This window comes from Colius striatus, chromosome 2, assembly GCF_028858725.1.
Source record: "Colius striatus isolate bColStr4 chromosome 2, bColStr4.1.hap1, whole genome shotgun sequence".
In the NCBI taxonomy this organism is placed as follows: Eukaryota; Metazoa; Chordata; class Aves; order Coliiformes; family Coliidae; genus Colius; species Colius striatus.
The window spans coordinates 39,888,092-40,009,987 of record NC_084760.1 but is presented as its reverse complement, the minus strand read 5'-3'; the positions used below and the strand labels follow the sequence as shown (position 1 = coordinate 40,009,987).

Genomic DNA, 121,896 nt, shown 5'->3' with positions numbered 1-121,896 from the left:
TGCAATTATAACACTATTTAATGAGTTTCTAGAACCTCCTGACCATCATGATCTGAAGTTACAACTGAAAGATCAGCAGGCAGAGAGACAGGTTGTACACATATCAGGACAACTGTGAGCAGGGCAGCACAGAAAGATTGTTAAAGATGGTTTGTTTTGGTTCTTTTTTCGTGATATTCCAGGGACGGTTTTAACTCTAGGTAAGCACCAAAAGGTCAATAGAGCCACAGAAAAATCTCGGGCTTTTTATGTTAGTCTGTAGGACAAACAGAAGAACTAAACTTCCTGGTATTCAGCTTCTCATCAGGATTGACCCAGCATTTGGCCTTTAGCTCTCTCACAGAAAGGAAAGGCTGAATCAGCTGTTCTGGATTTTGTACCTTTGGAGTCAAAGTGGCAGAACTCTGGAGAACAGGTATTTAGGCTTAAACTGATACACAGGTGGAAAAAAAAATCCTTCTTACTAGTGAAGCAGGACAGTATTTGTCTATTTCTCTTCTAAATTAAGGCCTTATCTAAGACAAAATAGAATGCAAAAACAGAACTATTGCAGCCTTTCAGTAACAATGTAGACACCGCAGCCCTTTCAATACAATTCTACCTAACATTTAAACTAGCTTGAAGGTTATGGATTAAAATTATCATCCACTATAGTTCTGTTTCAGGCTACACAGAAAGTTATAGGTGAACTATTTAAAAAGCAGGTGGAGAATAGCACAATGTTACCACTGTTTTGGTTTTAATGATCAGGTTTCTGTTAGAACAATTCACCACTTTGTTCATATCATGGTGGGAGAGGTAGGGAGATCCTGCTAAGTTTAACAAGCAAGAACATTTCTAGGGCAGACCAAGTCAAAGGTGATTTATTACCAGAGTTTCCAAATACAGCTGGGAGGCAACTCTCTTCAGACACTTCTGAAATTGTCCCATGATCATCACTGAAGTAGAAGAGCCCTACCAGTGACAGCAACAGCAAAATTTGTAACCTGCTCATCAAAAGTGTTATTATCATACATACCCCACACATCAAGCAAAATTAGATTCAGAGAGAGTCTCCATGATTTTTCTCAATCAATATTCTCAACCATGATTTCACTGCTTGAAGGAGTACTATAGTCCACGTTTCAGAAGCAATCAAGTTTGACACACTTTATGAAATTTTCTTTCTAGTGCACTTTCGAAAATAGATGTTGCTAAGAAGTTTGTCTCTCCACACTATCAACCAGCCAGTTTCAATAGTGTTATGTCCAGCTCATACTGTCCTTAATTCTGTTATAATAATACCTTATTTTCCCAGTGCAGACAGATTTAAGTGACCTTTACAAGTGACCAAGTTGGGATAAATATATATCTGCTAAAATAGTACTATCCTTTGATCTTCTTCAAGTCTCGATGGGCTTTCAAATGAGCGCGATCTAACTGAGCACGTAGCATGTAGTGATCTAACTGTAGCAAAGCGCATTTAGTCATGCAAGAAGTTCCTAAATTATTTCACGTTCTTGGTGCAAATGATAAAAACATATAAAGTATACAAGTAAAAGACAAGGTACTAATAAGAGACGTCTTCAAAACCAAATACATTTAATGCTTATGAAAGAAAAAGACTGGCATAATTTGAGGTAGGTGATTCTCCCTCTGTACTCTGCTCTCATAAGACAACATCTGCAGTGCTGCATCCAGCTCTGGGGCATCAACATAAGAAGTGAGTTGGAGCAAGTCCAGAGGAGGCTACAAGAATGGTCAGAAGGCTGAAGCACCTCTCCTCTGAAGACAGGCTGAGAGAGCTGGGGTTGTTCAGCCTGGAGAAGAGAAGGCCCCAAGGAGACCTTATAGTAGCCTTCCACTACATAAAGGGGCCAACAAAGAAGCTGGAGAGGAACCTTTTACAAGGGCATGTAGTGGTAGGACAAAAGAATAACAGCTTCAAACTGAAAGAGGTTAGATTTAGATTATACATTAAGAAGCTCTTCACTGTGAGAGTGGTGAGGCACTGGCACAGGTTGCTCAGAGAGGTTGTGGATGCCCCATCCCTGGAAGTATTCAAGGCCAAGTTGGATGGGACTTTGAACAACCTGGTCTTGTGGAAGGTGTCCTTGCCCATAATAAGGGAGTTGCAGCTTTAAGATCCCTTCCAACCCAAACCATTCTGTGAGTCTATGATAATTTGGAAACTGAATGTTGACTTGGAGATGGAAAGATCCTTCATTCATTCTCTTTGCCAAGACAAGAATCTTTCCAAAAGAATATTCCATGCTCTCCTGCCTAATGTAATTTTCATAACAGAAATACTGGGCTTTCTATCACTTTCCTTAAGTTTATATTCCCTGGAAACCCAGCTCAAGTTCAGGAACGACTGCTTTTAAAGACCACTATCAAAAACTTGATTGCTTTATAAAGCAAGCACAAGAGACTGGTATATACATAGGGTACAATTAAGTCACAAAATAGTGGTTTGAGACAGAGAAGGCATTCGCCATGGGGAATAATGTGGGAAGGAAGTATGTAGCTCTAGAAAGGGCTATCAGTGGGCTGATCATTGATAAATGTGCTAGTTATAACAGATAGGCGTGTAATGACTACGCAAGCATTCCTTGGCATTCATCTGTCCAAAGTCACGTCTTATCCGAGTACTTCAACTAGACTCATAAAGTAAAAGTCATTTATCTATTTTAGGTACTTGAGGATGGAATGAATCATGCCCTAAAAGTATCTGTTTCTCACCACTGACTTTTAAGATAATCAGTAAGCAGGGTCTGACTTAAACAACTATAGTGTGTATGTCTTAGAGATATGTTAGAGAGCTGAGGCTCAAATCTGTTGCCTAGTGGGAGCTTTGGTATTGCTTTCATGTAGGCAGATATAGATATATACCTCAACATTGAAATGTTAATTTGTGAGATTAATCCCACTCCTACAATTAAGCAAGAAATGAGTATCATTCTCTGTGAACGTGTTTGCATAACTACCCTTCATGTGCTTTCCTTCCTAATGCCTCACCTATTTTGCTTTAGCATGGTGAAAGCTAGAAAAACATGGAGTTCAAATGTCTTGCTGGGAGTAAGAAGGAAGTAGTCCTTCTGAAAAGATTTGTTTCTCTCCTCCCTACCCCAATGAACCACAAAAATCTCACTCTAAACTGCAAAAGGGAAGGCTTCAGAGATTAAAAAATGCTCTGCCAACTCTACTCCCCTAAGTTTGCTGGACTGCTGTGTTAGAATTGCTTAATATTTGCCTTTCTATTACAGAAAAGATGGAGTTTCAAGAACTGTAAACATCAAGAGGACTGTTGACAACACTCCTGCGAGACTGATGGATAGCTCAGGTTGGAATGATATAATGGACCACCTCTGGTGGCTGCCCTGAGATCCAGGGGGATTGTAGAAAATTGGAGGTCATATGTCAGAGGAGTTGCTGCAGTTGGTCATGTACTTTTGGAAAGCTGCTGCATATCACTGAGTGTGGAAGTGAATTCACAGACTTTGTGAATTACAAGAAGCTGCAAAACTTTCGGCTATACTCCAGCAGTGTTTCCTCTATCATATGTGTCGCCATACTGGATGACTCTATTTAGCAGACAACAGATCAAGCTAGCCTGTTACATTTGACCCAGGCAGCCACACCAGAAGGGTAAGACCGTGGCATTGAAAGTATAAGAGAAATAGTCTTAGAAAGAAGCTGTGACTTTCCCACCCAAAGTCTCCTTAGCTTAAATATAATCTGCATAGAAAAGATCAAGGCCTTATTTTTAAATAACAGTTTTCATAAGTGTATTTTTTTCCAATTAACCAAACTTCTTAACAGTTTTCTTAAATATATGTATGTAAAAATTATGATTTTCCATTAGATCTTTCCCACTCTATGTGGCATACTTAGGAAAACGTGCTAGCTAGCAAGTAAAATCCCATTCCGAGAGCAGTAAGAGCTCACAGACATATCACTGTCAAAAGAATGCTGATTTACATGGTGTGATCAGGAGATCTGCTCTGACAGATTACGTATTTTGTATCTTTATTAACTGTGCATCATATTAACATTCTGTTCCAGTTAGTTTGTGACAGATAACTATTTTTTAAAATCAGATCTCAAGGCAAAGAAATGTCAATGTGGAAAAATAAATACATTACTCAAGCTTCTTGAAAGTATTGAACTACATGACACATCAACTTAAATTGGTGAAATCATGGTAAGGAGCTTTAAATAGAAATAGTTTTAAAGTAAAAATATCACAAAGCATTAGGAATTTTGTAAAGTCGAGTTAAATTAGTATTAGAAAAAACATTACTCTCACGTTTTTATTGCATATTGACCTGGATCTGTCTTCCTCTGAAGTTACCAGGAATATTAACATCAATTTAATTAACTTGAAGCACAATTTAGTTCCAAAAGAATGATTTTACTGTGAATAAAGGAGAAAATGAAGTCTGAATCTCAGCTTTTCCAGCAAGGCACTGAACCCAGATCCACAGAGATATTTAGATACCAATCTCCCACTGGACAAGAAACAGACAGGTAAATATATTTAAGAACCTGTAACTTGTTATCTCTTACCCATGTTGAACACAAAATGTATTCACCATTTCCCAAGACAGCTGAATAGTAAAAAAGGGTAGCTGAACCTCTGCAATAATGAGGGCTGGATTCATTTTCCAACATTCATTATGAACCACAGGAACTCATGGCTGCTAAGAGCTATGTGCAGCTCAGTGAACAGCATTTGGGTTTGAACTTTTTATGCTGCTTCTAACAATTATCTCCTCCAAAGCAACAGAGGCTGGCTGGCTGGAATTACTCTGTGAGACAGCATCGGTCAAGGTGCTACCAGCTGAAATATCTTGTTTATACCACAGGTCACATTCCAATCTGAGTTATACCAAAGTTAATCAGAGGCACAGAGATGCTAATAGGATCAGAATATCTCTCAGTGTCAGTGTGAAGACCGTGGGCAGTCACTGGAGTGTCTCAGATTACTAACAGATTACTCTTTGCATTGCTTTCTTGGGTCTCAAAAGAAAACTGTAGCATTGCCAGGATAGTTTTCAATTACCAGCCTTTATTTTGAGTACGCACTCTGTAGATCTGAGCATGCCAAGGTGACACAGAATTGTTTTTTTTCCCAGAAGAACACTGTAACTGAATGAGGGAAACTTGTTTTTCCTCCCTCTATTTTTATCTGTTTTGTTTTTTTAAAATGAGGCTGTGCCAAACAAAAGTTCATTGTCTTTCATTTACCTTGTGTCTGCATCTGGAATATGCTTTGATTCTGAGTACATGTTGTTTACATTCTGTAACCGTGCCATAACTTATGGAGTTTTTCCATTATTTACCTTGTTTTATAAAAGATACAGTCTGAAAGGTAATGTGAATTCAAATTATTTTTATAATATATGCTGCTTATGGAGCTACTAGATGATTTTATTCTCATAGATATATATTTTATATATATATATATATATATATATTTCAGATATAGAGGAAATTGTCACTGAGGCCTTGCTACAAAAATTTTCAAGACCTTATGGTTTGTGAGATGTCCTTAATTCCAAAATTTAGGATGATTTTGTTACTGGCAGATCTCAAAGATTCAGCCTTGTATTGCTCTCTGATAATCTCACAGACACTGCAGCAGAGGAGATACATGCTATGAGAGATGATGAAATGTAAAAAAAAAAAAACCAAACCAAAGACAGTCCAGCCTTCCACATAAGTAATCCATGATCACAAGAAGTTTGCATCATCCTTAGTGAAACATCTTCTGAGTATCTCAGGCGTACTGAAGCAGAAGTTCCTGCACATTTCCAGCTGCTAGAATCCAGCTGCAACATAGTTTTGTTAAGATATTTAAAGCACCATTCAGAATGTAGATGAGATGGCTATGCTAAAGAATAGCTTTATCAGTTTCAGTAAAACACATCCAGAAGACAGCAAAGCAGCAAAGCAGCATTATTTTAAAGCAAAACAAAAATAACTTATACAGACTCTGCAAATTTGTGGAGCTGCTGGGATTGTATTTTAATGCAGTCTCTTCATTATAGCTACTATGGGTGGAAAGCTACTAATATATGACACGATAATCCTGCTACCACTTTGAGGAATTACAGAATAGTCAGAGCTCCTAGTGAAACAAGTATGGCAGTGTGGCATCTTAAGCATGGCCCAGGCATTCGTGTCAACAATGGGTAAGGAGAAGTCATTAAAAACATGGTTTCACTGCAAGCACAGACAGGGACTAAAAATTTAGGAGTCTTGCCTAAAAAGAGGTCTTCCAATCTGGGTATTTAACTTCTTAATTTTTACCTATTCCAGTCATCACTGCTGGCTTGCCTTTGATGAATATAAAAAAGTCTTGATTTTGATTGAAATCCTCATGGAAAAAGACTACAAAACCCAAGTACTTGTGAATGAGACTATTATATGATTACTTTACATAAATTTTGGAGTTCTTTAATGGTACTCACTATCCTCAGTAAATAGACCTGGAAAAAGGATACTAAAGAAATTCTTACAACAGAGGTCCAACTGCCTTCAATAAGAGGTCTGTTTTTCCCAGATAGTACTATAAAAATATTTAAAGTATAAATCAGTCAAAGGTGTAGAATGTGTATGGTTAAATCCTACATCTTTACCCACAGTAATTATATTGATAATTTGTAAACCTCTGTCTAGGACTAACTTATTCCTTTTTGGTTTTTTTTTTTTAGCATAAGCAGCAAGTGACATAAATTAGATCAAAGCAGAAAAGAGATGATGGCAAAACAAGAACTACAAAAAAGATGCTTAGGGAGAGATTCAGTTACCTTCTATATAGCTTCTAATGCTATCTTAGGCAGTCTAAGGACTATCTAGCGATCACGTGTTGCCAGCTGCCACTCCAGAATGACATCACTCTTCTGTAAGTCCTACACCGTATCTGTCAGCCCAGGGTGGCTGGCTCAGATAAGCTGGGACATTGAAAATCCCACTCTGACAATTTCTATTCAACGATATGCAAGCTCTGTCCAAGCTAACCCCAGAAAAGGATGCACTGAGGAGAGAAGAACAGAGACACACAAGGGAGTCCATCTGAACTAGCTCTGGTCCTCAAATCACACAGCCCAACCAAACTGGTGTGTCCTCACACGGCCTCACTGTGAAATGTGAGTCTGTTGCTTGGGTCTCCATCAACTCAAGGATCTTTGCATGATGTTATGTTACATATTTTAAAAACTGTAGGGTTTAGGGAAACAGGAAAATTTTGGCTTTGTCTTTGCATTTTGACTATTTGATGAGGCAACAGTCCTCAGATACAGGTGGTTGGGAAGACTAAGAAAGAAATCAATATGCACTTGTGGAAAAGCAATCTGTCCCAGTAAAAGAAATAGTAATCAGCTGCCTTTTCTTCTAGGTCATTTTACTTTAAAAAAAAAAAAATAAAACTCACCTTCCTTTGTTCTCTGGTAACTACTAACAGAAGGGAGCACAGTTTCCCTTTTCTACTTTCCTTTCACAGCCACTTAGGATCTTGTATCTTTGAAAGATGCTGTCCATCAGAGATTGCAATCTGCCTTGTACAGTTCTCAGGTATGTTTAAATCTTCTTTTATCCTCCAAAGGCTGGCTGAAGGAAGTGTCAGGTCATTATTTCAGGCTGTAGCTTAATACCTAGGCTTAATGGTGTATGATCTCTCTCTAGCCTTCACCAAAGACCTTCATTCACTGAAGGTCAAGGTATTAGAGTGTTATTTTTAAATATACTCCCAGCAGTGAAGGCTTTAAAATAGGCTTCTACAAAAACGTACAGTAATTAGTTAAACCTTGTTAGCCATCACATGAAGATGATAACTCCTCCCAGGAAAAGACATAGCAAAAGCAGCTTTGACGTGGATTTATACTTAGAAGAGCAGCTACAGGCTTACTGGGAAGGAGTGCACGATATAGGCTCTTGGATTATTATCAGAAAACCAATTTTCACTCTGGAAAGGAAGAGAAGGAGATAAGAGGAAAAAAATTACTTATCATGATCTGCAAGTGAGTTCCATGGATTCTCTGCTTTGGAACAACCACCAGTAGACAGAAAGCTTGAAAAGATGGAGCTGGGAAAAGCAAAGCTACTGAGAACCGGCCTCAATGCTTTATATCAGGCCATCCACCCCGTGCATGGAATTGCCTGGACAGATGGGAAGCAAGTGATACTGACTGCTTTATACTATCGTAACGGAGAGCTAAAGTTTGGAGACTCAAGTGTTGCTGGTCAATTTGAACATGTTCATGGGCTTTACTGGGGCCCATGTTTCTCGACAGACACCCCAGCTCTGCTTGCTGTTCAGCATAAAAAGCATGTCAGTGTTTGGCAGCTGGGCTACAGCACTGCAGAGAGGAACAAACCCTTGATTTCTCAGACTTGTGAAGTTGGTGAGCCATTTCCACTGCTTTCTCAGGGCTGTGTCTGGCATCCAAAGAAGGAAGTCTTGGCTGTGCTTACAAAAAGAGACGCTTCGGTCTTGCATGCTGTTCGTACTGACAATACTAGAGTTAAGGCAGATATCAAAAGCAGCGGGGTTATCCACTGTGCTTGCTGGACTAAGGATGGTAATCGTTTAGTAGTTGCTATAGGCAGTGCCCTGCATTCCTACATATGGGATGATGCTCAGAAAACTCTAAATATCTGCACCTTTTGCCCTGTCTTTGATGTGGGAGGTTACATCTGTGCTATAGAAGCCACACTGGATTTCCAAATTGCTGTAGCGACTGAGCTTCCTCTAGATAATATCTGTGGTTTGAATGTGGGCATTGCATTTGATATGCCATCTGGTACAGAAACTGGTTCTTTAATCTCACAGCCTGCTGTGGTGCTTGGTGATGAGGAATACTCCATGGACCTGCGAAGAAAGTCCACGGATTCAGATAGATCTGGTGTTGATTCAGTTGCTTCCTCTTCATCAGGTCCCGTGGATTTAACCCATATCCTTGCAAACCACCGTCGGTCTGATCCTGGTCCTATTATTACTCTGAAACGCAAAGACTCTGCAGCAACAAATGGTCAAGACTCTTCTCACTTGATCTTGGTGACTTTTGAAAGGAAGGTAACTACCACCAGGAGAGTCACCATTCCAGGTATTCTGGTTCCTGATATAATGGCTTTTGACCTTAAAGCCCAGATTGTGGCCGTGGCTTCTAATACTTCTAATATTGTTTTGGTGCATTCAGTAACCTCTTCCTGCATGCCTCATATTCAACAAGTCCAGCTGGAAAAAAATGAAAGACCAAAGGGACTATGCTTTTTGACAGATAAACTCCTATTGATTCTGGTTGGCAAGCAAAAGTTCCCTGAGCCTAGTCTCATTCCATCTTCAAGTTCAGACAGGTACATAATGCGTTTGATGATCAAACAATTGGTGCTGGAAGAAGATTCTTCAGCATTGCCTGAGACCAAGCAGAACATGTTTTATAACTTTGAATCCTCTGTTAATATACCTGGAAAAAGAAAATTCTTTGAAAATCTTGCTACAGAAGACCAACATCAAAACAGGGAGCTGTTAATACCAAGAAGCACAGTTATTCAGTCTCCTAGTGGCAGGAGAAGACTCATTGAAGAAGTAAAGAGCCCTAGTTATGAGCAGAGCTCTTCATCAAGTGTGAGTGACTTGGATGAAAAAAGGCTCCCAGGAGAGTCCTCGGTGGCCTTGGAAACACTGGACACTGAACCTACCAATCGTTCAGTGTCTCTCCTTGGTTTTGGAACACCTGCGAGGCTTTCTGGCAGACCAACTTCCCCTAAAGTGCAGTTCAACATGATCCAAGAAGCATCAAGTTCTCCTAAAAGCAACAATTTGCCAAGTGAAAGAGGAATGAGTCACATCTCTAGAAATTTAGAGAGACTTTGTGGCAGCTTCAATGAATTACAATTGAGTCTTTCTGAAATAACGGACTTCGCTAAGAATGGGAGGAGGATATCTTTAGCCTACCCATGCTCACAGGAACCACCCATCGTTCATATCACTTACCAGGTAACTTTTTTTGTCAGCTTAAAAATATTGTGATAGGACACTCATTTTTTTAAACAATCTTGTATTTATTTACCTTTAAATCAAGAAGATGCAGTTTAATTCTTATCAACCCATAAGAAATGTAACCTGAGTCTGCCATCAAGCTTAATCTGAAATGGTGTTATAATTTGTCATTGAAACAACAACTTGGGATGATGTGGGTAATTTAGAGGATAGTTCACATGCGAGGTTTGTGTCTGCTCATTCATTGACTCTGCTCACTCTCTTGGGTACCTGACGATTTTGTGTGCATCTATCAGAGAAAGAACAAACAGTCGTTACTGTACAAAGGGTTCATATGATAGTTTAGTGTAGAGATGAGACTATAAGTAGGGTGGTACAGTAGCTCACCAGAAACACGATAAATTCAAATCTGAGCTCAAATCCAAAGTCTGAATGTAGTTAGACCTTCGTGAAGAATAAAACTAAGTATTGGGTCTCAATTTATAGAAAATTCAGATAGGCATGGCATGAAGTTAGCTTATTTCTACTTTAATTTGTCGCTACTAATCTTCACAGAGCTGGACATAATTTCTAAAACATATTACCACTTCAGATTTTCTAAAAAAATACAAAAATCTGTCAATATGTAATTAGCATTTTATTAAATAAACAGATGAATGTTAAATCATCATGTTCCTATTGCACACTTCTTTTGGCAAAATTCCTTCTGGCCTCAGTTAGAATTTCAACTGAGGGATGTAGGTTGGGCAATTATTTCTGACTATTATTCTTAGTATTATTCGCAGTAATACTAATATTATACTTGATAATTTTTTTGGTCATTCTGATGCTAGTGGTATTGCTGCTAAAACTAGGATCCCTTTCAGGATGTAAATGTCAATTAGAAATACATTTATGTCAAAGTTAAACACTACCTTGTGATGCTGCTGAAGTATAGACTTCTCAAACAAATTTCACTTCCTTTAAAAGAATCCATATGGACCTCTAAGTGCCACTCCTTACCCACTCATTGAGGGAATAGTGACTCAATTCAATTGTACTCATTATTTTTTTGCAATTATTTACTTGGCATTTAAGAAGATTTTAGCATGTTAGGGATTCGAGATAACAGCAAGGCTTTTGATCTCAATTAGTCAATAATTTAACTTGAATACATTATACAAATTCTGGTGAAAAAAAAATCAGCATGTCTATTTTAAATAATTTAGGATTTTATTTGCCAAGAAGCAAGCCCTTCTGTTCTTCAGCATGTTCAAACTAATTTGATGTCTTAACATAAATCAACTTATTTATTTAGCAAGCAGCCCTTTCTCTTCGATTTTATTGGATTCTTCCAAAGAGAAGTTTTGCTCGTGATACTTAACACTAACCTAAGTCACTGTTCACTTTTGCTTGCACAAGCAGTAAGAATTTATTTTCTTGGTTGTTTTTTCTCTTGGGAAGCAAAACAAAAATATCAGTGTTTCTAAAATACTGCTAGGCTAAATACATTTAGAAAGGAAGACTCTTATTTACCTGAACAGGTTAGTTTCACACTGAGCCAGCAGAAAGCACTGCTACTACTGCATTACAATGACTCAGAAAAAATGCTACTATGTCTTTCCTACACACATAGCTCTTCTTTGTAAGCCTCAACTTATGTAAACCTCAGCTAACGGCTTGCGTAGTTCTGCCCCAATTCTGAAATCTAACAGGATCACAGCAGGATGCCAAAAAGGAATGAAAAATAGACTGATGGCAAAAAGGTCTCCAGACAGGGAAATATTTGCTTCATAGGCAGCTAATAATTTTCTCAGAAAATAGTTGTTTTGATTAGTTTGGATTCAGACATCTGAACCCTGTTCCTCCTTCAGGAGTTGATTAGTGCTCTGTGAGCTCAGAGACCAGCTGGGCTGTGGGTTCCAGCCAGGCTCTGTGATCACAGTGCAAAAAGTCAGGAAATAGCTTTATTGCCTTATGATATAAATATCAGCCTGTGGAAACATTCTAAGCTTTAGGAACAGTGCAGTCCAGTCAATAATATGGCCATTATCTTTTTGTGCCAAGTGCATGTCTTCTTAAGTGTTTGTATAATCCTCAGCAAAGCAGAAGCTCAATCTCGATTGAGAAATCTATTGTACTATAAAATATAATGATCGGTACTGCACAGCCATATTTATGCATTAAAAACGCAAAAGTTTAAAACACACCAGATAAAAATGTAGAAATAATTAATGGGCAATTATGAACACCTTTGTGCAGAAGCATTATTGACATATTCATGTATCTTTTGAGTTCTGCTTAGAAAACCATAATATAAACCAGAATGTGTATTACTTAATAATTCATAATGTCTGCTCACTAAACAGCTTTCAAAACCTTTGTTTGTTCCGTTAGTGCCAGCCTACCTAGAGCTCCTCTGGTGTCACATCCATGCAATACTACTAGAATTTATATTCTTTGTAGCCCATAGGCATAGAAGACAAACATGATCACTCACACTTTGGAAATGTCACTGCACTATCACTTGCGTAATAGCAGTCAGCCACCAGAGATGACTTGATCATTCAACCTTAAAAAGCAAATAATATTGCTCTTTCATCACATACAGACTTATGATTCAGAATAGTGTGGGAGGGCAGACAGAGAAATGCAATAAGAGGATATTCTTTAAAAAGAGAGGAAAAGAAGAGAAGAGATGAGGATCTGTCACAGATTTGTTTCTGTTTCATTTTGCAGAAATATACTTTTATCATGCTTTTCCCCTAGAAAAGAAACAGCTGCAGAATATTTAAACTAACCTCATTCAAAAGCTAATTACAGTGGAAATAAAGCCAATCTGGATTTGAAATTAATGGCATTTAGGCATTCCAGGAGGAATAAGATTCATCTAAATCTGAAGAATATCTTAAAACTACATTTTGCTCACAAGCAGCATTATGTCAAAAAAGTGTATCACTGAGAGCATATATTGCATAATTAAACAGGAAATAAATATCTTTTCAGCAAATAGTCACAATTATTTCCTTTTCTTAGCACTCACCAATAATTATATACAAGTCAATTTTTACTTTTATGCCATCTTCATACAATTTACTATGGGAAACTTTACTGCCAAGATCAGCTTTAAAAACCAATTTTTTAATACAGATCTGAGAGATGAATAGAAAGGAACCAATATGGCAATAAAGTTATTCTGATAGAAATATATGAAGTAGAGATAAAGAAGCAGGGTATAAGAGTGGCACAGCAAAATGAGCAGAGGCTAGTTTTCAATATTCAGCTGTAATAAGACCACGAATCTTTCTGAAATCCAAAGGTCAATTTTGACTCGGGTTGAGCAAGAGAAAGCCATGAAAATGATGGAAGAGGAAGGTGATATGACTGCTCCCTGGAGTTAGAAACTAGTCAGCCATCCTGAAATTTAGAAGGAATAGATTTAGGATGACTGTAAAAGGAAGACCTGCAGTAGTCAAGAGAAGGTGTGATTAATGCATGGATAACATTTTGAGCAAAGGTTGAGGAATTTGTTTAGGAACAAATTCTGACCTCAGTGTTCTGAAGTTGGTCAACAGCAGACAAGTAGGGCTTGTAGAGGAGACACTGTATCTCCTATTAAAGCGGATTATTTGTTTGTTGGATACATAGACACAAAAGGAATGTGTAATATCTAAAATGAATTCAACTTTTCATACTGTGCAAAGAAAGTAAAGATCTGAGCTACAAAAAACCCACACTCATGGAAGCACAAGCATGAGGACAAGTGGTACACCTTAGACGACAATATATCTGAAATAGTAGTTACAGAAGTGTTAACAGGAAGTCAAGAGCAGAGAAACTGTCTGAAATGTTGATGTGCACTATAAATGCAAACTGCTTTGGGATTTAAGCACCACTGAGCACCTCAGATCTCTTCCAATGTCAACATTTCACAGACTTACTAACCTGACAGGTTATTCAGGGTTGCAATATAATGTCCCCCACAAGGGCAAACAAAGATATTAAGATCTCTACCAAAATAAAATGAGAATTCAGCAAAAATCAAATAGGAATCACAGCAACAGTAGAGATCGTAACAGGAGAGGGGTGAAGTGCTGGCTGCCAAACCTAATTAATACTACCTGTGGCAATGCTGCACAAGGTTTAATGAGACATAGCACTTTGAATGGCAAAAATCGGTTCTCATTCCTCTTCATTGCTCTTCCTTATCCATCTAACTCTGTTTTTGTTGTCTTGAACCCTCATGTCTATTTAATTTACTAGTTTTTTCTCATCTCACACAATGAGTGTGCGGGCAAGGCAAAAGCAAGCTGACAAATGGGTACTAAGATATCAAACCTGAAATTACCACTGAAGCACAACACAAAGACCTGAAATCAAGGGTTGAAGAAAATGAAAAAAGAGTTCTAGGCAAGCACAGCACTATTCACCTCACAATGCAGAGATGTGACTGACTAATCTGATACTTTTTCTATATAAAAGAACAGATTATTAACACAAAGGATATGAAGAATATTTAAAATACTTGTAATTCAGTACAGTACTCGAAATTGCACCACAAGGGAAATTATTTGTTCAACAGCAGGGAATAGGGATTCATAGAAGAAATATAAGATGGTTAAGGAATTAGCTGGAAGGAAGATAGTAAATGGTTATAGTAATATAAAAGAAAATGGAAGACATTTACTAGTGGATTTTCTCATGACTGATCTTCAGGCTAATCTAAATGTTTCATTAGCGTTCTGATGAGATATACTAACAAAATCTGCATATGGCATAAAGTCAGGAGTATTTTCAATAGAGGATCAGGATATTGCACCTGTAATTTGGTCACCTTAGCATCTAAAACAAACAAAAAAACCAGCTTGAAATGAACTAATATGAGGTGCATAGTGATACGTTACAGGATTAATAGAAGGAACTTCTGCTATAAACTGGATATTCATTAGCTGGAAACAACCAAGGATGACAAAAGCTTGCACATGTTAAGTGAATACAAGATGACTACAAATCAAAAATGTGAAACATTTATGAAAAGAACAGTTGGTGGATACATCATGAGGTGCACCCAGTAAGTAATGCAATAGTGGGCAACATGGCCACGATGCCTCATCTGGAAAACGTTTTACATTTCTAGACATCCATGTGCAAAAAAGATACATTGGAATCGCAATTATTCACTAACCCAAGTATTAGTAAAACCAATTCTGATTGGTAGCATATTCTTATTTACCATCCTAATTCATCAGTTAGTGAATTTTTATTCATGAAGATGATGTTAGCATCAGGCAAGTGTAGGCAGTGCAATAGGAAATACAAGACACAGTGAAAAAAATCAAGAGGTAGAACTAGCTGACTGCTCAGTGGCATTCAAAAAGAAGAGATAAAAGATGTGTTTATTTATCACGTGCACATACAGTGTGTAGCATGTAATCCAGAAAGCCTTTTAGCCTTAGTAAATTATTTTCTTCTCACATATATTTGCATTCGAAACCATGAGTTTGGAAAGCCAGTATGGCAATGCTATGATGGGCTGGCTGATGCCCAGAAGACTTCCAAGGAAGGAGACTCCACAACCCCTCTGGGCAGACTGTGCCACTGCTCCATTACCTGAACAGTAAAATATTTTTTTCTTATGTTTAAATGGAACTTTTTGTGTTCCAGCTTCATCCCATTACCCCTTGTCCTGTTGCTAGATACTATAGAAAAAAGGGATGTCCCAGCCTCCTGATACCCACCCTTTAGATATTTGTAAATATTAATGAGATCCCATGTGGATCAAAATATCAACAAATATCAAATATCAATATGACAAAACCAGACACATGTTTTGGGAAGAGGTGGATTAAATAGATATGACTAGAAAATTGTCTTTGGGTTAAGGCATGAAAATGTGAAGTACTAAGGTGAGATTCTAGTTGTATTTCTAACTCTGTCACAAATCACTTCCACGACCTTGAGCAAATCTCTTAATCTTCCTGTGTAATGGTTTGATCATCTATAAGAAGGGAATACTAACAGTTACCTACCTCTCAAGAAGGCATAGGCTTAAATCAGGTAATCTATGATAAGATGTGTGTGAACATAGTCCTCAAAGAGAAAGCACGTTATCATCACTTAAACTAAACATTAAACAAAAAAGTCTAAATAATTATAAGATTAAACCAGAGAAAGATTCTTGGGCTGACAGAATTTGCCAGCAGACAAAAATAAATGTAAGGATAATTAAGTTCATCATTAGAAACAGAAGTAGATGAGAAAGACAGAGAGAATAGCTAATATGAACGCTCACAAGTGATGAAAGACAAATGACTCTGGAACTTTAGCTTCAAGGTCTGCCACTTCAATCTGATTTCAGGAAAATGAAGTAGCTGTTAGATATGCTTATCCACAATCTGCAGCAAAGAAAAGTTTTGCACAAATACCTGTACAGGCAAATAACACCTTTGCAATGTAAATGCAAAGCACATGCTCATTGCTGAACACTCTGCTCATTGAGTTTTAAGTGTATTTAGGTACAATAGAATATAGAGCTGTATAATTTGAAGAGATCTAAACATGACAAAAAGCTTCTGTTATATAGTTACAGCTGTAATAAAAAGTTACTATAGGTTCCTGACTATGAAAGTGACACTTCTTTGATGCATTCCTTAGACAGTTCCCTGTTAATTACACAGCAACAAATTTTCCAGCTGTTTTTCATGAGGGAAAAAGATGAGAAGACCACAGAAAGCTGGAAAATTTCCATTTTTACTGGAGATTTTTACAGTTCTTATGCTTCCTATCAATCATATTACACAAATAAACAACAATGAGCCCTAGACTACCTGCATGGCCAATTTATTGTAGAGTGGGGAAAAAAGACTTTTGCAACAGTTGGTAGACATTCTGCTTTACAAAAACCAGAGCGGCTGCATGACAGTATACACACTATGTAGAGAAAAATGAAAGCAAGTAATTTAGGAATGTTGTCATGCAGCAAAAAAAAAAAGCACATGTTCATTGAGAGAGTGAGTCAAAGACAGCATAATTACAAATGAAGATAAGCATGAAAAGAGACATTTATTTAGGCAAAGGTTAGATTACTATTTGCAGAAACAGAAGATGTGGCTGTGAATTCATTCAACTTTAAGTTTCTTACTAACAAGAAAGATTCAAGGGCATGAAGTACATAGAGACAGGGTAGGACTAGAACAGGAGTCAGGATAGATGACATCTTTTTAAAACATGAACTTGGATCCTTTCTGAATGTACAAACCAGAAGGTTTTGGGAAATGGGAGAAATAGACTGTTCATTCAATAATATATTAAAAAATAACAAATATGTTAAATTTGGGGATATTGCAAACAGAAGAGATGCCAAAGGGAAAAAACCCCAACATAACAAGTAGGAACTACAAAGGTGGAAAGTAAAGAACAAAACAAAATTCACAAGACAAAAATAACAAATTATTTAGAAGACAATGTTCAATTCACATACATTTTATAATGGCACTGAGTCACTGGAGAATTTTTAATGCTAAAATGACTTTCAAATTATAGCAGATAGGAAATGTAAATGCAAATGTGTATCTCCTCCATAACCACATGAGCTTTGTGGTGTTTGCACTTTCCAGTCATCAGAATGACAGAACACAAAGGTGTTAATTCTCAAGGTCAGATAAACTTCATGAAGCATAAATATACTACTTTTATATTTGTGTTCTTTTGGCAAATGTTAGAGCAAACTCCAGGGCTCTGAATCCATATATTCCTTACCTCTTAACGAACGACAGAGGATTTCCAAGCTACATTGTTATAACAGCTTTGCAGAGCAACTGTCACTGTGTCCAGTCTCTGCAATTTTCTCTGTGCCAGAACAGAGGTTATTTTACTAGGGTGGAAGAGTTGATCAAAGACTATCAAAACCACCCATGTGTAGAACTGAAACTGAGCAGCGTACTCATTTGCTCTGGTAGCATCTTGGACAACTTTATTCTAGGCATGATATATTCCCTGGCACTCAATTGGCTCTTCAGGCAGAAAGGCCTAACAGACACGTGTCCATATGCATGACCTAATACATTTTTTAATATATTTTTTATATATATAGGGCTGATGCAATTTTGAGCTGCATAAGCACACAAATCAAAAAACAGAGGAATATTCCGCTTCACGTGGGACTCTGAGATTGTGCTTAGAATTGCACTGCATGATGGAGTCATTACAAATTGTAGCAAAGACAAAGCAATATGACTAAAGAACTTAAAGGAGCAACAGCAGAGAAACAGTAAAAAGAACTCAGGTACAACGTCTAAGCCTTTAACAAGATCTTTTCTCTTACATGCATGCATTGGAAGAAAAGCTTTTCAAATGGAGCAGTTATTGAAGAAACAAAAGATGTTCTCCTCTGTGATGGCAAGATCCATTTGAATTTAGTCCAGCAGCTCTTTGATTTGCCCATCATTGAAATGAAATATGGTATGGTTTCTTTTATTTCTGGTATCTGGCTTCTCCTGAGATTTTTAGCATAAAGGAGGCATTTGTGGCAGAATGATTACTCCATACTATAGTAAACTGGGATAGCTAACTGTTTTTGGTGTGTGTTTTCTATTGTCTTAAACATCATAGAATCATAGAATGGAAGGGACCTTTAGAGATCATCTAGTCCAACACCCCTGCAGAAGCAGGTCCACCTAGATCAGGTCACATAGGAATATGTCCAGGGGGGTCTTGAAGACCTCCTGTGAAGGAGACTCCACAACCCCTCTGGGCAGCCTGTGCCACTGCTCCGTCACTCTCACGGTGAAATAGTTTTTTCTTATATTTAAATGGAACTTTTTGTGTTCCGGCTTCATCCCATTACCCCTTGTCCTGTTGCTAGCTACTATAGAAAAAAAGGATGCCCCAACCTCCTAAGATATGGCAGAGTGTCTCTTGAAATCGCTTAAATGCTAAATAACCGTAGAACCACCTATTAGTAGAATGTTAACTATCTCTACAGAGGAAGGCTGAGAAAATAATCAGTACCCTGTGTTGCCTGGAAATGCAAATGCTTCCTTGAGACCTTCTGGCATTTTGCTTTTCTTATCTTTACAGCCATGTCCCAGACCCGACAATAACAGTAAGATGATGAAAAATTCATTCTCAGAATATGATATACATATGGATCATGTAGAATTTGGGATTATTTTAATGTAAGATAAGCAATGAAGCTCCATATTCTAATTTGACAGTCTCACATTTCTACCACCCACCACCATAAGGACAGAAGCAGTTAGTGAAATTCCAGCCACAGACTGGTCTCTGGATTACCTTGCCCCTACCTGTCTGTGTATATCAGCTTCTCAGACACAAACATACTGTTATTTTTTCAGCCATTTCTTTATAAGGCTTCAGACAGCTTTTCTTATCACAAACTAAGTATATTATGATCTTAGTCCACACCACAGTTATTTGTAATTATGATCTTCTTGCACAGTTTCCACATTGAAAGATCCAAAAATTACTGTCTTGCCCGTTATCTTAGCCCCTGACAGGTTGAGGCACATTGGCTTAATTGGTATACTCTGTCTTTGAGAAATGAATTAAACTTTTGGTGAAGACAAAAAGAAAAGGAAACTAATAATATAAGCTAATAGTTTTCTAATTTATGATGGTTACCCAATAAACTGCTACAAGAAAGGCTTGTTGATAAAGAAGAAATCAAGCCTAGGATACTACTGGTGCTGGCATCAAGGACAGTGGGAAAAAGAGATGTATAACATGCACCATTCTGCCATTCATAATCTTCTTATCTCCTGGTTGTTGATGAGACCACAAGAATGAAGAAAAGTGGCTATAAAAACAACACAGATCAGGGGAGCTGCCTTTATCTGAGACATCTTGGGCTGTTTCAGTTTTCTTCTCGTTTACATCAGTTTCTGAGAGTTTCTCTTGAAGATAAGGATATACAGGTTTCATATTTTTGTTAGCAATCTCTCTTGACTGTACAGTGCAGAAAAAATTCCATTTCCTGTTGAGGCCTGAGCTATTTCCCAGCAAGCTTCTGCAATAACACAACGGAGCTTTGCAGGAGACAAAGGAGGATAACACTTTTGGCCTATATTTCCAGCTCTTGATTTTGGAAACAAAAAGAGATTAGAATTGAGTATGAAAATAAAAAATAATGTGCCTGAGAAAACTTATTTTCAGCTCTGTAGGAGCTGAATATTTAATATTTAATTAGCAGAACACTCCTCCTCACTTTCATGCATTAGACTCCAGAGATACCAAAAAGACAATGCCTCAGAATTATCCTAATGTGTCCCTCTTTCTGTTCAATGTGGTGTTCAGCTGTTCTGAAATTTAGTCTGTTTGTTGACAGCAAAAAAGAACATCTGAAACAAGAATCTTTCTAAAACTCATCAAAATTCAGTAAAATTATTAGTTTTAGAGCAGAAGTAGTTATGTAGCTCTTTATTCAGTTCTGACCAGTACAGGTTTATATTCCTAAATCTTTCCTTTGCCACACATGAATACTAAATGTGATGTTTAAAAATATCGCTCCCATCCTTTAATACTCTATTATTAAAGGGGACATAATGAAGACCATGCTTGCATTTCAATGACAGCCTGGCATTTTTTTACTATAAATAAACACTTAAACTTGAATTAATTGGAGGAAAAAAGTTCACAACTGTAGGCCAAATTCATACCCACAGCAAGCCTATTAAGATCATCAGAGTTACATGAGCAATGAACTTGGCCTTATCATTTGCACTTTAAGCTCAGGGCTGTAATACCTGTACTAAATATAGGCTGTCATGTAGTGCCCCGGTATTGGCACACAGAAGTCTCTTTTCACCAGGTCATCATTGTAATAATTGTACAGCAAAAGGGCACTACACTCTTAACAAGGTTTTCCCACCATTGAACTATTTTGTCAGATATGTTCCAAAGAAAGTGTTATCAATAACATAGAATTTCAAACATTCCAAGGGATGAAAATAAAAAGTATTGAGAGTTTGACAAAAGAGTATACTTTACCAATTTGACCAACAATGTAACTATTGGTTTGCAGCAGAATTTACACATTTAGACCCACTGCTTTCAGGATATGAAGTCTGTCCAGAATTAGAAAGAAAGTATTAAGAGCAGAAGATTAAAGATTCATGGTTTGGAATGACAATCTTCTTATGATGTAACAGGTGACATGACAACATGCCACAGAGTAGCAGCCTAGAAAAGTGTTTTGTTAATAGCATCAGGAGGAGAGATTTGCCTTATCCAGGAAAATGCATTATGACTGACAAAAATTAAACATGGTTATTCTCAATTTTCTACACTTCCTTTTTACACATTCCTTTTCATAGTGCAATTTTATTTCCCAAAACTAAAAATCTCAACAGATCATATCAAGGCTTTCATTACTTCATATCTCAACTAATGCCCCTGCTCAGTAACAACAGGATCGTGTTCTCTAAGAAAAGCATGTCATTCAAGGGTTCCCACAATCACACAGATTTTCTTTTTCATAAAATGTCAAACTGAAAAGAAAGGACAAAATAGTGCATTTCCTGTTTTCCACAAGAAAAGATCCAGTCCATAACAAAACAGATGAGTCACTAGAAAACAAGATATATGGTACATATAGCTTTGTTTCTAAGCTGACTTACAAAAGAAAAAACTAAGGAAGGGTAGGTTTATTTTCTGCTTCTGTGGAATATAGAAAGTGAACCTGAATGATTTTGATGTTGTTGGTTTTTAAGCTTCCCTCTTTTTTGGGTTTTTTTTTTGTATTTTTTTCCCAGGAAAAAAAAATTGAAACAGCATTCACATTTTGTTAATTCTCTTTATGAGAAGATCTGGAAAAATAATTAAAGCACAACAAACTTTATTATACCAGGTTTTGTAAATCAACCTTTGTACATAATGATATATTTTGTAAATCATCTTCAAGGTGTAACTTCCATTTGCTATACAAATTTTAAAACATACTGAACAATCTTGGCTTGACAGTAAAGGAGGTGGAAACCTCTCCTTCCTTCTAGAATAAATACAGCACAATCATTTTCTTTGCCAACTTTTCAGGTTTTGTGATCTCCCCATCATTTGAGTAGAGCAGATCAGCAAAAAGGATGAGCAAAAGTATAGGTCACCAGAGCAAAAGGCAGCATGGAAAGGGTGGCTGAGTTTTCAGGAAATGGAGATACTTCTAGCTTATCAGAAATAGTAAAGATGTTTCTGGTTTTCAACTTAAGTAAGGTGCAAAATGCCTCAAACCTTTCAAGACCTTTCATTTAGCCCCCCCTTCCTGTTTACACAAAGGTGTGCTCAGGGTGGATTGTCAGACCTTAATGCCATTAGTGTAATGAGGCTTTAGTGCACAAAAGGAAAGCTTGTTCTGCTCCTGTGCTGCCTGACTTTTTCAAATGTGCTTGTACATTTTACATAATTAGAGCAGTACACTCATTTTCTTTTCTTTTCTTTTCTTTTTTTTTTTGGCTTAATTTTTGCAGGCTCCTCTTGGATTGTGCTCACTGCAGACAAGGATGGCTTTGTGCCATTAATATTCAAAGCAACACAAGAGATAATTATAAGGGATGGAAGTGACAGTTCAGAAGTCTATGGAGGTCACTCCTACAAAAAAAACATTTCAAAGCGACCACTGAGTAGAGTGACATAATTCCTGAACAGAAGATGGTAATGACTTTCTTTTCTAATGCAATGCAAGGACATTCTGCAGTGTCAGAAACTGAGAGACTAGAAAGCTGTCTTCACTACTTTCAATGTATTTTAACTGCAAAAACTGTGGCAAGGTTACACTATAGCTAAATCCTAGGGTCGGATCAGACCTAAGATGAAGTTTTCCACAGCTGTTGTTATTAATGGCTGCTAGTGGACTGGAGCAGAGAGACTAGCCTCTACTTGAATTGTGGTCAGGATGTTCTTGGAGAAACAATACCATACTAAAAATTATGCAGTCACAACAAATCTAGCCAGTACAGGTATGCAGTCTACATAAAAGCTGAAGAAAATACAACTAAAGAGCATTTCTATTCCTTAAGGGAAACCGCGAAAAGAAAAAAAAACCCAACTCCCAAAACTGCTTCAGGCTCTCTTTGCTGTTCCAGCTGGATCCCATGGAAAACTGCAACATTTTCAGAAATGCTTAACTTTTCTATGAAAATGTTCAATTACTAAAAAGGCTGCATCAGTGTCTCCTGTCATTGTCTTACACAGCATGTACACAGAAGAGAAAAACCTTGCAAGGTAAATTAAGGATCAAAGACATTGGTGTGAAATTTCATTTGGTTAAATGTAGGTGTGTGCACTGAACTTGTCATCTAGACTCCAATATGGTCAGTCAAAAAAAGACACATTACTCATGCCCTAACATAGACTTCTAAAACTGATTGTGGTGAACTCTTCCTGTTAAATAAGTAAATAAGTGCCTATTCCTTTCCACTGACTGCAAAGGCAAGCTAGGGTCACTAGTTTAAATACAAACATATGCATTTAGTCAGATAAATCTCACCCTCAGAGACAAGGGATTATATAGATACAGCTGCAAAGAAGGAAGACAGATTCATAAAAATTAAAGTGTTGTGACTATGGAGATAGAAGGAGGCATAAGGGGAGAACTGAATGAACTCCCTAACTTTTCTTCCTCTGAATTTGAAGAGATGGGCAAAGTATACTGAGTAGCCACGTGTGAGGCCAAGCATTTGATTCTGCTGGACAGGCCCCAGCAGAAGCCATATCAAGACACAGCTGCTTCACCCCAAGTATTCAGGGAAACATAAATGGGATTAGGTTTATTTAAGCTACTATTAAGACTTATTTTTCATACTGTGCATTTTGGGTCTTGTTAATTCTTCTAGAGAGTCTTTTTCCCTGCTTGGAAACCATGGCAAGCCCGTTTACAGGGCATAGACACACTAAAATCCAGTGACAATGCTTCACCCCACACCAAGGCTGGATGAGGGGGTAGATCTATGGTCTGAAGGCACTTGATGGGTTTGAAGGTTTGGCATTAGTACCACTGCAGTGATGCCGCCAGAAATCTCATAAGGAACGGTTTCAGCTCCTGAATTAAAGGAACAGATTCAAGTCCTTGAATTAAATAATGTCCTTCTCATGCAAATATCCTCCAAGAGACAAAGGAATCATCATTCGAAATTGCCTACAGCCACAGGTATGCAGTGTAGATGGGTATATTTGTTCTGCCTTGTTCTCAAATATCTTTTCAAGCAACCTTGAGGAGCATTTCTGTTTGTAAGAAAAAAACACATAAAAATAAATCTGACCTTTTAACTATTAAACACATCTAATACCCTTCAGTTACTTGGTTAATTGGATCGTGTGCTACTTTGCGTGAGAACTGTGTTCAAAAGGTGTTTGTATTATTACAGCTTTAAAAATTTGGTTTAAGTTGTGCTTTGCCGGTGAAGGAAATGAGCACAAATCATTGAAATCAAATAAGTAACACAGAGGTTCACAGACTTAGTGTGGTGAGGGAAGACATTATGAGATTTCCAAATGACATAGCACATTGCAAAGCAGCAGATGTTTCTAATCCTGCAAACACACTAGAACAACATCACAGAATCACAGAATCTCAAGGGCTGGAAGGGACCTTGAAAGATCATCTAGTCCAACCCCACTGCCAGACCAGGGCCACCTAGAGTAGGTCACACAGGAACTCGTGCAGGTGGGTTTTGAATGTTTCCAGAGAAGGAGATTCAACAACCCATCTGGGCAGCCTGTTCCAGTGCTCTGTCACCCTCATAGTGAAGAAATATTTCCTTGTATTTCTTTGGAACCTCTTATTGTGTCTCACAACAGTATCTGGTATTTACAATGCTTATGCTATGGCCAAGTTAAAGAAAACTTAATTATTAATTAAACCACCAAAATGCTTTTGTTCGTACTCTATGGTTTTTTTGAGTTCATTATATTCATTACTCATAACTTCCTTGCTGCTAGAGAAATCCTCACATTCCACCTTTTGGCATCTTTCAGCCTTCATGATGTTGCAACACTCAAAAGGGGAACTCTGAGAAGGTGAAACCAATGGAGATCAGCAAGTATTTTGGCATCAAAGGTGCCTCAGAATTTGTCACTAGACATTTCATTGTCAGTCTCTCACACTACCATTTTAATTTTTCATGTATTATTTTATAAACCAACCTGAATCTTGGGAAGATCATGAGTGAAAGATGGTTCTTTGGACAGATATCAAAGTTTGGTTTGGCTTGGTTCTTTTTGGTGGAGCTAAAAAGAAGCAAAACAATTTTAGTTGACAAAATAATCAGTTTCACAGAATAATTAGCTGTGAAATTCAAAAACTTGGTTCTGTGATGCTTAATGAACTTTTGGATTTGTTTGACTTCGGTGACATTGTTTTTCCCTACCGTGAAATTCAATGGTTATTGAACCTAAGTAGGAACTGTTCTGCCTGAAGGTGCTACCACCACGCAGCACAATTAGTCTGGTAACAAATGAGGAGCGCAGCTCATATTGTTGGACACTTAAAATTTTATAGGGAGGCTTAGAAAAAATATACCACATATCAATTAAAATTGTAGACTGTTAATGAATAACATTGCTTCCCCCCTCAGCATTTCTGAAGACACTGTTATGTAAATAAATTTGAAAATCAGTGTTTAAGTGATATACATGCACTTAAAAACGGACACTTGAGTGAAAAAATGTCTGTTTTCAGGTAATGCTTTAGAAGTGCAGTGCAGAATTTATTTACATAGTGTGTACCATAAGGCTGTAAAGTTAAAATTGAAAGTAATAAAAGCACTGGAAGAACTGCTGAGAGATTTATGCAAAGCAGAGGATAATTTTTCAGCTTTGGTTTGGACGGAGAACAGATGGAGACTCAATGGAGTGGAGAGATATAAGACGGCTCTTCTATTAAGCACAAGCTGTACAGAAATTTTTTTGTACAAACAGTGGTGAAGGCATGTGGAAGATAGAAAGAGTTTATACTAAATGAGTTGAGCAGACATTAGGCTGTGAAAAGGAGAAAACCAGAGACAGAGGCACTCATTGCCCTCAAGAATTGCTGTTTTATAGGGTCAGTTTAGATAAAAGGAGAGTTGTTCACATCACCCAAATTTCATGAAGGGGCTACCCTCCCCTTTTAGGCTCCTTATTATTTTACTAGCAGGAAGGACAGGCTCCTCTGGAAGAATAATGAGACCACTGGTGCTAGGTTCCTGTCCAGAGTCACCCAGTAAGAGAGTCTGTCTTCTGTAATTAAAACAGAGGAAAGCTAAGAAGACTAGCAGCTTAAAATAGGACTCAAAGCAGAATGACTACACTCCTTATGCCATACCAGTGGTGCTCAGAAGACTAAACAGTGTACCAGCTTCTCTAAAACATTTCCCCAGTGGAGAATAAACAACATACCAGAAAGTTTAAATTTCCATTTTAATTACTCTGTATCTTTATCCAGCACATTTATATGCATCCTAGTATATTTTTAGGAGTTGGTGCATCTTTACTTAAAAGTAAATCTGTTTCAAAGTACAGTTAAAGCTTGCCTTACATTTCCCATAATTTTGCTGCTAAGCATTCAGCAGTATGCTTGATTCTTCATGGTCTCCTGTATTGACCCAGTTCTTGAGAAAGTGCTAACAACGGGAGTTCTACATGCCAGACAGGCTTTTTCTTTGATTTGAAAAACAATTTTGTGAGAACAACAATAAAACAATATAAAAATTAAATGCAACAAAACCAAAGTCAGCTAAAATTCTGCTGGCCAATCTATAATGCTGACTTTGCACAACAAAATACTACTTTGATCTTCATAATAGCTAAAAAGCAAAAGATGACTGCAAAAAAGTGTATAGAATAGGCCTTGTTTGACCCTCAACTACTTCCTCCCTTTTTTACCTCTGCTACTCCAGAACAGTATTATCCATATTAATGTAAAAATCCAAAATGTCTGTTTCCTTTAATATCATTTCAACCACTGAAATAGCATAAATAGGATCATCAAGTTATCCTTTCCCTTGCTTCCCTTTTTTTATCTATGTTTTTCTCACCTTGGACAATGGACATATTTTTAGCCATTTTTACTTTCAGGTTTTCCTGTCTTAACAGAAAACCACAGGCATTGGACCATTTTCCCTCTCCAATGTGTAACAGAACAGTCCTTCTCTCTAACTCAAACCAATGCTAACTATTCTTAAGTAACTCCTGACAGATATTTCTCTAACTTGGTCTTAAAAAAACAACATATAGCACCAGGTTGCAATTATGAAACCTGTCCTTTAGATCAGGACTCATCTGACCTAACCTTTAAGCCAGAGGCATGGAGTGAGGGAGATCTTAGGAGTTACAAAATTTCACACACGAAACTATGAATTTATTTTCCATTGTGCCACACACCAGAAATTAATTTAGGTATTAGTGCTTGATGTGTCCAATGTTATTTTATTTTATATGTTAATCAGGCAATATTTCTTCATTTTTCTTCAAAATTTCTTCTTTAAAATTTCTTTCATTTTTCTAAGAGATGGAGGTAATTTCACAATCTTTCTGTTAAACACAAGCTGACTTTGCTGAGATGCAGTACTTGACAGACAAGCAGAGGACTGCCATTATCTCCCAGCTAATGACCTTTAGGTACCTCATACAAGAGCTTCCCAAGTGCTCGGTGCCACTCAGTCTCTGCTGGTAGGGAGCCAATACTGCCCTTGAACTTGATGTTTCCCTTTCCTCCACTATTATATGACACATAAGTGGGAAGAGGCAGGTGTAATCAAATGTTTGGAGGCATGTGGTGCCAAAGCTCAGCACTGGCACAGAGAAACTTCCTGCACCAGAGGCGACATTTGCAGTGTTACACAGTTAACACCGTAAGTACTTGACAACCTCTGTCCTTTGGCAGGGATCCATCTCCCTTGACAGCAGGCACCGTGACATCTTAACACAAAAGGGAGTACACAGCCAGGAGAGGAGGGCATCAAAACACCATGGTGTAACACTGCAGGCAAAAATGAACCAAAACCCCAGGTAAATGCCGACCTTTAGTCCACTTTAGAGGCAACAGTCACTGCTGTCAAATCAAATTGGCCCAAGAAGGCCAGTGGCATCTGGGGATGCGTCAAGAATTGTGTGGCCAGCAGGTCAAGGGAGGTACTTCTCCCCCTCTACTCTGCCCTTGTGAGGCCTCATCTGGAGTCCTGTGTCCAGTTCTGGGCTCCTCAACTCAAGAGGGACAGGGAACTGCTGGAGAGAGTCCCGCGCAGGACCACCAAGATGATCAGGGGAATGGAACATCTTTCATGTAAGGAAAGGCTGCAGGAACTGGGGCTGTTTAGTCTGGAGAAGAGGAGATTGAGGGGAGATCTTATTAACATTCATAAATATCTAAAGGGTGGGTGTCAGGAGGTTGGGACATCCCTTTTTTCTATAGTAGCTAGCAACAGGACAAGGGGTAATGGGATGAAGCTGGAACACAAAAAGTTCCACTTAAACATAAGAAAAAACTATTTCACCGTGAGAGTGACGGAGCAGTGGCACAGGCTGCCCAGAGGGGTTGTGGAGTCTCCTTCACAGGAGGTCTTCAAGATCCGCCTGGACATGTTCCTATGTAACCTGATCTAGGTGGACTTGCTTCTGCAGGGGGGTTGGACTAGATGATCTTTGAAGGTCCCTTCCAACCCCTACCATTCTATGATTCTACGAAATGTACTAAATACATTTAAAATGTAAAAGGCAGTACTGAAAGATGCAGTCCACAGATATTAATTTAAAAATTAGTACAAAATTCACAACTATTTACAATTTCAACAATCAAAAAATAAACTTTTGCCATGTAAGAAAAGCTCTAGTGCCCTAATTGAAATTTATCTGTGGGATGCTGAGGTGAAGTTCTCCCGAGCGACACTGATGAAAGGCTTTCTCCATTGGATCATTCATTCATCCAACATTGCTGGATGAAAACGTATGGATCTCAACATTTATATGGCTAAAAAGATCTACCAAACCATTTTTAAAGAGGATCAATTTCTCAATTCAACCTTCAGCTCTGTTGCACAGTTGTGCCAGCACAGTGAAGTCACACCAATGAATTACCAACATGCTCACTACTATAATATCTCATATCTTTGATCTATCAGTGAATTTGATTCTCTGTAATCATCAGTATCACCAATCACTGAAGTTTAACACTTTAGTGCATTTTACAAGCAGGCTAATTGCATTCCTCTACATTTTACCTACCATAGCCAGCATAACCAATAAGGGACAACTAGTCACAATTTGATTTGTTTTATGCTAATTGTTTCCCTTGTTACCCTTCCCTCAGAAATATAGTTCACTGAAAAATAAGTCAAATAAGCAAAAAAAAAAAAAAGGTATGTGACAAAATACTGGCTCCACTGCAAATTACTGCCAAATTTTCCCTTGAACTTTAAACAAGTCACGATTTCACTCTGTAAATATTCTTATGTTCGTGTAACTTGTAAACAGCTGTCACCTCTGTCTCCACATCTACATTTCCTTATTAATATTTTATTTGGATATCAGTCATACTGATATTGTGTTATCAACACAAAATGTAGCTACACTGATCTTCATTGATACACTCTTATCTCAAAACACTTGTACCTGTTTATAACACAAAAGAAAACTTTTTTACACTGTAAAGTTAACAGTGTGCCTGAAATGGAGGATTAATTTATGAAGAAGCAAAGATGAAAGCAGTGCTTTTGCAGATTAGTTACATAAAGGGAAGGAAAAAAAAAAAGAGAATGCAACAGAAGTATCTAGGATTGAATTGTTTACTGCCAGAAGAAAGGGTTCTCACAGTAAGATTTATAAAAAAGGAGAAAAGGTGTCTATACATGATGGCACAAGTGAAAGAGAACTCCAGGTGCCAACCAGAAAGATTAAGATTTGACCAATTTCTTTTGCATGATCTTGTTAAATATCTGTAAGGATGTGATTTGTATATCAGCTTGCTTCTGGACTAACCAGATCTACAAGGATGTGTAATTTAAACAAAGACATGATTTGTTCTGAAGAGGTATGCCTGAAAATAGCCTTGGAAAGATTATTCCAAAGGAATAATCATATCAAAAATGCTTGTTTACAACAGAATTGTTTTACCCAAATCAATTTTAAATCAGAAAGACCCTCAGAAAGCTTCTCATTTTTAATATACATGATGCTATTTTGGTTTTGCTTGCTGATTATGGTACATAACAAACTCTGTGACTAATTGGGAGACTAATTTTTACTTCCTGGCACTCTAACAGCAGTGCAAGAACGTGAATTTGACATAGAACTTTATGCCAGACTAGAAGGGCCATTTTCCTGCTGCAAAGCAGAGTTTTTGACTATTTATGGTTTATGTGCTTTGTGTTTTGCAGCTGTTAAATACTTGAAAACTGTCACATCCATTATGTCTCCCTTTAATCTTCTTTAAGCACCGTTCCTTCAGTTGCTCTCATAGACACACACCCTGGACCTCTTGTTACTCTGTCCTATGCTAGCTTTCAGTATCTCTCTTCAGCTGCAACAGAGTCAGCAGAAGTTAGTTGAAAGCCTGTTTCAGACATTAAAAAAGTGTTGGTGTAGGTTTTTACATATAGAAAGAGCAGGCTGTCACAGCATGAGGGGCTGATAAAACTTTCTTGTGTGTTTTCTACATTACCCATCCCTTCTTCCTAGTCTAGATATCAACCAGCTGTTTGAAAAATAATTTAGACACCAGACTGCCTCTTTTCTGTCTCTACAGGGGCCAGAAAAGCACTGGACCTCTTGAAGTCCAACCTGCTAAGGCAGGCTTCAGGAGATGTAGAGTGGTAGCTGCTTTAGGCATGGTAGCTATTGCTGAGGAAAGCAGAAATTCACATACACTTTGTCACTGTCCTAATTCTAAAATTTTCACTGATCCTTCCCATTCTTCAAAGCCTGAGGCCACAAGAAACCTCTGCAAGACCTTGGGCTATAGAGTACAACATTCAGTTTTGCCTATGCTATGGAAATATTGTGAGCCCTGCTGGTTTATTCAGCCATGGAGAATGGACAAGATACTCATGTGGAAGAAAATCAACTCTGTTCCAGGTGAAACCAGGACACTCACACATAATGATCCTGTTCACACATCCCACAACCATGTCCGCCTTCTTGTAACAGCTTGACATTGACCCAGGTCAAGGCAATTTTATGCAAAATTCCTCATTTTATATTATCTTTATTACTAATCACCTCCCAAAATTAAGAAGAAATGCTTTCGATCTAATAACAAAAAGAACATAACACATCTGTACCTTTTTAGCCACTGATCTTAGGCTTTATCTCATCATATTTGAGGGGACTAAATTGCATGACAGTGCCTCATTAAGTTTTCCCATTAAGAAGTATGATGATGAGATCCATCTGCTCATTCAGTAGTGTCCGTAACTTGGATAAATGAGGGTTTCCTTTTTTTTTAATTACACTTATGAATTTAACAGGAAGTATCTTCAAATTATTTTCCAACCCTAGATTTCAAGAGAGCAGACTTTGACTTCTTCAAAGATCTGCTTAGAAGAATTTAATGGACTAGGATTCTAGAATGTAGAGGTGCCCAGGAAAGCTTGTTAATCTTCAATTGACACCTCCTCCAAGGCCAAGATTACTGTGTCTCCATGAGTGAAAAATCAAGTAAAGTAGGTATGAGGCCTGCAGGGGTGAAGAAGTGGCTTCTGAAACAACTCAAATGGAAGAAAGAAGTCCATGGAATGTGGAAAAAAGGAACTGGTTGCTTGGGAAGAGTATAGGAATGTCATCATCTTTGAATGTGTGTATATTGAATAAGAGCAAAAGAAAATAATAATATGAAATAAATAAAATAAATATAATAACAATAACCCTACAGCATGTCTCCCCACCACAACTGCCTCACCTTCTTCCCCTCTAACAGGTATTCACAATTCTTCTTTCTCAGACTGTCCTATGTTCTTATTAAAGTTGTGTTTCAAACCAATTTGAAAAGCAGACACCCAAATGATACAACAAATTAAGTTATGAGAAGGCAAATCTGTTCTCAGTGCAAGGACTGAGAACAGATTTATGAGACTGTTCAGTGTTTAAGGCTAAGCCTGACACAATGTCAGTATAGATTTTTAAAAGACAGAATGGGTGCTTAAAATGAGCACGACCATAGGAAGCAATTTCTATATCTGTCTTTTTAATCACTTTTCCTTGCATAATTTCATTGCCCTACTTTCTACTTTATATACATCTCCTAAGGGCTTCTGTATCTCTTAAATCCCTAAAGTAACAGACCAATCATCTGTATCAGCAGTAAACAGCTTGAAAAGCTTAGAAAAAAAACCCCAAAACAAAGAAAACAAGAGATGTTTATTTGCATTACAGCTACTGAGAAATAACTGCTGTGGCTATGTGCACATCATGGCTGTGTGACTAGCCACAGCTAGTGGCTGCTGGCCAAGTAGCCTACAGCAATTTTCATGTTGTTCTGCATCACAAAATAACCAGTCTCTGGTTACACAAATAAGATACACACTGTTGGCCATCGAAATAAATACTTAGGTGTAATACTAATTACCAGCAAACCATCCTGGCACTCCAGTAGGCTGAGACAATTCCACTTCAATCAAAGTATTATACAACTGAACAGGTTTTACAGATTTGCAAATAACTACAAGTTTTGGTGATGTTTTGGTTTCATTTGTAGAACCCAATTAGCATTTATACATATAAGAGAATTTACTTGATGAAAAGTCTTTAAAAATACTTGTAGAATTCTAGGCACAGGAAACAAAAAGAACCATTTGATCCGAAAATACCTTCTGAAGCATTCTTAACTTGTGGTTTCTCCACCCAATAGAACAATTTTGAAATGCTTATTTCTGTGTATGAATATAGATGGTCAACTCAAGTTTAGGTGAAGAGAAAAACATGAAATCATTAGCGTTAAAAATGAGTCGTTGTGAGGTTACAGGAATCAAATGACACTCAGTGACCTGTTACTGGCTGGTAAAGCCCCCTGGTGGCACCAGTTCCTGGCACCGAGTGCAGATGCAACACGGACAGGGCAGCCTCTCTGCTGAAACACCACCTCAAAAGTTTTCTTATTTATAGCTGGCTTGACAGCACCTTCAAATCACATCACCATCAATCTAAAAAAATCACTTGGAATATTGTTACTGCCTTAGGAGATGTATCTGTCTGTTCTTTTGTGTTATCCAGAGGAAGAACAAGATTGAAAGCTCAGGCTCTATCTTACCCTCTGTGATGCACAGGCCAAGCACCCCAGGCACTTTCTGTGCCAATAACTGATGTAATTCAGTGTGGAGTGTTCAAGCATACACAGTTCTGCGGAGAGACAGGAGATGAACTGGAAAACTGGAAAACAACCCTCACCAACCCAGCAGGTGTGACACAGACACAGGCAAGGGAGAGCAGAAATCCCTGGTGCCATTCTGTTCTCAGGGCTGTGCAAAGCATGTACTTTCCAGGGCTAAAAGAACAAGAGCAGGGGGGTTGGACTAGGTGGTCATTAGAAGTCCTTTGCAATTCCTACCATTCTATGATTCCATGAAATGAGATGATACGAGGAAAGGCTGCGGGAACTGGGGCTGTTTAGTCTAGGAAAGAGAAGACTGAGGGGGGATCTTATTAATATTTACAAATATCTAAATGGTGGGTGTCAGGAGGTTGGGGCATCCCTTTTTTCTATAGTACCTAGCAACAGGACAAGGAGTAATGGGATGAAGCTGGAACACAAAAAGTTCCATTTAAATATAAGAAAAACCTATTTTACGGTGAGGGTGAGGGAGCCCTGGCACAGGCTGCCCAGGGAAGGTGTGGAGTCTCCTTCCTTGGAGGTCTTCCACCTGCACACGTTCCTATGTGACCTGATCTAGAGTGGACTTGCTTCTGCAGGGGGGTCAGACTACATGATCTCTAAAGGTCCCTTCCAACCCCTACCATCTCTCAGGCAGGGCTCATCTCTGCTCATCTCTCTGAGAGGCATAACACACTCCGGCCCTAACCCTGAGAGTACATTAACATATGTGAGGAACATAAGAGTAGATTTCTATGAGAAACTTCAGATTAATTCTTTTTCAATTCTGGGCTGGTTTTGCTCTGTTTTCTCTGCAGTTGCATCCTGTCTATTGCTCATGACAACAAAAAAGGCAAATAGGAGAAACCAAAACTGCATTTCTTCATTTTCTGATCAATCCTCATGAACCAGAAAGTGAGTATTTGTGGAATGGCACAGAAAATCTGGCATTTGGGTCAACTGCTTATCTTTCTAAACTAAAAAGGCAGCCTTGGAAATCTATTAATGATTTGGTTTAAAATTTCTTTATTTATTGCAACTCACAACAGCATCAAGCACTCGAAGCTGGCAGAAAGATTCTTACACTTAAAATATCCAACAGTTCAAAGAAATCCTGTTCCCCACCTCTACTCATCCCATGGTCACTGCTCCTTTGCTGAACGAGTTTACAAGAGAGTCTGGAAATTAATTTTTTTTCCCAGTCTGAATGTCAGGAATTTATCTCCCTCAAACCTTTTCCAGTATAATTGCATAAAAGAAGAGTTCTTACTGCTTGCAGTTTTCTCTGAACATACCAATCTATTTTTTCAGCGTCTTGCAGGTGCCATGTCAGATATAAACCAGTCAAATTATGTTGATCTTTTTTTTGGATAGAGACAGTACGTAGCATTTTATCTTGTATCCCACAGATACATGGATATCCGCACCTACAGTGCACCACAGGCCATTGAATTTAATCCAAAATCCATTTATTGAGCTCAGAAAATTGTCTGTGAATGAGGCAAAATCTGCACCTAAATAATATGTCTATGAAAGTCACTAACTTTTAACTTGAAAACGCACGTAGAGCATCCGCTCTGTTGGTAGTTTGTTCCAGCCGTTGATCAAACTCACAGCCGTGTCTGACGTATTTGAGTCAATCCATGGCTCTTGGTAAACCTTCCTTCACTAACTTAAAGAGCTGTTTAGCTCTGATTTTTTCTCGTTGCAAAGGCACTCATGCAACATAGCCAAGTCACCACCTAGTGTTCTTTTGGTAACTTTGAGCTACTTACATATTTGACCTTGCAAACATTTCAAGCTTTTTTTTTTTTTTTACACCTTTGGCAACTCTTTAAGGCTTTTCCAGTGTTTCAACATCCTATTTCAAGTATGGGTTTCCAAAACTGTACAAAAATCAGACTGCTCTGCAGTACTAAGGCATGACAAAGTGGCACAGTCTTGCAATATAATTAACTTTAAAAAGGCCTCAGAGACTTCTAAGAAGATATGCTTGATGCAATAAATCACAGAATCACAGAATCATTTAGGTTGGAAAAGACCTTTAAGATCATCAGTCCTAGTTGTTAACTCTGCACTGCCATATCTACCACTAAACCATGTCCCTCAGGACCACATCAACATCTCATATACCTCTAGAGACGGTGACTCCACCACCTCCCTGGGCAGCCTGCTCCAATGCTTGACAACTCCTTCAGTGAAAAAAAAAATTCTTAATATCCAATCATTTTCCTCTGGGCAGCTTTCCAGCCACTCTTCCCCAAGACTGTAGCCATACATGGGGCTGTTGTGATCCATGTGCAGGACTCGGCACTTGGCTGGGAACATAAAAGTTTTACTGAAGCAGTTCTGTATCATATTTATACACTTTCTTCACTTCAATGTGACCTCCCAAGGGAAAAAAAAACACCCCACAACAAACCAAACTAAACATAAACCAAAGCTGGAACATACCTCTTTTCCCACTTTTATCTTGTGCAGAAGGATCCTAATAACTCTGGAAACTTGCAGGCTTTGCATTCAGATCAGTGTCATGTCTGCCAAGTTGGACGAACTATCTCTATTACCATCCTCCAGACACCAGGAGTGAACTGGCCCCTGGCAGCAGGACCCAGCCAGCGACACAGATGATATTGGAGACACTGGGTGCCCCTTATGCCATGGGGACATGATGTCTTCCTGTGTGAAGCATCTTGTCTCTACATTGGTGTCTTCCCAGGCCTTGTTGAGAGCCACACAGGTGTGGGTTAGACGTGTAACATGGTACATGTCCTCCTGGGGCGGGGAGACACTGATGCCTTGTACAAAGATTGAAAGATGGAAAAATCCACTATACCTTTTATGCTAGTCATGTCTTGAGTTTGCTTACATGACCACTGAGAAACTTGGAGATTTGCAATTAAACAAAAAGAAGACATGAGCCATATGGATTGTCCCACACTACATAGGCTTCGAAGGAAACTTCAATAGACACTAAGAAAACAATTACGAGACAGTCTTGAAGATCATAGAATCGTAGAATAGTCAGAGTTGGAAGGGATGTCTAGAGATCACCTAGTCCAAACCCCGTGCTAAAGCAGGTTCTCCTCAATCAGGTCACACAGGAACACGTTCAGGCGGGTTTTGAAAGCCTCCAGACAAGGAGACTCTACAATCTCCCTGGGTAGCCTGTGCCAGGGCAACATTACCCTCACAGCAAAGAAGTTTCTCCTCACGTTTAAATGGAATTTCCTGTGTTCCAGCTTATGTCCATTATCCCTAGTTCTGTTGCTGAACACAACAGAAAAAAGTGTTGCTTCATCCTCCTGATATCCACCCTCTAGGTACTTATAAATGTTAGTGAGGTCTCCCCTCAGTCTCATCTTCTCCAGGCTAAACAGTCCCAGGTCCTCTAGCACTTCCTCATAAGAAAGATGTTCCATCTTGGTAGCCCTCTGCTGGACTGACTCTGGAAGTTCCCTGTCTCTATCACTCTTGAGCTAAGGAACCCAGAACTGGACACAGGACTCCAGATGAGGCCTCACCAGGGCTGAGTAGAGAGGGAGGAGAACCTCCCTCGACCTGCTGGCCACACTCTTCTTGATGCATCCCAGGATGCCATTGGCCTTCTTGGCCACGAGGGCACATTGCTGGCTCATGTTTAGTTTGTTATCAACTAGGATTCCCAGGTCTCTCTCTGCAGAGCTGCTCTCCAGCAGATCAATCCCCAGCCTGTACTGGTACATGCGGTTGTTCCTCCTGAGGTGCAGGACTCTGCACTTGTCCACCTCATGAGGTTCCTCTCCACTGATTGAGACCCCGCTGAATGTCAGCACAGCCTTCTGGGGAATCAGCCAGTCCCCCCAGTTTGGTGCCATCGGGGAACTTGCTGAGGGTACACTCTGTCCCCTCATCCGGGTCATTGATGTTGAATATGACTGGCGCTCGAACTGAACTCTGTGGAACTCCACTGGCCACAGGCCTCCAACTCGACTGAGTTCTGTTGATCACCACCCTCTGGGCTGTGTCACTCAGCCAGTTCTCTCAGCCACCTCACTGTTCACTCATCCAATCCACACTGCCTGAGCTTTCTGATGAGGATGTTATGGGAGATGGTGTCAAAAGATCCTTTAAGACCACTACAGACTCCCACAGAGGACTCTAAGAGACTCAAGGCACTTGCTTAGTAGAGATGCAAATATTGTAATTAGTTCCAGGAAATATCATTAATATGTATATGTATTCCGGGACAATTTATGATTGTGCATATGTAATAGAACGATGTAACCTGCTCCTGTGGAAACCTGCGGTATGAGCTCCAGGAGGAACTATCCCCTGAGCATCTGCAGTAAAGAATGCCTGCTTTCTTAACCTCCAGCACGGAGTCTTGCAGACATGCTCCCAAGCCGGCTCTGACGGCACCGGCACGTCCCCGTACTGCGCGATGCGCCTCGGCGGCGCGAACCGCCCTCAGGAGCCCTGTGGCGCCGCGCGCCGCCGCATTGCCTCCTGGCAGCTGTCGTTCTAGCGCCCGCGCCTGGTGGGCGCCGCTCGTTGGGTGATCGAGTTCAGGCGTGCCCGGCTAGAGCGCCGCTGCCCGCTCGCCCCCCCGCGGCCGGGCCTGGGTGGTGCGTGGCTGAGCGGAGCCGGGCGGGAGGCGGGGACGCGCTGCGAGGCACACGCCGCAAGCGCAGCGGCACGGCAGCGGGAACTGGCACGGCGGGGCCGAGCTGAGCTGAGCCGAGGTGCCGGCGGGTGAGGCTGCTGCCCGCGGCGCGGCCGAGAGGGAGGGAGGGAGCGGGCGGGCGGGCGGGCGGGCGGGCGGCCTGCTGAGCGCAGCGGGGAATATCGGAGCGGGCGGGCCCGTGCAGGGAGCAGCGGGTCGCATGGGCGGGTTTGGGCGCTCCCTTTCGCTCCCGTTATGGCAGCCTCCTGTCCCGACACGCCGGCGGCTGCCGGAGGATCTCCCAGGCGCCCCGCCGGCCGCTCGTAGCGGCTGCGAATCGCTGCCGTGTTCGCTTCTTCCCCCGGCCTGTCCGCGGGGCTGTGGCGGTAGCGGGGCACCCGCCTCAGGGCAGCGCGGCCGTTGCTGGGCTCAGAAGGCGCGTTGCGGGCTGCGCTGCGGGAAGGGGCCGGCGGGCGGGAGCCTTGACAGCACGGAGGCCTGCGCGGCTGGGGCGGCCGGAGTGCCACGGCCGGTGGGTGTCCGGCAGCTTCTGCTTTCGCAGGTCGATTGGGGGTCTCTCGTTGTCACAGGAGACTGTCCCGAGGCCCAGGAGGCTTAGTATCTGAGCATATCTTACGAGGCACGTTGTCATCCCCCTTCCATTCATAACTATTGCCCAGCAACATACATCTGATTCATAGAATGGTTCTATTGCCCAGCAACATACATCTGATTCATAGAATGGTAGGGGTTGGAAGGGACTTTTGGAGCTCATCCAGTCCAGCCTCCTGCTAAAGCAGGTTCTTGATTAGGGGGCACACAAATGCATCCAGGTGAGTTTGGAAACCTCCTGAGAAGGAGACTCCACACCCTCACTGGGTAGCCTGTGCCAGGGCTCTCTCAACCCCGCAGTAAAGACATATTTCTTTGTTTTTAAGTGAAACTTTTTGTGTTCCGGCTTATGCCCATTACTTGTATCATTTGCAGCACTAAATGAACCAACAACTAACATTTGGACTCTTGTGCCAGGTGCTGAACAAGCCTGAGGTCAGTTATTCAGGAGTTTAGAGCCTGGTAGATGGTGAAGTTAATTGGGAGTATCTCGGGTGCTCCCTTCCCGGGAGGCAGGAGCCAATATACTTAAACTGATCCCTGACAGACATTTACTTAATTGGCTCTTACAGATTATGAAATTCATGGAACCCCATCTCCTTCCTCCAAGGTAACCTGCTTCAATGCTATCATTTACAGTTAGAACTTTTCCTTAACAGCTAACCTAAATCTCCTTCGTTGAAACTAAGCAGATTATTATCTTTTGCTATCCAGAGCAGACCTGGTGTTCTCTTGTCAGCAGACTGGTAGGTGTTTGCAAGTTTCCACTCCCAATCCTCTTGAAACTGAGTGAACCTACTTTCTCATGTTTCTCTGGTCCCTGAGCTCTATTAAGTGTTTCCTTCATCTTTAGACTGTTAAACTCAGGAGTAAGCACATTCTCCAGTGGAGGTACCATTAGCTCTGAGAAAGTGGGGTAGTTATGGCCCATGTGTATGGTACCCCACTTAAAAACATTCCAGAATGGTACTGTTTTAGTTTGCAACATACTCACATTACTGAAATATTCAGTTTGGGATTCACTATAAGCTGGATACTTTTTTTGCTGTACTGCTACTGGGGGAAATATTCCTGAATAGATATCTGAGTTTGTGTTCCTACTTTTTACTAGCTTCAGGAGCAGTTATCTGGATCATAACATAACTTTTCCTCTCTAATTTTAGTCTCTGGAATCCAGTCTTCCAATCTCCTTCCTTCAAGTTTGGGTTCATCCACAAATAGTTAATTAAAATATGAAGTAGTGCCGGACTCCACACAATGTAATAAACCCTTCCAGTTTGAGAGTTTGACTTTCTCAAACACTGTCTTCTTGGTTTTCATTCTTTCTACTAAAGCTGCAACTCATCCTGTGCCAGGACTTTGCAACTTAGTCTTCAGTGAGGAAACCATCAGTACCTTTGAATTGGCTGCTGTGCACAGAGTAGGGATTGCTCAAAAATTAGAAATACTTGTAAAATGCTGAACTGTCTGAAGTTTTGATGCTTTGTGTATGGCTTCCGGATGTCCCGGACACCTGGTTACAGAATAACAATTGGAGGCAGTTTCCTGTTTTCCCTCTGGAATCTGTTATGCTACGTAGAAAGACCTGAAAAAGCTGCTCTCGAGACATCAGGCAAATCATATAACCCATTTTTTTTTAACAATAGTAGAACAGAGGTTTTCTGTGGTTTTATTTCCCTATCTATAGTCCAGTAACTTACACTTTTGAGGACACTGTAAGAATAAGTACTCTTAAAGCAATATCCAAATGATAAAAGTATCCCCAGAGTTACTGCAGATATTAAAACAAAAAAGTGCATGTTTTTGTATGGGCATTCGGGTGTGTGAAAGTGCTAGTCTGCAGCCATAGTCAGCTGCCTGCTGCTTTCATCCCTTCTACCCAACAAATAGTACTGAGCTATAAGCTGATTTGTGGACTTTAACAAAAAGGTGCTGAATCACTTGGGGAAAAGGAAAAAAAATAATCACTGCACGAGAGGATGTTAGAGAGTCATTCATATGCTGTGAAAGTATGGCTCGTGCCTGAGGTAGGTGGGTCTGTCCCCCTGTTAAGTTCTAAGTTCTTTTAAATTTAGGGACACGGTTTAGTGATGGACTTGGGAGTGTTATGTTGGTGGTCGAACTTGATGTTCTTTCAGGTCTTTTCCAACCAAACAGTTCTATGATTGAATGAAACACTTGTTCATTTCCTGATAAAACTCTGCTTTGATCCTCACTTTATTCAAAGTTACATTTGGTTTTTTAGCCAGCTTTCTGGAATAACCATGCAAATTCCTTGTTCACACCCCCCTTAATGCAGGATCGGATTTATAGATAATACATTAATGCGTGCTTATATTTGTGTGGGATTACTGTGTCTGACCACAAACAGCCCGTGAAGCTGGGAGTACGAGGTGATATTTGGAACATTTTTAGTAATGAATTCGTCTGGAAATATCCTGAGAGCAGCAGCCTGTAGATGATAATCGAAGGACTGGTCCCATGATGAAAATGCAGCAGACTAAGCCTGTGTGAACAGCAAAGTTTCTTCAAATTGCATTTCACCAAGGAAACGTCATAAAGGAAAAATTCCAGGGCTGGGAATGAAGCGTTGCTGAGCATTATGTGTACATTGACTTCCAGCATTGGCAGGGTCATAAGCTAAATTATGGTGCAGGTATTGTCCTCTCTCCTCTACAGTCATTTCTTTTTTCTTTTCATTCTGATTTGTTTAGATGTCTCACGGGACAAATCATGGAGCTGGGAAAGGCGAAGCTTCTGAGAACTGGCCTTAATGCCTTGTACCAAGCAATTCACCCCGTGCACGGCCTTGCCTGGACAGATGGGAAGCAGGTGATACTGACTGCTTTACACCTTCATAACGGAGAGCCGAAATTCGGTGACTCGAGTGTTGTCAGTCAGTTTGAACACGTCCATGGGCTCTACTGGGGCCCGTGTCCCCCCGATGCTCCCGCTCTGCTCACCGTTCAGCATAAAAAGCACATCACCATTTGGCAGCTCTGCTTTAACGCTACAGAGAGAAACAAGCTCTTGGTGTCCCAGATCTGCGACATCAGCGAGCCGTTCCCGGTGCTCCCCCAGGGCTGCGTGTGGCACCCGAAGAAGGAGATCTTGGCCGTGCTGACCACACGGGATGCCTCTGTCTTACACTCTGTTCACCTCAACAACTCTAGGATTAAAGCAGATATTAAAGGCAGCGGGCTCATCCACTGTGCTTGTTGGACCAAGGAAGGCAACCGTTTGGTCGTGGGTGTGGGCAGTGCCCTTCATTCTTACATCTGGGATGATGCTGAGAAAACACTCAATGCTTGTTCTTTTTGCCCAATCTTTGACGTGGGAGGCTACATCTGTGCAGTGGAAGCTACTCTGAATTTCCAAGTTGCTGTTGCCACTGAGCTTCCTCTAGACAAGATCTGTGGCTTAAATGCTGGTGTTGCCTTCGAGGTTCCGGCGAGCCTCGAAACAGAGTCCTTGCCCTCCCAGTCCAGCCTGGGCGGGGAGGAGGAGTACTCCATGGACACAGGGAGCAAGTTGCTGGACTCAGAGAAGCCTTTATCTGCTGTTACGTCTCCCGTGGATCTAACTCACATCCTTTCTAACAAGCAGGCTGCCGATTCCAGTTCTCTTCTTCATCTGAGGCACAAGGACTATCTAACGGGAAGCGGCCAGGACTCTTCACATCTCATCTTGGTGACTTTTGAAAGAAAGGTTACCTCTACCAAAAAAGTTAGCATCCCGGGCATCCTGGTACCTGACATGATGGCTTTCAACCCCAAAACTCAAACCGTATCGGTTGCCTCCAATACCTGTAATGTCATTTTAGTCTATTCACTGACTTCATCCAATTTACCCAATATTCAACAAATTCAGCTAGAGAAAAATGATAAACCAAAGGGTTTGTGCTTCTTGACCAATAAATTGTTGCTGATACTGGTTGGAAGACAAAAATTCACCGACCCTGCATTTCTCCCCTCTTCAAGATCAGACAAATACATGATCCGGTTGATGATTAAGGAACTAATATTTGAAACGACTCCTCCGACATCTGCACCAGTTAACGGGAGCTCCGGTTTGAGCCTGTCAAACACACCTCATGATCTCTCTGCAGATGTTCACCCTCTCAGCCGTGGCCTCTTGATTCCAGACCGTGCTGCCCTTCAGTCCCCTACCAGCAGAAGGAAACTCATTGAAGAAATTAAGAGTCCTATTTATGAGCAGAGCTTCTTGTTGAATGTGAATGACCTCAAAGATAAGAAGCTTGCTGTGAATTTTCCTCCAGCTGTTGAGCCTCTCGATGCCGAACCAGTGAACCGGACTGCGGCACTGTTTGCCACCTCGCTGCCCTTCTCTAACAAGCCAACGTCTCCAAAGAGGCAGGCAGATGCAGCTTCCAAAATACCAAACTCTTACAAGAATAACCTATTGAGTGAAAAGGAGGCGAGTTACTTTTCAAAAAATGTAGAAAAACTGTCCAGTAACTTCACAGAACTACAGCAGCATCTCTGTGAATTAACTGAGCTGCTAAAAGGTGGGAAGAGGAACCTGCCAGTGTACCCATCTTCTCAGGAACCCTCGTTTATTAACATCACCTGCCAGGTAATTGTAATATTGGAAGCCTTAGCGATGAAATCTGTTTATGGATGTGTGTTCTTTGTACGGCTTGAAACCAGGAACTCTCTTGTCTGATTGTGGGCAGGAAGGGTGACATCCTAGGAATGTGTAGTACGTCCAGATTTGGTACATGTAGATAGTCTTGCATACAGGTGAATCTGATAGAGTTTTATTGATACTTGGGCTTTACAGAGGCCTGGCCTGGTTTTGGTGTCCTCCTTCCCTGCTCTTCCTGGAATTGCATCTCCATTCCTACTTACTGTTCTTTCAACACTACGTCTTTGTCTCTGATGGGACATACCAGGGCAATGGTTCTGATAATTTTTTACAGAAAAATTAATATGTCTAAAATGGTTTCTGTTTCAGATAGGTGCCATAGTAGTCCTTTCATTCTTACTCTGCTATCTGTACTGGTGGGAAAACCAGAGCATTTCTAAATGGACACTAAAGACCATTATCCTGTAGCAGTCCATAGGATTGAATTTCCATCCTGTTCCTGTCAGCGGGATTCATGTTACATTGCTCTGCAGTGCTGTAACTCTGGGGAATGTGCAGCTCCCTGTCACCACCTCACACTGGGCTGAGCTGTACCTTCCCCTTCTGCACAGGGGTTGCTGGGACTCCAGGGAGCCCACAGCTGACAGTTTGGCTGCAGAATTAAACGCTTGTATGAAGTTGCAGTAAGATAATGTTTTCCCCAGGCAACTTCAGAAGCTTTCTGTTTAGAAATTTAGACAAAATATCCATATTTGGGAATTGGTATCTGTGTCCCATCTTCCTGTGAGGACAACTAAACTAATGGAGACTGAGACAAAAAAAATCCCCACAAAGAAAACTGCTTTGGATCTGAGACAGACGTGTTGCTAATTAGTATTGAGAGCAATATCTGAGCTTGAAAGAGACCCTTGGAGAGGCAACACAATTCCATTACCATAGCTTAGAAATTTATTTAAAATCAGATTTAATGTGGAAGACACTTTCCTGGGCTGAAAGAAGGTGCTTCCAAGTCTCATGGCAGAAAGCGTGAGTTACCTGGTTATCAAAACGTGGCACATGCCTACTAAGCCTCTTCTAGAATTCATGTAAATAAACCTTAGTCAATATTCAAAGTCATTTAAATGCAATTTTCCTTTTGATAGGCTCTATTTTTCCACTTTATTATTATTCTCATCCAGTACTGGGCCACCAAGATGATGAGGGGACTGGAGCATCTTGCTTGTGAGGAAAGGCTGCGGGAACTGGGGCTGTTTAGTCTGGAGGAGACAGAGGGGAGATCTTATTAATATTTACAAATATCTAAATGGTGGGTGTCAGGAGGTTGGGACATCCTTTTTTTTCTATGGTATCTAGCAACAGGACAAGGGGTAATGGGATGAAGCTGGAACATAAAAAGTTCCATTTAAATATAAGAAAGAACTGTTTTACTCTGAGGGTGAGGGAGCAGTGGCACAGGCTGCCCAGGGAGGGTGTGGAGTCTCCTTCACAGGAGGTCTTCAAGACCCACCAGGACACGTTCCTATGCAACCTGATCTAGATGGACCTGCTTCCGCAGGGGGGTTGGACTGGATGATCTCTAGAGGTCCCTTCCAACCCTACTATTCCATGATTCTGCAATTGAACTGTGAGGTCCTAGATCATGGTTCTTCACTGTTTTCCGTTGTAAACATTAAATAATTGTAATAATTTTTAATTTTTCACTCTTAAATCTTAATGATATATTTGACATTACTCTGAAAAGCAAAAGTCTCCCTCAGCAAGTCTGGTGTCTCACTTATCTGAGGGATTTATTTAAAGCCTACTTGAATTTGAGGTAGCACAAAGTTTTTTCATGGTTTATATTCAGCTGCTTCTTACATATAGTTTTGAAACTGAATTTCGTGTCAGCTTGTCTTGGCCTTTGAGGGCTGGATTAGCTATGTTGGGCTGGGGAGGCTTCAGAAATGGAAGTAATGCTACAATTTTTCTTACCTATTTAGTTGTTGATGTTTTGTCGCAGGGAAAGCATTTGACTTCCTGTGTTTTGGCATCCCTGCTTAAATGTGTATCACGGTATCTAATGATTCTTTCTCAAATTCACAGAAGCAGCTTTCCAGAAGTGACTTGGATGAAAGACGAGCTGTTATGCTTTGTGGTGGTAAACTCCATCTAAATACAGTCCAGCAGATATTCAATCTGTCTCTTGTAGAGATGCAACACGGTACGTTGGAATTATTGGATAATTCAAACGCGTCAAACACATGTGACATTCTCAGTGAGCAGGAGCAATATGTATAATCCCACCTAGGGAAAAAAAAACAATAAAGAAATATTTGTTCACTCATTTAATTTATAGTTTGAAGATTCTTCTCCGGGCTTTTGCTGAGAAGAATCTTTACATTATCAAAAATGAAAAAGAGCAAACTTTTATGTATTGATGCTTTTATGTATTGATCAAGTGGCAGATTTTACAGGAGAATTTCTGTCACTCAATGTTTATCTTTTCAACTAAATAGAGAAGTCTTAGTAGTGAGGAGGTTGGAGTTGAGTGGTGGTTTTGGTATACAGTTTTCTCTATATCGCTCTGTAGCTGGAAGATCTGGTCTCCTGTAAGAAATCAGAAGCAAGAAACAGAAGTTTTGATTTCTCATTTTTAGCTTTAAAATGTAAACAGAATTGGTTGCCCAAGAGTGTGTAATCATCTTACATGTGACTAACCTTCCCAGAGAAATTTTAAAGGCAAACAGCCTTACAGTAGGTTTCTTTACTGATTTTACAATTATTTCTAGATAAATGGGCAAAGTAGGAATGGTATTTTCACATTCCCAAATTGTATGGATTTAGAAGTTTGGTCCAAAAGAGTTATTAAGCCAAAAGATTAAAAGGTTGCATGCTTTTAAGCTACAATCTTCTCATGACCTTACTTGTGACATGAAGTTACATAATGTAAATTTACAAATAGCTGGAAACGTTTCTCTGAATCTCCTCACCCCCCACCCCTGCTAGCTCTGTTCTATTTCTTCAACAACTTAATGGATACAAGTATGAGTGTTTCCTGGTTTACATGAACTGGAACAGGTCAAGTGCTTCAGATTCAGGAAACAATTTCAAATTGTAAAAGTGCTGCTAATGAGGATGTGAAGTCAAATAAGAAATGGACCAGAGACATAAAGTTCGTACGGTGCAGGACAAGATTTCTGCATTGTATTGTTTTTGGAATAAATTATATTGAAATTACACACTAGAAGCAGTTTCAGAATTGTTTTTAGATTATTAATTTGTCATTTAATTGAATAAATTTCTGGGTTTTACAATATTTGTGCAGCTCAAGCACTGTGAAGTGGCTCATGAACACCCAGTTAAAAACAAGTCTGTGTGTTTATGAATTCTGCTCAGAATTGTGTTCCTCCTCCTTATTTGAAGTGCCTTTATTATAGTCTCGTCTCCTCGTGGTAAAATTGCTCAGAAAGCTGTTCTGTGTGGCTGCTGACTGTCCTTTATTTTTGAGGTCATACAGCCTGTATCTCCCCCTACTTTTTTTTTTTTTTTTTTGCTAGAAAAACTGTAAACATCTGTGTGGTGGTTTAGTCCTGGCTGGGTGCCACATGCCCCCCAAAGCTGTTCTATCACTCCCACTCCTAAACTGGACAGGGGAGAGAGAAATATAACGAGAGGTTTGTGAGGACAGGGAGATCACTCAGCAATTAGCATCATGGGCAGAACAGACTCAGCATGGGGAGGAATGGTTTGATTTATTAACGAACAGTCAAAACAGAGCAGGGAAATGAGAAATCAAAATGAAACTTAAAACATCTCTCCCCACCTCTCCTTTCTGGGACTCTCCCTTTTACCCCTCCAGCAGTTCAGGGGATGGGAGTTACAGTCAGTTTGTCACAGATGTACTTTGCTGCTGCTTCTTCACACTCTTCACACTTCCCACTGCTACAGCGTGGGGTCCCTCCCACATGACACAGTCCCTCACGAACTGCTCCAGGTCTGTGACAGTCACAAGTCCTGACAGCAAACCTGGTCCACTGTGGGCCACTCTCTCCACAGGTTCCCAGGTCCTGCCAGGAACTTGCTCTAGCGTGGACTTCCCACAGAGTCACAGCCTCCTTTGGGCATCCACCCACTCCAGCATGGGGTCCTTCTAGGCTGCAAGTGGATCTCTGCTCCCCTGTGGCCTCCATGGACTGCAGGGGCACAGCTGCCTCACCACGGTCTGCGCCACAGGTCACAGGGGAATTTCTTTTCCAGTGCGTGGGCACCTCCTTCCCTCCTCTGCTGACCTTGATGTCTGCAGAGATGTTTTTCTCACATTCTCATTCCCTTCTGCTGCTTCTGCAGTTTTGCCCCTGCACAGCAACTTCTTCCCCTTCACCAATACATTAATCCCAAAGGCATTACCTTGGTCACTAATTGGCTTGGCCTTGGACAGCGGTGTGTCCATCTCAGAGCCAGCTAACACTAGCCCTGTCAGATACAGGGGAAGCTTCTGACAGCAGTTTTCTTAAAGAAGCCACCCCTATCAAGCTCGCTGTGACCAAAACCTGCCCACACAAACCCACTACAATCTGGAAACATTGAACTTCAATTTTAGAAGCCGTAGGTTTTCTATTTGAAATGTACCTAACAAGAGCAAAGCTTCTCACCAGCCGCTTGACGTGTCTTCACAGGTTCATCGTGGATTGTGCTGACAGCGGACAGCGAGGGCTTTGTCCCGCTCCTGTTCACACCTGCGCAGGAGCTCGTTGTCAGAGATGCCACTGCCAAAGGCTACAGCGTCCGCTCCTCCAAAACCCTGGACATCATCAGTTCTACAGAAGGGTGTAGACCCGCTGCTTCTGAAAGTCTGGATATCACGAGTTCTGTGGAGGTCCTCAGAGACTGCTCCTCCAAGCCTTCAGACAGCAGCGGTGCTTCAGAGCAGCCCAGCAGTACGATGTAACACTTGGCCGCAATTAGGTAGCACCTGTTCTACCATGGCAGACTTTTAAATTTACCGTGTAGGACTGCAAATTCCAAACAATAGTCTGTCTCAAATCTCTGTTGGATTTCTATGGTTTTCTTGTTGCATATTACTGTAAATTATTTATTTGATCCTTGGAAACATTGACTTTTTTTTTTTACGCTGAGCAGTGTTTTTTGAATACTCCCTTTGCACTGTAGACCAGGTCTTTGTGTCAGTGATTGGCAAACACGCTTTCTTACAAGCTTCCGAGACAAGAGTTTCCATCTTGGTCTTGAAGATGTTGATGTTTTTAGATGATAGTAAAGTTGCGTAATAAAGAAACCCATGAAAATGCTGCATCGTCCTATGTTTCCTCACTTCTGTCAAAGCCTGAAATACTACACTGTTGTTATTTAGAAATGGGGCCTGCAGGAGTGTGGGTAGTTTTTGGTGGTTACTAAGGGTGTAAGCACCAGTTTGGGCATCCAGAGTTTGGCACAAAGTAGGATTGTATGGAATATCCAGTGTGTAGAAGCAAGACACTTTTCCCCTCCTCTGCCCACTACTGCCTCTCTGGGCTTGTGTCTCCCTGTGGATTTGAGGAAGTGGCTGTCACAAATGTCACCTTCTGTGGTGGGCTGAGCCTATCTGGCAGCTGAGCCCCTACCCAGCCCCTCACTCCCCTGGTGGGATGGAGGAAGATAATGGAAAGGGTAAAAGCCAGAATGAGTCGTGGCTTGAGATAAAGACAGCTGAACGGGTAAAACCGCAGCTGTGTGCGCAAAGGAAGCAAGAGTAAATTTACTTAGTACGTGCTGTAAGTTTACTGCATATGTACCATCAGCAGGCAGATGGTCAGGAGCTTCTGGGAAAGCAAGGCTTTGTCAAGAAAACAAATCCCATCCCAGCCATGCCCAGTACTGGCATGAAATTACTTTAGTTACATTGGGTTAACTAAGTATTTGTTAGCTCATATTTCTAAACATCTCTTGTGTTCATACTGAGCTATTTCCCTGTTACCTTTGAAACAAGGCTGGTAATATTAACATTACGCCTCTCAATTTTCATAGCTAGTAGCTGCTGAATGGGCAGAAGAGAAATCGAATAACCCATCCACCCGAAGAACGTCTGATTTAAAGGCTGCTAGAAGAAAACAGTCTGAGCTTTTGTAGTGGGAGACAGAAAATGCGAAGGTGAAGTGTAGAAAACAGCCCAAGTGGGTGTAGCATGGATTGCAGCACTGAAGGCGGTAAACCAAGATTGCTACCCATAAAATTAAAGCCTGATAACATTAAGCAGTTTATCAGGCTTTCACAGTGGCACTTACTGCGTGAGAAGGAATCAAGTGATGAGATTATAGAGCCTGAGCTGCTGTCTCAGGACTAATATAAGCTCTTTTTTTTTATTGCCTGTTTGGAAATTTAGCCACTCTCAATAAATCATCTGTCCGCAAAACACAATGTTAAAGATGCAACATTAGCAAAAGCTGCAAAGAGCACTCGGTGGTGTGTGGTGCAACTGGGACTTCACAGCTTTTGATGAACAGGGGAGGAGGAAAACAGGTAAAATAATTGGGCAGTTGTGGGCTTCATCCTGTACATAACGAGGGTCTGTTCTTGGTAACTGTCACTGTTGAATCAGGCAGTGGGTCACGATCGCCATCACCCTACCAGAAAGTTACTGACCTCAAAGCCTCAGAGCTGGGGACACGTTCAAAGCAGGCTGGATGCTGGGGATGGTCCATAGTTCTCAGTCACCTGATGGTCCTTTTTCATGCCTGATCTTGGTTTTGACATCCCACTGGCCTATGAGAGCAGAGGTCTGGGGCTGAGTGCTCTTGGCTCCACAAGAAACCTCTGCCACCTGCACCAGCCTGAGTGGGTGCCTTGGACTGGATGCGCCCCAAATGCTTCAGTCATTTTGTTATGCAAAGAGTACAAAAATTAGCTGCCTACATCAGAATGGTTACCTGTTTGTGTTATTCCTAGACTGACAAAAGATAATGTCTCCCACCAGAAGCATGGTAAGTCTCAAGCTGCACCAGACAGATCTGTAGGACTCCTGCAGCTGCCCGGGTGAGCGCTGGGCACTGCTAAGCCAGGCACCCGGAGCACATGTGCGAGTGCACCTCACCCACAGAAAGCTGCTGATACTTTGGTCAGGGAAAAAATACACTGCTTCTTCATGGTGTGTTATGTGCACATGGACAAGGACTGTGTTTGAAATACAGCCCTAGGAATCTCAGAAGTATTAAATCCTTATGATTAGGGAATTGCTTATTTCTAGCCAAGAAGTTATTTCTAAACCTACGGGCTGGCCTGCACCAAAGCTGCTGCTCCCTTGCTAAGATATTGGTGGTAAATTGAGTACCTTCTCTCTTTCAGCTGAACCATAACATGGGTTAATAGTAACCTTTTGTAGAGGTTAGGGGAGGCATAATGCTACCAAGGAGTATTTACAAATAAATTTAGTGGGATAACCAGCTTACTTCTTCCAGATAGTTCATCAAAAGGGTTTTAAACAATGACAGGGAAAAAAGTTCCACGTACATGCACAAAACTTTGTTGCAATTAACACCTCTCATCCAAAAAAAAAAAAAAGAGCAAAGAAAGAAGTGCAAATCTGATTATAGCCATTACCTTACTTGTATGAATTGTCATTTACCTTCAGTACAACTTCAGGCTTCCTCCTGCTGTGTGAAGGTGTAAACTCCGGGCATTGCATTTGAAGTAGAGTTTGTAGTTTGCCTGAGCTTAAGTCTTTTTCTGAGCTTGTTTTTCACTGTGGCAAATTTCGCTGCATCCATGGTTGTAGATCCTACAAGCTGATAATGTGACAATGAGGAATGGTGTGTCTGGTGCATATAAGCTTGTGGATGGTGATGTGGATACATCGACAGACTTGTTTCCAAGCACTTACTGGAATTTCCCTTAATCTTGGAGAGAGGGACATTGTTATACTCAGGTCTCTGCCCAGAAATGCACAGCTAATGGTTTGCAAAATCTTTTTGAAGAAATGTTATTAAAAATCTTCTTTTCATGTATTGACTTTTAAATCCATTGTCTCTTACAAAACTTCTGATAGTTCCTGATTCAAAGCCTGTGCTCTTACTACCTTTGGAAAAGATAAAACCTTAAATTAATCTTCATCTCAAATCAGAGACTACTTTCTGTTTACACCATCTCCAAACTTTAAAAGATGAATTAACATTCATAAATCAAGTAATAATGTGAATTTCCTCTTATCCAGCAGCAGCTGAATTGTTGAAGCTGCTGGATGTGGCAAACATGCAGATTCTCCTCAATGACTTCAAAGACAGACACAGGATGACTTTATTTTGGAAATGCAGGGGAAATACTTCCTCGTGGACTGCAGCTGCTTTGGACAGAAACTTCTCAGCCAGTATTGACCTGGTTCCCTCATCATGATGAAAGTTCATGATGAAAGAGGATACTAAGGCATGAAGGAGATCTCGTTGATCCTTTGCTGAATGTAGATGATTCCACTTGCATCAGCAAAGATGAGCTGTCAGGGAACAGGTGCTGGGTCTCTTAATGTACTCCATTGGTGAAGCTGACCAGGTGACCATCAGTCCCACAGGGCCTGAGCAATCCTTCCTCACCACCCACAGCAGAGTGCAGTAAAATGAGGACAGAAAGCTGAAGGAAGTAGCTGACATTCATAGGCTCATAATTTCAGGACAAGAACTAGGTCAGGAAATTAGATTTATTTCTGCTTCCACTCTTCAAGAGCCAACATTCACGTTTCCTTGGCATCTGACAGCACTGCTGCTCTCCAATTGGGTTACAGACTGCTGCTCTGCAAACACCTCTGAGGATTCAACTTTGCTGTAGAGTGCCATAGCTCTAGGACCATTCTCCCTCTGTTCAGCTCTAGATTGTGCCAGTTTGTGTCTTCAGAGATTGCAAATTCTCAGGTGTGATGCAGTAAAATGTCTCCCCCTCTGCCTCAGGGACATAGAGACATGCTGCTGCTGCTTTGTCTTTTGAACAAAGCTTCCCAGTGAGTTAGCAGCTGTTTGGTGCAGCAGGCTTGGTACTCAATGATGTGAAAGCTATCTGATTTCAGAATCCTATAACACAAGCACACAGACATTTTTGTAACCATAATACTCAGCACTCTTTCTAGGTATCTGGGCCATGGTCTTGCAGAGAGTTAAAAGAAAAAAGCATCATGAGGCATATGTGATCTCAAAAAATGCAGGAACTCCCCACCTGCCAGCTGTATGAATCCAGGTGACCTTTCCATCAATCAGTCTAGAACTTTTCTGAAAAGACATTACTGTAGGACTTTGAGGCTGAGTTTTTTTTTGCATAACTGTGATACAAAATTCACAGGAGACATGTGATTGGTAACTACAGACTACGCTGCTACCAGCTGTACCTACTGCATGCAACTTTAAACTAACTTGCCTTCTCTTTTTTATCTTCAAAGAACTGGACAACAAATACAAGGTCGTAAAGACCTAGAGTATTCCTTAAGCAAACTTCTCCTCTCAAGAAGACTGATTTAATTTTGTATTTTCTATCTACAGCCCAGAAAGACAAAGAGAAAAGGAGATATGTGGAAACGAACTCTGAAACCCAAACCCCCAAGGTTTGGCTTTAATACTTTTTCCACTTGAACTATTTTACTCAAAATGCAGAGGATAAATAGAAACAAGAGGGTGCAGCAGGGATTGAATCTAGCAGTGATTCTTACAAGGCACAGGAGTGACTTAAGGAATTAGTACTCAAATCTGCAGAGCCCTTCCTGAAAACCCAGTGACCTGACATGGAAGGTCATAGCCTTCAGGGACTCCCCAGGGACAGATGTCTGAGGTGTTATTCACCTATTAAAGTGAGGGACTCAGCACAAGAATCTAATCCAACTAAGCCCCAGCAGGTCAGCAGGCTCAGGAATGGGCAGGGTGCAGCAAGGTGGGAGAATGTGGTTGACAGGAGGCTAGTGGAGGCGGTGGCCACCAGCAGCCCCCTCCCCTAGCGCCGATGGGGACCGTGGCTCACTTAACTCTGTGGGGGGCTGTCTCTCATAGTGGCACTGGCTGTCAACCACAACGCTTGGGAATGCTCAGATGGAAACCTTAGAAGGTTTCAACTTTATTTTCAGGCAGAATCTACAAGGGGCATGAAACAGAAGGAGATGACCAGGGACTAGCTCAGCTACTGCCTATACCAGCAATCTGCACAGTTGCCATCGACATGCTTCAGCAAGGGCAAGGAATGGGCAGGATTTGCCTCATGGTGACATGTAACTCCATTATCCTTTTCTTCCTCTATTTGTGTAAATCCCTTTGCTGGGACTGTGTACATGCAGATGGGGAAGTGCTGTCCATTAGGCACCAGATGGTTTAATCCAGTCTCCCATATTCTTAGGCCTGTATTTTGGTATTACCTGAGCGAGAGCCCTCAGGGATTGCACCAGGCCCTTGTAACCACCAGTGGGTGCAAGGTAAAGGTTTTAAATTAGATTACCATTTCATCTGAATGGTTGCCAATATAAGAATCTGCTTCTTTCCGTCACTTGTTCTGAGTGTACAGAAGACATATACATTATTTAAAACTACCAAGAAGGCATACAAAGTTCATTCATTTTACAGCACCAATACTGAGCCCTAAAAAAAGGACTTCATTAAAACCCACTTAGCATGCAGTTACTCCTCCATTCTTTTTACTTACAAAAATGCATTCTTTTTCTTAACAAAGGTACAACTCTGACAATCAAATAAAATGAGATTTTCAAAGTATAAAAATACTCTGTGACATTTCATCTATGGAAGCTTTCTGTTTGATTTTGGCAGTTCCCGTTATTGCTGCCATATGCAAAGTGAGGACTGCACACAGCTCTGTTAGGTAACTATCACATTGTCTCTCCAGAGAAGAGTGAAACAGGTTACGACCAACTAAGTCACAAAAGACTGAATGCAGATTGTGTGCTGTGCAATTTAGAGGCGATGGCATAACTGATGTAGAAATACTATCTTAAGCCACATTCAAATTACTCCAATCAACTGCAGGCAGCAGTTTTTGCAACCCTGTTATATCACTGGGCTAAGTACTCGACTTACATAAGTCGACATGGATCCACTGCCTTGTAGCTACAGATTTATGGCAGCTGAAAACATAACCCATTAAAAAAAACATTAACAGCCACTACTGGGATTTCTGGTTGTTTTTAAAGAAGACTATTGAGAAATGCACAAATATTACAGAATAAATCAAACACCCCAGAGGTGTTTTCTATGATGTTTTGGAGCTAGGTGATATTACTACTGCACTTGCCTACTTCACAGTGCAGTAAAACTGCTGTTGCAAATTCCATCACACACCAAATTGTAAGCAGCCTTATGTTTTTTATTGTTGTAAACACATATGCCCCAGGTATATAAATCTTAATTTGGCCAAGAACTGAAGCAAACAAACAAAAAAACCCACCCCAGCCTCTGATGTCAGGTCAACAGAAGTTAACTCTTACCTGTGCAGACTCAAACTATATCCTTAAAAACTCACTCATCATTAAGCGTTTTGCTGAATTAGGACAGTTCATTAGGCCTTAGACTTCAAACTTGCCTGGAAAGGTTTCAAACCTAAAGTATCAAACCTAATGAGACCCTCAGTGATTTTGCTTCATGGTCTTTCAGTACAAGCTTTCCCAGTTTCCAGGACTGTGAGCCACTTCCCAGATGGCCCTGAGCAAATTACTCGTGGTCACTGCCTCCCATGGCACTCTCGAAAAGTGCTCCCAAATAGCAGCCAGCAAGTCCTCCAAAGGCACTTTGAGTACAAAATAAAGGCACCTTCCACTTCATCATATGGTGATGCCAGCATGCTGTGAATTGGTGGCCTGGCTTGCATCAGTTTGCACGGATTGCACCTGATTTCACCAAAGTGAACAAGCCTTAAACTCTTGGAATTATCAGACTCCTCTCTAGATTTATATATGTCTTCAGAGTCCACTAATTTTAGCTTAAGCTTGGACCTAGCCTCTGGAGGTCTCACTGTCTCTGCTGACTATGGAAGCAGCGTGGAATGACTAGGTCTGAACTTAAATGCTCCAGAAAGAGCCTGAGGTTAGGTATGTCAATCTATAGTAGAATCTATAGTGAATCTGTAGCAGAAATGAGGTTTCTGTTAAAGTATCTAAAGCATGATGACATCCCTGACTGAAAAAAAAAAACCAAACATTTACAAGTCAGGTGTAGTCTCATTATTATAAAACACTGTGCACAGAGGTCAACAGACACACTGTGCTGTTTTGGGAGTCAGAGAGCCTATACAGCAGAAGAAAAAGGTGAGTATTATCAGCTCTTAAAGTCCAAAACTTACAGAAATTTGAATGGTGTGGTCTAATTTTTGTAACGGACTGCTGATTTGGAGCATCCTGAGAGAAGATGTTGATTTTGAAAATGTTAAGTACCTGTTCTCTGAAAAAGATTAGTTTATAGGTTTCAGAAGCAAGGAACTCCAGCAATGGAAAATGTAAGGTTCTGTTTCATATAAAATCTATAAAGTTAAATTTCACAAAAATCTCTTCCAGATAAAGGCTTCATGAGAAAATCCTCAAAACATATCTGTACCAGTGTTTTGCTTCATTTCAAAACAAAGTAAATCTTAACTTTACATAGGATACTTCAGGATTCCCAAGTGCCTTCCAAGTACATTAGTGTGTAATGTATAGGTAAGTATTAGGTTCAAAATCCACCCAAGTCTCTAAGGGTGAAATACATCACACCAGTTAAAACTTGGGTGGTGTGTCACATCTACATTTTTTTCCCTTGACCTACAAGTCCATGGAATCTCCTGTTGCAATGAGGTCACTGATCATAAACAAACAGGAAAGAAACCCCACAAGCCTTCAATAGCTTACATTCCTGAATGTTTGTAAAGAGTTGGGATTTTTTTAGCACAGTGGAGTTAGATATCTATTTTACATGGTGGTATCCTCCCTTGATACCATTACTGGCTGTGTCAGAATCATCCTTTATCCTTTTTGATAAAATGTGATCAGAAAAGTGACCGGAAGACTCTCACAGAGTTTGTGCATGTTATGTGAGACTGTATTTGGAAAGTCATTGTATTCAGAGCTTTCAGACCGAGGTGTTCTCTTTGTGGTCATCCAGGTTCTCTGTGCTTTGATGGCTTCTTCTGTTAAAAGCAGAACAGATGAGACATGAACAGATTTCTGGCTTTTATTTTTAAGTAATCAAGCTACAGTCTGACAAACTAAAACAACTGAGGGCCACTAGCAAGGTGTGGTTGCTATGACATTGACTACAGTACCTAAACAGAGAGACCAATCCCATTTTAGATTGTTTTGCCTGTCCCCTCTGGTCTGCAGCTGCCATTCAAGAAAGCAGCTGATGCATGAGAGGCTTGTGGCATATCTGGCAACCTCGTGCAGGTATCTGAGATTCTTTAGGGCAAGGAATTTGTCTCAGATACTCATGCTTAGGCCCTGGAATCGATCTCTTAATGTGTAAATCAGTTCCCAATTCCAGTAACTCGGGATGATAAAAACAAGAGAGAGTAACAACATATTTTGAAATTTAATCCATCAATCTGCTGGGATAGACTGTTCTTACGCATGTCCTCAGTATATCAAGGCTTCATTTGGGAGAAGAGGATGATTTTGAGCCAGGCAAGACTTTCTTTGGAGAGGGAGGAAAGGAGAGTGATAGGGTCCAAAGGGATAGAACAGCTTAAAGCTATCCTTTCTTTTTCTCCCACGATCTTTCCTGCCTACGCCTCTACATGGTTTGGATGTTTCTTATATGCTATAAACACCAAGAATGTAGTCAAGAATCCCATTTGCTTCTATAAAAAAAAATAAACTGTAACTATTGTCATTTTCTCCAGAAATTTAATCTACGTAGAATACTCTTCATTTCTGGCTTGAAGCACTGTACCACAATAGTGCTTCACACACCACTCCAGAGAGAAAGCAAAACATGGCAGCTGCTATATCTGATAAATGGTCCTCCAAACGGCTAGTACTATACTACAGAAACAAGATACTAGAGCATGTAATGGTACCTACCTTAACACCTGAAGAGCAAGCTTTGTTTCTTTCCGACTTTCTTCAGTGATTGGGTAGAAAAGAAGGATAATCAGACCTACAAGGATGAGGACAGCAGGGACCGCCCCAATGAGGATTTTCAGCGTGAGGATCACATCATTGGATTGTCTGCATATCCCTGGCTTGTATCCAGTGAACCTAAACATATGGAAATAACAATGGTGTGAGTATGTCCAAAGCTAAAAGGCAGTTGTTTATCTGAAGGCTCCCTTCTCAGGTCACTCTTTTACCTCAAAACTCTTTAAGTATTTTTTTCCCCATTTTTCATCCTATACCTCATGTTTTCCTTCCCCTTGTTACTTGCCTGAAATCTTGCTTTTCAACTCTTATCTTTGATCTCAATTTCAGAACACAGAATCATAGAGTCATAGAATTGTTTAGGATGGAAAAGACATTTAAGATCATCAAATCCAACCATTAACCTCACACTGCCATGTCCACCACTAAACCGTGTCCCCCAGCACCTCCTCTCACAAAACCCCCTTGTGCTACTGGTGCATTTCCTCACTATTATTATGTGGCATTTAGCTACTAAAAGGAGCAAGGAATCCCATGTAAGGAAATTGATCTGTTATGTGTTTCCTGTTAATATTCAGCAGAGTATTTAAGTTCCACTTCAAAAGTATGCAAGTAATCTGACCAATTTCAACAGAAATAATTAATTTAAACACACACTAGAACACTCTTCTCAAGACAGATAAATTTACTCAAGTACTTACACAGTTACAGTTCATTGATTCAGGGCTTCCGTTTAGTCTCACAACAGCTGTAATGCCCAAATTCCCATTCCCAATTTGTGGAATGAGTTTATTTTCCTCTGAACATGCATCTACAAAAGCTACAGCTCGTTTGGCACCACTCTGTCTTCTGTGTTCTCCCACAAACACCTACCTTGGCAGACTGCTGGAAGCTAACTGAGATACAATTGGAAAGGGGCTAATTGGTGAACAGCCATTTGTTTGAGGGTATTAGCAGTAAGCATCTGAAATTCTTAAGCCCAAAATGTTCAGACTAGCACTGCTTGTTATTTAGCAGTTTCAGCTGAAGACCCTGAAGCAAAACATTCTGGATACCAAAACCTAACTTAGAGCCAAGGGCTAGATGGTCAGACAAGCTCCCTTCTCAGTGTTTATTGTGTGTTTGTGTGCTGTATGTACACTGAAACCCAGCAGCTGCAGGCCCTTTCTGCTAGGTCATGGACAAAAGCGGGACAGAAGACGGCAGACTGCTTTCTCAAACTGGCTGTCTAGTCAGAACAGACAAGGAAAAAGTGGAAGGAGAACACAAAGCATCTTCCAAACTCATATGATCTAGGTAATGGGTAGAGCTCTGAGAAAGACTCTGACTTGGATCGGTGTCCAGCTCCTAAAACCGCAGAAAAATTGGTGAACCTTTTATGCTGAACAGGCCACTAGGCACTCCTGAAAGCATTCCAATCCATGTAGAGACTTACAAGACTTACATAATCCAACCGAGATGCAACAGGTTATGCACAAAGCAGCCATATCACTTGCGAGGGACCTTCCTTTGCTGAACTTTTATGTTTAGTTCTTTATTCATACAAGCTACTAAAATTTATGAGTAATTTGGAAAGAGGAAAATTTAAGGGGAAGTCATGTCTTTCAGAACTGAAGTATGTTAGGGCAGGTGACTTGGTGCTCTGCGGTCTGGACTAGATGGTAACAATCCTGGCTTTACCGGTTATGCAACTGGAGCTGCTGGCACTTTCAGGCTTAGGGCAAAAAGGCAATTAACTCCTCAGGGTCTCAGTGGAGTAACCTCAGAATGCTTTCAGAGTAGAGCCATTAAGTGGAAACACAGTGTTACTTACTCCAGGCCTGCTGCAGAAATTCCTAAGCCAATTCCTGCTGACATCTTGGTAAAGAAAACATAAGAAGAATAGAAAATGGTTTCATGTCCTTTTCCATGAGGATTCTGCAGGCGAAAGTTATCAACAACGTCAGGCAGCATTGACCTGGAGATGAACAAGACAAAAGAAAAACTCAAGCCAAAATCTCTTCTCAAAGTCCAAATGCACTGAAAAAGGACATCCCTCCTTGCTTTTTAAGATCTCATTGGTGTAATCATGCACCTGAAAGAATCCAGTTTAAAAAGTCCTACTGCTGGAACAGAGGGTAAAAATCCATGTAAGAAACACATGGACACAAATTAGAAAGCCAGTTGAAAACTGTCAAACACTTGCTGGGAGGTGACAGGATTTTTTAGATTGTCTGTCACTCCAATCAGAAGTTGTGATGTAAAAAAAAAACAACAAAACCCCCATGTTTCTTAAAATGTCAAGAGATTCTGAATCTCTGAATGCTTTCACTTTGAAATAAACTCCCTTGATAAGCTAACAAAATTTTCAGGAAACCAATGAGGCCTATTCTCTGTCTACATCAGAGACTGATTCTGGTAATGGGGAATCAGAATGGAAGCTACTCAAATGTCAATTGTGCATTGACATTTTATTTCCAATGTATGTCATGATTTACTGTTGGAAAAAAAGGGCTTCTCACCCTTTGTGCAGAAAAGCTTATGCAATCTGACAGCTTATTTCAAACTGTGTTTCCATGATCTCTTGGTATTTTCAGGGCATTGTAAAAATGTGTATTGCAAAACAACTCTCTCAGCAATGGTCTTGCTTTCTGGTCAATTTGACCTGAATAATAACCATTCCTTCTGGAGAGGTAATGTCTCATCTTGCTCACCCTTGAGTCATGTTTTCCCCACATATTTTCAGTCCTCAAGAGCAAAGGACCTTGACGTCTCAGTTTCTTTTAATCACATCCTTGTGTTATTTGATCTATAACAGAGGACTGCTCAAGCAGGAATATGTAGCTTGGCTTATGCTTCCTCTGCAATGTTCTTAATTATTCAGCATTAATTGATTTCTCTAACTTTATCATTCTTGTAGTTCTCTTAGAAACCAACCTAAGCAACTGATTCACTGTTATCACAAGTTCTATAGGTACTCAGATTATCGATTAATCTACATACTCTCATGTACAAAGAGCAGCTGAAGTTAGAGTAGATGTAATCTGTTAACAACAGGGCAAAAAAAGTCATTTAATTACCTCTATAATAGCCTCTATTATAAAAGTAGAAAAAGACTCTTGGAAGAAGCACCTCTTACCAAATTCTGACTCTTTCAGAGGCAAAATCCCTGCAGTAGTACATACAGGTAATGTAGACAGCTTCCCCAACTCAAATGTAAAATTCTCCTACCATGGCAACAGAAGAGATGCTGCTATGCTCAGACCAGAGACGAAGGCCACTAAGTAAGCCAGGATCAGGTTTGGAATGGTCACTAGCATGACTGCAAAAGGAATCATCCACTGGGGAAAAAGAAAAACAGTACATCTAACTTACAGTACACACTGCTCAATGGTGTACAGATTGTTCTCTTCAAAATATAAGACTGTATTACAAAACAGTTCATGCACAGAGATGCCTAACACTTCAGTATTTTGGTGAAATGGCACGTCCAAAGAGCCCTGAGCTCATTTGTATTTACCTATCCAAAAGAATTAGAGAAAAACAGAACAAGCAAAATTAGTACCTTCTCTGTTAGCAGTATTAGGGCTATAACTACATTGGTAAATTGGACAGTCCCAAGAGCCTATTTTTCAGTCGTGAGGCCACCTCGCAGACCCTGGCTACATTATTACTCCCAAGCATTCACAGTCTCCCAAAGAAGTATGGCCATATAAATACTTATTGTGAATAGCCCTGAAGCCAGTGAGTATCCAAACTTTACCCAGGTATTTCCTGGGAGATTGCTAACCAGCTTGTGCTAAGTTTTTTCTGTCAATTTAGTAACAGAGATGACCAAACACCAGTTTCTATTCTAGGCCGGTGGAACTATGTGATTTATTATTCCAGACAAAGCCTTGAAACATCATCCCACTGCATTTCAAGGTGAGGTCATTTAGAATGGTCTTTTGAAGCTGTAAATATCCCAGTCTTGAATGAAGAAGAGTTCACTTACACCCTCAGTTCCAGTGCCCACTTTAAAGCAATCTAGGTACTCAGCAATAACTCAAACCAGGAAGGCAGTGTGGTTTTACTCCCACTCCACACAGCCGATGTGCACATGACATTGCACAAGTCACCAAGGCTGCCCTCAAAACCAAACTAATTTGGAATGCACAGGATTTTTTTTTTCTGGCAGTACCTTAAACCACCAGATTTCCTCAACTTTGATTTGAGGCAATGGTCTTACAGGATTGAAAATCCACTATTTTAAATGCTGATTGAATGTATGCAGCCCAGCTGTCCCATACCCATCACATGCTCCATCTCACACGCCTGTGAACTGTGGGCTCAGCACATGTAGAATCCAGAAGCAGAGGCTTATCTACAGGGCTTTTTAATGATGGGGGATTAGTTTAACATTAAGTGTTTCAATCCTCTGTACTTGCAGCTTGGGAGTTGAGGGCATGAGAAGAGCTTTCACAGAGAGTGATTCCCTCTAAGCACTGCTATTTACAGTTGTGTATGATAAGTGATTCTGGGAGTCCTGGAGTCTAATCCATTGTGTTTATGTTTTAAATGCATTTTCCATCTAAAGCATTTGCTCCTAACCTAAGAAGGCAGAAAATAACCTTTCCTGACTGCAGCTTCCCAGCACAGACAGATAATCCTTGCATTAGCCCAATCTTGTGGCAAAATCGTTATTTCACCACAAGAGAGCACTCCAGCAATACAAGATTTTATGTTGCTTATAAGCAATTTTATGACTGCCTTATGCTCCACATGGGGCACCCACTCAGAAACCAAAGCACTTAAACAAAATTCTAGATCGATAATAATAATCACTGTAACTGTAATTTTCTACTGAAAGAGATGCACGATCCGCAGGACTCAGGTTACAATGCCCTAAAGTCTCACTTGTGCAATGGTAGTGCAATCATGAGGCACTGTTCCTGCTGTAATAAACAGCTAATGCATCTCCTCCTTTCTTACTTGTAAAGCAAATACTCCATTATTGGCAGCCTGATCCCACATCACAAGGCTGTTGTCCTTCGGGTCATAAACAATACCCTACCCTCACCACGTGTATTTCATCCATTCCCTGGTGGCATTATGGACAGTGACCCTGCTGGGATGCTAAAGGTGGTACTCTCCTGTGCAGCAGTATCTTATGAAGGGCAATTCAGGAGAAGATGCACCTAGGATCTGAGCAGAAATGGGAATAGGACTGGAAAAGGGACTGCACTGCCAGGATTCACCCAAGGACATGCCTCCATGCTGCACAGTGCTGACAGATGGCAGATAAACAATTGAATATGCACGGGGAGGTGAAAAGACCGGGGACACTTTTGGACTTGTTTTTATTTTTCACTAAATCCTCCAAAACCTGCAGCCAAAAGCTATTATTGGCTAAGACAAAAGCTGTGAGAGAGAGCAATCTTCCACTTTTAGACACCTTGCCAAAACCATGAACCAACAAGCCGACACATTTCTTAAAATTTCTCATGACAACTTCACCTCCAGATACCAGTTGAGACTCACTGATTTGAAGTTCAAGATTTGCCCCATGAGGGCAGAGCAAATAATCTAAACTAACATAGCACTTGGAAGCAGAAGCAAACCAACAGCAGGGAATAATTCCTAGACTGTGGACCAACTTGATCATGGGAAGAATACTATCAAAGATCCTGCTTGGGTATAACCCTGTACTGCCTGAAAGTCTAGACTTTAAACTTCTAGTGAGTTTAAACACTTAGTATTTAGACTGTTGGTCGTCTTTTGTGGAGGAATGAGTAGAAAAGGAGCAATATCAGTGGAAAGAAGCCAAGATTCTTGTTGCTTATCTACCTATCCTGTCTTCTTTTTCAAAAGTCTCCTCATCATAGAACTACTTTAGAATCATAGAATCATAGAATCATAGGGGTTGGAATGGGCCTTTAGAGATCATCTAGTCCAACCCTCCTGCAGAAGCAGGGTCACCTACATCAGGTCGCATAGGAACGTGTCCAGGTGGGTCTCGAAGACCTCCAAGGAAGGAGACTCCACAACCCCTCTGGGCAGCCTGTGCCAGGGCTCTGTCACCCTCACAGTGAAATAGTTTTTTCTTATGTTTAAGTGGAACTTTTAGTCTGAAGCAGTGTGACCTTTTTTTCAGGAAACTGAATTTCAAATTACATCTTCACTTTGAAAGCTGAGTAAGGTTTTGGAGCAAAAAACCACTGTTTTATCCTCTGTCTCCTTGCCTTTGAGAAGAACATTCCTCAGTGATAAACATAGGAGCCTTAAGCAATGTGCTTTTATTTCATGGTGAGCAAGGACAGATTAGTTGTACAGATCCCACATGGTAGTATAGGAAGCCCCTGTGATGCATTGCCAGACACAAAATCTATCACTGAGTGCACACTGAGTCCTTTGAGAAATGTCTAGAAAGTGAAATAGAGAGGTGGGCTTTTTTCAATCCAGCCCCACTTAGATCAGCATACAGTCAAGCAACTCGACTGTAAAATTAAGTTAAACCATGTTTACAGAGGTGCTGACAGGCTTTCTAGTCGTGTTAAACTAAATTTATACAGCCAAGTTGGTTGAAGAAAGCTTTTTTTTTTTTTTTGTAGCCAAGTAAATAGGGGAGGAAATTTCCTAAGGAGGAAATCTGCATTCTCTGGTCCAGTCAATGGTCCAGTACTGCTTTTGGCAATTCTCTTTGCTCAAGTGACAAAAAGAAATGAGGACGGGCCTTGGATTCCAGAGGCCTACTTCAAAACACACAACAATTTAGTGTATTTGAAACTTGAGGTTTAAAGTTACTTCTGATTCTTTGGAAGTGATTCCAACATACAGATTGTAATTCCAAAAATTATAACTGTTCAATTACACTCAACCATTGTCACTGGACCTAAACTTTACAACTTTGCTCAGGTTTTGACAAATAGCTGCAGCCTGCATTTTCCAACTCCTCATGCTTTGTTGTGCACAAGGCAGACAATTTTTCTTCCCTCTTTCATATGTAATTGAAGGTAAATAGGGGAGGAAGAGGCCTATACAATGACTCACTGAAGATGATGACAGAAAATTGCTTCTATCTGCACTAAGTGAAGGACTTAAAATAATCCATCAGAGATGAGGGCAGGCTCCCTGAGCTGGCTTTGCAGAGCTGTGTCAAACTAGGCTTCTCTTCTCAGGTAGGTCACTTATTTCTTTACTTCAGTAATAATTGTCTATCACCATTCAGAGGGTTGTGGGCACCCCCATCGCCTTATGTTTCTAGAGAAGGGAGTGCAACAGACTTCTGTTTCCTCCTCTGTGACTAAATTACAGATGAGATCAACTCAGTACCATATGCAAAGACAAAACAAGTCTTGTGCAATAGACAGTTTATCAACCTGAGGTGACACAGGTCTGAATTTAGAAATCTCACTTCTGAGAGCAGCCAGATGCAGAGCTTGTGTAGATTCTTAAATAAACTGGAACGTCCCTTCAGCATCAATCCATTTCTCAACTCTTTCTTTTGGACACTTGGAATCGGTCTGAAATTTGGTGTAACAATTTAAAATCAACCCTGAAACTGAGAAAATTTCACGTAGCTTGAGGTTATAAGCACTTTAAAGAGCTCTTGATGAGCTCCAGTTGTCAAATGAAGTGAGCTCAAGCAGATTTTTTTTCCCCTCAAAGGATTTGCTTACCGAAATCCCACATGCCGCACACTTCTTCCCAAATCGCTGCAGAAACTTCTGCCAGAAGGGAATGCTCACAGCTGCTGATACCTACAATTGACAAAAAAAATCCCATATCTGTACTGTGCTTACTGTCACTGTCTTCTTCAGCTCTAGAGCTCAGAGATATCTTTTTGTTTAGTACATTACAATCTGAAGGAAAGGTGAATTTGAAGATTCCTATTTCTCCTGAGTGTTGTGTTTCTTTTTTTTTTTTAATTCACTATTACGCAACACAAACAAAAACTATCCATGAGAGGGTTGTCTGCAGACAAATATCAGAAGGCAGTATCTTAAAATTTCCTTTTCCTGATGTGAGCCAAGTAGTTACAGAGATACAGTATGCAGTCATTGAAGTTGAAACATATTTCAAGTAGTCATACTAATGCTTTTTTGCCTCATTATCTGACTCTGATAAACAATAAGTGAATTCAGCTCTAATCCATCATACAAGAAGGAAGCTGAAGCTCAGGACACACTTAAAATATACTCTTACATATATAACATTACTGTGTCCAGTTCTGGGCTCCCCTGCTCAAGAGGGACAGGGAACTGCTAGAGAGAGTCCAGTGCGACACCACCAAGATGATCAAGGGACTGGAACATCTTCCTTAGGAGGAAAGGCTGCAGAAACTGGGGCCGTTTAGTCTGGAGAAGAGGAGACTGAGGAGGGATCTTATTAATATTTACAAATATCTAAATGGTGGGTGTCAGGAGGTTGAGGCATTCCTTTTTTCTATTGTAGCTAGCAACAGGACAAGGGGTAACGGGATGAAGCTGGAACACAAAAAGTTCCACTGAAACATAAGAAAAAACTATTTCACTGTGAGGGTGAGGGAGCAGTGGCAAAGGCTGCCCAGGGCGGTTGTGGAGTCTCCTTCACAGGAGGTCTTCAAGACTCACCCGGACACGTTCCTATGTGACCTGATCTAGGTGGACTTGCTTCTGCAGAGGTCCCTTCCAACTCCTACCATTCTATAATTCTGGGATACTCAGAGTACACATCTCATCCTACATGTTTAGTCCTAAGAACAATCTGCAAGAGAAATAGTCTCTCATAGTGAACACTACCATTTTGTATATTGTAATACTCACCTGGTAGCGGCAACAACTACAGGCAGCATAGTACCAATGCACTGAAGTATTGCTACTAATGACAGGCTTAACAATTAACCTAATGTCAAATACTATCTCTTTGTTTCTGTTATATTCCACTCTTTATTGACTTTATTATCTCATTTCTCTTCTTGGTGTCCATCTGCAGAGCCTTCAGACACCCAACAGTCATCCTTTGCTCTCCCACTTTTTTGGTTTTAATCATTGAAAAATGTCTGTCTTATAGCATGCCAAAAGGAAGATCAAAAAGCGGCAGAAAGGGTGGGAAGCTAGGACCAAGAAGCAGAAATGAAGTTCCTCTCAGACGGTTCTATAGTCTCTGTGCCAAATGGGCCAGAAATCATGCAACAGTTTCACTGTAAATGCCTGCCACAGTATTTTAGGTAGCAGATAGATTCTCTACAAAATATTCCAAAAGTGCAGTACATGCACATCCCTGTAATTATGCAACATTAAGTATTCTATTTGTGTTAGAAAGATCTGGGTCAGAAGGTTGCAAATGGCATTTTTCAACTAATACTGCTGGTAACCATAAAGTAAATCATGCAATACAGGATTACAATGCAGTGCAGCAGGTAACTGAGTTGTAAATATCACCCAAGCAAGCAGAATTCTACCTCTGCATGTCAAGAAAAAATAGTTCTGTAAAAGTATCTTTTTAGCACACTACCAACTGCTCTAGAGAGGAATCTTCGTATCTCTGGATATTTTAAATATTTATCCTTGCAAGCTGCCTAGCCCAGAAGGCTCCTGTGTATGCACACACAAATTAAAGTTGTTTAATTTTCAGCATTATCAGACTGGGGAAATGGAAGAAGGAGCTAAAATTCCAAACCTACTTTCTGGCAGCAGCTTTTTCCCTTTATAGGAGCTGAAAGTGACTCAAAGGTAAAAGCAATAAGGAATGAGTTAAAAGCTCCAAAGCATTATTTTTTCAGAAGTACAGTACGAAACACCAGCTTTATTTCAAACATACAATGCAAAAGATAGTGTAACTTCTTAACATCTCTGTCTAGACACAAAACTCCTCTTGTCTCCTGTTATTTTGTGCCAAAAAACAATAAGAATCGGCTATTAAATGAAAACATGGGAGAGAAGTGCAACTCACCAATATGGTCACCACCAAATACTGGAAATGATTGCGAAGGTCAGCAGCATGAGTGCAGAATAGGACAAAGTTGCTCTGCTCCAGCTGTTGAAGACATTTGGTAACTCCCCAATTAGTAAGGAAAAAATAAAAAGACAAAAATGACGTCACATTCCATACTAGTCAAACATAGTTAGTGACTGATTTGTTAAATGTAAAGGCTGAGGGAGCTGGGGCTCTTCAGCTTGGAGGAGACTGAGACATCTCACTCATATTTACAAATACATAAAGGATGGACGTCAGGAGGATGGAGCCAGGCTGTTCTCAATGATGTCAATGACAGGACAAGAGGCAATGGATACAAGTTGGAACATAAGAGGTTCCAAAGAAACATAAGGAAAAAATTCTTCTCTGGGAGGGTGATGGAGCACTGGAACAGGCTGCCCAGATGGGTTGTGGAGTCGCCTTGTCTGGGGACATTCAAAACCCACCTGGATGAATTCCTGTGTGACCTACTCTAGGTGGACCTGTTCTGGCAGGGGAGCTGGACTAGATGATTTTTTAAGGTATCTTCCAATCCTTATGATTCTATGATTTTGTGATTTGGGAGCCTCATTCTTCCTTCATTTGCAACAATTTAATAAGCAACAACTCTCCCACTATCACTAGAGTAACATGCCAATAATATCGGACCAAACAAGAGATAAACATGCACCCAAACCAGCATAAAAATGACTAAACCAGGAACTGCCTTTTAAGAGAATTATGCCTGAAGGCTTTATTCCCAATGCTGCAATTGTCTTGTGGTGTTGTCGCTGCTGCAGACTACTGCAAGAAATTGCCCTTCCTTTTCCATGGCAATGCCATAAATCTTTCACCGGGAGCTCTGACTCTGAAACAACTCTTCAGCTGCAATTACACTCATGCCAACTTCCTCTAGTATAGCAGCTAACTGCTGTCTTTGTATACAACCCTGGCTATGGAGTGTAGCTTTGAGTCAGACATCTTTGTAAGTCTGAGTTCTCATTGCACGTGAGGATCTAGCTGCACTGGGTTGTAATGACTGATGAAGCCACTGGCACCGTGTTTTTGGAGAACTCAAGAGGATTCTGAACACCAGAATATGGTTCAGGCCCAGTTCTGTGTAAATAGAAAAATGAAGCGATATGGTCTGACAGAAGATCTTTTTCTCTCTGTGTGTTGTTATCAAGTAGCTGGCCATCAGCAACAAGATGTGCACTGTATCCTTACTGACTGAATGGATGCTGAGAGGGTCTGGACCATAAGGGATCTTTCATCTTTCATCTCCCTGTCTCTGCTGTTGCTCACAGTGTCTGCAGCTCCCAGATGCTTCTGTTATTGTTTGTTACCCTTGGGCCTTCCAGCAAGGACTGACAGATGCTGCAAAGGACAGCCTACTAACTGTGTCCAAATCCAAGCAACAGGAAACTTCAGTGCTTCTTTCTCAAACAAACTTTTAAGCAGCCCTTCCAAGGAATTTAGTAATTCACCAGGGCTTCTGGTGAGCACAATGCTGCTCTCTCACCTGCTCTTGCCCTCTGTCTTGATGTGCACTTGATCAATGGTTTATGTGACTAAGTCTGTTGACAAAAATGTGAGCATTATTTGCTTTTCAAAAATAAAGCCGACTTCAACTGGTAGGTACAGGTTCACATTAAAATAACATAAATACTGAGTTGAGCTTTGAAATCAAGCTTTAAAAAGACTGTTGGCCTGTGGAGGAGTAAGGGTTTCTTATGGAGTGGCTTTAAGGTTTACTATGGGTGGACATATTGAGAGAGCCACATTCAACTGCAGGTCCTCATTTGAAAATCAGCTCAATTTAGCTCTGAGACTGGTAAGACTCCCTGCCTCTGAATATCTTCCTACTCTGACCTAAGGCCTTCCACCACAAAAGACTCCATAAAAACTTGTTCAGCCACTATCCCAGAACAGCCACCTATGCAAAGGAAAGGGACGGTGGTTTAAAGCAGTATACGTTATAGAGAAGAACAGAGAAAAGAGAAAAAGCATTCTCTAGGCAACTGAAACCACAGGTGACTGCAGATAGATAACATATAATGACCCAAACTGGGTCACTACAACCAGTTCCTCATCTTTTATAAAAAGAAAAAAAAAGTAAAAAAAAGCAAAGCAAGCCATCTTTAAATGGTCAGGACTTTGGTTTTGCTTCCCATTTGAAAGAACCATCTCCAGCCACGTAGGATTCCTGGCCCCAGAAAAGAATTCTGGTTCCCTACTGATTTGTAGGGGAAGGCACCACCCCCTAGATCATCACCTCCAGTCACTGGCCAAAGGTTATTTGCATTTTAGCTGCCACAGACTCTCCCATGCTGGGACTGGAATGAGGCCAACAGAGAGTCTGAAGTTACCTGAACTGCTGTCGAGATGAGAAGAAATGAAGCTGTAAGCTTCACGTATGGACCATGCCTCATGGTGAGTCCAAGCCCCTTACAAAAAGGAATTGCTCTGTCTGAATTTAAGGCATAAGGATCTAAGAGGAGAAGAATACATAAAGTAACAATATTTTCCAAAGATGAACGTGAAATAATTATCATTAAATCTAGACATATTCAAATATATCTTACCATCTTTTTCCTTGACTCCAAGAAACAGAATGGCAATTCCAAGAAGATACACACCTCCTATGACCCCTGCTGCAATCATATAAACTTTTGCCTTTGAAAAGAAAAAAACCCAATATATTTGAAATTATGACGGGAGGATGATAAGTCATTATGAAAATTTCAGTCTCTTTCTGATGAATCATCTGCAAATGAAATGCCCATCCACATACAGCCAACAATCTGTCTTTTACTTCTCTGAAAAACGTTCACTTCTACAGCTCATTTATAAACAACACCTACTTTAGGATAAATCCAGGGCACGTAAGTATATATTTCCTGGGGAAAAAAAAAAAAAAAGAGCTGTGAACAAAAGGGCTACTGTCTTGGCAACCTGAACGTTTTAAAAATCTGTGTATGTTGAGACTAGCTGTAGACACACATAGTCATCTATCAAAAATATGCAGCATCTGTAGAGTGATTCTAATTTTCAGTAAATCCAGTAGATTTAGTTACACAGACCTCAATCTGTATCCTCATGCTGGGTGGGAAAGGCCTTAGAACAGATGTAAACATAATTACTACAGATAATCCATTTATACATATGATAATAAAAACATAGAATGGTAGGTGTTGGAAGGGACCTTTAGAGATCATCTAGTCCAACCCCCCTGCAGAAGCAGGTTCACCTAGATCAGGTCGCATAGGAACATGTTCAGGCGGCTCTTGAAGACCTCCAAGGAAGGAGACTCCACAACCCCTCTGGGCAGCCTGTGCCAGGGCTCCCTCACCTGAACAGTGAAATAGTTTTTTCTTATATTTAAGAGGAAATTTTTGTGTTCCAGCTTCATCCCAAAAAATCCTTTAGGCTCTAATGAATTTTCCAAATCACACTTCCATGCCAATATTTTGAGAATATGGTATCTTGCATGCTTGTTTTCCCAGTTAGTTAGTGCAACGTTCAAGCAAATTCATAAATCTTTGCTTTCTATTAGCCAAGGGAACAAATCCTCCAAGGATACCTTCCAAACCGTCAGATCACATTTATTGTTTCTAACTCTGATTACACTGACTGGAATAAAGCTTTAAATTTTTATTTATTTTTTATTTGCTTTAGTATTATGCAATAACTTATTTTATATTGTGTTATCAAAAATAAAAGAAGTACTGGTTACAGAGTTTTATGACACATGATTATTTGATAGGAAATTTGAATCACAGAATCATGGAGTTGCTTTGGTTGGAAAAGATCTTTAAGAATCCCAAATGATCAGATATATTTTGCAAAGGAAATTATTATAAATCTAAGAAGCAGTTGGTAAATCAGCATATGATTCTATACTATTACAATAATGTGCTCCCAAATATAAAGTCACTTAGTATAGATGCAAAGGTAGTCAGGTGAACCATATAAGTATAGACAGTCTTCAAAACAACAGCTTTTGTTAAGATATTTAGATTTCAGAAGGAGACATAAGGTAAAATAAAGGAATGAAGGAGTTTTCTTTATTTGGAATAAAGGTTTGAGGTTATTTTAATATCAGAGGTATAAAAGAAGTCACAGGTTACTTTTATATTATTGATTATGGCTCGCACAGTAGTAGTAGCAGTATTGTAGACACCTGAGTTCACTTAAACTTCAGCCTCAAAAGCAGCAGAGCCAGAACAGAAGTGGCTGGATAAAGGACAGTAACCAGATTCCATCATGAATTTTATATTTTGTGCCTATGGATTTGTTAATTTGCTTGAAGCAATTGAATTAATCAGTTTCTTTCACAGGTCATCATTAAGTGTAATTTGATTTTAAACTATGTAGGAGATGCATGGTAGGCCACATAAGACTCTCTTATTAGCCCAGCTCTGATCTGTATCAATATCTATACTTGGTTTTCAGTAGGAAAGATCCATTCCTACGTTTACAGCAATAACTTCATGAGAGCTTAGAAATAACCATTTCTTCCACTTCTCTCCTTTAGTAATTAGCAAAATAAAATCAGATCCTCTTTTAATCTAGATGTGCTCTTGAGAAACTAAGAATCAGTCTTTGTGACAATAAAGGATAGGATCATCCTCCTGAATGGCACAAGAAGAAATAGGCAAAATTTCGTCAATCCTAAATGTGGTTTTTTTAGACTAATGGAGGTACTTCAGGTCCATAGACCTGAGTCACGCCTCAGCTTATAACTCAATATCTGTCAGTCATACAATCAAATTTCAAGATCCAACATCTCCTGTTGAGCGTGCAGTTAGATGCATATTCTGTTGTGTGTGGTGTGAGCAAAAGGCGAGTTCTTTGTCACGCGACGCAGGTAGCTCCTCCACATGGCCACATGGCCACACATGCTCCTATAATCCAGTCAAATCATTGCTGAGTTATGGGAACAGCAAAAATTCTAGTCATCACAAAACAGGGTAGCAGGGAGTGAGGTGGGTTGCTATGACCTCTGCCCAGGCCTGAGGGCTCTTTAGGAAAAATGGAAGAAAGGAACAATGACTGATTAGAACCTTACCCATTCTGACACAAGAATTCAGACTTTTCTCAACCATGGGATACTACTCAACTACAAAACCTGAGAAAGTGACGCAAAAAACAGTGGAAAAAGGGGGAAAAAAACCCCAACAAATAATAAACCAAAATAAATATACACAGAATCCTTACCAAAAAACCCTCCACATGGCTGCTTGTAAGTAAAGAAAGGAAATGAGAAAGGTAATATCTTTAATAAAATCTATCCCTATAGTTGGGGGGGAAAAAAGAGACAAGTTTCCAGTCACACTGCAACTTCTTCAGATCTGAAATATGTTCGTGTGTCTAAAACTTTTTCCATTGTTTCCCAGTGTTAGTACCTAGTTTAATGAAATATATTACTTGTGCCTACACTCTCTGGCTACTTCAGGCTTTGTATCTTTGCTATTCTTTCAAAATAAAAAAACAATTTGACATTCAACTAACCATGAAGCTTCTTTCTCCATCTCTCTCCTACCTCAAAAAGGACAGGAAAGCACATGTGGTTAGGAAAGGAAGTAAATCAATACCATGTTAGGTTGGGTTTTTTTCCCCTTGAAAGCATATAGGAGATGTGAAAGTGGAGGTTGGTGATTATGGCATAAAGCAGATTCAGACAGGGAATCTGCTGTGCAATGAAATTCAGCATTCTCCACAACTTCTCAAGCTACTCCTCTTGACAATTCACAGAGCTGTAATAGCACAATAGTTTTCTATACGAAGCCATTGCCCTAGAAGCTAAAAAGGAAGACAGGATGATATTGTGTGTCTTGATAAGAATACATACCGGAAGTTACCTAACAAGCAGCTTCAAAAACACTTTAATCAGTCATAAAATATTACAGTTGCTTCCAGAAACAGCCCAGTTCTCCCCAGACAGTTTCCCAGGTCAGTTCTTGAAAAGTCATACAATGTCTTGAGCCAAAAAACAAGGATCGGGTAGCACAGAGGCAGAGAATGGTGTCTGGGAGTGAGGGAAGGCAAGGGTTGGTCCCCTTCCTGGACTACCAGTGCCGGTGCAAAGGTATGCAAATTCAAAGTATGCATTAAAACATGCCTTTAGCTTGTGATTTTACCTCAAATACTGTGTCCAGTTTTGGGCTCCTCTCTACAGAAGGCCATTGAGGTGCTGGAGAGGATACAAAGGCAGGCTACCAAGCTACTAAAGGGTTTGGAGCACGTCTCGTATGAGGAACAGCTGAGAGGTCTGGGGCTGTTCAGCCTGGAGAAAAGAAGGCTCAGGGGAGACCTTATTGCTCTCTACAACTGCCTGAAAGGAAGTTGTAGCGAGGCAGGGGTCTGTCTGTTCTCCCTAGTAACAAGCAATAGAACAAGAGGAAACAGCCTCAAGTTGTGCCAGGGAAGGTTCAGGCTGGATATGAGGAGGAATTTCTTTACTGACAGGGTTGTCAGACATTGGAACAGGCTGCCCAGGGAGGTGGTAGAATCAACATCCCTGGAGGTGTTTAAGAGATGGGTGGATGTTGCACTTAGGGAAATGGTCTACTGGTTGCTAGGGCTGGGACAAAGGCTGGACTAGATGATCTAAAAGGTCTCCTCCAGATGAAACGATTCTATGATTCTATGTGCATCCTAAGCAGGTGCATCAAGCCCTTGAGATTAGAGTCAGGTAAAGGAACCTCCTTCAGGGGGAATTCTCTAAATCAGTTAGTACATGCACTGACAGAAAAATAGAGAAAAAGACAAAAGACTGAATCTAGCAACTGGTAAAACAGAATGAACAAAATGTTGATTTCACAACTGATAAAAAGTAAAAACCACTATGCAAGCTAATTGTTTGATTCAGGGCCTGTTTCAAAACTACTGGAAAGAATGGAAGACTATCAAATTGTGTTCACTGAGATTTGGATCAGGTTTTTGGCATTTCTTCCCTCTCTCTCAAAAATAACAAAGTGAAGCATGAAGAGATTAAATTACTTGTGTAGGATTACAGGAAAAATCTGCTCTGGAAAATGAAATAACTAAGCGTGGATCTCTAGGTTCATTTCACATGTTAACCACTGAGCCTTGCTCCCACTAATTGCCTGTTACCAACCTTTTACTTTCAACAGTGTTTTGTACCTTCGCCAGAATACAGATTCCAAGTAGGATTCACCATTTGGTTTGCTTGACAGCCATTAATCTTTACAGATCTCCAGTGATAACTACTTTGAGATGCAGTGCTGCTGAACTGAAAGATCCTGCTATAGTCACCCTTTTGGTTTGATGGGACCTTTAAAGTTCTTCTAGTTTCAGTCACCTTGCCATGGGCAAGGACACTTTCCATGATATGAGGTTGCTCAATGCTCCATCCAGTCTGGCCTTGAACACTTTCAGGGATGGGACAGCCACAGCCTCTCTGAGGAACCTGTTCCAGTGTCTCACCAGCCTCATAACAAGTCATTTCTTCCTTATATCTAATCTAAACCTACTATTTTCTTGGTTTCAAACCATTGCCCTTTGTCCTGTCACTGGAAGCCTTGGTAAAACGTTTTTTTCCATTTGTTTTATAGGCCCCCTTTATATATTGAAAGGCCACAGTAAGGTGTCCTGAGAGCATTCTCTTCTCCAGGATGAACAAATATGACTCTCAACCTGTCTTCATAGGAGAGGTGTTCCAGATCCCTGCTCATTTTCGTAGCCCTCCTCCAGACCCACTCCAATGTTTTTCTTGTGTTGAAGACCCCAGAACTGGATGCAGCTTTTCTTACCATGCTTCTATTGTAAACTGTAAATCAGTCCCTAGTGAAAGCAAAGGATGTCTGTGTATGTCCTAGCTACTTTACAGTCTGGCATCTTCAGCAAAGCTCCTTAGTGTCATTCTGCTGTCATGCTGAGAAGTGGTTGTAAAATCAACGGATGAGAAGTCTTGTTTGCAACAAGGTCATTGTCTCAACTCCAGCATTACTGATTTCAAGGAAGTCATATTCACACACATCTGGCTGGATGATATGATATTAGAGATATCATCTCCCTAAGAGATTTTAGTGTGTTCTCATAGACACTTACTTGATGAGACAGGGGATCTGAGGGGTCTGGAAAGCTGGGAGTGTCATGCCAAGAGTTGGTTGTGTTTACTGGGGGAATCACAGTGCAGTGATGAGAGATATGAGCACTGGCCACGATTTGCCCTTGAAGTGCAGCTCCAATCAAGGTCCCAAGCACTTCCATGGTCATTCCTAAAGAAGGAAGCACAAATGTGGACAGAGGATGAGAACGCGATTCCTCCACTCGGTATACAGCTTGCTTATTTGTCTCACAGAAGAGAAACATCATCAAGTCATTTTCTTTTACAGGGAGCAAGCAGAAAAAGCAACACCAAGAACAGCAGAAGTAGACAGTCAATAATAGAACAATTTCAATGAAAAAGTGTTTTGTCATCTATTTTCTGATCAGCTTTTAGAAGCCTCCATGGAAGAGCTTCTTTTGCACAAGCCCCATGACAGATGTGGCTGAGATTAGGAGCCACAAAGGGATTACATAGAAACCTTTCATCTTGAGGACCAGAGTGGAACTACACTTTAAATGCTGAATGCCATTTTCCCAAAGCAGAACCAGGAGCCATAACATCACACTTTTCATCTCAAGCTTGACAGCAACTTATGAAACATTTTTCAAGCCACTTATCCGATCAGACCTCTAGGTTCTCCAACTGTAAAATAAAATGGTACCTACCTCAGGCTTATGTTAGAAATAATACAGCTGCAAAGCTCTTGGAAACAGTAAATGCTATTTTTCACTGCTCAAGCCCATAGACAGGCAGAATTAGGTGCCTAAGCCCCACAGAATGACTCAGATCAGCAACATTTCATGTACCATGAGAGCAAGGGATCATCTGAAAGAACAACCGGTCTCCATTTGGGAAAGCAAAGATCTAACCATGGCCATCCAGCTAATGCTTCATGTACTCAAAATCAGTCAACAAGGACAGTAGCCGTTGCAGCTCCATTGCAGGCAAGTAATCTGGATTCTAGATCCTTCTCATCCTGAGGAATTTCAATACTAGCTCTCCAGTTTCCATGCAATATGACCATATCCACCATCTCCCATGGCAAGGAGATAATCTGAATTCCTAGCTCCAGAGACTGTTTACACATTTTGCATAAAAATACATAGGATTGAATACATGATCAGATTACAAATGGGGACCAAGAGTCCCCGTTTATGAAGGAATGCTTGTCTAATTGACCTAAACATTAACCTTTTTTCTACTTATTGTCTCTCAGTGGCTCCAGAGATCCCACATTCCTTTCTCAGAAGCACTGTGAGAGATTTTGAAGGCCTGCTTCCAGAGTGGGTTGTATCCTAATTATTATCATACTCTCTCTGGGAAGTGGCAGGCATTTCAAAAGCACCTAGATTCAGATATATTCAAGTTCCCTCCTCTGTTACAGCCTTCCAGGTGACCTTGGACACATGTCTTTATACTACCTTTGTGAAGGAATAAAAGTACTTCACTTAACAAGAGGGCACTGCACATAGACTTTGAAATGTTCAGACAATGCAGTAACAAGGGCTCTATGTAGATAAGGAAGATCAGGTAAGGAAAAGGAAAGAGAGGCTCCTTAGGAGACTTGGATCATTTAAACACTGCTACTATGCTCCCAAGCAGAGAAAGTATTCAAATAGAAAATGTGAGGCTTCAGGTAACATTAATTTAAACCAATGGGAAGTAAAAAACAAAAGCTTCTACCTCAAACTTTGCATCCAATCTTACTAACAGTGTTACAGTTCCGTCCATACAGACAGAAATGCTGGCAGATAGTGGAAATCCTAATCTCAATCTGAAGTGTTTGACACAAACTACCCTCAATTGGGCCTTACTTCCAAACTGTGGACTACTCAGTGCAAAGGCAATGCACCTGAGTCTCACCTTTCATTCAAAACACCTTCTACACATTTATAACCCTTACTCAGGGCTCTACATTCGCATTTTACCAGGCACTTGTATAGAACAAAACTCAGAAGCATCATTAGAAGCAGCAGAAATACAATCCTTATAAAACTTTATTTTCTATGGGCATATTTCAAAGATCTTGTCTGCTCAGAATTTATAACGTATTATTGTTCACCTGAGTGAAGAAAACTGACCTTTCAGAAAGCAGATCGTACCTTGAAGTAGGCTATATTTTTCCCATAACGTAAGTAGGATTTATGTTAAAGGAACTTTAGAATCCAATCTTTTCCCTTTGCATTCAGAGCAGTGGGCCAAAATTTATAACAAACAGTTCTCCTTGTCTCCAGTAGAGGGTAGTGGATTCTCTGATCTCAACCTTCTTATAAAAGCACACTTCATATTACACAGATGTTTTTCTTTAAATAGTTGAAAAAATGCCCAAACAACTGACTGCATCCAAGAAAGTCCATCAACAAGAATTATCTATGAAGCCCAAAGAGAGGCAAAAGTGTTTAAGTAAAACACTTGTTAAAGAGGAGAGGAAGAAAAAGAGATTCTTACATAATCATAGCCATTTCAAGAAAAATTGGCTCTAAACTAATAAAAATATAAAAAACCACCAAGACTTGAAAAGTCAAACCTATGGTTTGTTCCACTACCCTAACTTGGCTTAGAAGAACCGATGTACTTGCAAAAGTGAAAGAGGAAGGGGGAAAGGATACTCTAATGTATAACACCTCACAGACACGGGGTTCAACAGCTTTTATTAACCCAGATTTCATATGCCCATAAAGTCTTGGATGGGACTAGCAAATAGCAAAGCACATTTATCTGGATCATAGCCTCTGAAGACACAAAACCAGACAATAGAAAACACTAGGTACATGGATTTACTTACAATTTAAGCCAGATGACTCAGAATACAGTCAGTACCAAAGAATATAACACAACCGGAACCTCCCACTGTTTAGTCCTGTCCTGTGACTGTTAGCCCAGACCTTCTCCTGAGATAGTTGATGATAATGCACATTACAACTGTTCCATGGGGCTAGAAAGAGATTGGGCTGCTCAGGGAATATTGTATCTGGAATTTCTGACATTTTTTGGCACTTCTGGCCATTTCATTGTGCCTCTGTGGTCTAGTTTTGAATCTACTCAAGCAAGTATGTTGGGGGTTAGAAGGACTAAAATAAGAGAAAAGTAGTCTTTCTAGGAGGAGAAAACAGATGCAGTAAAAAAAATTCAAGTTATTCTAAAGCAACACTGAAGGACAAGTTAAGACATAGAAAAGTCTGTCATGTGATATTTGACTCTTTTCTTTTACCTTGCTTAACGCTAGTGGCCATGAGAGAAAGTACTTAGGCAGTAAAGAAGGCATGAGAACAGAGCTGAAGACAGTAGAAAGGGAAGAAACTGTTCTTCCATGCAATTTATAATCTATATAGGAAATTTGGGGAATATTTTCATTGCACTATTTTGGCTGATCAATTTGCTTCAAAGCAAAAACTTAGTCTGGTTTTATTTGTTGAAAAGACAGAGATATGGTCTGGAAACCATCACACTTTTAAATAATACTGTTAGAGTGCTAGTTATATTGCAGCAAGATCTATCCCTAACTACCTATTATGTATTAGAATTAAATAAACACAGATTAAATAAAAAGAGATAATTCAGCCGGTGTGAACATACATACAAAATTACTCTCCTTTTTTGGTGAGGTTAACTGTCTTCATTGAAAGAGTTCTAGAAGATTTTACAGAGAAATGAGGTTTGAGTTTATATTTATAACATGAAACAGAAAAACTAAAGAAACCTGAACTAAAAAAGAAAGAAAAAAAATCCTCAAAATTGCTTTCAGACTTTCTTGACTATTCAAGAAAATCAGGACTTTGGCTTTTCCCCTACAAATCAGCTTTTAATGAAATCATTATTCTCTACCCTGGTTTGAGTATGAGTGATTTTTTTGGTCTGGCTAGCATTAAACCAAAAAGAGTTTATAGCTAATCAGACAAATTGAGACAATAAAACATTAGCTTCTCCTATTTAGCTAGAAAAATTGAAGCATTTACAATACAAAATATTTCTAATCAGATGTTAAAAATCTCATATAGAAGTCCACTTTAGGGACACAAACCACTAAGAACTTCCTATAGATAAAGTATTATTTTAAATCAAACTCAGCCTTAATCCACATGAGAAAGCCCAGATCGCACTCACGGTATGCTGTTGCAGAATCTCTCTCTTTCTGGTCTGTGCTGAGAAACATGGTGAGGGCAGAATATGGTACTTGGAATAACTATGCAAATAAAGAACATAAGAAATGTCAGGGTAAATGCCATATTCCTCTGATATCCAGGAAAATTGTTCAATGCGACCTTGGAATTCACTTATTTAGAACACTGGTTTTGTTCTGTTGTTTTTGTTTTTGTTTTTTTTTACCACAAAGACTTCTCTTTTCTTTCTGATTTCTAAAACATGCAAAAGGAAAAAAGTGTATTTCATAATAAAAATTAAAAATCATGAATAATGAATAATCATGAGACTTTCTCTTAATACTATGTTCCTTCAGCTTCCTCAGGAGAACATCCTTCATAGCCTGAGTTAACTAACAGGAAGCAAAGCCATAACAAAGACAATACCATTTGCCACTTTATTCGAGTCAGAAGATGGTGCAAATCATAGAACCATAGAATGGTAGGGGTTGGAAGGGACCTTTAGAGATCATCTAGTCCAACCCCCCTGCAGAAGCAGGTCCACTTAGATCAGGTCACATAGGAACGTGTCCAGGTGAGTCTTGAAGACCTCCAAGGAAGGAGACTCCACAACCCCTCTGGGCAGCCCCTCTGGTGCCACTGCTCCCTCACAGTGAAAAAGTTTTTTCTTATATTTAAGTGGAATTTTTTGTGTTCCAGCTTCATCCCATTACCCCTTGTCCTGTTGCTAGCTACAATAGAAAAAAGGGATGTCCCAACCTCCTGACACCCACCATTTATCTGTCTCACTTTGTAATTCCAGGAGATAATTGTGAAAACTGCTTTGTCTTTGTTGCAGATACACAATTATTTTAGTTAACAACTTACCATCACAATAAGCACTTGTTAATCACCTAGTAATAGGTCAATCAATTAGCTAAGCACTTGCAAATAATTCAAAAACCTATTGATTAAGTAAGTATTCATTTGAATCACATAAGGATCAAACTGCAAGAGTTACATACCACACCAGATAGGGACCTTAGCTATGAGACTCTGGTGAATGTACTTGTTAGGTTACCTTAGCTGTTACCTTAACCACAAGACCCTGGTATATGTATTGTTAGGTTACCTTGGCTGTTACCTTAGTTGCTACTAAAACAAAAGGACTGATATCTTTTTTAACCAATCACTGTGATTTTGGAAATTTTGTGTTGGTTGGGAACCAATTAAGGTGAAGGGCAAAACTGATAGATGGACATTTTATGCATGCTTTTGTTGGCAAATGTGATTCTTCTGTTTGAGAGGTATAAAAACCCTGAAAATGGTAACTAACAAGGAAGCAGGTATGGAGGAGCTATCCCCCGTGTTTTCCAGTGCTGTATAATAAAGAAGTGCCTGCTTATCTGCATTCCTGTGTAGATAAGTTTTTTGCATCAACATCTTCAGCATCATTTTGCTACATACTCCCTAATTTGAGTTAGGAATAGGTAGAAATACCTATATCCATGCACTGGCAAAAAAGGTAGATGAGGAGTGTTGCTTGTTTATTTTTACAGTACTGTATCAAGCATGCAATTTATACCTTTCTGAAAAATCTTAGTGGAAACAATGCACTAGTACTATTCGTTGCAATGCTGGGTAAATAAGTCCCACTTTTACTGCAGGAGAGCCCTTATCTCCAGTAGTTAATTAAACATTAAGAGTCTGATGTTTTGAATGGTCATGATGTGAGTAGGGCTCTGTCCCCATAGTCTTGAACTAAAATAAAAATCACTTCTAAAATCTTGGAACAACGTACAGGCCAAACTCTCAGACTATTACAAAGTGGAAGTGGGACATGAACCTGCTTGAACAATCAAGTTCTATGTGCTGTTTCCACCACTGCAGAGATCTGTGTCCAGGCAAACCAGATCTCATAACCACATCCTACTCTGTCTGTACAAAATGCTTTTCTGTTCACCTCTATCAAAACATGGAAAGTGTTTAGGTTTTCAAAGCTCTGACACAGAAAACTGGTATTTTTCCTTCAAAAGAGAGAGGGAAAAAATATTTTAAGCCATAATGAATATCTTTTGGACCAGCTTTCTGCAGAGGAAACAGAGGATTTAGGGAAACATTTCAGGAAAACCAAATTCCCAGGTCAAATAGATATCTAAACAGCAGAAAAGGCCAAGTCAAACAAGAAACACAAACATTTTAAATGTCTGGCAACCACTTTTTCAAAGCACGATCCAGTGAAACTCAATCAGCCAGGATACATCCTGCAAAATTGCAATCCAGTTGTCTCACTGCCAGTCCTAACCTAATGTGCGATACTACTTTGCATGGAAGATACCTTGTTATTTGGCTACAAGGCAAAACAGGGTGGAGTAACCCCTATGTGTACTGTATGGAACTTGTCAGAGAAATTCTTTGGGATACACTGAAATGATAGCTTCTGCATAACTAACTTGCAAGTTCTGGGCTCAAACTATTCTACCTAGCATAAATGTAATGATGACTACTATCAGTACTATTTCAGCTCTGATGCCCTGACTTTTACATTGCCTTCTAGCTTGAGTCAAAACACCCAGAACTAGAGTCATAAACCTATTTGGTCTCCCAGTCTGGTCCTGAAGATAGAAGTTAGGAAAAGTTAGATGTCTAACTGGAATTAGGAATTCTAATATCTCTGTGGATCTATAAAAGAAAGAGTTGAGCATCTAGGACACTGCCAATGAAAGTGATTGGAGGTTATCTGTCTGAAATAACAGGTCATTTGTTAGAGAAACCATTGTCAGAAACCATTAACCAGCAGGGAGTTTGATAAAAAGACATCTGCCTATCACTTAAACTTACTGAAAGTGGAATGCAAGTGTGAAGTTTGGGTAAATCTCTCTAGACTAAACCCAAAAGCATTAATATAGACAGAAAACAAGCAAATTACTGCTGAGAATGTCACGACCTGTAATCTACTTACTGTGGTTAGTGCTTGGAAAAGGCAGTAGAAAGTCAGGTACCATGCAACTCTTCCCGACGCAAAAGGAGGCAGATACCACATAAAAAAGTATGATAGTACTGTGAAGGGTGTACATGCCAACATCCTGTAAAGAAGATTAACACATGTCAACAAGTTTGACATAATAATAGCAAAACACATTCAAATTTCCTGCTAATAATCAATATAATACAATTTATTTTATGTGCAGGTTTTCTAACTACAACAATGTTGTGTTTTAAATACTAAACATTAGTGTGCATTAAATACACAGATTAACATAAAACTTTTACAAGTACTCCCATAAAATGGAAAAAAATCCAGCAAATATGAAGAAAAATAACTATACTTAATAGCCCACTCAGGAACAGACATTATTTCCTTGCACATGCACTGGCAACAGCGTACCAATATTGCCATTTCTTACTACATGTCTCAGACTACGCATTTGTTAGAAAGAAAACTAAGCTCTATTGTTACATGTCTTCACACACTTCAGCAATTTTTACATGAGCCTACTTACTACCAAGGATTCCCTCTTCTAATTTTAATGCCTTCAGTTTTCTTCTCAACTTTATCTCTTCATTGTTACTTCAAGCAAATGCAAATATGTTGATACACTTTAAAATGCTGAAAACAACACAAAAAATAATGGATAGCCCACTGCAAAAGTGCCTACAGTCTATATCTACTTGGGTATATGCTAATTTGCTCCATTTAACTCAATAGCAGAACTCCTAATCACTTCAAACACAAAAGGATCATCTTCTGGTAGGGAAAGTGGCTTTAAAAAAAACCCTCAACAAACCAAATACAGAAACTTAAATTCCAGACATTGCCACTAACGAGTAATTAATTACATTACTCTAAAAATTATTTCAGGCAAACAACACTTGTCAAATTCCATGATATGGAAGAACTGATCAGATGCTAATATTTCCTAAGAATCTGAGCTGCAGCAGCAGCAGGGCTTTCCTATGTTCTTGTAAATCAGACATTAAACAATGTAATTAGATGATCAAGATCCCAACAAAAAATATCCAAACACGTAAAAGGGAAAACAGATTAATTCCTTCACAACAGCACCACTGACATTGGGGGTCAGCTGATTATTTTGCAATCGTGAATTGAAAACCTGGAATACAAAAGAGTAATGTGGGTAAATAGTTTAGTAAAACAATGGCTTTCCCACACTGCTCTCTGGGATGGACAGCATCACCGGGAGCTGGGCATTTACAAGGAAAGTGCCAGGTTCTGGTATTCTCTGTCCCTCCAGTCCCAAAGCCACAGTTCATCCTGCCAGTCAGCAATGGAAAACATGAACAAGGGTAAAATTCTAACACATCTCAGGGAATCCACCTTAATCTCCAAAAGTGTGAGCTCTTCTAGACTAGGGCCCATTCAGTCATCATAGCAAAATACTTTCATAGTCAATATTTCATGCAAATTTTCAGCAATAACTCTCTTAGTGTTCTTTCCCCCTTCCATCCTCTTTCTACATTTTCCCTTCATCATTAAAATCAGTGACTTCTCATTGTCTACTGTTATCTCTTCTGACAAAATATTTGACCAGCTTTGTGTATTTCGAGTTAATGTCTGCTTAAGACTTTTAAACACGTTACATACATCACATAAATAGTGACTGATGATTTCTTATTATACTGAGTACCATATTACGCTAGAATTAAACGTTCACCTTCTAAATCATAGAATCATAGAATGGTAGGAGTTGGAAGAGACCTTTAGAGATCATCTAGTCCAACCCCCCTGCAGAAGCAGGGTAACCTAGATCAGGTCACATAGGAACATGTCCAGGCAGGTCTTGAAGACCTCCAAGGAAGGAGACTCCACAACCCCTCTGGGCAGCCTGTGCCAGGGCTCCCTCACCTGAACAGTGAAATAGTTTTTTCTTATATTTCAGTGGAACTTTTTGTGTTCCAGCTTCATCCCATTACCCCTTGTCCTGTTGCTAGATACTATAGAAAAAAGGGATGCCCCAACCTCCTGACACCCATAATTTAGATATTTGTAAACGTTACTATGTTCCAATGTTAATATTAACAGTTTTTTATCAACCAGGACTCCTAGGTCTCTCTCTGCAGAGCTGCTCTGCAGTGAGTCAATTCCTAGTCTGTACTGTTGCATTTTGCCCTACTGGCAAGCCTTACTGTCTTCACACTAGATATTTAAGAAGTCAGAATGTATTTCAAAACACTAACTTTTTTTTTTTAAGCTAATGTAAGATTCATTTTTTGCTTTGTGTAAATATGGCCTGACTACCAAAGTGTAGGAACAAAAATCCTAGGAAAATAATTACCATTACCAAAAAACCCAGACAAAATCCTCTGGAAGGAAGGAAAGAAGCTGTTTGATGAATGCCTATTAATATCTTGGTCAGATAAGCACTTTTCCTGTAAGAAGTGCAAGTTGTGCAGTAGTTGGTTTACAGTGCAAAGGGCTGATAAGTTAATGCAGAGTTATTCTAGCATCAATTTAACAGCAACAAGAAACACATGTATTTGTAGTATTCTCAGACCACTGAAAAAAAAAAGGCATTGGAATACTTCTAATGGCATGTGTATTAAAATGCCATTATTTTCTTCTTTAACAACTTTGTTACTTGGTTAATTGAGTGTTCATTAAAAAGCATTCCCTTTACCTGGCCACAGACAAAATCCTCTAACAGCACAAGCTCCTCTTTTCCTATAGGGCTCTTGACAAAAAAAAAAAAAGTTTAACTTTGATCTGAAGGCCCTGGGGCCTGATCCAGCTGCCCTCAGCCCTCTTTCAATGCATATTTGCCCTCTATTCTTTGTCAGATATGAGCTGCCCACAGAAAAGCTTCTGTAGCCCTAAAACTATGTGACACCAAGAGAACCACCAGCTAAAAAACTGGTCATATTTTTCCATGAAAATTCAACTTCCTTGATCAGGATACAACATCTATTCTTAGATTTTTTTTGCAAATCAAGTTTGAGGGTTAGATTAATTCCAAATTCATAATTAATTTAAAATATCCTACAATAAATCCTTATAATGGACAAGATATAACAACGATGAAAAACACAAACTACTTAGTCTCTCCTTGACTTCCAAAATAATAAAATCCCAACAAATAAATGTCCTATAGCATAGATGAACTTGTGTTTCTCTAACACAGACCAATCCTTTCCAATTTTACTGCTTCACAACTGCCAGTCTCCTCCCTATATGAGTAACATTCATTCTTCTAACCTCTCCGTGTATAAGTCAGAGTTTGTACAGGGATATATACTGTATTGCTGTATACACACTTGGATGCATCAAGAAAAGTGTGGCCAACAGGTCAAGGGAGGTTCTGCTCCCCCTCTACTCTGCCCTGGTGAGGCCTCATCTGGAGTCCTGTGTCCAGTTCTGGGCTCCTCAGCTCAAGAGGGACAGGGGAGTGCTGGAGAAAGTCCAGCTTAGGGCCACCAAGATGATCAGGGGAATGGAACATCTTTCATACGAGGAACGGCTGTGGGAACTGGGGCTGTTTAGTCTAGAGAAGAAGAGACTGAGAGGAGATCTTATTAACATTTACAAATATCTAAATGGTATCAAGAGGTTGAGGCATTCCTTTTTTCACAAGGGGTAATGGGATGAAGCTGGAACACAGACCGTTCAATTTAAATTAAAAAAAAAAAACCTATTTCACTGTTCAGGTGAGGGAGCCCTGGCACAGGCCCCAGAGGGGTTGTGGAGTCTCCTTCCTTGGAGGTCTTTAAGACCTGCCTGGACACATTCCTATGCGACCTGATCTAAGTGGACCTGCTTCTGCAGGGGGGTTGGACTAGATGATCTCTAAAGGTCCCTTCCAACCCCTGCCATTCTGTGATTCTATAAGTATGTCATAGCTAAACATTAGCCATTTAGAAAGCTGATCAAAACCTTACAGCACCTTATTCATTATAAAAGTCACGGAGAAGCAGGACCAGAAAGACTATTGTGAGGAAGAATGTCATAGAGTGTCAGGGCAGTGCTGGCTGCTAAGCATCTCAATGCCATGGTGTCATGTCTGTTCCACTGGTATGAACATATCCCTTATCGAACTGAAAGGCCTAGAGAATGAAAGCTAAGAGAGCTCCTGGAAGGCTAACGTGAAAAGTGAGGGCACACTAGGACACAAGCAGAAACAAGTTCCAATTTCATGGAGGAGTGAAGCCAGGCTAAAGGAATCTAGACAAAGATGAAAATTCAGCTACTTGTTCAAGAAAGTGTTAGAGCTTACAATTTTATAAACATCACAATGTGTTGGCTTTATTTGTCTGTGTTTCCAGTTTCACAAGTAAACAAGTTTCAGGGTAACAGATGACATGGCAACTCTTTGTTTTAATTTTATATATGTAGAATGAATACAATCACTGTTGTCTGGGAAACAGGCAAAGACAAATGAGTTATGCAGTGAGGTGACTGTATGATCACAACACACACAATAGTCATATATATATTTTGATGTAAATATATGTTCACATTTACACTTACCAAGGCATGAGCCGGCCAATTTTTGTCCATCTACTTTTGCTAATAAAAAAGCCAGCAACAGGATCAGTAACTGCACCCGAGGCTTTGCCAACAAACAGCACCAAAGAGGCATGAAATGGAGTAATCTGAAAGTATAGACAGAATCCTGTAAACAACAGCCATTGTCTCACAATACAATGAAACAACATAAAGCAACTTTCCAGAAAACAAAAAAACCCCAAACCCTCAGTGTTTTAAAGAATAATGGTAGTTCATTTATAAAACATATCTGCTGCTGTCATAGAAATTACTACTGGTTACCTGGAGCAAACAAATGAGACATTGAGATAGGTACCATGGAAGATGGGACTAGAGGGGAAAAGTGCGAAGAGGGAGAGATTATGAATGTGTTTAGAACTAGGAAAATGAAACAGTCAAATGGTAGACTAAAGTCCTTGTTTAAATCATAAAGCCTAACAGAGTCCCTTTGTAATTAATTATCCACTCACTTTGTTCTCCACATAGCTTCATTTTCCCATAGCTTTTTCTTGACCTGATCTAGAAAAAAGTCATGTTTTCTCATCTCCTGAGATTACCAACAAGGCTGCCAACTGATGGCATGTGGCTGCAGAAGAGGTTGTAGCACAGCAGACTTTATCCACTCAGAAGTGAACTGTGACACCTGAACTGCATAGGGTACATCTGTTCCAATTGAAGCTGCCAGCACATGTCCAACAAAGCTCACTCAAAAAACGTTCACAGATTACATAAGAATAAAATGATCAAGTAGGAAAACCTTTGACGTTAAGCCAGGAGGAGCACATAAGAGCCTAGATTAGACATTCAGTTTATCCCAGGCAACATAGTTATTTTTCACACATATTTGTAGAAAGCTTAGGAGTTCCTAGCACTCAATGGTTAAAAAAGATGGGTTTTCTTCCAGTTCACTGCATTGAAACTACAGGCCTGAAAAAAGTCATTGCCATCTATAAAAAGATGAATATGTTTTATGAAATCAGTTATTGAGAGAGACCGACTTCTGAAACAGTCTGTGCAGCTTAGCAATAATAGATAAAACCCTTTCATCTATATGCTGCTTCATACTATCAGTGCTCCAACACAGCAGGAAGCCTGGTGAATGTAGCTAATGTAATACCAACCATGAGCTAGTGTCCCCTGCTTTTCTGCAGAGCCTATTGCCTTCTCGGCAGCAGCACATGGCTTCCAGCTGGCAGGTCCCCTGTCTGCAGAATTTGCTGTGGGTATTCCCTCAGAGGTGAAAAAAAAAGGAGAAACAATAATCTCTGCATGTCCTGCATGACCTTTGTAGAAGGCAGATGCTGTGCATTTTTGTAATCGTACTTGTTACATTTTAGCCCAAATCAGGTGAAATTGCAGGGACGCCAATCTTCTTGACACCACAAATTCTGAGACACATACTCCACCCTAGAAAGCTTATGAACAGGGAAGGGTTGGGTATGGTAGTCTGCAGCAGGTAACAACAGTGGCTCTCCAAGCATACTATTACTGCAGCATAGGACAAGGCTGTGATGAGCATTGGGCAGTTTGCTGATGTTCACCTCACCTACTTTTGCTGGTATGTGCCCTCCCACAGCCAGTGTGGTAAGTAGGCCACCAACCTTGAAATAAGAGCTGCCATGAGGGCTACACTGGAACTGCTCAGAAGTCACTACTGCTTCTCAAGAGACAGGTCAGCCCGAAACAAACACCAAAGGACAGTTAAAAAGATATGCGGATTGAAATACTGCAGTTATGGGGGCAACAAGGACAGAAGACTTCATATTAGATGGGTTTGCATTGGTATTTTGTTCAGATAACTTGGACAGAAAGAGTGGATATTAAACAGAGGTGGAAGAAAGCTTTGAAGGAAATGAAATAATCTCTTATTTTAGGAGTGGAGTCTGTATAGTAGAGTTCATCTTCATCATCGGTATAGGCTCATACGTTCCTTGGCCATATTTTCTTAGCTTCTAAATCTACTTAGCCTCTGTCAGCACCAATGACAGAAACTTATCAGTGCTGATAAAATACAAGACAAAATATGTTAAACTCACTCATTTCAAAAGCAAGAAAGACCACAATCCCATTATCAGAGGTTTTGGTGCTTTCTAGTAATTTAAATCTAGGATCCTGTGTGGTTTGGAGTTACACTTATCTGTCTGTAGTTTATACAGGTAATTTAGGTGGAACATGGAATTCAAAAGGAAAAACCATAAGCTACAGGAAGTGACCACAAAGGTAATTTTCTTAAAACAGATCCTGATTGTGTATGAAAAATTACACCTAGCAAGCTCTGTAATCTCTCAGAGCTAAAACAGTTGTGCCCTCTGAGGGAGCAGGAATTAAATCCAGGTAGTGACTATAAAATTAGGTGCTCTCCCATGAAAATGTGTGAAAAATCCCAGTGGGATTTCACAGCTGTTTATCAGGCCTTGAAATTAATCCTGTCCCTACAGGTTTACTTCAGAGAACAAACTAAACCATCAAGGAACAAATAATTAAACCCCTTAATGAAGTAGTAAGTGTATCATTACAAACACTAAGCCAAATTACTGGATTTCAGTAGGAGCTTGTTAACAACATTATTATCATTATTATGCCATTTAGGAAGTGCCCAAAGATACAAGAATGGGACCCCAGCTTTCTGGAACTGTCAAAAACATATATAGAAGTAAACAGTCCCTAGATTCAAGAATTTTAAGTTTCAGTGATAAGCAGGGAGTGGGGATATTGCTATATTTGTAAGCAGCCTGGAAAAATTGTGTTAGTGTCTTTCTCATTCATTTCATGCTTTCTCATCTCCAGTGGTTCTTATTGTCATCCTTGATGTGATGAGTCAGAGCTGCATCTACCTCACTGCTGCATTGCCAAGCTACCTGTTCTACCTCCACCTCTTCTGACTCTGCACCATCCTGTTGACATCTTCGATGCCGCTATCCAGAACTATCTTTTTTTAGATCTTTTGACTTTGATCTCAGCAAGATACCCAAGATCTCAGTTTTCCATGCCAGTCCTCTCCTGCTGCCAATTTTAGCACAACAGTCACACCTCAGATTATTATCTCAGTCTTTTATTGGCAATCACAAACACAATCTCTTGGACACCTCCGCTCGCCAAGAAAAGGTGTTCTGACTTTCTACATCTTAAACAGGAAATGGATAACTATATCTCATCCAGAACCTCCTGTTCTTTCCAGCAAATGAAAACAGTCATCAGTGCTGAAAGTAGTTTCAGCTACAGCTGTTCTCACAGTCTCTGCAATTTGGCCTCATCTCCCTAAATTCCTTTTTTGAAATCCTACAATACTTTATCTGTCCCACCTAGGTACCATGCAGACGCACAAGTCAATCCAAAACAGTAAAAAATGCTTATGGATTAATTTTCTTTGTTTCTCTGCTGTCCTGAAATCTAGCTGGAACAGCTGAAAGTCAGATGAATGGGATGACTCCTACTGCTTTGTTTTACCAGGGCTGCTTCTATGCCAGAAAGCCACAGACTGTAAGCAAAGAAGCTTCGGGAAAGATAACTCAGCTTTATTTGAAAGAAACTATCCAAGACAAATCAAATAAAATTTATGTGAAATTATGTTGACCAGTGAACACAACTGCAGTAATTTTTAACTAATGAACAAAACTTCACAACCTCAACATGGTGCTATTAATGTTTTGTATGTCTTACATCTTACACACTCCGACTCTCGACAGAGACGAGCTGTCTTTTCTTATGTCTGCAAGTGTGTAAGCTCTACAGTGCCTAAAGCCCTATTAATGATCCTAAACTAAAAGCAAATAATGGCCACTTCAAGACAGAAAGGAAAGTAGTGAAAAAAAAAGAAGAAAAAAATTCTAAACAACTTTAAGCAGTTTCTAGGATGCTTAAAAACTAGAGACAATGAAAACAAGACAATTTAAAAACTTTTTTACCTAATTCACCTTTATCATTCCAGTGACATTGTTAACATCAGAATTGAGGCTAAGTCTACAATCTGTAAAGGTTTCTTGTGCTACTTACGTGGGCTATATCTAGCAGGTAGATCTGTAGGAAGAAAGCAGCAGCGCTCCCTGCCACTTGATTTGGGGCACCTCCTATTGCATAGCACAATTTGCCACAAATTGAGAGTCTGTACTCCTGTTCAAGATGAAGCAGAACAAATTATGAGAAAAAGCAAGGTACACAGATTAAAAGCTGCAGAAGTCCCAAGGTTAACAGTTAAGGTTAAGACCAAACTCAGGTATGTCCTTCACAGGTCTCACACTAGTAAATCTCTCAACCCCGATCACCAACAGACATTTGAATGCTCATTGCCTTGATTTTAAATGGATTTGTTCCTTAACTCAGCCCCTGAAACCATGTTACAGGTTCCTACAATCTAGGATAGGCTTACCTACCTTCTCCTCATAAGCTATTGAAAAAGAACAAGTTGACAAACAAGCAAGCAGTGCACATACTGTTACACTATTTTCAGTTCTGTCTTTGAATATTTAATTCAGATTTTTTTAAAGGTTGAAAACTTTGTTACTTTTAAAAACAACAATTTCTTATATTAATATTTCAGACCATAACAATTAATGTGTATTTTTATACTATAGAAATTAGACAACATTCATAGAAGGAAAATTCCACAGACAAATACAGAGCAAATAGAGTGCTCCGTTCCTTCCTGCTGTGGCTTAGCCCCAGGCAGCAACTAAGCACCACACAGCCTTTTGATCACTTCTTGCCCATCTTCATCTCCCCAGCAGCTACCAATACCCTTTTGAGTCCTTGAAAGAACCTCTCCTGAGGTACTCCATTCCCATGATCCAGGAAGCATCTGGGCCAATCACAATGGGGTGCTTTTGCCACTCATTCCCTGTTAGGCTCACCTCAGCTTCCACCATAGCTGTTGGGATGCCCCTATCTCTCCAGAAATAGAAATGGGTACTGTCCCTTCATAGCTGGGTGGCATCAGGGTACATTGTGCACCAGTATCCACTAGAGTCTTTTACTCCTGTAGGTTGGATATGGCAGGCCATTGGATCCACATAGTCCAGGTTGTCCCTCTTCTCCCCTCTCAGCAGCAGACCCACATTCCCCCTAATCTTCCTTTTGCTGCTGATGTACCTGAAAAACCTCATTTTCCTTTATTTTCCTGCTCAGGTTTAGTTCTAAAAGGGCTTTAGCCTTCCTGGTTACACGCCTGAATGCTCTGGTAATGTTCCTGTACTCTTCCTAATAATAACAGTCTTCCCCATAATAAATCACCTCCTGCACAGCTAAATTCCTCAGTTACTGGATACCTCTCTCCATGGTGGTCCATTTGCCTGGGTGACACAGAACATCTATGATTCTATGATACTATTCTATGATCTTCCTCAAAAGCGTGTGTTTCCCTTGGACCTGACAGAAGCTGCCTCCAGAGGCTGAGGGCCTGTGTTTTTTTTCCAATCTCTTTGTCAGTGTCAGGGTCCCAGCTGCTTGGCTTCCCTTCCCTCTAATTCCTAGGTGGTGGCCCCATTAGCCCAGCACCTGAGCAGCCAGGTGACGATGTGCTCACCTGAATGATTGCTGAAATCTTTTTGCATATCTGGCAGCTCACTCATGGATAAAGATCAGGTGATTAACTCTGGTTTTGGCTCTTCCTCATGTGATGGCCCTGGTTCACCTTAACTTCTTACTAAGGAGACTGATTATTTTATATATTTCTTCTTCTGTATAGGGGCCACTGATACCAGTACAGGCTGGTTCTCTAGTTCAGCTGCACTCCTTGTTGTAGGACTTGGAACACTTGCAGGGCCTATCACAGGGGTTGAGGCAACTGCAGTGCCCATTGCTGGCTGCAGTTCTTGTAAGTCTGTCTTCCCTCACTTCCCCTTGAGGGTGCTGCACAATATCAACCAGTGTTTGGTAGATACTGTCCAAGACTCAGTACAGAGTGGTAAGCTGAGTCTCTTTGGAATAGCCACAGCATTTTCCTTTCAAATATTCTATCATTTTGTTAGGTTCCTATAGCTATTTGAGGGTGAAGTTCCAAACCTTTCGAGACAAGAAGCTCTCTAGATAACTGCCCATGTTCTCCTACATGTCTTTCCACCCACGGTTATCTGGCCTCAGGGCAGATCTCTCAGGGGTCCTCTTAAATAGCTGTTTAACCCTAAACCCAACTACAACTACATTCAGGAACAAGCTGGGTTTGGCATCCCAAGGATACTAAAAATTCTCAAGATCTTCTGTACCTAGCTTGGAAGAGAATGAGAAGGTGAAGGAAAGTGTCCCCCCCACAGATAGGACCTCCAGTGAGAAAAGGTAAGTTGTGTAATTTATTAATAGCTTCTGAGGGAAGGCTCCTGAAGTACAGAGGTGACAGCAATGCTCAGTACAAAGACCAGATTAGTCTCATGACAGATAATTTTAATGTACAATAAACTAGTACTACATCGTACATGAAAATTATATTCTTCATAGACCTGCTATGGATGATAAGTAGCAGCATGTATATGGGAATATACATGTAAGGGGTTACACAACATAATTCTAAGAATGACTGGCAGAACTATGACAGACAATAAATCAAAATTGTGACCAGTGACAATTATATTACTATAATGACTGCTTAGAACAACTTTGTTTTAACATGCTCTGTTCAGATTTTTCATTATCTCAACCCTTTGTGCCCCACATTGGGTGCCAAAAAGGACTGCTGTGGTTTGACCTCAGGCAGCAGCTAAGCACCACGCTTAGCTCGTTTGCTCCCCATCCCACCTTCTGTAAGATGAGGAAGAGAATCAGAAAACAAAACTCTCAAGTTGAGATAAGAACAATGTAATAACTGAACTAAAAATAATAGAAACAAAACCCAAGAGAAGACAAGTGAAACCCAATACAATTGATTATCACCTGCTGACTGATGCCTGAGCAGTGATCTGCCCCTCGCTGACACCTCTCTGTTTATATACTGGGCACAATGTGCTATGGTATGGAATAGACCTTTGGTGACTTCGTCTCAGCTGTCCTGGCCATGCTCCCTACCAGCTTCTTATACCCCCAGTTTCCTTGCTGTCAGAACAGGGTGAGAAGTAGAAAGGCCCTTGATACTATGCAAGCACAGCTCAGCAATAACCAAAACATCCCTGTGTTATCAACTTTCTTTTCAGTGTAACCTCAAAATACAGCACTATACCAGCTACTAGGAAGAAAATCAACTCTATCCCAGCCAAAACTGGGACACTTCCTTACTTGGTCATAAAACATCACTTCGTATATCTTCCTTTCGACTTGACTTTTCTATACCTTTTGTGAAAGCTGGCAAAATAGAAGTGATTTTGGAGCCTAAGTCCTCTTTAGGAAAGCCTGTAAGTCACTTTAGGCATGTTTAAAATTTTTTGTGAAGCTATGCTCTTTCATTTGCCCTTTGATGTTTGAAAAGTACCGTAAGCATGCCAGAATATTCTCTAATAGAACTGCCAAATAAAACTATGAGAAAAGGTGAAAATAAAGTTTCTTAAGACTTGATTTAATGTCATAAAATGCAAAATACAGGAAGAAAATGACTCTATTAATCTTGTGAGGGGTAACCTCATTAATGTTTACAAATATGTAAAGGGCAGGTGTCAGGAGGTTGGAGCCAGGCTGTTCTCAGTGATGTGCAATGATAGGACAAGGGGCAATGGGTATAAACTGAAACATAAGAGGTTCCAAAGAAACAAAGGAAAAAATTCTTCACTATGAGGGTAAAGGAGCACTGGAATGGGCTGCCCAGATGGGCTGTGGAGTCTCCTTCTCTCACCTGGGCAAGTTCTTGTGTGACCTACTCTAGGTGGTCCTGCTCTAGCAGGGGGGTTGGACTAGATGATCTTTTGAGGTCCTTTCCAGTCCTTAAGATTCTGTGATTCTGTGTATTCCTTTGAAAGAGACAACACATCCAATCTGAATGTAGACTTTTAAGCTTTTGATCTCTCTTTAAAGATTGCTGTCAGTGGGAATGAGGAAACATGAAGACAAGCAGCACGTAATTCTTACACTAGATCAGGATAAGATAGAGATATGGTAATAAGATCCACCACAATTATAACATCCTGATACATTACCAAATTTCTGAAAAATTTTAAATTTACTAAGTACCATCATCTTTACTACCTAACAGAGCTTTGATAAGTTTTAGTCTTACAGACAGAGCCTTTCACCATCTGATCATTGCCTTTTCACAGTTTTATCTGAGTGGGTGTGAACAGGCAAGTACAAGTATCATGACTCTTTCCTTTATGTGTTTCCTTAGGAAAAGGTGAGATGGCATCCCATTACTATGCCCAAGTAATGTGGGCAGTGTCAGGGCACAACCTGGAAAATGGTATTGCCACAGCAGGACTTTATTGTACTCTGTATTGCCAATTTCCTTCTTTCCAGGGGGGAAAAAAAAGATGGGTAAAACAGTCACTAGACAGACCTCAACAGAATAATATGCTATTGAATTTGGTAAGATATTCCAAACACAACAATCAGACTATATACATATTTGCTGTGCAAAGTAACTCTCCATTTGTCATACCTAGGTTCTATTAAATGTGAGCTTTGTTAGACTTGGGGAGTCTATAGAATCTTATTCGCTTGACTTGCACCATAGTCCTCTTGAGCTTTACTCCAGGGGCTGTGTACTTTTAAACTTTATCACACTTTCATTTTCTAATCATTCTCTTCTCCTAGTCTCATCACCATCCTCACAGAAATTAAATCCTGTTTCAAGTTTCTTTTCCTTGGATATCTTCGCTTCTGATCTCCAAGCATTGGCAAGATGACTACCAGTTGAAATCAAGAAACGTAAACCACTGCTGTGTAAATCCTGCATCTCATTCCACCCCCAAAACAAGTTGAGAAAAATCCATAATGCTGCTTTCCTACTTATTTTCCCTAGTAGCTCTAAAGAATTATGAAATGGCTTGGGTTGGAAGGGATCTTTAAAACTCATCCAGTCCAATAACCCTGGCAGGGGCAGGGACATCTGTCATTAGATCAAATTGCTCAAAACCCCCTCCAACTGGAAGCTGAACACTTCCAGGGACGAGGTATCCAGAGCTTCTCTGGGCAACCTGTAACAGTATCTCATCATCTCTCATTGTAAAAATGTCTTCCGTAAGTCCCTCTGTCATTTTAAAACCATTACACCTTGTCCTTTCAATAGCTAAGGCCATGATAATGCAGATAAAGTAAATGCCTTTACACAATACAAATGATTAAAAAAAATATATAACACAAAGAATGTTAAGTTCTTAAGAATTAGCCTAATTAAAATCATGGTGTGGGAAATAGTCGACCAAGATCTAAATTTAGAGGCTGTAGGCAGTAGTCCTGCCTTTATTTCAGTTTCATGGTTAGAAAATTTACAGTCTTAACACATTTTTCAAAAAAGTTTCACTGTGATTCCACATATTCCCAGGATGCTACTCAACTGCTTCCCAAATCCCACTCCCAAATCACCTTGAAGCAAAGTTAATACTTCAGTCACAGGAGTAGTCATATTTTCACTAAATTTTATGAAAGTTATTTTCAGAGCAAAACAAGCTGTCAGACTGACATAGCATACAGAGGAGTCCTGTTTAATCAGCCATAGAAATGCAGGAAATCAGCAGTTCATGAACTTCCTTAAAAGGAGCTTACATCCTGATCACTGTTCAATACTTGTTTTCCTTCTATTTTGCCTGACTACTTTTGGCACTCATTCTTATGTTAAGCCATAACACACCACATCACTTCTACGGGTGAATGACATGCATTGTGAAAGAAAATGGCAGCACTCATTGCAGATCTGCTGCCTGGTAATTTCATTGACTGCCCCTGAGTTTTTATCTGCTGACAAATAATCATTCAGACTCTATCTTCTGGTGTCTCTTTCTTAGAGCTGAAGTACATAATCTATTTCAACTCTCTGTATTGAAGTTATATTGTAACCAAAACCTTTTCCACCTCAGTATCCTATGCGACATGCAAAAAAGAAGGTAGGTCTCTGCACCAGTAAAGCTGAAACATTTTCCTCTTCCTCACTTTCTAAACTAAAAAAGATACATGTGGCAGCTGTCCGTTACACAGTCTAGGGGAGTTAGTTTTGGGTTTACAAGATATTGCTAATAAATGACACCAGAGAAGGATATCATCACACTTGAGCAGAGCAATGTGGCCAATAGCAGCGCATTGGCTATGAGCAGCTTGATAGGGTTTTTCTCTGAAAGACAAATTTCCCTGCTGCATTGCTTCCTCAAGCAACAGAAATTGCTTGGTTTCTGTTAAATCCAGTGAAAGCTTTTTCACTTAAGTTTGTCAGTAAGCTTAAAGTACCCCAAACAGTCACTAGAGATCTGAATGTATAGGTAGTGGTCAAATAAGGAACAAAATACAAATTACAGTAAAAATTTGTTTTGAGACCCCCGTGGTGTAGTTGAATGTCAACTTCAAATTACTTCTACAAGCTTTAGAAGAAATGTGAGAGGATGGGGTTGGAGGTAAGAGAAAGGAAAGTCAAATGTAGTTATAATCTTCTTTTGTTCTCAGATTAATTTGACAAATCTGTACTTATACATGCGCCTGACACATCAAAGTTAATTGTGTTTCAAGGTAAACCAAGAAAGCTTAGTAACTGAGAGGTCTGATTTTGCTCCTTTAATAGAAGAGTAAGTTTAAACATTGCTATAGAACATTAATGTGTCTGATACATTGTAGTTCCTTTATTTTTAATTATCTTTTCAGTTAAAACCCCACTTTTCGTTGCTTTGAAACATTCCCTTCCCAAAAAAACAGAAATTAAATACAGGATTCATAACAGATCAACTTATTTCAAAAGCAAGTAGGCAAATTGAAAACAACTTTTTGCAACTGTGTGTAGATATTGCATGAACATTACGGGCACAGGGTGCAGCTGCACTTTGTCCCAAGCTATTCTTTATCAGTCAAGTCCAGAACTGAACCAGCAAGTAATTGAAGAGCAGTAAGAAGAGAGAGTAAAACCTGTGACTCAAAGATAAATGCTAGTCTAGGTTTATCTGAGAACAATGAAAATGTGGCTAATGAGAAGCAGCTTTTGAGTCAGCTTTTCTCTCAATGTGGATTTAATACTGGTAATGTTTCTGTTCTGTGAGTGACCATACAATTGCCTCTTAGAAGCATGTGTGTGATAGCCACAGGTGGCATCCCAGGTCCCTCATACCCAGTATCCTGAGGACTGTTTCCAGGTTTTTTAGAAACACCAGCCCACTCCCAAGTGGAAGAAATAACAGGAGCAGGACTTGGGTGCAGACACCTAGAAAGGTTACACACGACCAGGTCAGAATACAACGGTGCTTTCCCAGGATATTCTTACAACTGCTGGTAATATAGCACTGACGGACTCTTGTGAGCCAAAGACAGTGTATTTCTGTTTAAAATCTTCAGATTTCTCCCATTAATTTGCCTAGATGCTTCCTGAACACAAAAATTAAAGCCAGAAGTACATGTACTCTGTGTCTGGTGAGCTCCATGGTTTGAATGCCCTGTACTACATTGTAAAATGTTACCTTGGATCCTGTTTTGAAGCTGCTCCTGTCCAATTTTATGAGCCATGAAGCAAAGAGGGTCCTCACTCTGCTGATACCTTCCTCTTGACTCCTATCTCGACAAGCATCAAGTCTAAGGGGGAAGCATTTTGGATACTCTCCCATTTGCAACACTTATCCAGATGCTAAGGATTGATAAGGATTCATGAGGAAAGTGAACCCCTTCCCTCACAAACCTCTCTCCTGCCACCAATACCCCATATACCGGAGAGAGAGCCCCGAGGGGAAGAGACAGTGTAAAGCGAAGGCATTTTTTCCTGACTCTGAAGTGGACAGTAAATATCGCAAAGCGTAGTCGAATACCACCGTTAGATGGAGTTTCTCGGTGAGAGTCAAGGGGAGTGGCAGGGATTTAAGAGCTATCTCAGGTACCTCGTGGGGATAGACGGTGCCGTGCAAGAAGCAGCAATTTGAGGCTGCCTCAGCCCTGCTGATAGTGCCCACCCCACTTCCTCGTAACCTACCGGCAAGGAAAATCAAAAAACAGCGCGCCGGAGCAGCAGGGCACGGGCGGGACTGCCCCGCATGCCCGGGACCCCAGCACCCCTCTCAGCCCTGGACTGTGACGAGAGGCTCTGCAAGTCCCACGACGGCGGCCTTTCCCCCTTCCCAGCCCCTCACCTCTTCCTCCGGCGGGCGCTCCGAGGTGTCCTTCGCAACCCCCGCCATGGCAAAGCGGGCAGCTCACCCCCGCCCGGCACCTGCGGGCCCGGGGCGGGGCTGGGGAGGGCAGGAGCAGGGGAGCGGGCGGTGTCCTCCCCCACCTCAGGCAGCGGCCGGAGGGGAGAAGGCGCTATCGCTGCCCTTCAGGCTCGGGAGGGGACATTCCCCGCCTCGGAAGCCCTCTCCCCGCCTCGGGCGAAGGCCAGAGCTCGGGCCGCTGAACCCCTCACAGGCCGCAAGAACAAACCTTCTCAGCCTCTGTCCCTCAATGCCACTTCCATGGTAGAACGGAGCCGGGTAGTGCCCGGCGGCCACAACAGCAATGCCACTCTCGCTCTGTCCCGCAGGGGCTGCTGCGGGAGCCGTCCGTGAGGTAAAAGCCAGGCTTTATCGCGCCGCAAGCCTGCTCCCGAATCCAGCCCGAGCGTCCCGAGTAATGCCGTCCCCGCCGCCCCCCTCAGACGCACCGCTGCTCCCGCCTCACCCCCCTCACGGAGGCGCTCTAATCGGGTTAAGGTGGTTGAAGGTTTCTGAGGCTGTTTTTAGCCAAACTGTAAAAATACTAGCTCTATCCTTTTGAAGCGATGCATCCTTTTCCTTGTAACCTTGCCAGCCAGCCCTGCTGTGTTCTGGACGTGAGATCATACAAAACCCACACTTGACCCAAGAAGCAGGCTGCAGAAAGAGCTGCTGCTGCCCTGAGGCCCTATAGCTGACACTGTTATTTCGGCAGTACAAGTTCACCACCACCACTCTGCCCACAGGAAAAGGGTCTTACAAGCACTGTCTGCATCAGAGAAAAATGTAAAATAGAATTGCATAGTGAACTATGAATTCTTTCAACAGTGAGACAACCTGAAAGAAGAGGATTTTAAACCAACATGCACATGAGGGCTCAGTGATCTGCTTGCCTAAGGAAGATGACAAGGAACGTATTTGCATGGGGCTTCTCCTGGCTTGACTGACGCCAAGAGCTCTGCTATTGACAGAGTCACTTGCTGGGTACTGGACAGCCATTGCAAACCACATCATGAAGTATAGATATGCAAACCCTGCACAACTTCCTTTGACAACAGTAATTCTAGCAAATTAGCAATATTCTGAAAGAATATGGAGTTTTAAAAAAATTCTTAAACCAGATCTTCAATACAAAACTGAAACTGTGGCCTTAGTAAGCCTTGTTGAAAACTCTGGTGCTTTTATGCTTCAAGGCTTTGGAGACCTCTAAAGGCTGAGGCCAGATGGACTGCAAAACAGAGGTTGGCTGCTCTGTCCCTTAGTCCCAACACGTAACTTGTTCCAAAATACAAAGCTAGACACAAGGTATGCAGGTAACATTTAAATTCAACATTTTGGTTGTTTTCTGTTCAGGCAATATCCTCATAACATGTTAAGTCTTTGTTACCTGCATTTGCATGTTTCTTCACAAAGGGAAAAACTACAGAAAACATTTATTGTCTGTTCTTTTCTAGGCTATTTGAATTTTGCTGTAAATTACATTGATGCACAGGCTTTACTCAAAACAGTCAAGGCTTATGAAGAAACAATGAATAACTGATAGTGTTTGTGTTTCACAAACTCAAGCATCAAACAAGCTGGTTTTACTGATGTTGAATCATTGCACAATAGCTGTCACAGCACTGAGCAAGAGATTAGGCTGTCCAGACACTACAGGTAGCTAATCAGCCTTTACAAATTGACCAAAACCAATTAGATTTGGAAGAGCTCTGTATTCATTACAAGGACTTTCTCCAAATTAGGAAATAAGTTATCCAGTCTCAGTTTGTTGCCTTTTTTTAAAGGCACTTTCTGGTCTAACATGAGATTAGTGAGTGTAGTTAGCATCACTCTTGACTTTTTAAAGATTTGCTTTCATTTTGTAATTAAGATCATGACACTTCGAAATGGCAAATACACACTCAAGTACACCAAAGCCGTAGTCAGAAACAGTCGATTTCAGTAAAGCACAATGCAGAGCCAAACAGAATCAAGCTATCCAGTTTCTTTAAAATACTGGTAGCAGACATGAATTGACATTGATATACTAAATACTTACTGTTTCTTTAAAAATTATGATCTTTTAATAACAAGATTTACTTACCCTAATATTTGACACCACTCCTCCAATTTCAGTCAGTCTCACACTATTTCTTTGTTGCAAATGCAGGAATGGTATATGGCTACCTGGACATTTCATGCACCTTTTAGGTAAGAACAACCGAGCTTACTGAATCAAGTATGTGTGGTTTTCTAATGCTTAGTTTTACAATAAAACAATTTCAAAAGCACCAATTACTAAAATTCACTGCTCAAAGAAGCTCTGCAATCTGAGGGTTGGATCTGTGTCCGTAGGCAACTTGTTTTTTCAGTTTTGCCAGTGTATTTGTCTGCACGTTTCTTCCTACTACCAGAGATCTGGTAGGCTTTTTATATAGCAGTCAATGCAAGAACAAAGACAATTTTGTTGTGTTATTTGCTACATAAACCTGAATGACACAGTAGCACATCAAGTTTATAGCACTGAAAACAGTTAACTGCCTAGTTTTCAGAGACTGGCTTTCTGAATACACTGAACAGATAGCTGATTTACATTTCACTGCCTTCAAACATACCAGGAGAGATACTGAAGCAAAACAGTTTTACATCCCTGAGAATGAAATAAGCACATCCATAGTTTGAAGTAAGATAACTTTTACAAAGAATACAAGTCCCCCCAATTAAATAATTTATTTAGAACAAAACCAGGCTATCCCAACCCCATCTTTCATTTAACCATGTACAAGTAGTATAACCCCAGCAATCATCCATTTGTGTAAGCAGCACAAACTAGGCAGCTCTCCTTGAAGGCTCCAGGATAAGCCTTACCCAGACACTCTAGTTCCATTCACAAACTCACATGCTACTTAACACAGTGCAAAACATTTAGTCTGTATGGTGATTTCTCCTTTTGCAAAACATGGAATAATTGGCTACAAATTTTATGCCTCAAGTATGTGAACAGCAAAAGAAAACATTTTTATGGAAATGGGTCAGTGGAGGTGAGTGGGAGGGGTGAGAAACCTCAGATTTAAAATAAGAATTTGCAGTATCTTTGAAACTTGGCCACATGCAATTAGTGTCTCAATCAACTGTCCAGTTCAGGACAGAAGCCAACATATAGTACAAAAACAACTGTGTCACTCTAAGCCACTATTTCTGTATAGTAATCTCCAGAAAAGCTTAAGTTTTTGTGCAACAAGGCTAAAAGTGGATCTCTATCCTAACGAGCTAAGTAGGTAGTTTAACATCACCCTGCCTGTAAGACACCTGTAGCAGCATGAGAGGCAAAAACCACTTCAACCATGGGTAATAACAATTCCTCCAGAGCTTACTTTGAGGCACTTTGCATCCAAAACGCACCAGACAAGCTCATTTCTATCTTCTCACACATGCACCTTACCACCATGTGAAGACTTGATAGAACACTATACTGTATATCTTGTGATAGAAGTTAAATCCTGAAGATACTGAAGATTTTCAAGTTAGTTAAGAGTTCAGACATGAGCTTCCCTACAGCATCTGTTGCCTAAAAGTTACTGTGAGAATGCAACTGCATCAACTTACACTGAAATGTAAGCAAAAACAATCAGTTCAGTTCCACTTTAGTCCAGAGTGCAAAAATAAATATTATTTTTCCTTAAAAGATGCTATCAGTAGTAATTAAGTCTCAGAGAACTGTTCTGCCTAAATACATTCACTAAAAATGCCTTCTACTTAAGGAAATTCTAAGGATGCCCTGTTGTATAGTTATGTCTGCTACATTACATAGCCAGGCTCTGACCACCAAATTTATTTGAAAATATGCACACGTTTTGTTCTTGAGGAGCACAGTACATGAGGATGAAAGTGCATCCAGATATTGCTGGTTACATTTTTGGTTTGTCTAGGTCCTCCTATGTGCAGATTTTGGCCAGTTAAAAGCTAATTTTATCTTGTACTTTTGATGGCATTTTTTGCCCATTCTTCAGCTGTCCATTAGGTGTAGTATCAGTTTTATAGTCATTGTCAGGGGCTTTTATCTCTGAGCATCTGAAAGGTTCAGTTGTTTTACTAAGTCTCTGAACAACAACAGCATTTTGCAACTTTGCTTCCTCTAGCGTGAGTGTCTCATCTTGCAGCTCTCGAACAGGCAGAGAAGTAGTCAGTGTGAAGGGCAGGCTTCTCTCTGATCCTTGATACTTTGTTATAAAGTCTCTGACATGGCTTATTCTGAAAAGAAAAAAAACAGAAAACAACATTAGAGAACTCCAATCCCAATTCAGACCAAAAGCACAACACATAGCCACTCCAAAAAGATAATGAAACACTCACTTCATATAATAGCTGATGACATAGAAATGAAGGAATATAGCAGGAGCAGTATCCTCAAGTGCCTGATCCCCTCGGGGGGCAAGGACCAAGGTTTGCATGCTCTGAGAGTAGTCCCACGGGAAAAAGAATGAATATCCTACTCTGAACATTAAAATTCTTCACTGTGGCTCAGGTGGTAGTTACATAAACCTACTATTAACCAGCTGGTGGAGCTCTTACCTGAGGATTATGTAGCCAAGAGCTAGAAGATGCCTCCAAAGTGTGACACAGGTGGCAGAATCATGATAAACAAAAAAGGTTTGCAAAAATTGGACAGCTTATGAGTTAACTAGATCTAATTATAGTCTCCTTCTACCAAAGTGAGTAGTGAATTAATTAGTTTCAAGCTGCCTGTTCAGGCGTGAAGAACCTTGCAACAAGTGAGAAAGATGGAGGTTTTGCTGTGGAAGAATCAGGATGGACCAATTTAATTAGAAAATTAATACAGTAGGATATATCTATACCAGTAAAACAAATATAGCGGCAACACACATTCTCTGATCCTGAGGGCAACTGGTGGACTCTGGCTACCCGCAAATTACTAAAATCATCCTTCCTCTCCCTCATGCACTACATGGCCCATGGGGTTTACTGACTCCTGGGAATGGTCTGTAACCTGAGCTAACATCTGAATCAAGACTAGATGTTATCTAAGAAGGTGCTGGTTGGCTTGGGGGAAAACAATTCTAACAGCTTAACAGTGTGGATGACCAAATTTTCATGCCTTTGCCATCCTTTCTAGGACAGATACAGCCAGCATCTAATTCCTGTGCACACAGGCATCAATTAAGAGACAGTGCTTGCTCTTATAAACTTAAAGTCTGAAAAACCTCAAGCAGGAATAAATTCTTGGTTGGACACTTACAGGTCTCAAAATGCACTCTATCAAAGTTCATAGAGTCCCTACAGCAACTCAGGCACTTAGCCACCAGCTACCTGCTTTAGGACGAAAATGTTCCTTTCCAGGCTCCCTATGTCTTAAAAGTATGTTCCCACGTCTCTTATTAGGTCGTACACAAATACTTTATACAGCACAAACACGCTGGTCTTGTGACAAGAGGATATGTTATGGACTATTTATTGCAAATTACTTCAAAAAGAGCATCACATCAGTAAGGCTGCTGTTCTGTTTATTTCAGACTCTGGCCCTCCCCAGAGGTTTCTCTGGCTCAGCTCAAAGTCACCTCTTCCAGCTCCCAGCTGTGCTGCTCTCTGTGCCCAATGACTAGCAGGCTTTTTACTAATCAATTTGCTCCAGATGTAGTCATCTTGTGAGAGATTTGTCATCTTAAAAGCTGTTTCCGCTAGTAATAAGCAACACATATACCTTAACCTCCAGTAAGTCACAAAGAACTCCTACAGTTTCCTCAGATTTTCATTTCTGCTCAGTTATGTGCTGACTGTTAACACCAGTTCACATGCCTCTTATGTTCCTCTCATCAGCTGAAAGATTTCTCAAAATCTGAAAGGATGCTTTCTAGATACAGCTGAACAGCAACTCAATGTTAAGTGCACTGAGGAGGTAGGTTATTCACAGAAATCAGAGACTTACCATGCATACAGGCATAGTACAAATAGTTCAGCTGCAAACACGTATGACAGTGTTAAAATAAATCTTACCTGTGAGAAACATTGAATTTCTGAATTATCCTTTCCCCATCAGCTAACCAGATCTGGATCTTAGTGATAGGTTCCAAATCATTTAAGGGTACCGAAGGTAAGTGTCTTTTGTTATCAGGTTCTTGCTGATCTGTTCTTACTTTAGAGATTATTCTTGGAGTAGCACTGAAAGGAAAAGTCATACAAGGTTATGCCTCTGTAAGCTTGAACCTACTTCCACACCTTTGCTTCTGGAGTTTTCTACCTTCTGTCAGGGTGCATTGATGACTTTTTTTTTTTAACTGTATGCCAATACTTTCTCTTGAAGACTTTAACATGCTAAAGGGTTTCCACTTGTTCATGTTAAACATGTGTATAAGATGGAAGGAAACTTAAACACCAATGTACAAGAGTTGAAACAGTCTGAAGATTCTTCATGCAATTTTCAGTACTCTAATCATATAGGTGAAACTTCAAGGGGTTTTAGTATTGAATTTGCATACTCAATGGTAATTTCCACCCTAATGTGATTACAGTAATTTAATTTAACTGAGTGTTGTTAGCCTTGATTTAGACCCGAGCATCATCTATTTCAGCTTAGAGGCATTACTCATCTATCAGAGAAATTGACTTAATGTGAAAATCCAGGCTGATACACACAGCACCTGGATCTTATTTTTTTCTAAGGCATTTTCAACAGCTGACCCTACCATAAAGGCAAAGATTCACAAAAAGACTGACAGAATACAGAGACCTCAGTCAAAGTGCATGGTCTTGTAAAAACAGTTACTAGTAAAAAATTTTGTTCTCAAGTAATGTGTAGAGCTTAGTGCTTCTATCAGGACTGAGCTTATTCACCATGTACTGTTTAAGTCATCATAAAGCTCAATCCAATGGAGACATCCTCAGCGCATGTGAGTATAACCAGATGTTTGCTTGCAAAACAATAGCAGTGATTTAAGGAGTTATAATTTCTTCTCTGATCTCTGTTGTGGTCACTGATTACACAAACATCTCGTGATAGTTTGTGGAAAAGCTTTATCTTTGCATGGAAATTCGATGATTTACTGTTTCTTGGGACGGAAGTCTGTGACTAATGGCAATAGAATAACAGTTTTAACTACTACACATCTGCTTCGTGGACAAACCCAACCTTGCATCCTTATGCTCTTGCTCCTGTCTTCATTTAATCATAAAGCAGAAAAGTTACAGTCAACTTACTATTAGAACAAAGACAGCTAGTGATTTAGTATGTATAGCCTAATAAAGTTAGTCTTGGGCTCAGTCTGAGGTATTTCAAAACCTCTTAGTTAAGTGTCCTAACTTTCAGGCTGTCAGCCAGTAGATGTTGATTTTTTTTTTATCATTCTCTTTTTTTTATTTCTTCCATTGAAATTCTGCAAAAAGAATGCAAACCAAGGAATCTCATTCCTAAATGAGTGTTCACTGCAGCTGGAAGAGAAGAGAGGCACAGAATTGTCTGTTTTACATTACACAGAAATCAGCCAAGGCATAAGAACTTAAAACCAACAGATTACAAGAGCCACACCTGTCATTCTCATACTCCAAGTACATATGACTTTCTACCACTCACTTGCCTCTACCAATTTACTTATGTCAAACTACTGTTCATGCTCATCCTCAATATAAAATAAACTTTAATTACCCTCCATATCTAGGGAAAGAAAAAAGCTTTAGCACCAGCAAGATAGTGTTAAACAGTCTAGAAAGCAAAACAACAAAGTTCAAATCATACTCCAGTCCATCAGTGAGCATCTTTCACTGTCTACTTTATCAGTGGTGTTCAGTTCCGGTCTCTGACACTGAAGTATAAGCACTCATGTGTGAGCCAGCTGTCTCCAGGACAGCGCAGGCTGGAGAGACAGCCAACTGTGCAGCTGCCAGGCATTGGGTTTAGCTTGCACTGAACTACATTTAGCCCATCAGTTACAGCTGTTTGGACAACTGTCTTGAATGTATACAGATCTTGGTGTCATTCTCAGACCAGCTTCCGTCATGGTCGCATCTCAGAATTTGTGGTAGGCACTGCAGATGATTCCTTTTATAGTGAGTATCTGTGAAACTGAAACCAAGATGTTAAGGAAAGCTGCAAGAGAAAGTCAGAACATCTATATCCACTAAGGTTTAAAGCATTTCTACACTTAATCACTTTGCTCTAGTAGAGCTGATAGATAAAGCCATCTAGTGGTGGGAGCTTCAACCAAAGCCAAAAACCAAGAACCTAAATCTCTTATTAGCCTGAGATCAAAGCATTATCACCCCTTTTAAACATTTGTTCCTTTTATAAGATTATCGAAAGAACACGTGAACTAAAGATTGAAGAGACCTAAGAGCCTCTTGTCAATTTTCTTTAAAGAAAAAGCCCAAGAGTTAGGTATCATACCTTACCCTAACAGCTATGCAGCTTGACACAAAATGTTTAACCCTAATGAGGTTATAGAGCAAGCCTACTTTGCTACAAGGAATTTCAGTCAATAGTTTAATTAACATGCTTCTGAGGCAATCTTTAAAATGCATTGACAGAAAAGTGTGGTTGCAAATCTTGTTATAATCCAAAACCATTAAATGTAGGTGAATGGGAGCAGAAAAAATAGAATATATCTATTAAATAGGTTCATAAAGTATATTGGAGAAGTCTGGTAAGTCTCAATTGTTTCTCCTGTACAACAAAAAGTATCTTATCTAAGTTATATCAAGAAACAAATAATTTCTACTTCATTTTTCCTCCAACAAAAGTTTTAATGAGACAACCAACAGACCAATTCTTAATGGTTCTTCCACCACGTAATCCATCCATTTAGGAACACTGCCAGAAAAATCGATAGACTGTTAAAAATGTTTAATTGATAAGCAGAAGTTTAGCTATGTTATAAGCTAAGGTGAGCTGCTCAGCCATTTCCTTTTCTCATTCCTGATTAATCACACAAATTCAAGTGTGGTAAGGGAATTCTACAGCTTAAAACTTGACACAGGTCTCAGCACTACTATTTCCCCAGAAAGCTTTTCTGCTGAAAAAGTAGTGTATGCATTCAGTGGACATTTAATAACACAAGGAACTGCGAACTAGTTTATGGAGTAAGAGCACTTAGAACTCGCGTTTCCAACATCAGTAAAAACATATATTCACCTTCAAAGAAAAGGCTGTGATAGCACAGCACTGAACAGAGTGGGGGAAAGAAAGGCATTTTATACAGTTCATAAATTAAAAAAATGCTGAGCAAGTTGTAGGATATCTCACTGTACACGACCAGTCAACCGAAATTCACAGAATAGCATGTTTCCAGAACCTAACTTGTCTATTGGGAAACAAGATTATTACTTGCTGTAGGCATGACAGACCATGACAGGCAACTGAACAACCTACCCTTTGGCACTGGTTAGCAGCAGAAACCCAGCACACTGAAGGTCTTTTTGCTATATACAGGTCTACTTGTAGATAAAATAAGGTTAAGTTCTTGATCCTTGTTCGCTCAGGATTTCAGTGCTACCAAATGCAAGTCTTGCAGTATCTCATCCATCTCTCAAGGAAAGATTTTCCCTATTGACCATATCTACTCAAGCATGTAGCAACTGAATGAACTGTGCTACAGAAACAGATGAAACTGATAAAACAGATACTTGCTTCTGTGAGGCAGCTTGGAACCACTCATCCCTTACCATTATCAGTCTTTTACTCTGCACATTATTATCTTCTTCCCCTGCCTCATTTGTTTCTACCCAGGTCACGCTCTCCCTCAGCACAAGCACCGGGCCTTAGCAGCAAGCCCTTTACACTTAATCCAAACAAGCTCTTCACCTAAGATTTCACACTGTCTGCTAACCTCAGCTGGCAGATCACTAAGCACCCCAATCTGTGAAGGCTTCCTGCAGGCTCCTGGTCACTGAACATGTTCTGTTCCCTAGGCTGAAATCTGCTTTTATAGGCATGTAAGTCTTACACAACAGGGATATGTGAAGCAGATAATTTGGCTGGAGTAAGTCACAGGGATCAAATAAAGAAACTCCTGGCTTCTGCCCCTACAACGGTGTTCCAATATATAATACTGTTCGGTTATAAATCAGGTCTACTTTTAGTATTAGTGGCTGACATTGTCCAGCCACAGGAGTCATGGGTAAGAGGAAAGATCACTGTAAGACATTAAAATGTCTTAATGCAATAAATGCATGGATAAATACTGAGGAATTTTATAAGAATGAAAAATAACCTCTTACTTCTTCAGTTCCCTTTATGGGATTCCCATGCTCTCCTGTTTTCACACCAAGTATTGCACATACTTTAAAAAAAATATTATTTTCTCTTAAACACAGAAGAGTGACAGCTTTTCAGCTTGAAACAGTTCTGCTAGAATTGATACATTCAACAAAGAAAGCCAACAGCATCCTGGCTGTATTAACAGGTAAACAGCCAGTAAACTGTGGGAGCTGACTTTTTCCTGTGCAGTACTTGGACATACCTAAATACTGTATTTGGATTTGGTACCCAAAGTAAAAGAAAGATGTTGATAAACTGCAGGAAGTTCCATGGAGGATTACCAGGATCGCAACAGGCTGGAGCATTCGCCCTGTGAGGACAGGCTGGAAGAGAGGGCCTTGTTCAGTCCATGGAAGATGTGGTATCAGGAACTGGGACACCTGAGAACAGCTTGCCCAGGAGATTTTAACAGGAGGTCATCAAGGAGAGAGACAGGCTCTTCATGGTGGACATAAATTGAAACAAGTGACAGACTGGATATACCAAAAAATTTTCTTTCTTGGGAAAACACCAGCACTGAACCAGGCTGCGCAGCTTCCACTCTTGCAGGCCCAAGTGGATAAAAGCCTGAGCAACCACATTTATCCCCTTAACTGACCCTGCTTTGAGCAGGAGCTTGGATTAGAGAACTCCAGATGTCACTTCCAACCTGAATTATGAGATCCTTTACGATAAGAATAGTTCCCTTTAGCTACTCAATCACAGATGACATCAGATTACTCACCTTCCTAATCTGTAACCGTGTCCAGAAAAGGGATGAAACATTGGCTTTTTTGATGACAAGTACACCTTATGTTTTTTATCTTCCACTTTCACATCTACCTCCTCTTTATCAAAATCTTTTCGCAGCTCAAAAGGCAGTTCCCTTAAGAAAAAAAACCCACCATGTCAGAAAAAGAACTACTATACTGCCTTCAGTACACAAAACATTAACAATTAATACCCATTCTATGTTTATCTTTTCAATGACAAGCCTTTAAAAAAAAAGCAAATAAAACCAACTTCACAAATATCTACTAAGAGCAATGTTAAGTGCATGACATACAAATTCAAGCTCTTAAACTGCAAATTAACTGGAAAGTGAATAATAAAAAGAGACATCACAATGTCAATTGTTAAGTGATGTTCAAATTTACTCAGTAATAAAGCCTAAGATGTGTAGGAAGCTCAGTTTTGCCATATATTGCTGCAAAAGGCTCAACTATTTCATCCCCATAGTAAAACATGAAGGAAAAAAAGACAACTGTTTTTTAAAGAAAAAGAACTGAGTTTAGACACAATGTGTCTAACTACAAATAAGCTCGAATCTTGGCTTTTAAAAATGAGATCATCATTAATGAGAGCTACACTCTTCAGGGCAGCACCATCACCTCAGTAATGCTTTATTTGCATTAAGCAGAACACAACAATGCCTTTGTCTAGGAGCTCTGATGCAGATAACTACATTTTCAGGTGGTGGGTCTCAGCTGGCACAGGGGCTTTACTAAGTGTTTCTCTGCCATCAATAATTATGCAGGAACCATCTTGTAATTACCATCTTCATAAGCAGACAGTGGAAGAAAAGTGGCAAACTTTTGATGCATGCACACAAAGAAAGCAATGGGTTTTAACTATTGCAGTTAATTGCTACTACAACTAACACAGGGGGACACCCAAAAAGGAGAAATATAGTATTTTTTGATGGGATAACAAATTTTGGACTAAGTACAGAAAGACAAAAGCCACAATGACTTAGTCATTTCACACACTTGAAAAGGTGTTATTAAATTATAGCCTTCATAAAGTTTATATTCTCCTCTCCATCGGTATGAAGTAAGGAACCAGACTACAAATTAAAGGCTCAAAACTACATTAGTTTGTATGGTCAACTTGATTTTTTTTTAAAGCAACATTGTAAACACAGCCTGCTAATTGTTATCAACCCCAACAACAGGTGAAAGTCAGATTGCCTTACACACACAAGTAAGTTTGTACTAGGAAAAAGTCTGAAATTTAAGAGTGATCAGAATTTCCTCATGTTACATGGAGCACGTGTGACCATTTAAGGCTTTTCATCAATAGAAAGAAAACAAAGAGTATAAAATCAGAAATACTCCACCACTTGTGCATTGAATTTGTTAGTCAAAGTGCCATTTGATCAGTAGTTCCTACTGGGAACTCTGGCTTAGTCTTTATTTCATCCTGCACCTGCTGGGTCCCCTACCAACACTTGCTTTTATCTATTTCATCAGCAACTCTATGACTGCTGCAACCAAAAGCTATTGTTCATGTTAAAACAGTCATTGGCACCACAGGAACTGAGACAGGCAGTGGCCTATGCTCCTACAGGGATACTGCAGTGCAGCAAAGCCAAGTAGCTATGTAAAAAATCTAGAGCATAAGCTAAATATTATTCAAAACAGGCTGATTAAGAACACAAAACTCACCCTTTTTTAATGGAGTCCAAGAACTGCTGGTTTGCAACATCACTATAGCTCCTAAGTTCACCATCATTTACTGTAAACCCATTCTTCCAAAGTTTAATGATTACATCAACCTATACAATTAAGAACAATTGTCATGATAACGTTGATGCAGAATCAGTTTGGTATACTCACAGTAGTCTATGATTGTAAATCATCCACTGCATGGACTAAAAATACTGTAAATCTATTTTGGCCATGTGGCAATAGGTGGAACAACTGCAAGGGGCAAGTAGCAATTTTAAATACTTTGTGTCAATCAGAGTTAGAAATAAAACTTCCCCCAATCATTTTGCTTTCCTGGCTCAAGAACACTCCTTCAATTTAGCAGGGAAAAAAGAAGAGAAAGCACTGAAAATCCCAGACAGCTGCAACTCCTCGAGAGCTAATTTGAGAACACATATGCCGGGTGTTGGAATACCAACTACCAGAATAGTCCAGCCGTGGATTTATTAGGGTAAAAGCCTTGCTGTAATCCTTCAGGAGGATTTTATGAAAGTAAGACAGAGATAATGCATGCAGAAGTCTTTCACTCAGGAAGTGCAGCAAGTATGAAAAAATTTACTTTCAGTCAGTCATACATTTATGTTACCCTGGAATTCCTGGGGATATTTAAAACCTTGGTGTTAGAGGAATGAAAAAACGTTTCTCAGTAATTCACTAACATTGCCAGAGAAACATCCGCTGCTTCAACTTGTTGCCCTCACACCTTTGACTGAAATGTCTCCAATTTTAACACAGATATATTTGGGATCTCATTTTCATAATTAGACATCATGCCACTTCGGGAAGCATTTCAGGTATGATTCCCAAGACAATGTTGTCTTCACCGACACTTGGCCACATGTGAGGTATCTGAAGCATGTGCAAATACAGACTTCACCTCAGACAGGGATCAGCTTGAACGAGGCTTTACAGTACTTGATGATATTTTTTTTTGCAGTTTGACATGTTAGAAGATGATTGCTGTATAAATGCACACAGCATGTGCAAACTGCTGAATAAAATTCCTTCTCTTTTGCTTGAGTAATCTAGCAAAAAGTATATAACACTCAGCAAGATTAGATTCCTTTAAAAAGCCTTGTGTCTCAGGGCATCAGTACACGTGGAAGGAGCCTCATCATGGAAAGGTTCCTCCACAGTAAGCCAGCACGCAAGTTTAACATGGACTAATTGTTTCACACCAACTTCCGATTGACACAAGCACTGCCAAAGAACACTATTTCAGAACTGCAATTTAAGGTATTGCTCCTGACACTCTTTTTTTCCCAGGTTCAGTTGGGGATCCATGAACACAATTTACAGCAATACCTTGTCCAGACTTCTCCTTGACATCTTTGTTCTATGTGGCACTTTCTCCAGCCCCTTACCAGTCTTTGAGGAGTAACAGAAAAATACAAAGAGTGGAATCACCAAGATACAATTCTATACTAAACATCTCACTACTGCCTCAACTATACAAGCGAGACAAGTGAAAAAAATGGGCTATACCTCTGCATAAAAAGGCTCAAACTCTTTAAACAATTTCTTATGTAATAGTAGTTGTCTTTCCTTTCACCTCATGATCAGCTCACTCTCCTTACTACTAGAGCAGATGTGCATTAGCCAATGTCAGCATAAGTCCTATAACACTAAAACCACTATAAAATATTAAGAGCCAGAAATGCAGGCTGGGCTGACTAAGAGATGGGAGACTGTTCCTACTGCTGTCTCAGTTCTGTAAGCATTTATTTACACATGTACTGGATGAGACTGCTGGACTTCTTGCATATTCCAGAGTACTCCTGTAATGCTATTATGTTAAACATTTTCTCTTCATTGCCTACCTGTTTCTCAACTGTAGTTGGGGGCATACATATAGCACCAATCTTCTGAGCTTCTTCAAAAAGGTTATCTACAAAGTAATCACAGTTTTGTTCTGCACCATTCAAAATCTGCTCACCGGTTCCTGATTTACACACCCTGCAGAACAAAAACATAGGTAAAAATGATACTTCAGAGAACACATTAGAAGACAAGCAGTTACCCTAGAAGTTCAGTGCTAAGAAGTGTAAAATGCATGCTCCCCTGCACCAAGCTTACTTGGTTGTTAGAATCAACTTGGCTTTGTGTCTCTTGTAGAAAGTTCTTACAAAGCTCTATCTGCACATCAGAAGTACAAGTTAAAGAATGACAATAGAAGTGAATTCGCCTATGCAGAAGCTTCTAAACTTGGTGTCAGAGCAAGGAATGCAAGTCAGATGATTCATACTTCTAATTCAGACCACAAAACGTTTCACTGCACACTGAAGAAAGGCTTTCCTTAAAGCATTTCCATGATATAGGTTTGAGTGACTTCCTTTGTCCTAAGTTTTAAAAACACATACAAGGAAACCACCCTAGTATTTACTCCCCCATCCCCATTTGAACACCCCCCTATACCCCCACCATCACAGGACCATCACTATTGGCTTTGAAAGTTCATTAGAGAAACTCAAGAACAAGTGACTCAACATCACTTGAGCACACTGAAGAAATACAATAGAAGAATTCAATCCTGTGGAGACATAAAAAGATGCATCCATCACCAACATCTTTTTATAGAATACTGTATATGTGACAGCTGTTTCTGTTAGATTTTCACCAATCAAAAAGCAGAAATACACAACATGAATGAATGATTATCTTTCTCTTTAGGTTCTTTGCATAGTAAGAGGATTATGCAGCTTTTAGTAAACATTGCAGGAGTTACTCCTATTGGAGATTCAGGAAAGTCTATTTTAAGCAATTCAGGAAAAAAAATCCCAGATCTCGAAAAATATCCCATTTTACTAAAAACTCTGCATTGAATTCAAAAGAAGCAATGCTTACTCGAATGTTAATTAGATAGATTTGCATGAAAAGGAATTGCTTGCAGTGCATCTATGCGACATTAAGAATCCCTACAGATTAACATTTCCAAACAAAAGAAAAACTCAATAGCATTAAAGAAGAAATTTAAAAATTATGCTGTCCCCATCTTATTTTTCTAGTAGAACAAAAGAACCTTGAAGCATTAAATCCAGGTATTCACTGTGCTTTACCAAGGAAATATAACCAGAAAACCAAACAGCTCCATAACAAATGTAGAGGTGCACAGTAAGTTACAAATTTGTAAGGCTGTCTTTCTATTTCAAATAAAAATATTTACTTAGCTTCTTGTATCTAAGAAACATTCCAGATATGTGAAAAATCTTTTAACAAAACTGTATTTTTTAAAAAAAGCAAAACTTCAGTATATGCAGAGCAGGTGGATACAGAAAAAACAAATTAAAACTTTAAAATTTAACAAAGTTTGAAAAAGCCATGACAGGACATACAAGCAGCAATAGGAAAGGAAGAGGAAAAAGGGGGAGGAAGAACTGGCACCTACCATTCTGTTTTTACTGTTTTGATATTATCCATGTCTTTCATTCTGGTGCTTTGCCTAATTATGAAAAGGAGATAGGTTAAAACCAAAACAATCTGACAAAGGAGTCACACTTTGTCTTCCTTTGTAGCTGAAATATTCTTTATAATTTTTCTTGTGTTGGTAGTACACTTAACCAGACACCTCAACTTCCCCCCCACCAAGTCTCCAGATGGTTGTTTTCCTGCAGTTTCTAATTTAATGACACATGAACTGTGCATCAGTTTCAGATGTTCAAAAGGAAGATTACTCTTTTATAAATGTACAAAACAAACTCCACAATAATCATGATAATCGAAAATACATGCCCATACTTACACTAAGTGAAGAAAAAAATACCATACTCCTTTTCTCAGTGGTACTGATTTTTCTTATCACTTTGAGACATTTGCAGAAGAACTGCATTGCCACTGCAGACATTCTAGTGACCTTCACCTTAATACTGTCTGTTATCAAAAGGCAAAAGATTTATCAGGTTCCTCTTCCTACCATACCTCAACATAGTAGCACAGCGTCTCAGAAATTGTGAATTATCATTTTATGTCTACCATTTAGCCAGAAAGAAAACCCTGGATTTGCAAGTACTAAATATACTGCAGGATTAGTCTGCTGAATCCAAAGAAAAGAAGAATATTGATATCATTATACTCCTGAGTTCTGTCAAGAGACTTACAGAAAGTCAGAAAAAGCCAGAGACTCACAAAAACACACTTAAAAAAAAACCCCAAGTCACTTTACAATTAGGCGAGCCTCTAGGGAGAATAGAAACCTCAAGTTACAACTGCATTTAAAAAGTTATTCCTGAAGACCACTCGGTACTGGTTACACAGACAATGTTCTACTTCTGGCAGGTTTGGGACTAAGACATGATACTGTGCATGGCTTTTAGAGGGCATCAGGCTAGCAGTGGCAGCCATCATATGGCTGCAAAAGTATTATGCTCAGCAAGACTAAAATAAATTTGGCCGTGACATGTAATTTAACAAGATGGAGAGGTTGAGGGAAACAATATTCACTGCAGCATTAACAAAAAACCACCTCCATTCAGTTATCAGTACTAATTCACATTCCTCAGAAAACTGATACTTTTTCATCTCAAAAGACATCCTTGTAAGACGCATTATGTAGAAATGTATATGAGCCTTCAGAAAACCTCTGTAATTACAAAAAAGATTCAGACAGTATGTTCATAACAGGTTTTAAAGTTTAGGCAGCCTCCAATTTAACCCTTGCTGCTATGCATTAGGTCAAAACATTAACATGTCTTTGACACATCACACAAAACACGTTACAGTCTGATTTCTTCCCCTCACAGATGTTCTTCCAGAGCATTATATATATCAGGCAAGCCTGTGCTGGTATATTATGACACCGTATCTAACTACTGTACTTAGAACTTTGTACCTGCACTTGGAAAAAACTTTCAGTATCAAGTAAGTACAGTGAATTTAAGAATTCTTAAAACATACAATTTTTCAAACTTCTCCCAAATTGTTTTAACATACTTTCACACAAGGTAATTTTTTGTGTTAACATACTTATTTTCTAATCTTTCACTATTTAATAGGCTCCTCCCCAAAGCAACAACAGCCACCTTCAGCCATCTGCTTTTGTGTATTCTCTGTGACTTGTTAGCAGAGCTGTTAAAAAGAGACACAATGAAGCAGCTCTTCAAATTAATTACTTTGCTACATTAGGCTGGCTTCAAATGTGCATGAATGGTATTCAAAGCTGATCAGCTGTGAAAGCCACTGTTCCTTCTGAAGTTCATCACTTACACCTAGAAGAAATGTTTGGTTTAGCACATCAAGGTAAAGAAAGCAGTCTGTAGAGACAGTGTTTATTAAACACCTAAAGCCATTAAGAGATAGTGATCAGTGTGTACTGAAAGCATTTTAGCTCTACAAGCCAACCCAACTAACACAAACAATCCTTCACTAACTTCTCAGACATCCCTAGATGTCACTTAAACGTTAGGAGTTTTGGTAAATATTTTTCGCGTCTGTGATGAAAAGTATAATAGAACTGAACTTCCATCTCTAAAAATCAAATTTAAAAGACAAGAAGAAGCTGCCAGCAGCTCACTGCAGCTACATCTGATAACCATGGTAGGATATTCTTGGCCTTTTCTGGCACAGAACAGCTTCTCCTGTTTCAAGGGTTCTTACCTCCCCAAGGCTCTACCCCTGTGGCCAGCTCCACTGTGGATGGGCCACTGACCCTGTAGTGGCCTTTCCAAGACACTTCTTTGAAACAAGCAGCTCTCACCTACACAGTTAGGCTGATTAGCTTCAGTAGATATTTTTGTGCTCAATATCGCTGAGCCCACACATCCAGCTATTTTAAGTAATAAAAAAACCCAAACAAAACAGAAGTTACACTTGCTTTTCTTGCTCTGAAGGGCAGAAGTATTCAAGCAAGCAAAGACAGACCCTATGAAAGCCTATCTTACTATAGCAGAAAGCAAACTCCTCAAGTTGAAAACTATCTACAGCAAAGCACATCAAACAGCAGTTATGACTGAAAAATGCACTGTACCATGCGATAAAGAAACAAGCAGCTACAGAGAAATGACCAACTGCAAATTAGAAGTGAGATGAGCATCGAACCTAATGGCCTGAACATGACTGATAACGCTCAGATAAAAACCACAGCATTGACATTTCCTCTCCAGATGGCTAGAAGGGCTGTGCATTTTGGAAAGAAACCTGACTCTCCTCCCCAGGCTGCCAGCACCTGAACTTATCTACCCGTCCGCCGCACCAGCTGCCCTCTGCCCGCCCAGTAGCACAACGACCAGATGCTCCGTGCCTCCTGCCAAAACTGTCGCCGAAAATACGCGCCGGCAGCACCCCGTGGAGAGTGGCCAGGGAGGTATTTTTAGAGACGATGAGGCAATAGCGTGGTAACAACGCGGAGGAGTAACGCTCCAAGGTGCCCGAGAAAGAGGCCGGGACAGGCCGGGTACCGACCCTCCCGCTCTGGCCGCGCCGAGGGACGCCTCATACAGACGCCCCACCACGCTGGACAGGAGCGAGGGCCAGCAGCGGAGCGGGGTGGAGGCAGGGCGAAGGCTCAGCCCGCCCCGCCGCCCTCTTCCTCAAGATCGTCCCAGGGATTCTCACGGGCAAAGTTCAAGCCCCAGTCGGAGCTGAAGGAGCGGCAGCTCAGCGGAACACGCGCCCCCGGGCCCTTCCACTCTCCATAGCAACTCACCCGGCCACGGGCCTCCCCGCCGCGACAACTCGTTAGTGTCCCGCGCCTCACCGCGCACGCGCAGCCGCCAACTGCCGGGGCACCCGCTACCGCTGCCCCCGCCCGGCCCGCGCGAGGCGGGGCGGGGCGCACAGAGCACCGCCCCCACCGATGGGCGTGCCTTAGGGCGCCATGGAGGGGGGAGCGCGGGGGTGGCACCCGCGTGTACCGAGGGGAAACGACGGTTCCGTAGATGCTGTGTTGCCCAGGCGCCCCGGGGAGAGGCAAAGGCTGCGGGGTTTACGTCCCTCCGGAGCGTCCCGCCCGAACAGGCCGACTCCCTCGCACCGCTGCGGCTCATCCACTGCGGGCAGGCCACAGTGTCCGGGCTGGACTCGAGGGCCTGCTGCGAGCACGGCGGCCGCAGCTGGCGTCGATGCGCAAGGGGCTGCTGTAGCCTTTGAGGGGTGGATAGACTGCTGTCTGCCAGGCCAGCGTGTTTTATTGCAAAGGCTGATTTCTCCTCCTGACTGAAGAACAAAAGATAGAGTTTATATGTCTGTACGCGCACGGGCAACGGACAAAAAGCGGCATTCAGCAGGCGTCCACAATAGCAGAGAATGGGCCCAGTGTCTTGGCCAGACAGCTTCGCCCACACCTCTGCTCTGGACCAGCCGGGTTGCCTTCACCGACGTGAAGCTGCCCCTGGCTCTTTGTCTTTTTAGCCCCGCGCAGACGGCAGGAACAGCCACACACTGAACCCTTTAAAGGAGATGAGGAATGTCTCATTATGCTGAAAGGACTAATTAAAGGCGAGTGTTGACATATTTGAAAAGGAGCTCTGCCGAGGCCTTGCACTGAGGACAAAAGAGTGGTGTGGTGGCTGGAAAGCAGGGCCTCCCGGGATGCCTTAGAAAAGAGAAAATGGGATGGGATCCATTGAAGGGAGATTGCCTGCTCCGTGCTGAGCAGTGGCTTTGCTCTGTATTGGGCCCTTGCAGAAACTGCGTTCAGCAAGCCAGTGGTGCTCGGAGCTCTCCAAAGCAAACACCCTAGCAGAGCTGAGCAGAGCAAAAGCAGTGATACCCTGTGATGCACAGCTTACACCTGCACACTTTCTAATAAGGGGTTTGTTGGTTTGGGTTTTTTTTATTTCTCCTGATAATTACCAATGCACTGTAAAACATTTAGAATTAACCTAAATTGAACAGCCACATCTAGCTAATTCTTATTAATTAATGAGAAATCCACTGCGAATTTACAGGTGCAATCAAAGATAATTCTAAAAGCAAGGGTGATAATTCTAAAAGCAAAGGTAATACTTCATTCAATGGCACCTCCATGTGTGACCTCGTTCTTGAATCCCTTCATCATAACAAAATCACATTCATCAGAAACATTGAAATAAGATGCGTGGTCTCAGATTTCAGTGAAGGTAAGGAAAAGAAGTAAAGTCTGGTCCATAACAGTTACCTTCCTCTTTGTAATATACATCACAATGCACTAAACCTTTTGAAGGTAGTTTGGATTAAGTGTTAAGGGAGTGAGGTCTAATTACAGCTCCTGCCTCTGCATCTTCAGGGAATATATAGTAAAGAAATTGGCTGTTAGTTTTGGTGTGAAATACATGGAGTCTTACCTTTCAAAATACATATTTCTGAGACTTTGTTCTCTCTAGTTTTGTTTAATGTTCTAGATAACTTCCAAATTTTTGGAGAGAAGACACTTGTATGTTAAAAGTGTTACTTTCTGATTCTATTAAATGAGGTTTTATATATTTAGAACTTAAATGAAGAACATCATCCCACTGTTGAAAAGTTCAAAGAATTTACAAAGATCGAGGTAAACCTTCAGAAGGTTGTTTGGCAGAGATGGACTATTTTATATGTTCTTTCAATATTTTAAGCACATTGGCTCCATTTCATTAAACACAGATGGTCAATAATATGCTTAACCCTTGCTTGGTGGTGTTTTCTGCAACAATTCTCTAGACCCAAACATAAGCATAGAAGGAGACAAGATTGGACCTACCTGATGTAATAATTCAGGCTTCCAGTCTGCAATCACATATTGATTTAGAAGATTAGGTCTATTACTGGAAATTGGAGTACAGCTGGAGACATGCTGACCTACTACAATAGGAATCGGTATCCTAGTGAATTTAGTGGTTTCTTAAAAGCTCTTCTACGTACAGCTGTTCTCCCTCAGGACTGAAACTATTGACAAAGCAGAGGAGTAAGAAAAATCTGGAGGAAGACATTACTGGGTCTTTGGGTCCAGTATAATGTAAAAAAATCAATTTTTCTTAAAAGCTGGAAATTTTCAAGTGAGAGTGTTGTTACAATCAAGACGTCATTAAAATTCTTCTAGACCCTGTGCATTTTGTACAGCTTATTCTCTGGCAAGAAACAGTACATGAGATGAACAGAAGCAAACAGTCCGTTTCCCACTGTGTGGTGAATAGGAGCAAACAGCTGAAAAAACTCTTTAACAGAGTATTCAATGAGATGAATACAACCATCTCATGCCCTCTTTGTCAGGAGAGGTCAGATGCACTGCTGTGGAAGATAGTAACAACCCCTGGACTTGTTTTATAATGTAGGAGTGAATCTGGGTGTTGACAAAGTAGAGCAATGTCCCTATCAAAGTCACAGAAGAACCAGGGCATGCAGTTTATCTAAAAACAAGTAGAAAAATAATTTTGAAGGTATATTTTAAACCCCTATATTTAACAAGGTTAACCATGCCAGAGGAAACCATGAGCTACAGTTAAACAACATCACATTTGCTATATTGATTGACCTTAACTTGAGATAGCAGTTGTTGCCTGAAGCCTTTTGGAAATGTTACGCATACAGAGCAGGAACAGAAAGGGAGGGAAATGGGACTGCAAAATAAAAAAAGAGACGAAAATTTGGTGATTCTGTACTTGGCAATTCTGTTGACAAAGACAGCGTGCTCCCCTGAACAGTGTCCTTTGCTCACATGCTCTTTGCAAGAATATGAAACCTGACAGGGAGAAACGGGTTAAGGAACCTGTGTTTCTGGAAAGTTATCTGTGCAATGGAAAAGTGAGTCATTGTTTTATGGGAGATGTTGGGTGAATCAGTATTCATGAAGAGGATATTAACCCCACGCAAAGAAAGGAGTACCCACACATGCTGCTGGACTCCGGGACTATAAATCCACAGGAAAAGTGCACATAGCTTCAATTTTAAAAGTAGCATGGAATGCCTAAAAGCATGACAAAGACAGCCTAAGCAACTGTTTGCACCAGATAACACATATTTGGAACTAATATACAATGCGAATTCTTGAAAGAAAGACACTTTGAAGTGAAATTACAGTGATGATCTAGTTTATGAGAATCATTCTTGGATGTGTAACAAGAAAAGATACTTCTAAAGCTGAGATTATACGTGAGGACTAGGGAGATTTATGAGCATGTAATATTTCTGATGGACTTCCCATGTGACCCTAATCAGGCCATTCTGTAGTCATGTCCTCCTAAAGCTTATTTACAAATGTTTTAATAAATGCCTGTTTTTATTGTGAGCATTTTAGGACAGAGTCTGTTTTTTTACTACAAAGCTGTACATCACCCAGCATAGGGACAGGCTGGCAGTACTACTTTCATATG

At 40.3% G+C, this 121,896-nt stretch overlaps 4 protein-coding genes across 9 annotated transcripts; 2 read left to right on the top strand and 2 right to left on the bottom strand.

Moving 5' to 3' along the window:
- Positions 1-8,062: 8,062 nt before the first annotated feature.
- Positions 8,063-22,610, top strand: LOC104554693 (WD repeat and coiled-coil-containing protein). The gene is made up of 3 exons (XM_010197812.2): positions 8,063-9,982; positions 18,304-18,424; positions 22,444-22,610. Exons 1-3 carry the CDS (start codon positions 8,063-8,065, stop codon positions 22,608-22,610), a joined length of 2,208 nt encoding a protein of 735 aa, XP_010196114.2.
- A 15,289-nt stretch (positions 22,611-37,899) lies between these two features.
- Positions 37,900-48,386, top strand: LOC104553561 (WD repeat and coiled-coil-containing protein). Of its 2 annotated transcripts, none has more exons than XM_061990021.1 (4): positions 37,900-37,975; positions 41,223-43,104; positions 45,199-45,316; positions 47,772-48,386. In XM_061990021.1, exons 2-4 carry the CDS (start codon positions 41,242-41,244, stop codon positions 48,041-48,043), a joined length of 2,253 nt encoding a protein of 750 aa, XP_061846005.1. In that variant the 5' UTR covers positions 37,900-37,975; positions 41,223-41,241; the 3' UTR covers positions 48,044-48,386. The 2 variants fall into 2 exon arrangements, with proteins under 2 accessions (XP_061846005.1, XP_061846004.1); XM_061990020.1 differs by having other exon boundaries at positions 37,903-37,985.
- Positions 48,387-54,399: 6,013 nt separating this feature from the next.
- On the bottom strand, positions 54,400-99,354 carry MFSD2B (MFSD2 lysolipid transporter B, sphingolipid). Of its 5 annotated transcripts, XM_061990024.1 has the most exons (16): positions 99,159-99,354; positions 90,705-90,821; positions 87,833-87,941; positions 86,694-86,818; positions 82,173-82,296; positions 79,236-79,314; positions 75,131-75,300; positions 69,919-69,954; positions 69,640-69,730; positions 69,424-69,545; positions 67,052-67,135; positions 64,798-64,878; positions 60,371-60,480; positions 58,974-59,117; positions 57,104-57,280; positions 54,400-56,211 (listed from the first exon to the last, which is right to left on the bottom strand). In XM_061990024.1, the coding sequence occupies exons 3-16, from the start codon at positions 87,833-87,835 to the stop codon at positions 56,154-56,156; spliced, it is 1,404 nt and encodes a 467-aa protein (XP_061846008.1). In that variant the 5' UTR covers positions 87,836-87,941; positions 90,705-90,821; positions 99,159-99,354; the 3' UTR covers positions 54,400-56,153. The 5 variants fall into 5 exon arrangements, with proteins under 5 accessions (XP_061846008.1, XP_061846006.1, XP_061846007.1 ...); XM_061990022.1 differs by lacking the exons at positions 87,833-87,941; positions 99,159-99,354 and adding an exon at positions 98,870-99,139; XM_061990023.1 differs by lacking the exons at positions 64,798-64,878; positions 87,833-87,941; positions 99,159-99,354 and adding an exon at positions 98,870-99,140.
- A 2,231-nt stretch (positions 99,355-101,585) lies between these two features.
- On the bottom strand, positions 101,586-118,268 carry UBXN2A (UBX domain protein 2A). The gene is given in 8 exon segments (XM_061989995.1): positions 101,586-102,900; positions 102,903-103,159; positions 104,921-105,085; positions 109,897-110,037; positions 111,599-111,708; positions 113,461-113,596; positions 115,026-115,079; positions 118,187-118,268. Coding segments are annotated over 7 exon segments (873 nt in total). The 5' UTR covers positions 115,067-115,079; positions 118,187-118,268; the 3' UTR covers positions 101,586-102,877.
- Between the last annotated feature and the right edge of the window lie 3,628 nt (positions 118,269-121,896).

Coding starts and splice junctions, on each gene's coding strand:
- LOC104554693 (XM_010197812.2), top strand. CDS start 8,063: ATGGAGCTGGGAAAAGCAAAGCTACTGAGAACCGGCCTCAATGCTTTA. Junction 9,983..18,303: donor TCGTTCATATCACTTACCAG/GTAACTTTTTTT, acceptor ATGCATTGGAAG/AAAAGCTTTTCAAATGGAGC. Junction 18,425..22,443: donor CATCATTGAAATGAAATATG/GTATGGTTTCTT, acceptor TAATTTTTGCAG/GCTCCTCTTGGATTGTGCTC.
- MFSD2B (XM_061990022.1), bottom strand. CDS start 98,917: ATGGCGGGGGTTGCGAAGGACACCTCGGAGCGCCCGCCGGAGGAAGAG. Junction 69,731..69,918: donor TGCCCTGGATTTATCCTAAA/GTAGGTGTTGTT, acceptor TTCTTTTCAAAG/GCAAAAGTTTATATGATTGC. Junction 69,546..69,639: donor TGGAGTCAAGGAAAAAGATG/GTAAGATATATT, acceptor TTCTCCTCTTAG/ATCCTTATGCCTTAAATTCA.
- LOC104553561 (XM_061990021.1), top strand. CDS start 41,242: ATGGAGCTGGGAAAGGCGAAGCTTCTGAGAACTGGCCTTAATGCCTTG. Junction 43,105..45,198: donor TTATTAACATCACCTGCCAG/GTAATTGTAATA, acceptor TCAAATTCACAG/AAGCAGCTTTCCAGAAGTGA. Junction 45,317..47,771: donor TCTTGTAGAGATGCAACACG/GTACGTTGGAAT, acceptor GTGTCTTCACAG/GTTCATCGTGGATTGTGCTG.